This window comes from Podarcis vaucheri (assembly GCF_965113315.1).
Source record: "Podarcis vaucheri genome assembly, chromosome: 10".
Classification (NCBI taxonomy): domain Eukaryota; kingdom Metazoa; phylum Chordata; class Lepidosauria; order Squamata; family Lacertidae; genus Podarcis; species Podarcis vaucheri.
This window is the reverse complement of record NC_138748.1, coordinates 71,601,694-71,744,169: the sequence shown is the minus strand read 5'-3', so window position 1 is coordinate 71,744,169 and position 142,476 is coordinate 71,601,694. Positions and strand designations below refer to the sequence as shown.

Below are 142,476 nucleotides of genomic sequence, written 5' to 3'. Positions count from 1 at the left end.
CTAGGAGGGGAAACGCCAAGGATGAGCGTAGCCCGAGTGGCAAGCACTGCAGTGGAGGGGAAAGGGAAGGTGCCACCGCAATATGCTGATCTGAAGGAGGTTTTTAGTGAAAAGGAGGCAGATAGACTGCCACCCCACAGGCCGTTCGATTGCCAGATCAATTTGCTCCCTGGGGCGCAGCTGCCGGTGGGTAAGCTGTATGCCATGTCAGACAGAGAGATGAAGGAGTTACGGGACTTTATCGACAAGAACCTAAAGAGAGGGTTTATAAGAGAGTCAAAGGCAGTGGGGGGCAGTCCAGTATTTTTTGTGGACAAAAAGGACACTGATAAACTGAGACTGGTCGTGGACTTTCGGGGGGTTAATTTGGTGTCAGAACCTGTAACTTTCCCAATGCCCAGAATTGATGACATTTTAACGAGAGTGAGGAAGGGAAAGATTTTCACCAAGCTAGATCTGAGGGGGGCTTACAACTTAATCCGGATGAGAGAGGGGGATGAATGGAAGACCACCATGTTCACACCCCTGGGGGCTTTTGAATATCTCGTTATGCCTTTCGGATTACAGTCAGGCTCCGCCTGTTTTCAAGCATTCATGCACCACGTTTTGGGGTCTCTGCTTTACAAGAACTGTGTGGCATTTCTGGACGACGTCTTGATTTATTCAGAAAATGAGGAGCAACATGTGAAAGATGTCAGGGAAGTGCTACAACGTTTGCAGAAACACCAGTTGTGGGTCAAGCTAGAAAAATGTCAGTTTCATGCCCGAGAGGTGGAGTTCCTGGGGTACAAGTTATCTGACAAAGGCTTAGCGATGGACCCCAGCAAGGTGCAAGCAGTATTGGAGTGGAAGACCCCAAAGACACGAAAGGATGTGCAGAGGTTCCTAGGTTTTGGCAATTTCTACAGGAAGTTCATCAGGAACTTCGCACACTTGACGGCCCCAATCACGGACTGTCTCAGTAGTAAAAGAAAGTTTGTGTGGACGGAGGAAGCCCAGCAATCCTTTGAAAGATTGAAGAAGGCATTCGCGTCGGAGGAACAATTACTACATGTGGATTTGGAGAAACCAATGAGGGTAGAGACGGATGCGTCAGACCGAGCCATCGGGGCGGTTCTGTTGCAGCCAGGACTGAACCAGCAAGAATGGAAACCGTGCGCCTTTTTCTCGAGGAAGCTGAGCAAATCGGAACAAAACTACACCGTGTACGACCGAGAACTGCTAGCAATTTACGCCGCCTTTCGTCGGTGGCGCCATCTGCTGATAGGGGCGCAGCATAAGATCCAGGTCTGCACAGATCACAAGAACTTGGAATATTGGCAGACAGCACAGGTGCTCAACCAGAGACAGATTCGCTGGGCGCAGGAGTTTTCCAAGTTTTCCTTCGAAATCTAGTATGTGCCCGGCAAGCAAAACGTGAGAGCAGGCGCTCTCTCATGGAAACCAGAGTACTTCGAAGGAGAGGGGCCGCCGGAGACCCGCCACGTCATACCTGAGGACCGAGGGGTGTGTGGGGGTACTCTAGTGGGCACGAGAGAACTGGCAGGACTCACTAGGGACGATGAATTCGCCCAGACCAAAATCAGGGAACTCCAAGAGGGGAGCGGAGCACCAGAGGGGTTCGAAGAGAAGGAAGGGGTGTTGTACTACAGGGGGGCGATGTACGTACCGGGGGAGGCTCTAAGAAGAAGGGTACTCAAACAGCTACATGACACCCCCACAGCGGGGCACTTTGGGCAACACAAAACCATGATGCTGGTGACCCGACAATTTTGGTGGCCACGGGTGAGGGAGGATGTACGCGAATATGTAAGAGGGTGTGACCGCTGCCAGAGGGCGAAAGGGGAACGCATGATGCCAGCAGGTTTGCTGGAACCCTTACCCACGCCAAACAAACCCTGGGAGGTGGTGTCAATTGATTTCATGACGGATTTGCCCAAATCGAGGGGAAAAACAGCAGTGATGGTAGTAGTCGACTTGCTAACCAAAATGTGCCACTTTATCGCCTGCTCCCATGCGGTGACGGTGGAAGAAACGGCACGGTTGTTTGTAGAACACATTTTCAGGCTGCATGGCACCCCCTCGAGGGTTTTATCTGACCGCGGAAAACAGTTTACTTCCCGGTTCTGGAGGAAGCTCATGAGCCTACTGCAAGTCGAGGTCAGCTTCTCGACAGCGAGACACCCAGAAACCAATGGGCAGGCGGAAAGGGCAAACAGTGTACTCCAGCAACACTTACGCTGCTACGTTAGCGAAAGGCAGAATGATTGGGTAGAGAAACTAGCGCTAGCAGAATTTGCGTACAATAATGCTGAACATGTGTCCACCGGTATGAGCCCCTTCTTGGCCAATTATGGGTGTCATCCCAGGGCATTCCGGGGCAAGGAGGAACAGAGCTGGAGTGTGCCTGCAGCTGAGCAGTTTGTGGAAGAAATGGAAACGTTACATCAACAGCTCAAGATGAACCTAGAAAGGGCCAAGGCCAATTACAAGAAACAAGCAGATAAACACCGGAGAGAAGGGGAAACCATTAGGGTGGGGGATCGCGTGTGGCTGTCCACTCAAGGGTTACCCTTTAAGGGAGGGTGCAAGAAGTTGCAGCCTAGAAGACTGGGCCCATTTGAAGTCATACAACAGATAAACCCAGTGGCGTTCAAGCTCAGCTTGCCCAACAACATGAAAATACATCCCATGTTCCACAGGTCCTTGCTCTCACCACACAGAGAGGGGTGGGAATTCGAGGGGCGGGAGGTAGAAGTCTTGCCACAACCAGAGGTAGAAGAGAGGGAACACCAGAGCTCGGCCGCAGAGATAGTGGACTCAAGGTGGCGAGGGCGGCAGGTGCAGTACTTGGTGGCGTGGGAAGGAGAGCCCTGGTCGGAAAACACGTGGGTGCCAGCAGAGGCAGTTGACGACAAGCATATGGTGGAAGTGTTCCACCGACGGTTCCCAGATAAACCCAAGCCCTTAGGGCGATTCTGGGAAGAACAGTTCGGCACCACAGAGGAGGAAGAGAGTTTCGAAGGGTTTTCACAATCTGAAGAAGAATCGGATTGGGAGAGTCATTCCTTGGGTGGGAACCTTAGCAGGTGGGAAGAGGTGTTCACACCCACAGATGAGGAGGACAGCTCTTTCCGGGGTTTCCTTGGCTCGCCGACCAGAGAAGAGGCTGCAATAGAGCCCCCTGGTCAGAGGGGAGTGAAGGGGGCCCTGGGAGGGAGGTGGATGTCAGGGAACTGCCATCAGAGGCACGGGAGAAGGAGAGGGTCTCTGATTCTGCAGGGGAAGGTCCAAGCACTAGAGGGAGACGCAGCCAGGTAGAAGGGGAAGAGAATGCATGTAACACCAGGGATCCAGGAGAGCAAGGGGACAGGGAGGTGCAGGGGCTCCAGGACTCTTCGTTGGAAGTTAGCGAGGAGAGCCCAAGCACCCCGCTGCCCACGCCCACTCTGCGTAGGAGACTCCCGCGCAGTGAGAGGCGGAAACGATTGGCCGTCAAACAACTCTTATGTTGGCAACGCTTTAAGAAACGCCCACAGACAGATTCTACAAGTGACTAAGGGCAGCCACGCAAATATGGGCTGCGCAGTCCGGAGGGTTTAACCAGGCAATCCGATGCTCAAACGGAGCAGGATTACGCACGAGTAACTCCCAACCACTACAGCCGCCATTAGCTCTCCTGCTTGCCACTGTGGCACCCAGTAGACAGCTGACCTTGTCGCAGGAAGCAGGAGCGTGATTGGTGGCTGCTGGCAGCAATAAGGGAGCTGATAGGTGGTTTCTGCACCGTGGCCAGTGGCCGTCAATCATGCTCCCGCTTGCTGTGACAAGGGCAGCTGTCTATTGGCTGCCACAGCAGCAAGCAGGAGGGCTAATGGTGGCAATCAGGCAGCTAAGATGTGAGTGGTTGTGTGCTGTGTTCCAGCGGGTGAGCGATTTTCAGGATTTCCCCCTCAGCACTACCCGTGTATAAGACGAGCCTAAATTTTGAACCTCATTTTTGGGTCAATAAAGGTAAAGGTAAAAGGACCCCTGACCATTAGGTCTAGTCATGACCGACTCTGGGGTTGCGGCGCTCAGCTCACTTTATTGGCAGAGGGAGCCGCGTACAGCTTCCGGGTCATGTGGCCAGCATGACTAAGCCGCTTCTGACGAACCAGAGCAGCGCATGGAAATGCTGTTTATCTTCCCGCCGGAGCGGTACCAATTTATCTACTTGCACTTTGAGGTGCTTGTGAACTGCTAGGTGGGCAGGAGCAGGGACCGAGCAATGGGAGCTCACCCCGTCGCGGGGATTCGAACCGCTGACCTTCTGATCGGCAAGTCCTAGGCTCTGTGGTTTAATCCTCAGCACCACCAGCTCATCTTATACACCTAAAAATGCAGTATCTTTGGGGTGCCATAAAAGTCAAAGGGAAATTGAACGGCCTCAAAGACATCCCAGGTCACGGGGTTCACCACTTTCTTGGTGTCCAATATGACATATAATATTTTCATTGTATTGTATTAAATTATTTCCCTGCCTAGTTTCCAGCCAGGGGAAGCTAAGGAGACTAACAGCAATAGATAATCTTATTTCAACCAATAATAAAAACTAATAGGAAATAAATACTACTAAACCAGTTTACCCTTGGAAACTGATGAAACACAATACGCATCATTCAAGACTAGCTGGAATTGTTGGAATTAATGCTTTAACCCAAAATGGCACACGAGAGACTAGGCAAAAATGCCAATGGATCTATACTTGGCTTTCTAATGTTGCCAGAAGCTGCTCTTTCCCTAAGGAGACATCAACCACCACCGAGATGAAATGATACCTTACCAGTGGGACCGTAGGGGTTTTCTGCTTTTTTAATTTTCATTGCGAAGCCAAAGGAGAGCTGCCATATCAGAACAAGGCAGGTGCAAAGGAGGCTGAGCCTGGGGTCAGAGGAAGGCTGCATCTGTTTCTGGAGACAGAAAACACAAAACACACAATTGCTAGGCTGAGTTTCCTCTATCCATCGGTCAGGAGGCAAGGCGTTCTCTTTCTTTCTAACAGAAAAAAACACACATTATCTCATCCACACAGTACAAAGTAAAGGTAATGGTAAAGGTAAAGGGACCCATGACCATTAGGTCCAGTCGTGACTGGGGTTGCAGCGCTCATCTTGCTTTACTGGCCGAGGGAGCCGGCGTACAGCTTCCGGGTCATGTGGCCAGCAGGACTAAGCCGCTTCTGGTAAACCAGAGCAGCGCACGGAAACGCCTTTTACCTTCCCGCCGGAGTGGTACCTATTTATCTCCTGGCACTTTGATGTGCTTTCGAACTGCTAGGTTGGCAGGAACAGTGACCAAGCAACGGGAGCTCACTCCGTCGCGGTGATAGAACAAAGTAAGGAGTTACAAATCCTCAAGATCAAAGCATTTCACTTTATAGATTTATCAACTCTTTGATTTGTTGGGGAGCTTTTCCATGAGATGCAAAGGTACCCCATTGTTAGTGTGTTGCTCACTTTAATAAATAATAATAAATAATAATAAATTTTTATTTATACCCCACTCTCCCCTGCCAGAGCTGGGCTCAGGGCGGCTAACACCAATAAAATTACAATAAAACATAATAGGGGGAAAGAAACAAAGAAACAAACAAAAACTAGTTTATTAAAATATGGGTTAAAATGCAATTTAAAATGCAGCCTCATTTTAAAAGTAGCCCATAAATCAAAACCATAAGGGGAGGGAAACATAAGGGTCAAACTGAGTCCAAGCCAAAGGCCAGGCAGAACAGCTCTGTCTTGCAGGCCCTGTGGAAAGATTTCAAGTCCCACAGGGCCCTAGTGTCTTGTGACAGAGTGTTCCACCAAGTCGGGGCCAGTACTGAAAAGGCCCTGAACCTAGTTGAGACCAATCTAACCACCTTGTGATTTGGGACTTCCAAAGTGTTGTCATTTGTGGAACTTAAGGTCCTCCACAGGGCATACCAGGAGAGGCGGTCCCATAGGTACAAGGGTCCTAGGCCGCATAGGACTTTGGAGATATAGCTGTCATTCAAAGGCCAGCATGGAGAGTCAAAGAGATCAGAAGGGGGGAGATAACTCACCTGGTTTTTCAGCTTCTCTCTCTCTCTGAGCTGCTGATTCTTCCTTATTCAAGTGTTCCAGTTGAGCTACGCCTGCGTGGGAATCTGGTCTTTATGTGTCATTTATAGTCTGATAGGTAGGCAATGGCATGTGGTGAGAGACACTTGACAGCACAAGGGAAGCCTAATGGTTCAACACAATCATACACCGAGATCTTTTGCATCAGAACACAGAAGTACAGAAAGATCTCTTTCACCTGAAAGCCACTGTGGATTGAAATATATCCAGCTGCTATGAACTGGAAATTAGCAAGGAGGAGAGTCATGCTAGGCAAGGAGAAAGTAAGAAGGTAGGAAGAGTGCTCCTGGATCTGCCCACCCGTTTTACAAAATGTGGCCATTGCTTCTTCTCTCCACAGCGCCTCTTACTTTGAGTGTATTGTGTAACTAATGAAGCCCCACCTCTTTCCCTCACTTTAAGGAAGAAAAAGGGGGTCCTTCTTCAGATCTGGTTGAGATGGACAAGGAGAGTGTCTGTTCTACCACAAACACATCTCCAGAGTGATCATGAATGGCTGGGTGAGATTTTTGTCCACTCAGTTTCCTGATCTGGAATTTGGGGGGAATACCACCTTCTGTGCAGGGTGCAACTGAAGTGGAATGGCAGGGCTGTGTGGTCCCCTGATCCACTGGGTCCTTCCTTCCTTCCTTCCTTCCTTCCTTCCTTCCTTCCTTCCTTCCTTCCTTCCTTCCTGTCCTCTTCTGATCCAAATGCACAAGTGCATAAGACTGGTGTATACTTTCCCAATGTCGTCAACATCAGCAAATGTTCTTGCAACTCAGTTGGCATCATCAAGAGGAATCCATTCTCCATCAGCAGATAAGACAAAGCATGAAACATCACATTCCTTTGCCTAATCAGAATACAGATTGAAATCCTGCCCACCAGCTGATGCAGTTCGTGGGCTGCTTTGAGCACATCCTGATATACTTGGGGGAAGGGGGTATTGGTTTCAGAAGAACTGCCCCTGGTCTTCTGCAGTAAAGGTACAGAGTGTTCACACCCCCCACAGTGCACTTCAAAGGCCACATCTTGTTTTTCAAGGTTGTTGTTTATTCGTTTAGTCGTGTCCGACTCTTTGTGACCCCCTGGGCCAGAGCACGCCAGGCCCTACTATCTCCCACTGCCTCCCACAGTTTGTTTGTTTTAAAAAAGATTTTTTTATTGGTTTTACAACATTTTTTAAACAATACAAACGAATAAAAAGACAAACAAACATGTATAATTTCATAACCTTTTTTTCATAACCCTCGTTTCTCGGACTCCCCCATACCTCCCCTTTCTGCATCCCAATTTTTAAAATTATTTCAGCAGCTTCTAAATAATTTTATCAAATATGTGTCCTCTTAGTCTGTTCTTCAACTTAATCTTATGTCACTGTAATCCCTTTTTCTTTCTCAACACCTCGACATTTTAGCATTCATCAATTTTATAATAGTTCTTAAGATAAACTTTAAATTTCTTCCAATCCTCTTCCGCCGTCTCTTTCCTCTGATCCCGGATTCTGCCAGTCATCTCAGCCAGTGTCATATAGTCCATCACTTTCATCTGCCATTCTTCCAAGGTGGGTAGATCTTGTGTCTTCCAATACTTTGCGATAAGTATTCTTGCTGCTGTCGTAGCATACATAAAGAAAGTTCTATCTTTCTTTAGCACCAATTGGCCGGCGATGCCCAAGAGAAAGGCCTCTGGTTTCTTAGAGAAAGTACATCTAAGTACTTTTTTCATTTCATTATATATCATCTCCCAGAAGGCCTTAATCTTTGGGCACGTCCACCAAAGGTGGTAGAAAGTACCTTCAGATTCTTTACATTTCCAGCACTTGTTATCAGGCAAATGATAAATCTTTGCTAGCTTGACTGGGGTCGTGTACCACCTATAAATCATTTTCATAATATTTTCCTTTAAGGCATTGCATGCCGTGAATTTTATCCCGGTGTTCCACAACCATTCCCAGTCAGCAAACATAATGTTATGACCAATGTCCTGTGCCCACTTAATCATAGCTGATTTAACTGTTTCATCTTGTGTATTCCATTTCAGCAGCAAATTATACATTCCTGACAAGTTCTTAGTATTGGGTTCTAACAGTTCAGTTTCTAATTTTGATTTCTCCACCTGAAGCCAATTTTCCTATCTTGTTTGTACACCTCCATTATTTGATAATAATGGAGCCAATCTCGTACTTTGGGTTTCAATTTCTCATGACTCTGTAACTTAAAGGTGTATAGGTCGGAGCAAAACATTACAAGTTAAGAGCTTTTGCAGATGATTTGGTACTTACTTTACAAGAGCCAGACACTAGTACAAAAAGGGTGTTGGAGATAATTCAAGAATTTGGCCAGGTGGCCGGATTTAAATTGAACAAACAAAAGACTAAAGTTTGGAAAAAAATCTGACAGTCATGGAGAGGGAGAAATTCCAGAATGAAACAGGTTTGACAGTGGTCAAGAAGGTGAAATACCTAGGGGTCCATTTGACATCTAAAAATTTGAACTTGTATAAAGACAATTATGAAAAATGTTGGTCAGAAATCAAAAAAGATCTAGAAATATGGTCAAATTTAAAATTGTCAATGTTAGGCCGAATTGCAGTTATCAAGATGAATGTATTGCCTAGAATGTTATTTTTGTTTCAAACCTTGCAGATTCTTGACAAGATGGACTGTTTCAAGAGGTGGCAGAAAGACATTTCGAAATTTGTCTGGCAGGGCAAAAAGCCCAGAATAAAATTCAAAATACTGACAAATGTAAAAGAAAGAGGGGGATTTGCCCTGCCGGACTTAAAATTGTACTATGAAGCAGCAGCGTTTTGCTGGCTGAAAGAGTGGATGCTCCTCGAGAATACAGATATCTTGGATTTAGAAGGTTTCAATAATACATTTGGTTGGCATGCATACTTATGGTATGATAAGATTAAAGTACATAGGGCCTTTAAAAATCATATTGTCAGAAAAGCATTATATAATGTTTGGATAAGATATAAAGACTTGTTGGAAAACAAAACCCCTAGATGGTTGTCACCCTTGGAGGCTAAGGCATTGAAAAAGCTCAATATGGAGGCCGAATGGCCAAAGTATTGGGAAATTTTGGAACAAGATGGAGATAAGTTACAAGCTGCCTCCCCCAGTTTGATCAAACTCATGTTGGCACCTTCGAGAACACTGTCCAACCATCTCGTCCTCTGTCGTCCCCTTCTCCTTGTGCCCTCCATCTTTCCCAACATCAGGGTGAACCTCAATATATCCCTTTGCCACTCCTTGAAGCATCCTCCCTCCCCCCCCCGAATCGACTGAAACAAAAAAAGCATCTTCATTAGCTCATTCATTTTGATTGCAGATATCCTTCCCCAAAATGTGAGATTCAGTCTACCCCAAATCTCTAGGTCTTTTTAAATCTCTTTTCACGACCTTACATAATTATCCTTTAATAAATTAATGTTTTTCGTTGTAAGCCAAATTCCCAGATATTTAACTTTTTTACTGATTGTAATACTAGTAATTGTTTGCAGATCATCTCTAACTTGTTCTGAAATACTTTTCACCAACAATTTATTTTATTTTTATTAAGTTTGAATCCTGCCACCTGACCAAACTCATTCTTTCCAAAACTTTTGGCAGACTTTCTAATGGATTATCTCTTGTTCTTATAAGATCACCTGCGAAAGCTTTTAGCTTGAATGATTTCCCCATCACCACTATCCCCTTTATGCCTTCATCTGCTCTTATCCTCCTTGTCAACATTTCTAGGATCAAAATAAACAGTAATGGGGACAGTGGACAGTCCTGTCTTGTTCCCTTAGTCATTTTCAAGCTTTCTGTTATTCCATTGTTGAGAATCAGTTTGGCTTTTTGATTACTGTAAATGGCTTCTGTGCCCCTATTAAAAGACTCCCCCAGGCCCACTGATTTTATCATTTTTTCATAAAATTCCATGACACATAGTCAAATGCCTTTTCGGTGTTGACAAACATTAATACCGGCTTCAGGTGGTAGCCTTGTTTGTCTGACGCAGTCAAAATAAACAAAAAATTGTCCAGTAGCACCTTAGAGAGCAACTAAGTTTCTTCTGGGTATAAGTTTTTGTGTATCGGAAGAAGTGTGCATGCACACAAAACCTTATACCCAGAACAAACTTAGTTGGTCTCTAAGGTGCCACTGGACAAGTAATACCGGCAGTTTGTCACTTCTTGCCTCTAAGTACTCCAATATGTCAATTATAGTTCTTATGTTATCTTTCATTCTTTGAAGTCTCTCAGCCCCACTCACCTCACAGAATGTTTGTTGTGGGGTAGGAAGGGAAAGGAGAATGTTAGCCGCTTTGAGACTCCTTAAAGGGAGTGAAAGGCGGGATATCAAATCCAAACTCTTCTTCTTCTTCTTCTTCATTTGGCATCCCGGTAGGAAACCTGCTTTATCTTCATTTACAGTGGTACCTTGGGTTAAGTACTTAATTCGTTCTGGAGGTCCGTTCTTAACCTGAAACTGTTTTTAACCTGAAGCACCACTTTAGCTAATGGTGCCTCCTGCTGCTGCTACGCCGCCGGAACATGATTTCTGTTCTCATCCTGAAGCAAAGTTCTTAACATGAAGCACTATTTCTGGGTTAGAGGAGTCTGTAACCCGAAGCATATGTAACTCGAGGTACCACTGTATTGTGTCTTTTAGTATACTTTTTAATCTATTTGTCAGAATATCTGCAAAGAGTTTATAATCATTATTTAAGAGGGATAACGATCTATAATTTTGAACTGTTGTTGAATCTGTACCTTGCTTCGGGATTAGTGTTATGAATGCATCTTGCCACAATTCTGGCAATTTCCCTTTACATAATATCTCATTCATAACCTCCCATTTTGCAAAATGTGGTCATTGCTGCTTCTCCCCACATTGCCTCTTTGTTGTTGTTTAGTCGTTCAGACGTATATGACTCCTCATGACCCCATGGACCAGAGCATGCCAGGCACTCCTGTCTTCCACTGCCTCCCACAGTTTGGTCAAACTCATGCTGGTAGCTTGGAGAACACTGTCCAACCATCTCGTCCTCTGTCGTCCCCTTCTCTTTGTGCTCTGCATCTTTCCCAACATCAGGGTCTTTTCCAGGGAATCATAGAATCATAGAAGCACAGAGTTGGAAGAGACCACAAGGGCCATCGAGTCCAACCCCCTGCCAAGCAGGAAACACCATCAGAGCACTCCTGACATATGATTGTCAAGCCTCTGCTTAAAGACCTCCAAAAAAGGAGACTCCACCACACTCCTTGGCAGCAAATTCCACTGTCAAACAGCTCTTACTGTCATGAAGTTCTTCCTAATGTTTAGGTGGAATCTTCTTTCTTGTAGTTTGGATCCATTGCTCCGTGTCCGCTTCTCTGGAGCAGCAGAAAACAACCTTTCTCCCTCCTCTATGTGACATCCTTTTATATATTTGAACATGGCTATCATATCACCCCTTAACCTCCTCTTCTCCAGGCTAAACATGCCCAGCTCCCTTAGCCGTTCCTCATAAGGCATCGTTTCCAGGCCTTTGACCATTTTGGTTGCCCTCCTCTGGACACGTTCCAGTTTGTCAGTGTCCTTCTTGAATTGTGGTGCCCAGAACTGGACACAGTACTCCAGGTGAGGGCTTCTCTTCTCATGAGGTGGCCAAAGTCTTGGAGCCTCAGCTTCAGGGTCTGTCCTTCCAGTGAGCACTCAGGGCTGATTTCTTTAAGGATGGATCTGTTGGATCTTCTTGCAGTCCATGGGACTCTCAAGAGTCCCCTCCAGCACCATAATTCAAAAGCATCAATTCTTTGGCTTTTCTATGGTCCAGCTCTCACTTCCATACATCACTACTGGGAAAACCATAGCTTTAACTATACGGACCTTTGTTGGCAAGGTGATGTCTCTGCTTTTTAAGATGCTGTCTAGGTTTGTCATTGCTTTTCTCCCAAGAAGCAGGCATCTTTGAATTTCATGACTGCTGTCACCATGGATCCTTCATGGATCACTGCCTTGCCGTGGCAAAGGGGCTTGAATAACTCAGAGAAGCTATGAGCTATGCCATGCAGGGCCACCCAAGATGGTCAGGTCATAGTGGAGAGTTTTGACCAAACGTGATCCACCTGGAGCAGGAACCGGCAAGCCACTCCAGTATCCCTGCCAAGAAAACTCCATGGACAAAGACAACATCGCCTCTTACTTTGAGTGTATTGTGTCAGCTAATGAAGGCCCATCTCTTTCCCTCACTTTAACGAAGAAAAGTGGTGTGTGGGTGTGTGTGTCTTCAGAGTGAGACAATCTGGTTGAGATGGACAAGGAGAGTGTCTGTTCCACATCTCCAAGGTGATCATGAATGGCTGGGTGAGATTTTGTCCTGTTTCCTGATCTGGAATGGGAGGGGGGGAGATCAACTTCTGCACAGGGTGCAACTGAAGTGGAACGGCAGGGCTGTGTGGTCCCCTGATCCACTGGGTCTCTGGGATTGTGGGACAGTGGTCAGAGCTTGCCTTAAAGGTGAGGTGCTTGCTATAACAGCAGTGTCAGTGAACACCTCTTACTTGATGAAAGGCAGGGAGCTCTTCCGGGGTTGGCATAACTCTGTGGTGGAGCCTCTGCTTTTGGAGACAGAAGACTCCAGATTTGTTTCCCCACCCTCTTCCAGTAGGGCTAGAAGCCTGGAGAGCTGCTTCCTTTCAGAGCCAGATGTAGCTGTGTGTTGACCAAACATGAAGGAGTGAGATCTGTTCTTCGGAACTTCATCACTCTGGCATGAAAACTGTTCCTGGCCCAAGGTGTCAGCCAGAATGGCACCTTCGTTCATGCTATCCTCCTTCCTTGCTATCCTCTTCTGATCCAAATGCACAAATGCATGACTGGCGCATACTTTCCCACATGTCGTCGTCATCAGGAAATGTTCTTGCAACTGAGTTGGCATCATCAAGAGGAATCCATTCTCCATCATCTGATAAGACAGGGCATGAAACACCACGTTCCTTTGCCTAATCAGAGTACAGATTGAAATCCTGCCCACCAGCTAATGCTGTTTGTGGGCTGCTATGAGCACATCCTGATATACCCAGGAGGAGTTTAGTTTCAGAAGAACTGCCTCCAGTCTTCTGTAGCAGAGCTACAGAGTGTTCACCCCCCAACAATGCATTTCAAAGGCCACATCTTGCTTTTCAAGGTATATGTAATTAAATAACCTCAGGGCTGTGCACCTTAGGGGGGAAGGTGGTGCAAGGGATCTGAGGTGGAGGTGAGTGTGGTGCCATAGTCCCACATAGTAGAGGGCGTCATCAAATGTTCACCTCTTGGCACAAATTCCAACTTGGACCAATTAATAGAATTCCCTGATATTTTACCAAAGGCATCTACCAAAGGTTTCCTGCTTGGCAGGGGGTTGGACTCGATGGCCCTTGTGGTCTCTTCCAACTCTATGATTCTATGATTCTACTGTTTTCATCAACATAGGAACAGCAGTCTGAGGTTTCAAAATAAGCAAAAGTGTGTAATCGGCAAATAAAACCAATTGTGATCCATAGCTGTCAACGTTTCCCTTTTTTTTAAGGGAAATTCCCTTATTCTCAATAGGATTCCTTGCAAGAAAAGGGAAAAGTTGACAGCTATGTTGTGATCTGCTCCGTAGATCTCACAATGTTGTCTAATAGCAGAGGCCATGGGCTCTAGGCAAATCTTAAAAAACAAAGGTGAAAGTGGACATCCTTGTCTTGTTTCTCTAGACAGTGGGAAAGTAGCAGACAGGATGCCATTAACTTTCATTCTAGATGTAGGTGAGTCATGCAATATTTCCATTGGTGTTTAAAGTCCAAAGGAAATCCAAATTTACTGAAAGCTGCCTTCATATACCGTTCCCTTTCAGCATCTAATGATAAAGTTAGGAATTGATCTTTACTTTTGTTTAATTCTATCAAAGCCATACCAATCGGATATAATCTGCTGCTTGTCTCATTTTTTATAAAACTGGTTTGGTCATTCTTAGCAACGGACGCTATGGCTTGCTGGATACTGTTTGCTATGGTTGCTGTTAAAATCTTTGTAATAATAATAATAATAATAATAATAATAATAATAATAATAATAATAATTTATTTATACCCCGCCCATCTGGCTGGGCCTCCCCAGCCACTCTGGGCGGCTTCCCTAAAAACCCAAAATACAGTAAAATATCACATGTTAAAAACTTTCCTGAACAGGGCTGCCTTAAGATGTCTTCTGAATGTCAGATAGTTGTTTATCGCTTTGACATCTGCTGGAAGGGCGTTCCACAGGGCGGGCGCCACTACCGAGAAGGCCCTCTGCCTGGTTCCCTGTAGCTTTGCTTCTCGCAATGAGGGAACCACCAGAAGACCCTCGGCGCTGGACCTCAGCGTCCGGGCAGAATGATGGGGGTGGAGACGCTCCTTCAGGTATACTGGACCGAGGCCGTTTAGGGCTTTAAAGGTCAGCACCAACACTTTGAATTGTGCTCGGAAACATACTGGGAGCCAATGTAGGTCTTTCAAGACCGGTGTTATGTGGTCCCGGCGGCCGCCCCCAGTCACCAGTCTAGCTGCTGCATTCTGGATTAGTTGAAGTTTCCGAGTCACCTTCAAAGGTAGCCCCACGTAGAGCGCATTGCAGTAGTCCAAGCGGGAGATAACCAGAGCATGCACCACTCTGGCGAGACAGTCCGCAGGCAGATAGGGTCTCAGCCTACGTACCAGATGGAGCTGGTAAACAGCTGCCCTGGACACAGATTTGACCTGTGCCTCCATGGACAGCTGTGAGTCCAAAATGACTCCCAGGCTGCGCACCTGGTCCTTCAGGGGCACAGTTACCCCATTCAGGACCAGGGAATCCTCCACACCTGCCTGCCTCCTGTCCCCCAAAAACAGTACTTCTGTCTTGTCAGGATTCAACCTCAATCTGTTAGCCGCCATCCATCTTCCAACCGCCTCCAGACACTCACGCAGGACCTTCACCGCCTTCACTGGTTCTGATTTAAAAGAGAGGTAGAGCTGGGTATCATCCGCATACTGATGAACACCCAGCCCAAACCTTCTGATGATCTCTCCCAGCGGCTGCATGTAAATGTTGAAAAGCATGGTCCAGAAGGATGTTATGGTCGATGGTGTCAAAGGCCGCTGAGAGATCCAGCAGTATCAACACTAATCAGTGATCAGCTACCCTGATGAACCCTCCAATGATGCCATCATTCCTTTGCAAATGGCAAATGCATACCCATCCACATGATGGCACCATTGGCTTCCCAAACAGATGCAGTTCTGATGGTGCGGGGATATATATATATATATATATATATATATATATGTGTGTGTGTGTGTGTGTGTGTGTGTGTGTGTGTGTGTGTGTGTATGCCTGGCGTGCTCTGGTCCATGGGGTCATGAAAAGTTGGACACGACTAAACGACTAAACAAACAAACATATATAAATAATGCAATTGGAGAGGGCGCATCGGAGCTAGACAGTCGATAGCCTTGGTTAACTCCACATTCCAGCGGGCCACCAGGGAATCAGGTGAAAGGCCATCAACATGTGAATAAAACACCCCCTACCACTCTCTGGAAACCACCTGGATCCATTAAGTGGCGGGGGTGGACCATACGAATCGGTCCCACCTCCCTGCAGAGTGGAAGGGTCACGGAGAAGTCCAGTTGCACCAGGAAGTAAGGGGGAGACTCCCTGAGATGCCTCCATCTCGATATCAAAGCTTATAGAGGAGTCTATTCCCTTCAAGGCACCATATTGCCAATGTTTCAAAGGTCTTAGCCAGTGCTTTGAACTGGGTGCACAAATGACAGAGAAACCACTGAGGCTGATGCAATATAGGAGTATTTATTTCTGCAGCATATTTGTAGAGGCAGGTACATTTTTAAAAGTTATGCTTCCCCATCAGAATGATGAAAAGGTCAGGGATCTGCACTGAAGGAGGATTCCTTCTTCTGCCCATTGCCCAGTAGATCTCTTGGCATCTCAAAATGGTTGTGACATATCTTTCTGCAAGTGCCTCTGTTGCCCTCAGTCCCCATCATCTTATATATATTATACGAGGGATGGGGCACCTACAAGGCTGTTCCCCTCCCAACTATATCCTCAATGGATTCAAGTTAAAAGAAAGGAGATTCCAGCTAAACACAAGGAAGAACTTTCTGAGTGTAAGAGCTATTTGACAGTGGAATGGACGCCCTCAGAAGGTGGGGAATTCTTCTTCCTTGGAGGTTTCAAAGCAGAGGTGGGATGACAGCCTGCCAGGGATGTTTTCGTTGTGATTCCGGCATTCCAGGGGGTTGGCCTAGATGACCCTCAGGGTCCCTTCCACTTTCACAATTTTATGGTTCTGTGTAACATTAGGGGTGGACAACAGGACAATTGGGAGCTGAAATTGAGCTCCTAATTAATCCTTTGCAAGCAGGAATGGGGACAGCAAGCGCTCCTTGAATTGGTTGCATTACATATTTCCCCCGTAGATTTCTCTTACAGATTGGAAAGTGCATCACAGAGGCCCTCCTCTTCACCACTGATCGGTGCTAAGAGCAAACCCCATTGGGAACGTCCTACTGCTGCCAAGGGGGGGGGTGTCTTTCTCTCATCTAATTAGTGCTGGACTGAAGCCCCTTTGGAGACACCCTTTCAGCAACAAGAAGCTGGTTTGCGCTGAGAGCACAGCTGCAAGGGGGCTGGCTGGAAGCCCCACTTTGTCTTTTTGCAGGTGTAGTTTGGATTCAAGCCGCACCTGCAAACAGTCATTTATTCTCTGCAGAGGGATTGCTTTCATTAAGGCTCCACCCTTCCCAGGGCTCTAGAAGACACTGCCATAAAAGGGCATTGGTTCTTTGCACAGTGAAAGAGACCAGTTGAATGTCCTAAATGGCTTGCAATCTGAATCAGGATATTTAAATTCACAATGGGCTGAGGCATCTATTAGGGAAGGGGAGGCTGTTGTCCTCCTGACGTTGGTGAACCCCAAGTTTCTTCATCCTGGGCTCCCAGGGAAGGGGGCTCTTGCTACTTGCAGGATTCAGTGAGATCTATTGCAGGCTACTGTGAGAGCAGGACGCTGGAATAGATGGGCCACTGGAATGGGGCAGAAGGGCACCTCTGACGTTTTCATATTCTGAAAAAGGCGCAGGTAGAAAGACAGCGTTGGATGGAAGCTTCTGAGATTTGATGGGGTCAGCCAGGGAGAGCGAACAGGTCAGGAGGATGCAGATGCTGGCTCATGTTCACAAATATAGGATTCTTCATATCGGCAATCCTCAGCTCTAAATCTCAAAAAAACTGGAAAGAAAAAGAGAAATGAGCTTAGGCAGAGTGACATCAGGGGCTCCTTGGCATGCTGCTGCTGGGACCCCCACACCCTCAAAACACATGCACCCCCACACCCCATGGTGCGTGCAAAGAATGTCCTTTCTTCTTCCCCCATTCAGAAGAAACCCAGCCACCTATCCAATATTAAATTGGCCAATGCGGGTGGTGGCATCTATGGGGAGGACCTTGAGTAGAAAGCAAAAGTGTATTAGGATGGTGTTCCCTGTCAGTCGGAGCCCCTTTGGGAAGGCTAGATTCTTGTAAGGCAGCTTGGGAATATCTCTACCAAACAGATGAAAGGGCTCTAAAGGAAGTCCTTCACTCTTGGCCTAAGAGCAGGCAAGGAGCACATCTCATACCCGCAGTAGAAATCAAGAAAATACTGCAACCCGCATTGCTTTGAGCATGGCAGCTCCAAAGTACCAGTTCTGAGAGTGGACTCCTTACCGTCCGCACGAAACAAGTAGACACATGAGTTGATGCCACTACTCATAGGTTCTCCCTTAGTCCACGGTAGGAACTCGGGAACAGAGCCATCTGTCCACTCCCAATTTCCATCCTGTAGGGACAAGAGAGGTGGGATGTTCTTTAGAAAGAACAGATCACAAGGTGACACTTCCAAGACACAGCACACTCCTTGATGATTCCACCCAAAAGAACCACAGACAACATTATTTGAGTTGCAGGACATCAGCCAGGAGCCCACCATGACTGTATTGGCCTCCAGTATGTTGAGTCCAGAAAACCTTCTCGTAGCATTTCATCAGCTGGGGAAGCCCCATAGAAGAATCTTCCCACTGAATTCATTTACTATCAGCTCCAACAGTGCTGACGGAGGAGGAGGAGAAGGCCTTGGAGACTCACCTTATCATTGACTGACAATCCAATCCAGACACGTAGTACCTTTGGAATTAGAAGCATGTCAGACACCCTACGCAGTTCTTTCTTATCATGAATAGAGGCAAGCTCAGAAGTCGGGTCAAATATACGGCAGACTCTCTGAGAAGTGGAAAAAAGAATGAGTTTTATGCAGCTACACTTACCTTTGAATTCTCCTCAAAGTCAGGCTCAAGGTTGAATAGTGCAGTCGCAATACGTGGAAATCCAGCTCTGGACATGTGACTGATTGAAACGCAAGAGATCCAGCACGGTGCAATATCCCCATTTGTGTCTCGCTCAGTTTCTTCATTGTCTGATTTTTAATTAGATTCTCCACTTTCAGTTTGTGATTTTGTTTATAAAAAGAAAAGTTCTCGGGAGAACTGAGCAGTATTTGAGTGGACATTGCCCCAGTATATAAACATTTGTTTGCAATTTCACCTCATATACTGCAGCTTTGGGTGTTATTTTCAAGAATACATTTTACCCACAATTTCTTCTAATACAGTGGCACCAACTGGTGGGCAGGGGGCCAAGAGCCCCACAAATCTTCAAGGATGTGCCCGGGGCCCCTCAAAATTCTGTGGTGCATGCCTCCTAACGTGCTTTTCTTACTCACGTACACTGCATGTCGTGTGAAGTATATGTATGTTTGTTCAAAATATATTTGGGGAGAACGAAATTTCAAATAATGCCTCTGTTTTGATGTGTGTTATTTCAGGACATGTCAAATCGAGTTGCTCTCATTAAGATGTGCTTCAAAGCCAAATTTCCCCCCATCATGCCCATCTAATGAATTGCATGTGCACTTTTAAGGCTGCCAGATCCATCATGCAGCATGCTTGGGCAATGTCCGGTGACGTAGTGGTCATTTTATGTTTGTGCAAAAGCTGGACACAACAGCCAACCTGTCCCCAAGGAGAACTGAAAGCCTTGCCTTGAAAGAATGAAAAAGCGCAGGTAGCTGTGTTGATCTGTTAATATATTCCTTCCCGAAAGGAGGAACAGTACCTGGCAAAATACCCGTTCTATTCGGATGAGCTTGGCTAATCAGGACATGGTAGGAAAATGCCAGGGATGTGCCCTACCATAGCAGGAACATCATTCCTATTTATTTAGACAGGACAGCCTTGAGGTAAGAGCTGAGCAAGCCAACTACCTGGTGCATCAAATGTCAGGGTGCTCACACGGCTGTTATTTTCCTGGTGGGCTTCAATGACTCCCACACCACACATTTCAAGCACCTTTAATAAACATGTAGCTTATACCCAAGGACCATGGGAACTGTAGCCTTGCGGACAGCAACCTACAGCTCCCTGGACTCTTGGGGGAATGCCATGTTCTTCAAATGTGTGTTCAGTGGCTGTTGTGGATCTTGCTTGCCTCATCCCTTATTGCATAAGCTGTTCTGACTCTCTCTAACGTACTTTGGGTTCTTCATGCTATTCCCAACAAATGGGCATCATTTATGAACCTACCTGTCCCTGGGGGCTCACTTCAAAGCAGAACATGTTGGAGCCTTCATCAAACCTGAGTAAGTACTCCAACCTTTGGTGCCAATGGGTCTTTTCTGGGATGATGAGCCCACCATCTCAAGCCATCTTAAAGAAGGCCTGCCTACTTCCAGCCTATGAAGAGCGTATCTATCCAATCACTATCCCACAGAACCTTTCCAGGATTGAGTTTCAGTGGCCTTCATCCAGCCCCCTAGTGGTTCCAAGCAATGGTCCTGAGCTTCCTCAGCCTCATCTGAATCTGCGAAGAACGATAAACTGATGAACTGAGCTGGTTGCCCAAGGCCTCACTTCAGATGCCTAAATGACATCTCATTAGCTCTTGAGATGCAAAAGATGGCCATGGGATTGAGATTCATAACAGGTCTTCTGCAGAGACTCTCAAGAATATCTTGTGTTTTGTGCCCTTGTTCTTTCTGGACCCACCCAAAGCACCTAGAGCCCCCTCTTACCATTGCCTCATTCCATCTCAAATGGTCGGAAAAGATTCGATAGCAGCTTCCCTTTAATCTGGTCCAGCCCCGGAGGCAGCCTTGAGGTAGCAGAAAAGGAGAACATTAGCATTCAACATGGTCATGTCAGCACAGGAAACAGTGGAAATAAAATACCTGTATTTTGGGGGGCTCAAAATTGAGAAAAAAAGGGGGGATTGAGCTTTTGGGGAGGATTATTTGGGGGGAATGCAAAAAATCTCTCACCCACCAGAACGCAGGACACAACCCCTCGCCTCACTTACAATTGCCGCTTACAATCTCGGGCTTGCACTTCGTTCCGACGAATGAGCGATTTTTGCCATCTCTCTCCCACAATCAAGTGGCCAATCGCCGCTTAAAAACTCAGGCTCACATTTCCTTCCGGCAGGTGATCAATTTTCGGCATTGGCCACCTGATTGTTGTGAGCAGGGGGAATCCTGAAAATCGCTTGCGCACTGGAACGGAGCACACAACCGCTCGCATCGCAGCTGCCTGATCGCCGCCATTAGCCCTCCTGCTTGCCACTGCGGCAGCCAATAGACAGCTGCCCTTGTCGCAGGAAGCGGGAGGGTGATTGGTGGCCGCTGGCAGGTGGTTTCTGCAATGTGAGTGGAAACCACTTATCAGCTCCTTGATTGCCGCCAGTGGCCGCCAATCATGCTCCCGCTTGCTGTGACAAGGGCAGCTGTCTATTGGATGCCACAGCGGCAAGCGGGAGGGCTAATGGCAGCGATCAGGCAGCTACGATGTGAGTGGTTGTGTGCTGTGTTCCAGCGGGTGAGCGATTTTCGGGATTCCCCCCTCAGCACTACCCGTGTATAAGACGAGCCTAAATTTTGAACTTCATTTTTGGGTCAATAAAGCACATCTTATAGACCTAAAAATACGGTGCCATACTTCCGGGTTGGCGCGAACAGCTAATGGCGGATTCCCTCCGAGCTCCAGAGGGAATCGGCTCCGCTGGGGACGGGTCTTGCCGCGACGGCGACGCAGAGACCCTTAAAAACCGCAGGCGCGGATGCCTGCGGACCTGGTGACTCGGTGGGCACCTTAAGCGCCCCCCAACCCATGAAGAGCCTTTTTAAAGGCTGCGGAGAGGGTACGGAGAGTGGCGTGGTGCTGGGAGTAGACCGCTATCCCAGCGGAGCGAAGCCGTGTGCCATGGCTGAAGAGCGCTGACTTTTTTCCTTAAATTCGGACCCAAAAAAGAAGCAACCCGTGAGTAGATCGGAATCTGGACTTTAAAATACTTATCCGCGAATTTGGTACGACCGGGGGATGTGTCAAAGGGAAGTCCGCACCCCCCCCTCCTGCAGACGATTTAAAGCAATAGCAGGAAAAACTAAGTTGGGGAGCCTACCCTTTTGGGGTGAGTTAAAAAGACATTAACTTTCACGACTGGATAAAAGAAGTGTGGAGCTGGAGTGTAAGAGTGGTTTTTTAGAAGTTTTTCTTTTGCCGTATGCAACCCCCCCTCCCGGGCCCGGGAGCGTCCTGTCTTTGAGCTTGCTGAAGAGGAAAGGAGTTTGACAGCTGTCAAAAGCTGTCAAACGGGTGATTTAAAGCGAAAAAGTTTGATACTTAAGATCTCTCTGGACTAAATGTGATATAATTTAACTAAAGTGTTTGGAAACAAAGAAATAAATAACGAGGTAAAGGATTGTTGGGAAAAGATTACTAAGTAACTAGATTCCCCCTAGGGGGAATTCTGAGACATTACAATGGCTGTGGATGGAAACTTACTAGCTGAAATAGAAAAAACGTTTTACCTTGTGGGAATTTTACAAGAGCAGAGTCTTGCTATGAATAAACAACTCATGACCTTGACTTCTGGAATAAGCAGCTCTGCTGAAAGTATGGAGGATTTGAGTGAGAAAAAATCTGCAGCTGAACGGAAAGAGATAACGCAAGAAGGAAACGAGACTAAACAAGCAAAGGAGAAAGTACAGATGGAAAGCACAAATCAGAAGCCTATACAAATGGTTTATAAACAAGAAGACCCTTGGATTATGTGGATTACAAATCTGCAAAAGATCCGAAAGATGAAGGAGAAAGCCCCTGGAATACTTGGAATTCAAGAATTTAAAAGAAAGAAGAAATATGACTGGGGCCTCCATTTTCATTTTTACTCTTATTTTCATTCTTATTCTGACTCTGAATATGAAGGATTGGTGGAAATTTTGCAGCAGTTGGTTCTAAGTGCTTTGGTGGGAAGAAAACCTGGCTTGATTGGGATAGAACTCCTTCGAGATCCGAAGACCAACATGAAGGATCACCAACAAAACCGACGGAGAGGGACTGAAAGAGATTTGAAGGCCTCGGACGTGAGGAATCCAGGCTAAGAACTGTTATTTTGGACATATATTTGGGAAGGGACGGAAACCGGGGATGGGGGGGGGGGAAACAGAATTTCAAAAACACTTATGACTTTTGGGTTTAGTCACTATGATTCATGTTTTATAAAAAATGGGAAATGGATGGAAGAGATTTTGAGTCCAACTTAGGAAAGAACTTAATTTTTTTATAAAAGATGTAATATTAACATGGCAAGGAGAGAAAATAATAACTTGCTGACAGAATTATGGGAATTGGGATGCATGAAGGGGGGTGGGGGGAAGTCAATGATCAAGGTTAAGAAAGTAAGATTTTTGAAATTTTACGTGTTCTTGTCTTTGTCTTTTATGTGTGTGTTATGTCTTTATAAAATTTGAAAAACCAATAATTTTTTTATAAAAAATAAATAAATACGGTGCCATAAAAGTCAAAGGGAAATTGAACGGCCTCAAAGACGTCCCAGGTCACGGAGTTCACCACTTTCTTGGTTTCCAATATGACATATAATATTTTCATTGTATTGTTTTAAATTATTTACCTGCCAATTTTCCAGTCAAGGGAAGCTAAGGAGACTAACAGCAATAGATAATCTTATTTCAACCAATAATAAAAACCACTAGGAAATAAATACTACTAAACCAAGAATGATTCACAGCAAAAAAAAGTTGAAATTCTAATAGCAAAAGGCTGTTCCAAAAAAAGGGGGAAATAATGATTCACGGTGTAGTGGTTGGGAGTTACTCGTGCGTAATCCTGCTCCGTTTGAGCATTAGATTGCCGGGTTAAACCCTCCGGACTGCACAGCCCATCTCAGCGTGGCTGCCCTTAGTCACTCGTAGAATCTGTCTGTGGGCGTTTCTTAAAGCGCTGCCAACATAAGAGCTGTTTGACGCCCAATCGTCTCCGCCTCTCACTGCGCGGGAGTCTCCTGCGCAGGGTGGGCGTGGGCATTGGGGTGCCTGGGCTCTCCTCACTAACTTCCAACGAAGAGTCCTGGAGCCCCTGCACCTCCCTGTCCCATTGCTCTCCTGGATCCCTGGTGTTACACTTATTCCCTTTCCCTTCTTCCCAGCTGAGTCTCCCCCTTGCGCTGGGACCTTCTCCTGCAGAATCAGAGACCCTCTCCTTCTCCCGTGCCTCTGATGTCAGTTCCCTGACACACGGGAAGGCTCTTTGGCACTTTAAGGCCTTCTGAAAAGTGTAGCTGTTCACTGCAACTATACTGGGGGTGGGGCCACCACAGAAAAGACTCCCTCTCTTGGTGGTAGCTCAACTGACAGATGAAGATGGTGGACAGACCAGTATCCAACTGGAACGTCTGTGTGCAGGGAAGAGGATACAGGCACAAACAGTTTAACAGATTTCATAGGTCCATCCCATTCAGGGGCCTAAAGGTTAAAGTCAGGGGGCCTGAAGATTGAAGTGCCCTGGGAGACATTCACCTCCCTCCCAGGGCTCCCTTCACTCCCCCTCCGACCTGTGGGCTCTATTGTAGCCTCTTCTCTGGTCGGCGAGCCAAGGAAACCCTGGAATGAGCTGTCCTCCTCATCGGTGGGTGCAAAAACCTCTTCCCACCTGCTAAGGTTCCCACCCATGGAATGACCCTCCCAATCCGATTCTTCTTCGGATTCTGAAAACCCTTCGAAACTCTCTTCCTCCTCCGTGGTACCGAATTGTTCCTCCCAGAATCTCTCTAAGGGCTGGGGCTTATCTGGGAACCATCGGTGGAACACTTCCACCATATGCTCGTCGCCAATTGCCTCTGCTGGCACCTACGTTATTTCCGACCAGGGCTCTCCTTCCCACGCCACCAAGTACTCCACTTGCCGACCCCGCCACCTTGAATCAACTATCTCTGTGGCTGAACTTTGGTGTTCCCTTTCTTCTACCGGTGGTTGTGGCATGACTTCTACCTCCCGCCCCTCGAATTCCCGCCCCTCTCTGTGTGGTGAGAGCAAGGACCTGTGGAACACGGGATGTATTTTCATGTTGTTGGGCAACCTGAGCTTGAACGCCACGGGGTTTATCTGTTGTATGACTTCAAACGGCCCCAGTCGTCTGGGCTGCAACTTCTTGCACCCCCCCTTAAAGGGTAACCCTTGAGTGGACAGCCACACGCGATCCCCCACCCTTATGGTTTCCCCTTCCCTTCGGTGTTTATCTGCTTGTTTCTTGTAATTGGCCTTGGCCCTTTCTAGGTTCATCTTGAGCTGTTGATGTAACGTTTCCATTTCTTCCACAAACTGTTCAGCTGCGGGCACACTCCAGCTCTGTTCCTCATTACCCGGGAATGCCCTGGGATGACACCCATAATTGGCCAAAAATGGACTCATTCCTGTGGACACATGTTCAGCGTTATTGTACGCAAATTCTGCTAACGCTAGTTTCTCTACCCAATCATTCTGCCTCTCGCTAACGTAGCAGCGTAAGTATTGTTGGAGTACGCTGTTTGCCCTTTCCGCTTGCCCATTGGTTTCTGGGTGTCTCGCTGTTGAGAAGCTGACCTTGACTTGCAGTAGGCTCATGAGCTTCCTCCAGAACCGGGAAGTAAATTGTTTTCCGCGGTCTGAGAGAAACCTCAAGGGGGCGCCATGTAGCCTGAAAATGTGTTCTACAAACAACCGTGCCGTTTCTTCCACCGTCACCGCATGTGAGCAGGCGATAAAATGGCACATTTTGGTTAGCAAGTCGACTACTACCATCACTGCTGTTTTTCCCCTCGATTTGGGCAGATCCGTCATGAAATCAATTGACACCACCTCCCAGGGTTTGTTTGGTGTGGGTAAGGGTTCCAGCAAACCTGCTGGTACCGTGCGTTCCCCTTTGGCCCTCTGGCAGCGGTCACACCCTCTTACATATTCGCGTACATCTTCCCTCACCCATGGCCACCAAAATTGTCGGGTCACCAGCATCATGGTTTTGTGTTGCCCAAAGTGCCCCGCTGTGGGGGTGTCATGAAGTTGTTTGAGTACCCTTCTTCTTAGAGCCCCCCCCCGGTACGTACATTGCCCCCCTGTAGTACAAAACCCCTTCCTTCTCTTCGAACCCCTCTGGTGCTCCCCTCCCATCTTGGAGTTCCCTGATTTTTGTTCGTGTGAATTCATCGTCCCTAGTGAGTCCTGCTAGTTCTCTCGTGCCCACTAGAGTTCCCCCACACACCCATCGGTCCTCAGGTATGACGTGTCGGGTCTCCGGAGGCCCCTCTCCTTCGAAGTACTCTGGTTTCCGCGAGAGAGCGTCTGCTCTCACGTTTTCCTCGCCTGGCACATACTGGATTTCGAAGGAAAACTTGGAAAACTCCTGCGCCCAGCGAATCTGTCTCTGGTTGAGCACCCGTGCTGTCCGCCAATATTCCAAGTTCTTGTGATCTGTACAGATCTGGATCTTGCGCTGCGCCCCTATCAGCAAATGGCGCCACTGATGAAAGGCGGCGTAAATTGCTAGCAGTTCTCTGTCGTACACGGTGTAGTTTTGTTCCGACTTGCTCAGCTTCCTCGAGAAAAAGGCACACAGTTTCCATTCTTGCTTGTTCAGTCCTGGCTGCAACAGAACCGCCCCTATGGCTCTGTCTGACGCGTGAGTCTCCAACTGCAGTGGTTTCTCCAAATCCACATGTAGTAATTGTTCTTCTGACGCGAACACCTTTTTCAATCTTTCAAAGGATTGCTGGGCTTCCTCCGTCCACACAAACTTCTTTTTACTACTGAGACAGTCCGTGATTGGGGCTGTCAAGTGTGCAAAGTTCTTGATGAACTTCCTGTAGAAATTGCCAAAACCTAGGAACCTCTGCACATCCTTTCGTGTCTTTGGGGTTTTCCACTCCAATACTGCTTGCTCCTTGCTTGGGTCCATGGCTAAGCCTTTGTCAGATAACTTGTATCCCAGGAACTCCACCTCTCGGGCATGAAACTGACATTTCTCTAGCTTGACCCACAACTGGTGCTTCTGCAATCGTTGTAGCACTTCCCTGACATCTCTCACATGTTGCTCCTCATTTTCTGAATATATCAAGACGTCGTCCAGGAATGCTACACAGTTCTTGTAAAGCAGAGACCCCAACACGTGGTGCATGAACGCTTGAAAACAGGCGGAGCCTGACTGTAATCCGAAAGGCATAACGAGATATTCAAAGGCCCCCAGGGGTGTGAACATGGTGGTCTTCCATTCATCTCCCTCTCTCATTCGGATTAAGTTGTAACCCCCCCTAAGGTCTAGCTTGGTGAAAATCTTTCCCTTCCTCACTCTCGTCAGAATGTCGTCAATTCTGGGCATAGGGAAAGTCACAGGTTCTGACACCAAATTTACCGCCCTGAAGTCCACCACAAGCCTCGGTTTATCAGTGTCCTTTTTGTCCACAAAAAATACTGGACTACCCCCCACTGCCTTTGACTCTCTTATAAACCCTCTCTTTAGGTTCTTGTCGATAAAGTCCCGTAACTCCTTCATCTCCCTGTCTGACATGGCATACAGCTTACCCACAGGCAGCTGCGCCCCAGGGAGCAAATTGATCTGGCAATCGAACGGCCTGTGGGGTGGCAGTCTATCTGCCTCCTTTTCACTAAAAACCTCCTTCAGATCAGCATATTGTGGTGGCACCTCCCCTTTACCCTCCATTGCAGTGCTTGCCACTCTGGCTACGCTCATCCTTGGCATTTCCCCACCTAAGCAGTGCTGCAGGCAGTAGTCAGACCCAAAGCTGATGGTCCTCTGATGCCACGCCACCACCGGATCATGTTGCGCTAGCCAGCTCATCCCTAATATTATTGGGGGACCCGCTAATGGGGCAGCGTGGAAGGCGATTGTCTCCGAGTGCCTAGACACTCTCATTCTCATCGGTGGGGTCTGGTGGGTAACTTCCCCCCCAATCAGTTCCCTCCCATCAATGGTGGTGACTTGCAGAGGTGCGTCCAAAGGTAGCAGGTGAAGCTGATGCTCTAAAGCAAAGTCCCTGCTAAAAAAGTTGCAAGAGCTTCCTGAGTCCAGCGTACCCTGAACCTTCACTGGGTGCCCATTTGGGAGTTCAAGCACCACCTCAATGGCAATTGCGGCTCTTGGAGAATCTGGTTTGGGCACATTCATTGGTTGTTGGCTCGGCTGCTGTGCCCGCTGATTGGCAGCCAAGCGTTTCCGTTTCCCTGCTCCGGGGTTTGGGGTTCCTCCTCCTCGCCCCCCACGGCCCCCACCATTCCTTGCCAGGCCTTTCTTTGTGGGCAGACTCTGGCAAAATGTCCTGGCCGTTGGCAAAGGAAACATTTCTTGGTTGTTTTTACATCCTTTCCCTCCTTTTTGCGACTCTCGCTGGAGTTTGAAACCTCCTGGGCGCGCGCACCGCTTATTTCCATTGGCTCCACCGGCGGGGAAGGCTGCCTAGGTATTCTAGGAATGCGGTAGTCATGACAACGCTGCTCTCTCCCTTCCCGCCTCTCTTGAGCCCGCGCTTCCTCTCTTACGCCAATCGCAAGGACTGCTTTGGTCAGCTGATCCATAGACTGTGGGCGGGGTGCGTGCGAAAGCTCATCTTTGACCGTTGGTGACAACCCCTCCTCAAATAGCATTTGTATGGGTTCCGAGTCCAGCTGCCACCCCAGGCAGTGAACGATCATTGCAAAACGTGACCAATAGTCTCTAACTGACCCTTCTCCCTGCTTACAGCTCAGCAGTTCCCGTTTTGTAACACTCTGCTGCACATCGCTACTGAAGATTGCATCCATCGCCTGGAAGAATTTCGGTAGATCCTCCACGGCGTCATTCTGTGTCGCCATAAGCAGTCGAATCCACTCTCTCGCCCCGTCCTGCAAGTGCCCCACAATATAAGCAACTTTCGCTGCGTCATTTTCAAAATCGTTTTGCTGCAGCTTCAAGGCATATTCTATTTCTGTTCTAAACGCCCCATACTCTTGAGGCTTTCCCCCAAACTTATGCACCAGTCCCGGTACCTTCCTCGCTATGGGGGTGGGTTTCGCCTGAGCATCCAGAGACCATCGTTCGTCCAGCCTCACCGTCAGGATGGCTATGTGCTCTTCCAAATCGCGGTTTCTCTCCTCCAGTGATTGGCCTCCAGCCGCCCCTTCGTGGCTCCGACTTCTCCGGTCTTACTCATGATGCCCCCTTCTGCTTGTTGCGCACGAGCAACTTTCAGGTACAGACAGATTGCTGTAGTGGTTGGGAGTTACTCGTGCGTAATCCTGCTCCGTTTGAGCATTAGATTGCCTGGTTAAACCCTCCGGACTGCACAGCCTATCTCAGCGTGGCTGCCCTTAGTCACTCGTAGAATCTGTCTGTGGGCGTTTCTTAAAGCGCTGCCAAGAGTTGTTTGACGCCCAATCGTCTCCGCCTCTCACTGCGCGGGAGTCTCCTGCGCAGGGTGGGCGTGGGCAGCAGAGTGCCTGGGCTCTCCTCACTAACTTCCAACGAAGAGTCCTGGAGCCCCTGCACCTCCCTGTCCCGTTGCTCTCCTGGATCCCTGGTGTTACACTTATTCCCTTCCCCTTCTTCCCAGCTGAGTCTCCCCCTAGCGCTGGGACCTTCTCCTGCAGAATCAGAGACCCTCTCCTTCTCCCGTGCCTCTGATGTCAGTTCCCTGACACACGGGAAGGCTCTTTGGCACTTTAAGGCCTTCTGAAAAGTGTAGCTGTTCACTGCAACTATACTGGGGGTGGGGCCACCACAGAAAAGCCCCCCTCTCTTGGTGGTAGCTCAGCTGACAGATGAAGATGGTGGACAGACCAGTATCCAACTGGAACGTCTGTGTGCAGGGAAGAGGATACAGGCACAAACAGTTTAACAGATTTCATAGGTCCATCCCATTCAGGGGCCTGAAGGTTAAAGTCAGGGGGCCTGAAGGTTGAAGTGCCCTGGGAGACATTAAAACTGGTACAATCTAAGTGCTATTGAAGCTGCGTGCTGTATACAGAACAGGATTCTGTCATTTTGAACCAAACAGCCAATGGATCTACACTTGGCTTTCCAATGCTGCCAGAAGCTTCTCTTTCTCTAAGGAGACATCAACCACCTCCAAGATGAAATGATACCTTACCATTGGGACCGTAGGGGTTTTCTGCTTCTTTTATTTTCATTGCGAAGCCAAAGGAGAGCTGCCATATCAGAACAAGGCAGGTGCAAAGGAGGCTGAGCCTGGGGTCAGAGGAAGGCTGCATCTGTTTCCTCTATCCATCGGTCAGGAGGCGAGGCATTCGCTTTCTAACAGAAAAAACACTCATTATCTCACCCAGATAGAATAAAGTAAAGGTAAAGGTAAAGGGACCCCTGACTGTTAGGTCCAGTCCTGGCTGACTCTGGGGTTGCGGTGCTCATTTCACTTTACTGGCTGAGGGAGCCGGTGTACATGCGGCCAACATGGCAAAGCCACTTCTGGTGAACCAGAGCAGCGCAAGGAAATGTCGTTTACCTTCCCACCGGAGCGGTACCTGCTTATCTACTTGCACTTTGATGTGCTTTCGAACTGCTAGGTTGGCGGCCTCATTTTGAATAGTAGCCCATAAATCAAAACCACAAGGGGAGGGAAACATAAGGGTCAGACTGAGTCCAAACCAAAGGCCAGGCGGAACAGCTCTGTCTTGCAGGCCCTGTGGAAAGATGTCAAGTCCCGCAGGGCCCTAGTCTCTTGTGACAGAGTGTTCTACCAAGTTGGGGCCAGTACTGAAAAGGCCCTGGCCCTAGGTGAGACCAATCTAACCACCTTGCAACTTGGGACTTCCAAACTGTTGTTATTTGTGGACTTTAAGGTCCTCCGTGGGGCATACCAGGAGAGGCGGTCCCATAGGTACAAGGGTCCTAGGCCGCATAGGACTTTGGAGATATAGCTGCCATTTAAAGGCCAGCACGGAGAGTCAAAGAGATCAGAAAGGGGGAGATAACTCACCTGGTTTTTAGAATGAAACAGGGTTGACAGTGGTTAAGGAGGTGAAATATCTGGGGATTAACATGACATCTAAGAATGTAAATTTGTTTAAAGACAATTATGAGAAATGCTGGACAGAGGTTAAAAAGGATCTAGAAACATGGTCAAATTTGAAGCTTTCCTTGTTAGGCCGAATTGCAGTTATTAAGATGAATTTATTGCCTAGAATGTTATTTCTATTTCAAGCATTGCAAATTCTTGACAAGATGGACTGTTTCAAGAGGTGGCAGAAAGACATTTCGAAATTTGTCTGGCAGGGCAAAAAACCCAGAATAAAGTTTAAAATTTTTACCGACGCAAAGGAAAGAGGGGGATTTGCCCTGCCGGACTTAAAACTGTGCTATGAATCAGCAGCTTTTTGCTGGATGAAAGAGTGGTTGCTCCTCGAGAATACAGATATCTTGGATTTAGAAGGTTTTAATAATGCATTTGGATGGCATGCATATCTATGGTATGACAAAGTTGAAGCGCATAAAGCTTTTAAGAATCACATTGTTAGGAAAGCATTATATAATGTTTGGATCAGATATAAAGATTTGTTGGAAAATAAAACCCCAAGGTGGCTGTCGCCAATGGAGGCTAAAGCCGTGAAAAAACTTAACATGGAGGCCAAATGGCCAAAGTACTGGGAAATTTTGGAACAAGAGGGAGATAGATTGAAATTACAGAGTTATGAGAGATTGAAGCTTAAACCACGAGACTGGCTCCACTACTATCAAATAATGGAGGTGTATAAACAGGACAGGAAAATTGGCTTCCAGGTGGAGAAATCAAAACTAGAAACAGAGCTGTTAGAACCCAATGCTAAAAATTTGTCAAGAATGTATAACTTGTTGCTGAAATGGAATACACAAGATGAAACAGTTAAATCAGCTATGATTAAGTGGGCACAAGACATTGGTCATAACATTATGTTTGCTGACTGGGAACAGTTGTGGACCACCGGTATAAAATTCACGGCATGTAATGCCTTAAAGGAAAATATTATGAAAATGATCTATAGGTGGTACATGACCCCAGTCAAGCTAGTAAAAATCTATCATTTGCCTGATAATAAGTGTTGGAAATGTAAAGAAATTGAAGGTACTTTTTATCACCTTTGGTGGACGTGCCCGAAAATTAAGGCTTTCTGGGAAATGATATATAATGAAATGAAAAAGGTACTTAAACGTACTTTCCCTAAGAAACCAGAGGCCTTTCTCTTGGGCATTGTCGGCCAATTGGTGCTAAAGAAAGACAGAACTTTTTTCATGTATGCCACAACAGCAGCAAGAATACTCATTGCAAAGTATTGGAAGACACAAGATCTACCCACCCTGGAGGAATGGCAGATGAAGGTGATAGACTACATGGGACTGGCTGAAATGACCGGCAGAATCCGTGACCAGGGGAAAGAGACGGCGGATGAAGACTGGAAGAAATTTAAAATTTACCTCAAGAAGCTCTGTAAAATTAATGAATGCTAAAATGTTGAGGTTTTTTAAAAAAGGGGATTACAGCTGTAAAAGATTAAGTAAAGGAAAGGAATAAGGGAAAATTTGATAATACCAAGGGGCAGGATTTGCTGAAACAAATTTGGAAATTGGGATGCAGAAAGGGGAGGTATGGGGAAGTTGGTGAAGTAAGGTTTAAGAAAAAAGGATTCGAAATTATATATGTTTGTTTATGTGTTTGTTTGCCTTTATTGTGTAATGCTTGTGTTTATAAAAATTGTGGAAAACCAATAATTTTTTTTTTTTTTTAAGATAACTCACCTGGTTTTTCAGCTTCTCTCTCTCTCTCTGAGCTGCTGAGTCTTTCTTATTCAAGTGTTCCAGTTGAGCTACGCCTGGGTGGGAAGCTGGTCTTTATGTGTCATTTATAGTCTGATAGGTAGGCAATGGCATGTGGTGAGAGACACTTGGCAGCACAAGGGAAGCCTAATGGTTCAACGCAAACATACACCAAGATCTTTTGCATCAGAACAAAAAGTACAGAAAGATCTCTTTCACTTGAAAGCCACTGTGGATTGAAAAATATCCAACTTCTATGAAGTGGAAATTAGCAAGGAGGAGGAGAGTCATGCTAGGCAAGGAGAAAGTAAGAAGGTAGGAAGAGTGCTCCTGGATCTGCCCACCCGTTTTACAAAATGTGGCCATTGCTTCTTCTCTCCACAGCGCCTCTTACTTTGAGTGTATTGTGTTAGCTAATGAAGCCCCACCTCTTTCCCTCACTTTAAGGAAGAAAAAGGGGGTCCTTCTTCAGAGTGAGGCAATCTGGTTGAGATGGACAAGGAGAGTGTCTGTTCTACCACAAACACATCTCCAGAGTGATCATGAATGGCTGGGTGAGATTTTTGTCCACTCAGTTTCCTGATCTGGAATTGGGGGGAATATCACCTTCTGCGCAGGGTGCAACTGAAGTGGAATGGCAGGGCTGTGTGGTCCCCTGATCCACTGGGTCCTTCCTTCCTTCCTTCCTTCCTTCCTTCCTTCCTTCCTTCCTTCCTTCCTTCCTTCCTTCCTTCCTTCCTTCCTTCCTGTCCTCTTCTGATCCAAATGCACAAGTGCATAAGACTGGTGTATACTTTCCCAATGTCATCAACATCAGCAAATGTTCTTGCAACTTAGTTGGCATCATCAACAGGAATCCATTCTCCATCAGCAGATAAGACAAACATGAAACATCACATTCCTTTGCCTCATCAGAATACAGATTGAAATCCTGCCCCTGGTCTTCTGCAGTAAAGGTACAGAATGTTCACACCCCCAACAGTGCACTTCAAAGGCCACATCTTGTTTTTCAAGGTTGTTGTTGTTTATTCGTTTAGTCGTGTCCGACTCTTTGTGACCCCCTGGGCCAGAGCACGCCAGGCCCTACTATATTCCACTGCCTCCCACAGTTTGATCAAACTCATGTTGGCACCTTCAAGAACACTGTCCAACCATCTCGTCCTCTGTCGTGCCCTTCTCCTTGTGACCTCCATCTTTCCAAACATCAGGGTGAACCTCAGTATATCCCTTTGCCACTCCTTGAAGCATCCTCCCTTCCCCCCGAATTGTCTTCATTAGCACATTCATTTTGATTACAGATATCCTTCCCCAAAATGTGAGGCTCACCAACAATTTATTTTTATTTTCATTAAGTTTGAATCCTGCCACCTGACCAAACTCATTTATTCTTTCCAAAACTTTGGGCAGACTTTCTAATGGATTATCTGTTGTTCTTATAAGATCACCTGCAAAAGCTTTTAGCTTAAATGATTTCCCCATCACCACTATCCCCTTTATGCCTTCATCTGCTCTTATCCTCCTTGTCAACATTTCTAGGATCAAAATAAACAGTAATGGGGACAGTGGACAGTCCTGTCTTGTTCCCTTAGTTATTTTAAAGGTTTCTGTTATTCCATTGTTGATAATCAGTTTGGCTTTTTGATTCCTGTAAATGGCTTCTGTGCCCCTATTAAAAGACTTCCCCAGGCCCATTGATTTTATCATTTTTTCATAAAATTCCATGACACATTGTCAAATGCCTTTTCCGTGTTGACAAACATTAATACTGGCTTCAGGTGGTAGCCTTGTTTGTCTGACGCAGTCAAAATAAACAAAAAATTGTCCAGTACCACCTTAGAGACCAACTAAGTTTGTTCTGGGTATAAGTTTTTGTGTGCACGCACACAGATATCTGAAGAAGTGTGCATGCACACAAAAGCTTATACCCAGAACAAACTTAGTTGGTCTCTAAGGTGCCACTTGACAAGTAATACTGGCAGTTTGTCACTTCTTGCCTCCAAGTACTCCAATATGTCAATTACAGTTCTTATGTTATCTTTCATTCTTTGAAGTCTCTCAGCCCCACTCACCTCACAGAATGTTTGTTGTGGGGGAGGAAGGGAAAGGAGAATGTTAGCTGCTTTGAGACTCCTTAAAGGGAGTGAAAGGCGGGATATCAAATCCAAACTCTTCTTCTTCTTCTTCATTTGGCATCCCAGTAGGAAACCTGCTTTATCTTCATTTACAGTGGTACCTTGGGTTAAGTACTTAATTCGTTCTGGAGGTCCGTTCTTAACCTGAAACTGATTTTAACCTGAAGCACCACTTTAGCTAATGGTGCCTCCTGCTGCGCCGCTGGAACACAATTTCTGTTCTCATCCTGAAGCAAAGTTCTTAACCTGAAGCACTATTTCTGGGTTAGCGGAATCTGTAACCTGAAGCATATGTAACTCGAGGTACCACTGTATTGTGTCTTTTAGTATACTTTTTAATCTATTTGTCAGAATATCTGCAAAGAGTTTATAATCATTATTTAAGAGGGATAACGATCTATAATTTTGAACTGTTGTTGAATCTGTACCTTGCTTAGGGATTAGTGTTATGAATGCATCTTGCCACAATTCTGGCAATTTCCCTTTGCATAATATCTCATTCATAACCTCCTTAAGCGGTTGTGCTAGGGATTCTTCCAATTTCTTATAAAAAGAAGCTGGTAAACCATCTGGGCCTGGTGTTTTCCATTGGAAGTTTTCCATTGGAAATTGCCTGCTGAATTTCTGTCATAGTACCTGGAGAATTTAACCATTTAATTTTCTCATCCGGTATCTTCGGGAAATTATTTTGACATAAATACAGTGGTACCTCGGGTTAAGTACTTAATTCATTCCAGAGGTCCGTACTTAACCTGAAACTGTTCTTAACCTGAAGCACCACTTTAGATAATGGGGCCTCCCGCTGCCGCTGCGCTGCCGGAGCACAATTTCTGTTCTCATCCTGAAGCAAAGTTCTTAACCTGAAGCACTATTTCTGGGTTAGCGGAGTGTGTAACCTGAAGCGTATGTAACCCGAGGTACCACTGTATTTTTCTGTTCTGTCTTAGTTTTCTTTCCCATCTTGATATAATTCCCTAAAGTAGTTTTCAATTTTTTTAGTTATTTCCTTTGGATCATCAATAATTTCCCTCTATCTTCGAATTTGTTTATCACCTTTCTTTTTGTTTTTTCCTTAATTGCCAAGCTAACATTCTTCCCGGTTTATTAGAGAATTCAAAGTTTCTTTGTTTTGACATTTTTTATTTTCCATTCAATTTCCTGGTTCAAGAGTATTGAAATCGGAGTTTGTAACGTTTTAATGTTTTATTTCGCTTTCACGTTTCCTGGAGTTTGGCATAAATCTTTTTCCTTTTCCTTTATCTCTTCCAAAATTTCCAATCTTTTCTTTGTCCTTGCCACATCTACAACAATGAGCTATCTTAGGTAAAGGTAAAGGTACCCCTGCCCGTACGGGCCAGTCTTGACAGACTCTAGGGTTGTGCGCCCATCTCACTCAAGAGGCCGGGGGCCAGCGCTGTCCGAAGACACTTCCGGGTCACGTGGCCAGCGTGACATCGCTGCTCTGGCGAACCAGAGCCGCACACGGAAACGCTGTTTACCTTCCCGCTTGTAAGCGGTCCCTATTTATCTACTTGCACCCGGGGGTGCTTTCGAACTGCTAGGTTGGCAGGCGCTGGGACCGAACGACGGGAGCGCACCCCGCCGCAGGGATTCGAACCGCCGACCTTTCGATCGGCAAGCCCTAGGTGCTGAGGCTTTTACCCACAGCGCCACCTGTGTCCCAATGAGCTATCTTAGCCAACCCCTTTTAATGCAACCATAAAGGGGTCCAATAAACACTAAATATTATTTTCTGTTGTATTAGTCCTAATTTAAAATCTAATAACACCTTAGGTATTGGAGCTAATACATTTCCCCAATGTCTGGGTAATAATGAAAGTTCCAGTTCCTTATTCCAATCATCTCTTACAGTCTGCATATTGAACTTGTGTGTTGTTATGAAAAATAAAAATCTTCTTGTGCTCAATTGCTAGCCCCACCTGGAGACTATTTCCCATTAATGCTTGGATATAGGCCTCTGCTTTCTTTGGTACTGTAAATTTGTGTGTTTCCTCACCACTTCTGACACAGAAAATAGCTGGGAATCTGACGCAGAACTCCAGATTAGCCACTTTTTGCCATGCGTCTTGTTTGGAGGGTTTGGGGGATAACTGAAGGGAAGACTCCCTGGGATGCCTCCATCTCAATATCAAAGCTTATAGAGGAGGTCTTAGCCAGCACTTTGAAGTGGATGCACAAATGACAGAGAAGCTGTTGGGTGTAGTGAAGGGTTAACCTTCTATGCCTCGAGCCTGAAGGGACGGGCTTACAAGGGAAGTAAGCCAGGACTTGACGAAAGCAGCTTGGAATGCTGTGACCTGAGTGGGAATCGAAAGCATTCAGTTCAGCCGCTGCAAAGAGAGAGAGAGGAGGCAGAGACGATGCAGCTTAATACGGATGGCTGATTGTGGATTGTAAATACGCTATTTGTTTCCAATAAAGAGATATTAGGACAGAAGAACCGTCTGGACTGATTTACTGCCCTTTCGACACACAGGCGCTGTGTAATTCTGCTAATTGCTTTACGACCGCTCTAAAGCCACACTGCGTAAACAGAAGCTGCAGAGGCTCGAAGGGGAAGCGTGGCTGGGCGCCAAACAATAAAGCAATAAAACTATACAAGAGAAGCCACTGAGGCTGATGCAATATATGAGTATTTACTTCTGCAACATATGTGTAGAGGCATGTACATATTTTAAAAATTATGCTTCCCCATCAGAATGATGAAAAGGTCAGGGATCTGCAGTGAAGGAGGTTCCTTCTTCTGCTCATTGTCCAGTAGAATTCTTGGCATCTCAAAATCTGTTGCCATCAGTCCCCATCGTCTTATATATATTATACGAGGGGTGGGGCAGCTGCAAGGCTGTTCCCCTCCCAACTATATCCTCAATTGATTCAGGTATAAAAAAAGGAGATTCCAGATAAACACAAGGATGAACTTTCTGAGTGAAAGAGCTATTTGACAGTGGAATGGACGCCCTCAGAAGGTGGTGAATTCTCCTTCCTTGCAGGTTTGAAAGCAGAGGTGGGATGACAGCCTGCCAGGGATGTTTTCGTTGTGATTCCGGCATTCCAGGGGGTTGGCCTAGATGACCCTCAGGGTCCCTTCCACTTCCACAATTTTATGGTTCTGTGTAACATTAGGGGTGGACAACAGGACAATTGGGAGCTGAAAGTGAGCTCCTAATTAATCCTTTGCAAGCAGGAGTGGGGACAGCAAGCGATCCTTGAATTGGTTGCATTATATATTTCCCCCGTAGATTTCTCTTACAGATTGGAAAGTGCATCACAGAGGCCCTCCTCTTCACCACTGATCGGTGCTAAGAGCAAACCCCATTGGGAACGTCCTACTGCTGCCAAGGGGGGGGGTGTCTTTCTCTCATCTAATTAGTGCTGGACCCAAGCCCCTATAGAGACACTCTTTCAGCAACAAGAAGCTGGTTTGCGCTGAGAGCACAGCTGCAAGGGGGCTGGCTGGAAGCCCCACTTTGTCTTTTTGCAGGTGTGGTTTGGATTCAAGCCGCACCTGCAAACAGTCATTTTTTCTCTGCAGAGGGATTACTTTCATTAAGGCTCCACCCTTCCCAGGGCTCTAGAAGACACTGCCATAAAAGTGCATTGGTTCTTTGCACAGTGAAAGAGACCAGTTGAATGTCCTAAATGCAATCTGAATCAGGATATTGGAGACCAGAGAGTTGGCAGGGGCAGGAAGTAATAAAGGAAAGTAATTGGTTCTTGTTTCAGGGGCATGTGTTTAAATTCACAATGGGCTGAGGCATCTATTAGGGAAGGGGAGGCTGTTGTCCTCCTGATGTTGGTGAACCCCAAGTTTCTTCATCCTGGGCTCCCAGGGAAGGGGGCTTTTGCTACTTGCAGGATTCAATGAAATCTATTGCAGGCTACTGTGAGAGCAGGACGCTGGAATAGATGGGCCACTGGAATGGGGCAGAAGGGCACCTCTGACGTTTTCATATTCTGAGAAAGGCGCAGGTAGAAAGACAGCGTTGGATGGAAGCTTCTGAGATTTGATGGGGTCAGCCAGGGAGAGCGAACAGGTCAGGAGGATGCAGATGCTGGCGTATGTTCACAAATATAGGATTCTTTATATCGGCAATCGTCAGCTCTAAATCTCAAAAAAACTGGAAAGAAGAAGAGAAATGAGCTTAGGCAGAGTGACATCAGGGGTTTCTTGGCATGCTGCTGCTGAGACCCCCACACCCTCAAAACACATGCACCCCCACACCCCATGGTGCCTGCAAAGAATGTCCTTTCTTCTTCTCCCATTCAGAAGAAACCCAGCCACCCATCCAATACTAAATTGGCCAAGGCGGGTGGTGGCATCTGTGGGGAGGACGTTGAGTGGAAAGCAAAAGTGGATTAGGATGGTGTTCCCTGTCAGTCTGAGCCACCTTGGGAACACAGCTGTCAATGTTTCCCTTTTTTAGGGGAAATTCCCTTTTTCCGAATAGGATTCCTCCCAAGAAAAGGGAAAAGTTGACAGCTATGCTTGGGAAGGCTAGATTCTTGCAAGGCAACTTGGAAACATCTCTACCAAACAGATGAAAGGGCTCTAAAGGAAATCCTTCACTCACAACTTCTTGGCCAAAGAGCAGGCAAGGAGCACATCTCATACCCGCAGTAGAAATCAAGAAAATACTGCAACCCGCATTGCTTTGAGCATGGCAGCTCCAAAGTACCAGCCCTGAGAGCGAACTCCTTACCGTCTGCAAGAAACAAGAAGCCACATGAGTTGTATCTAGTCATAGGTTTTCCCTTAGGCCATGGTAGGAACTTGGCAAGAGAGCCATCTGTCCACTTCCAACTTCCATCCTGTAGGGACAAGAGAGGTGGGATGTTCTTTAGAAAGAACAGATCACAAGGAGACACTTCCAAGACACAGCACACTCCTTGATGATTCCACCCAAAAGAACCACAGACAACATTATTTGAGTTGCAAGACATCAGCCAGGAGCCCACCATGACTGTATTGGCCTCCAGTATGTTGAGTCCAGAAAACCTTCTCGTAGCATTTCATCAGCTGGGGAAGCCCCATAGAAGAATCTTCCCACTGAATTCATTTACTATCAGCTCCAACAGTGCTGACGGAGGAGGAGGAGAAGGCCTTGGAGACTCACCTTATCCTTGCCTGACAATCCAATCCAGACACGTAGTACCTGTGTAATTTGAAGCATGTCAGACACTGAACGCAGTTCTTCCATATCATGGATAGAGGCAAGCTCAGAAGTCGTTTCAAATATACGGCAGGTTTTCTGAGTGGTGGAAAAAAGAATGAGTTTTATGCAGCTACACTTAACTTTGAATTCTCCTCAAAGTCAGGCTCAAGGTTGAATAGTGCAGTCGCAATACGTGGAAATCCAGCTCTGGACATGTGACTGATTGAAATGCAAGCTTTGTTGTGCCAACTGAGATCCAGCATGGTGCAATATCCCCATTTGTGTCTCGCTCAGTTTCTTCATTGTCTGATTTTTAATTAGATTCTCCACTTTCAGTTTGTGATTTTGTTTATAAAAAGAAAAGTTCTCGGGAGAAATGAGCAGCATTTGAGTGGACATTGCCCCAGTATAAAAACATTTGTTTGCAATTTCACCTCATATACTGCAGCTTTGGGTGTTATTTTCAAGAATACACTTTACCCACGATTTCCTCTAATACAGTGGTGCCAACTGCTGGGCAGGGGGCCAAGAGCCCCACAAATCTTCAAGGATGTGCCCGGGGCCCCTCAAAATTCTGTGGTGTCTGTGCGCGCATGCCTCCTAACTTGCTTATCTTACTCATGTACACTGCATGTCGTGTGAAGTGTATGTATGTTTGTTCAAAATATTTTGGGGGAGAACGAAATTTCAAATTATGCCTCTGTTTCGATGTGTGTTATTTCAGGACATGCCAAATCGAGTTGCTCTCATTAAGATGTGCTTCAAAGACAAATTTCCCCCCATCATACCTGTCAGGGAACTGCCATCGCAGTCAGGAGTGGAGGAACGGCTCCCGAGCGATGCCGGAGAAGGTCCCAGCAGGAAAAGAGGGGACTCAGTGACCGGGGAAGGAAATCGGTGTTACACCAAGGAGAAAGGGGGGCAGAGGCGGGCTTCGGAGGGATGGCTCCAGGACTCTTCGCCAGACACCAGCGGGGAGAGCATTGGTCCTCCACTGCCCACACCCACCCTGCGCAGAAGACTTCCGCGCAGGGAGGCTAGGGAGAGACTATCCGTCAAGGAACTTTTATGTTGGAAGAAGTTCAGGAAACACCCACTGACGGATTCTGCCAGTGACTGAGACAGATGCGGAATCAGGACTGTCCAGCCAGGGAAAGGTTTATCCAGGCAACCTCACCGAGAGTGGCGGCAACTTACGCATGAGCAACCCCCAATTCCCATTACAATGCCCATCTAATGAATTGCATGTGCACTTTTAAGGCTGCCAGATCCATCATGCAGCATGCTTGGGCAATGTCCGGTGACGTAGTGGTCATTTTATGTTTGTGCAGAAGCTGGACACAACAGCCAACCTGTCCCCAAGGAGAACTGAAAGCCTTGCCTTGAAAGAATGAAAAAGCGCAGGTAGCTGTGTTGATCTGTTAATATATTCCCTCCCGGAAGGAGGAACAGTACCTGGCAAAATACCCATTCTATTCGGATGAGCTTGGCTAATCAGGACATGGTAGGAGAATGCCAGGGATGTGCCCTACCATAGCAGGAACATCATTCCTATTTATTTAGACAAGGCAGCCTTGAGGTCAGAGCTGAGCAAGCCAACTACCTGGTGCATCAAATGGCATCCCTCAGGGTGCTCACACAGCTGTTATTTTCCTGGTGGGCTTCAATGACTCACACACCACACATTTCAAGCACCTTTAATAAACATGTAGCTTATACCCAAGGACCATGGGAACTGTAGCCCTGTGGACAGCAACCTACAGCTCCCTGGACTCTTGGGGAATGCCATGTTCTTCAAATGTGTGTTCAGTGGCTGTTGTGGATCTTGCTTGCCTCATCCCTTATTGCATAAGCTGTTCTGACTCTCTCTAACGTACTTTGGGTTCTCCATGCTATTCCCAACAAATGGGCATCATTTATGAACCTACCTGTCCCTGGAGGCTCATTTGAAAGCAGAACATGTTGGAGCCTTCTTCAAACCTGAGTAAGTACTCCAGCCTTTGGGGCCAATGGGTCTTTTCTGGGATGTTGAGCCCACCATCTCAAGCCATCTTAAAGAAGACCTGCCTACTTCCAGCCTATGAACAGCGTATCTATCCAATCACTATCCCACAGAACCTTTCCAGGATTGAGTTTCAGTGGCCTTCATCCAGCCCCCTAGTGGTTCCAGGCAATGGTCCTGAGCTTCCTCAGCCTCATCTGAATCTGAGAAGAAAGATAAACTGATAAACTGAGCTGGTTGCCCAAGGCCTACTGAAGGAAAACTTCACTTCATATCCATAAATGACATCTCATCAGCTCTTGAGATGCAAAAGATGGCCTCCTGGGTTAAAAAACATGGCCATGGGATTGAGATTCATAACATGTCTTCTGCAGAGACTCTCAAGAATATCTTGTGTTTTGTGCCCTTGCTTTTTCTGGACCCACTCAAAGCACCTAGAGGCCCCTCTTACCATTGCCTCATGCCACCTCAAAGGGTCGAAAAAGATTCGATAGCAGCTTCCCTTTATTCTGGTCCAGCCCCAGAGGCAGCCTTGAGGTAATGGAGAAGGAGAACATTAGCATTCAACATGGTCATGTCAGCACAGGAAACAGTGGAAATAAAATACCTGTATTTTTCCATCTATAAGACCCCCCCTCTTTTGGGGGCCTGAAAATTGAGAAAAAAGAGGGGGATTGAGCTTTTGGGGAGGTTTATTTGGGGGGAATGCCAAAAATCGCCCACCCACCAGAACACAGCACACAACCACTCGTGTTGCTTACAATTGCTGCTTATTATCTTGGGCTCACACTTCGTTCTGACGAGTGAGCGATTTTTGGCATCTTCTCCCCAACAATCAAGTGGCTAATCGCCACTTAAAAACACTTCGTTCTGGCAGGTGAGCAATTTTCGGCATTGGCCACCTGATTGTTGTGGGCGGGGGGAATCCCGAAAATCGCTTGCGCACTGGAACGGAGCACACAACCGCTCACATTGCAGCTGCCTGGTCGCCGCTGTCAGGGAACTGCCATCAGAGGCACGGGAGAAGGAGAGGGTCTCTGATTCTGCAGGAGAAGGTCCAAGCACTAGAGGGAGACGCAGCCGGGTAGAAGGGGAAGAGAGTGAGTGTAACACCAGGGATCCAGGAGAGCAATGGGACAGGGAGGTGCAGGGGCTCCAGGACTCTTCGTTGGAAGTTAGCGAGGAGAGCCCAAGCACCCCGCTGCCCACGCCCACCCTGCGCAGGAGACTCCCGCGCAGTGAGAGGTGGAAACGATTGGGCGTCAAACAACTCTTATGTTGGCAACGCTTTAAGAAACGCCACAGACAGATTCTACAAGTGACTAAGGGCAGCCACGCAAATATGGGCTGCGCAGTCTGGAGGGTTTAACCAGGCAATCCAATGCTCAAACAGAGCAGGGTTACGCACGAGTAACTCCCAACCACTACAGCAATCTGTCTGTCCCTGAAAGTTGCTCGTGCGCAACAAGCAGAAGGGGGCATCATGAGTAAGACCGGAGGAGCAGGAGCCACGGGAGGGGCGGCTGAAGGCCAATCGCTGGAGGAGAGAAACCGCGATTTGGAAGAGCACATAGCCATCCTGACAGCGAGGCTGGACGAACGACGGTCGCTGGATGCTCAGGGGAAACCCACCCCCATAGCGAGGAAGGTACCGGGACTGGTGCACAAGTTTGGGGGAAAGCCTCAAGAGTATGGGGCGTTTAGAACAGAAATAAAATATGCCTTGAAGCTGCAGAAAAATGATTTTGAAAATGACGCAGCCAAAGTTGCCTATATTGTGGGGCACTTGCAGGACGGGGCTAGAGAGTGGATTCGACTGCTTATGGTGACGCAGAATGACGCCATGGAGGATCTATCGAAATTCTTTCAGGCGATGGACGCTATGTTCAGTAGCGATGGGCAACAGAGTGTGACCAAACGGGAACTGCTAAGCTGTAAGCAGGGAGAAGGGTCAGTTAGAGACTATTGGTCACGTTTTGCCATGATTGTTCATTGTCTGGGGTGGCAGCTGGACTCGGAACCCATACAAATGCTATTTGAGGAGGGGTTGTCACCAATGGTCAAAGATGAGCTTTCGCGCGCTCCCCGCCCACAGTCTATGGACCAGCTGACCAAGGCAGCCCTTGCGATTGGAGTAAGACAGGAAGCGCGGGCTCAAGAGAGGCGGGAAGGGAGAGAGCAGCGTTGTCATGACTACCGCATTCCTAGAATTCCTAGGCAGCCTTCCCCACCGGCGGAGCCAATGGAAATAGGCGGTGCGCGCGCCCAGGAAGTTTCAAACGCCAGCGAGAGTCGCAAAAGGGAGGGAAAGGATGTTAAAATGACCAAGAAATGTTTCCTTTGCCAAAGGCCAGGACATTTTGCCAGAGTCTGCCCACAAAGAAAGGCCTGGCAAGGAATGGTGGGGGCCGTGGGGGGCGAGGAGGAGGAACCCCAGAATCCGGAGCAGGGAAACGGAAACGCTTGGCTGCCAATCAGCGGGCACAGCAGCCGAGCCAACAACCAATGAATGTGCCCAAACCAGATTCTCCAAGAGCAGCGATTGCCATTGAGGTGGTGCTTGAGCTCCCAAACGGGCACCCAGTGAAGGTTCAAGGTATGCTGGACTCAGGAAGCTCATGCAATTTCTTTAGCAGGGACTTTGCCTTAGAGCATCAGCTTCACCTGCTACCTCTGGATGCACCACTGCAAGTCACCACCATTGATGGGAGGGAGCTGTTCGGGGGGGGGGAGTTACCCACCAGACCCCACCGATGAGAATGAGAGTGTCTAAGCACTCAGAGACAATAGCCTTCCACGTTGCCTCATTAGCGGGTCCCCCAATAATATTAGGGATGAGCTGGTTAGCGCAACATGATCCGGTGGTGGCGTGGCATCAGAGGACTGTCAGCTTTGGGTTTGACTACTGCCTGCAGCACTGCCTAGGAGGGGAAATGCCAAGGATGAGCGTAGCCAGAGTGGCAAGCACTGCAGTGGAGGGGAAAGGGAAGGTGCCACCGCAATATGCTGATCTGAAGGAGGTTTTTAGTGAAAAGGAGGCGGATAGACTGCCACCCCACAGGCCGTTCGATTGCCAGATCAATTTGCTCCCTGGGGCGCAGCTGCCGGTGGGTAATGCCATGTCAGACAGAGAGATGAAGGAGTTACAGGACTTTATCGACAAGAACCTAAAGAGAGGGTTTATAAGAGAGTCAAAGGCAGTGGGGGGCAGTCCAGTATTTTTTGTGGACAAAAAGGACACTGATAAACCGAGACTGGTCGTGGACTTTCGGGGGGTAAATTTGGTGTCAGAACCTGTAACTTTCCCAATGCCCAGAATTGATGACATTTTGACGAGAGTGAGGAAGGGAAAGATTTTCACCAAGCTAGATCTGAGGGGGGCTTACAACTTAATCCGGATGAGAGAGGGGGATGAATGGAAGACCACCATGTTCACACCCCTGGGGGCTTTTGAATATCTCGTTATGCCTTTCGGATTACAGTCAGGCTCCGCCTTTTTTCAAGCATTCATGCACCACGTTTTGGGGTCTCTGCTTTACAAGAACTGTGTGGCATTTCTGGACGACGTCTTGATTTATTCAGAAAATGAGGAGCAACATGTGAAAGATGTCAGGGAAGTGCTACAACGTTTGCAGAAACACCAGTTGTGGGTCAAGCTAGAGAAATGTCAGTTTCATGCCCGAGAGGTGGAGTTCCTGGGGTACAAGTTATCTGACAAAGGCTTAGCGATGGACCCCAGCAAGGTGCAAGCAGTATTGGAGTGGAAGACCCCAAAGACACGAAAGGATGTGCAGAGGTTCCTAGGTTTTGGCAATTTCTACAGGAAGTTCATCAGGAACTTCACACACTTGACGGCCCCAATCACGGACTGTCTCAGTAGTAAAAGAAAGTTTGTGTGGACGGAGGAAGCCCAGCAATCCTTTGAAAGATTGAAGAAGGCATTCGCGTCGGAGGAACAATTACTACATGTGGATTTGGAGAAACCAATGAGGGTAGAGACGGATGCGTCAGACCGAGCCATCGGGGCGGTTCTGTTGCAGCCAGGACTCAACCAGCAAGAATGGGAACCGTGCGCCTTTTTCTCGAGGAAGCTGAGCAAATCGGAACAAAACTACACCATGTACGACCGAGAACTGCTAGCAATTTACGCCGCCTTTCGTCGGTGGCGCCATCTGCTGATAGGGGCGCAGCATAAGATCCAGGTCTGCACAGATCACAAGAACTTGGAATATTGGCAGACAGCACGGGTGCTCAACCAGAGACAGATTCGCTGGGCGCAGGAGTTTTCCAAGTTTTCCTTCGAAATCCAGTATGTGCCCGGCAAGCAAAACGTGAGAGCAGGCGCTCTCTCATGGAAACCAGAGTACTTCGAAGGAGAGGGGCCGCCGGAGACCCGCCACGTCATACCTGAGGACCGAGGGGTGTGTGGGGGTACTCTAGTGGGCACGAGAGAACTGGCAGGACTTACTAGGGACGATGAATTCGCCCAGACCAAAATCAGGGAACTCCAAGAGGGGAGGGGAGCACCAGAGGGGTTTGAAGAGAAGGAAGGGGTGTTGTACTACAGGGGGGCGATGTACGTACCGGGGGAGGCTCTAAGAAGAAGGGTACTCAAACAGCTACATGACACCCCCACAGCGGGGCACTTTGGGCAACACAAAATCATGATGCTGGTGACCCGACAATTTTGGTGGCCACGGGTGAGGGAAGATGTACGCGAATATGTAAGAGGGTGTGACCGCTGCCAGAGGGCCAAAGGGGAATGCACGATGCCAGCAGGTTTGCTGGAACCCTTACCCACGCCAAACAAACCCTGGGAGGTGGTGTCAATTGATTTCATGACGGATTTGCCCAAATCGAGGGGAAAAACAGCAGTGATGGTAGTAGTCGACTTGCTAACCAAAATGTGCCATTTTATCGCCTGCTCACATGCGGTGACGGCAGAAGAAACGGCATGGTTGTTTGTAGAACACATTTTCAGGCTACATGGCGCCCCCTTGAGGGTTCTCTCAGACCGCGGAAAACAATTTACTTCCCGGTTCTGGAGGAAGCTCATGAGCCTACTGCAAGTCGAGGTCAGCTTCTCGACAGCGAGACACCCAGAAACCAATGGGCAAGCGGAAAGGGCAAACAGCGTACTCCAACAATACTTACGCTGCTACGTTAGCGAGAGGCAGAATGATTGGGTAGAGAAACTAGCGTTAGCAGAATTTGCGTACAATAACGCTGAACATGTGTCCACAGGAATGAGTCCATTTTTGGCCAATTATGGGTGTCATCCCAGGGCATTCCCGGGTAATGAGGAACAGAGCTGGAGTGTGCCCACAGCTGAACAGTTTGTGGAAGAAATGGAAACGTTACATCAACAGCTCAAGATGAACCTAGAAAGGGCCAAGGCCAATTACAAGAAACAAGCAGATAAACACCGAAGGGAAGGGGAAACCATAAGGGTGGGGGATCGCGTGTGGCTGTCCACTCAAGGGTTACCCTTTAAGGGAGGGTGCAAGAAGTTGCAGCCCAGTCGACTGGGGCCGTTTGAAGTCATACAACAGATAAACCCCGTGGCGTTCAAGCTCAGGTTGCCCAACAACATGAAAATACATCCCGTGTTCCACAGGTCCTTGCTCTCACCACACAGAGAGGGGCGGGAATTCGAGGGGCGGGAGGTAGAAGTCATGCCACAACCACCGGTAGAAGAAAGGGAACACCAAAGTTCAGCCACAGAGATAGTTGATTCAAGGTGGCGGGGTCGGCAAGTGGAGTACTTGGTGGCGTGGGAAGGAGAGCCCTGGTCGGAAAACATGTGGGTGCCAGCAGAGGCAGTTGACGATGAGCATATGGTGGAAGTGTTCCACCGACGGTTCCCAGATAAACCCAAGCCCTTAGGGCGATTCTGGGAAGAACAGTTCGGCACCACAGAGGAGGAAGAGAGTTTCGAAGGGTTTTCAGAATCTGAAGAAGAATCGGATTGGGAGAGTCATTCCTTGGGTGGGAACCTTAGCAGGTGGGAAGAGGTGTTCACACCCACAGATGAGGAGGACAGCTCTTTCCGGGGTTTCCTTGGCTCGCCGACCAGAGAAGAGGCTGCAATAGAGCCCCCTGGTCAGAGGGGGAGTGAAGGGGGCCCTGGGAGGGAGGTGGATGTCAGGGAACTGCCATCAGAGGCACGGGAGAAGGAGAGGGTCTCTGATTCTGCAGAGGAAGGTCCAAGCACTAGAGGGAGACGTAGCCAGGTAGAAGGGGAAGAGAATGCATGTAACACCAGGGATCCAGGAGAGCAAGGGGACAGGGAGGTGCAGGGGCTCCAGGACTCTTCGTTGGAAGTTAGCGAGGAGAGCCCAAGCACCCCGCTGCCCACGCCCACCCTGCGCAGGAGACTCCCGCGCAGTGAGAGGCGGAAACGATTGGGCGTCAAACAACTCTTATGTTGGCAACGCTTTAAGAAACGCCCACAGACAGATTCTACAAGTGACTAAGGGCAGCCACGCAAATATGGGCTGCGCAGTCCGGAGGGTTTAACCAGGCAATCCGATGCTCAAACGGAGCAGGATTACGCACGAGTAACTCCCAACCACTACAGCCGCCATTAGCTCTCCTGCTTGCCACTGTGGCACCCAGTAGACAGCTGACCTTGTCGCAGGAAGCAGGAGCGTGATTGGTGGCCGCTGGCAGCAATAAGGGAGCTGATAGGTGGTTTCTGCACCGTGGCCAGTGGCCGCCAATCATGCTCCTGCTTGCTGTGACAATGGCAGCTGTCTATTGGCTGCCACAGCAGCAAGCAGGAGGGCTAATGGTGGCAATCAGGCAGCTAAGATGTGAGTGGTTGTGTGCTGTGTTCCAGCGGGTGAGCGATTTTCAGGATTTCCCCCTCAGCACTACCCGTGTATAAGACGAGCCTAAATTTTGAACCTCATTTTTGGGTCAATAAAGGTAAAGGTAAAAGGACCCCTGACCATTAGGTCTAGTCATGACCGACTCTGGGGTTGCGGCGCTCAGCTCACTTTATTGGCAGAGGGAGACGCGTACAGCTTCCCGGTCATGTGGCCAGCATGACTAAGCCGCTTCTGACGAACCAGAGCAGCGTAAGGAAATGCTGTTTATCTTCCCGCCGGAGCGGTACCAATTTATCTACTGGCACTTTGAGGTGCTTGTGAGCTGCTAGGTGGGCAGGAGCAGGGACCGAGCAATGGGAGCTCACCCTGTCGCGGGGATTCGAACCGCTGACCTTCTGATCGGCAAGTCCTAGGCTCTGTGGTTTAATCCTCAGCACCACCAGCTCATCTTATACACCTAAAAATGCAGTATCTTTGGGGTGCCATAAAAGTCAAAGGGAAATTGAACGGCCTCAAAGACATCCCAGGTCACGGGGTTCACCACTTTCTTGGTGTCCAATATGACATATAATATTTTCATTGTATTGTATTAAATTATTTCCCTGCCTAGTTTCCAGCCAGGGGAAGCTAAGGAGACTAACAGCAATAGATAATCTTATTTCAACCAATAATAAAAACTAATAGGAAATAAATACTACTAAACCAGTTTACCCTTGGAAACTGATGAAACACAATACGCATCATTCAAGACTAGCTGGAATTGTTGGAATTAATGCTTTAACCCAAAATGGCACACGAGAGACTAGGCAAAAATGCCAATGGATCTATACTTGGCTTTCTAATGTTGCCAGAAGCTGCTCTTTCCCTAAGGAGACATCAACCACCACCGAGATGAAATGATACCTTACCAGTGGGACCGTAGGGGTTTTCTGCTTTTTTAATTTTCATTGCGAAGCCAAAGGAGAGCTGCCATATCAGAACAAGGCAGGTGCAAAGGAGGCTGAGCCTGGGGTCAGAGGAAGGCTGCATCTGTTTCTGGAGACAGAAAACACAAAACACACAATTGCTAGGCTGAGTTTCCTCTATCCATCGGTCAGGAGGCAAGGCGTTCTCTTTCTTTCTAACAGAAAAAAACACACATTATCTCATCCACACAGTACAAAGTAAAGGTAATGGTAAAGGTAAAGGGACCCATGACCATTAGGTCCAGTCGTGACTGGGGTTGCAGCGCTCATCTTGCTTTACTGGCCGAGGGAGCCGGCGTACAGCTTCCGGGTCATGTGGCCAGCAGGACTAAGCCGCTTCTGGTAAACCAGAGCAGCGCACGGAAACGCCTTTTACCTTCCCGCCGGAGTGGTACCTATTTATCTCCTGGCACTTTGATGTGCTTTTGAACTGCTAGGTTGGCAGGAACAGTGACCAAGCAACGGGAGCTCACTCCGTCGCGGTGATAGAACAAAGTAAGGAGTTACAAATCCTCAAGATCAAAGCATTTCACTTTATAGATTTATCAACTCTTTGATTTGTTGGGGAGCTTTTCCATGAGATGCAAAGGTACCCCATTGTTAGTGTGCTGCTCACTTTAATAAATAATAATAAATAATAATAAATTTTTATTTATACCCCACTCTCCCCTGCCAGAGCTGGGCTCAGGGCGGCTAACACCAATAAAATTACAATAAAACATAATAGGGGGAAAGAAACAAAGAAACAAACAAAAACTAGTTTATTAAAATATGGGTTAAAATGCAATTTAAAATGCAGCCTCATTTTAAAAGTAGCCCATAAATCAAAACCATAAGGGGAGGGAAACATAAGGGTCAAACTGAGTCCAAGCCAAAGGCCAGGCAGAACAGCTCTGTCTTGCAGGCCCTGTGGAAAGATTTCAAGTCCCACAGGGCCCTACTGTCTTGTGACAGAGTGTTCCACCAAGTCGGGGCCAGTACTGAAAAGGCCCTGAACCTAGTTGAGACCAATCTAACCACCTTGTGATTTGGGACTTCCAAAGTGTTGTCATTTGTGGAACTTAAGGTCCTCCACAGGGCATACCAGGAGAGGCGGTCCGATAGGTACAAGGGTCCTAGGCCGCATAGGACTTTGGAGATATAGCTGTCATTCAAAGGCCAGCATGGAGAGTCAAAGAGATCAGAAGGGGGGAGATAACTCACCTGCTTTTTCAGCTTCTCTCTCTCTCTCTGAGCTGATGATTCTTTCTTATTCAAGTGTTCCAGTTGAGCTACGCCTGCGTGGGAATCTGGTCTTTATGTGTCATTTATAGTCTGATAGGTAGGCAATGGCATGTGGTGAGAGACACTTGACAGCACAAGGGAAGCCTAATGGTTCAACACAATCATACACCGAGATCTTTTGCATCAGAACACAGAAGTACAGAAAGATCTCTTTCACCTGAAAGCCACTGTGGATTGAAATATATCCAGCTGCTATAAACTGGAAATTAGCAAGGAGGAGAGTCATGCTAGGCAAGGAGAAAGTAAGAAGCTAGGAAGAGTGCTCCTGGATCTGCCCACCCGTTTTACAAAATGTGGCCATTGCTTCTTCTCTCCACAGCGCCTCTTACTTTGAGTGTATTGTGTAACTAATGAAGCCCCACCTCTTTCCCTCACTTTAAGGAAGAAAAGGGGGGTCCTTCTTCAGATCTGGTTGAGATGGACAAGGAGAGTCTCTGGTCTACCACAAACACATCTCCAGAGTGATCATGAATGGCTGGGTGAGATTTTTGTCCACTCAGTTTCCTGATCTGGAATTGGGGGGGGGGATATCACCTTCTGCGCAGGGTGCAACTGAAGTGGAATGGCAGGGCTGTGTGGTCCCCTGATCCACTGGGTCCTTCCTTCCTTCCTTCCTTCCTTCCTTCCTTCCTTCCTTCCTTCCTTCCTTCCTTCCTTCCTTCCTTCCTTCCTGTCCTCTTCTGATCCATATGCACAAGTGCATAAGACTGGTGTATACTTTCCCAATGTCATCAACATCAGCAAATGTTCTTGCAACTCAGTTGGCATCATCAAGAGGAATCCATTCTCCATCAGCAGATAAGACAAAGCATGAAACATCACATTCCTTTGCCTAATCAGAATACAGATTGAAATCCTGCCCACCAGCTAATGCAGTTTGTGGGCTGTTATGAGCACATCCTGATATACTTGGGGGAAGGGGGTGTTAGTTTCAGAAGAACTGCCCCTGGTCTTCTGCAGTAAATGTACAGAGTGTTCACACCCCCAACACTGCACTTCAAAGGCCACATCTTGTTTTTCAAGGTTGTTGTTTATTCGTTTAGTCGTGTCTGACTCTTTGTGACCCCCTGGGCCAGAGCACGCCAGGCCCTACTATCTTCCACTGCCTCCCGCAGTTTGATCAAACTCATGTTGGCACCTTCGAGAACACTGTCCAACCATCTCGTTCTCTGTCATCCCCTTCTCCTTGTGCCCTCCATCTTTCCCAACATCAGGGTGAACCTCAATATATCCCTTTGCCACTCCTTGAAGCATCCTCCCTCCCCCCCCGAATCGACTGAAACAAAAAAAGCGTCTTCATTAGCACATTCATTTTGATTGCAGATATCCTTCCCCAAAATGTGAGATTCAGTCTACCCCAAATCTCTAGGTCTTTTTAAATCTCTTTTCACGACCTTACATAATTATCCTTTAATAAATTAATGTTTTTCGTTGTAAGCCAAATTCCCAGATATTTAACTTTTTTACTGATTGTAATACCAGTAATTGTTTGCAGATCATCTCTATCTTGTTCTGAAATACTTTTCACCAACAATTTATTTTATTTTTATTAAGTTTGAATCCTGCCACCTGACCAAACTCATTCTTTCCAAAACATTTGGCAGACTTTCTAATGGATTATCTCTTGTTCTTATAAGATCACCTGCAAAAGCTTCTAGCTTAAATGATTTCCCCATCACCACTATCCCCTTTATGCCTTCATCTGCTCTTATCCTCCTTGTCAACGTTTCTAGGATCAAAATAAACAGTAATGGGGACAGTGGACAGTCCTGTCTTGTTCCCTTAGTCATTTTAAAGCTTTCTGTTATTCCATTGTTGATAATCAGTTTGGCTTTTTGATTCCTGTAAATGGCTTCTGTGCCCCTCTTAAAAGACTCCCCCAGGCCCACTGATTTTATCATTTTTTCATAAAATTCCATGACACATAGTCAAATGCCTTTTCGGTGTTGACAAACATTAATACCGGCTTCAGGTGGTAGCCTTGTTTGTCTGACGCAGTCAAAATAAACAAAAAATTGTCCAGTAGCACCTTAGAGATCCAAACTACTACTCTTCTTCTTCTTCTTCTTCTTCTTCTTCTTCTTCTTCTTCTTCTTCTTCATTTGGCATCCCGGTAGGAAACCTGCTTTATCTTCATTTACAGTGGTACTTTGGGTTAAGTACTTAATTCGTTCTGGAGGTCCGTTCTTAACCTGAAACTGTTTTTAACCTGAAGCACCACTTTAGCTAATGGTGCCTCCTGCTGCTGCTGCGCCGCCGGAACACGATTTCTGTTCTCATCCTGAAGCAAAGTTCTTAACCTGAAGCACTATTTCTGGGTTAGAGGAGTCTGTAACCCGAAGCATATGTAACTCGAGGTACCACTGTATTGTGTCTTTTAGTATACTTTTTAATCTATTTGTCAGAATATCTGCAAAGAGTTTATAATCATTATTTAAGAGGGATAACGATCTATAATTTTGAACTGTTGTTGAATCTGTACCTTGCTTCGGGATTAGTGTTATGAATGCATCTTGCCACAATTCTGGCAATTTCCCTTTACATAATATCTCATTCATAACCTCCCATTTTGCAAAATGTGGTCATTGCTGCTTCTCCCCACATTGCCTCTTTGTTGTTGTTTAGTCGTTCAGACGTATATGACTCCTCATGACCCCATGGACCAGAGCATGCCAGGCACTCCTGTCTTCCACTGCCTCCCACAGTTTGGTCAAACTCATGCTGGTAGCTTGGAGAACACTGTCCAACCATCTCGTCCTCTGTCGTCCCCTTCTCTTTGTGCTCTACATCTTTCCCAACATCAGGGTCTTTTCCAGGGAATCATAGAATCATAGAAGCACAGAGTTGGAAGAGACCACAAGGGCCATCGAGTCCAACCCCCTGCCAAGCAGGAAACACCATCAGAGCACTCCTGACATATGATTGTCAAGCCTCTGCTTAAAGACCTCCAAAAAAGGAGACTCCACCACACTCCTTGGCAGCAAATTCCACTGTCAAACAGCTCTTACTGTCAGGAAGTTCTTCCTAATGTTTAGGTGGAATCTTCTTTCTAGTAGTTTGGATCCATTGCTCCGTGTCCGCTTCTCTGGAGCAGCAGAAAACAACCTTTCTCCCTCCTCTATGTGACATCCTTTTATATATTTGAACATGGCTATCATATCACCCCTTAACCTCCTCTTCTCCAGGCTAAACATGCCCAGCTCCCTTAGCCGTTCCTCATAAGGCATCGTTTCCAGGCCTTTGACCATTTTGGTTGCCCTCCTCTGGACATGTTCCAGTTTGTCAGTGTCCTTCTTGAATTGTGGTGCCCAGAACTGGACACAGTACTCCAGGTGAGGTCTTCTCTTCTCATGAGGTGGCCAAAGTCTTGGAGCCTCAGCTTCAGGATCTGTCCTTCCAGTGAGCACTCAGGGCTGATTTCTTTAAGGATGGATCTGTTGGATCTTCTTGCAGTCCATGGGACTCTCAAGAGTCCCCTCCAGCACCATAATTCAAAAGCATCAATTCTTTGGCGATCAGCCTTCTTTATGGTCCAGCTCTCACTTCCATACATCACTACTGGGAAAACCATAGCTTTAACTATACGGACCTTTGTTGGCAAGGTGATGTCTCTGCTTTTTAAGATGCTGTCTAGGTTTGTCATTGCTTTTCTCCCAAGAAGCAGGCATCTTTTAATTTCATGACTGCTGTCACCATGGATCCTTCATGGATCACTGCCTTGCCGTGGCAAAGGGGCTTGAATAACTCAGAGAAGCTATGAGCTATGCCATGCAGGGCCACCCAAGATGGTCAGGTCATAGTGGAGAGTTTTGACCAAACGTGATCCACCTGGAGCAGGAACCGGCAAGCCACTCCAGTATCCCTGCCAAGAAAACTCCATGGACAAAGACAACATCGCCTCTTACTTTGAGTGTATTGTGTCAGCTAATGAAGGCCCATCTCTTTCCCTCACTTTAACGAAGAAAAGTGGGGTGTGGGTGTGTGTGTCTTCAGAGTGAGACAATCTGGTTGAGATGGACAAGGAGAGTGTCTGTTCCACATCTCCAAGGTGATCATGAATGGCTGGGTGAGATTTTGTCCTGTTTCCTGATCTGGAATGGGAGGGGGGGAGATCAACTTCTGCACAGGGTGCAACTGAAGTGGAACGGCAGGGCTGTGTGGTCCCCTGATCCACTGGGTCTCTGGGATTGTGGGACAGTGGTCAGAGCTTGCCTTAAAGGTGAGGTGCTTGCTATAACAGCAGTGTCAGTGAACACCTCTTACTTGATGAAAGGCAGGGAGCTCTTCCTGGGTTGGCATAACTCTGTGGTGGAGCCTCTGCTTTTGGAGACAGAAGACTCCAGATTTGTTTCCCCACCCTCTTCCAGTAGGGCTAGAAGCCTGGAGAGCTGCTTCCTTTCAGAGCCAGATGTAGCTGTGCGTCGACCAAACATGAAGGAGTGAGATCTGTTCTTCGGAACTTCATCACTCTGGCATGAAAACTGTTCCTGGCCCAAGGTGTCAGCCAGAATGGCACCTTCGTTCATGCTATCCTCCTTCCTTGCTATCCTCTTCTGATCCAAATGCACAAATGCATGACTGGCGCATACTTTCCCACATGTCATCGTCATCAGGAAATGTTCTTGCAACTGAGTTGGCATCATCAAGAGGAATCCATTCTCCATCATCTGATAAGACAGGGCATGAAACACCACGTTCCTTTGCCTAATCAGAGTACAGATTGAAATCCTGCCCACCAGCTAATGCTGTTTGTGGGCTGCTATGAGCACATCCTGATATACCCAGGAGGAGTTTAGTTTCAGAAGAACTGCCTCCAGTCTTCTGTAGCAGAGCTACAGAGTGTTCACCCCCCAACAATGCATTTCAAAGGCCACATCTTGCTTTTCAAGGTATATGTAATTAAATAACCTCAGGGCTGTGCACCTTAGGGGGGAAGGTGGTGCAAGGGATCTGAGGTGGAGGTGAGTGTGGTGCCATAGTCCCACATAGTAGAGGGCGTCATCAAATGTTCACCTCTTGGCACAAATTCCAACTTGGACCAATTAATAGAATTCCCTGATATTTTACCAAAGGCATCTACCAAAGGTTTCCTGCTTGGCAGGGGGTTGGACTCGATGGCCCTTGTGGTCTCTTCCAACTCTATGATTCTATGATTCTACTGTTTTCATCAACATAGGAACAGCAGTCTGAGGTTTCAAAATAAGCAAAAGTGTGTAATCGGCAAATAAAACCAATTGTGATCCATAGCTGTCAACGTTTTCCTTTTTTTTTAAGGGAAATTCCCTTATTCTCAATAGGATTCCTTGCAAGAAAAGGGAAAAGTTGACAGCTATGTTGTGATCTGCTCCGTAGATCTCACAATGTTGTCTAATAGCAGAGGCCATGGGTTCTAGGCAAATCTTAAAAAACAAAGGTGAAAGTGGACATCCTTGTCTTGTTTCTCTAGACAGTGGGAAAGTAGCAGACAGGATGCCATTAACTTTCATTCTAGATGTAGGTGAGTCATGCAATATTTCCATTGGTGTTTAAAGTCCAAAGGAAATCCAAATTTACTGAAAGCTGCCTTCATATACCGTTCCCTTTCAGCATCTAATGATAAAGTTAGGAATTGATCTTTACTTTTGTTTAATTCTATCAAAGCCATACCAATCGGATATAATCTGCTGCTTGTCTCATTTTTTATAAAACTGGTTTGGTCATTCTTAGCAACGGACGCTATGGCTTGCTGGATGCTGTTTGCTATGGTTGCTGTTAAAATCTTTGTAATAATAATAATAATAATAATAATAATAATAATAATAATAATAATAATTTATTTATACCCCGCCCATCTGGCTGGGCCTCCCCAGCCACTCTGGGCGGCTTCCCTAAAAACCCAAAATACAGTAAAATATCACATGTTAAAAACTTTCCTGAACAGGGCTGCCTTAAGATGTCTTCTGAATGTCAGATAGTTGTTTATCGCTTTGACATCTGCTGGAAGGGCGTTCCACAGGGCGGGCGCCACTACCGAGAAGGCCCTCTGCCTGGTTCCCTGTAGCTTTGCTTCTCGCAATGAGGGAACCGCCAGAAGGCCCTCGGCGCTGGACCTCAGCGTCCGGGCAGAATGATGGGGGTGGAGACGCTCCTTCAGGTATACTGGACCGAGGCCGTTTAGGGCTTTAAAGGTCAGCACCAACACTTTGAATTGTGCTCGGAAACATACTGGGAGCCAATGTAGGTCTTTCAAGACCTGTGTTATGTGGTCCCGGCGGCCGCCCCCAGTCACCAGTCTAGCTGCTGCATTCTGGATTAGTTGAAGTTTCCGAGTCACCTTCAAAGGTAGCCCCACGTAGAGCGCATTGCAGTAGTCCAAGCGGGAGATAACCAGAGCATGCACCACTCTGGCGAGACAGTCCGCAGGCAGATAGGGTCTCAGCCTACGTACCAGATGGAGCTGGTAAACAGCTGCCCTGGACACAGATTTGACCTGTGCCTCCATGGACAGCTGTGAGTCCAAAATGACTCCCAGGCTGCGCACCTGGTCCTTCAGGGGCACAGTTACCCCATTCAGGACCAGGGAATCCTCCACACCTGCCCACCTCCTGTCCCCCAAAAACAGTACTTCTGTCTTGTCAGGATTCAACCTCAATCTGTTAGCCGCCATCCATCTTCCAACCGCCTCCAGACACTCACGCAGGACCTTCACCGCCTTCACTGGTTCTGATTTAAAAGAGAGGTAGAGCTGGGTATCATCCGCATACTGATGAACACCCAGCCCAAACCTTCTGATGATCTCTCCCAGCGGCTGCATGTAAATGTTGAAAAGCATGGTCCAGAAGGATGTTATGATCCATGGTGTCAAAGGCCGCTGAGAGATCCAGCAGTATCAACACTAATCAGTGATCAGCTACCCTGATGAACCCTCCAATGATGCCATCATTCCTTTGCAAATGGCAAGTGCATACCCATCCACATGATGGCACCATTGGCTTCCCAAACAGATGCAGTTCTGATGGTGCGGGGATATATATATATATGTGTGTGTGTGTGTGTGTGTGTGTATGCCTGGCGTGCTCTGGTCCATGGGGTCATGAAAAGTTGGACACGACTAAACGACTAAACAAACAAACATATATAAATAATGCAATTGGAGAGGGCGCATCGGAGCTAGACAGTCGATAGCCCTGGTTAACTCCACATTCCAGCGGGCCACCAGGGAATCAGGTGAAAGGCCATCAACATGTGAATAAAACACCCCCTACCACTCTCTGGAAACCACCTGGATCAATTAAGTGGCGGGGGCGGACCATACGAATCGGTCCCACCTCCCTGCAGAGTGGAAGGGTCACGGAGAAGTCCAGTTGCACCAGGAAGTAAGGGGGAGACTCCCTGAGATGCCTCCATCTCAATATCAAAGCTTATAGAGGAGTCTATTCCCTTCAAGGCACCATATTGCCAATGTTTCAAAGGTCTTAGCCAGTGCTTTGAACTGGGTGCACAAATGACAGAGAAACCACTGAGGCTGATGCAATATAGGAGTATTTATTTCTGCAGCATATTTGTAGAGGCAGGTACATTTTTAAAAGTTATGCTTCCCCATCAGAATGATGAAAAGGTCAGGGATCTGCACTGAAGGAGGATTCCTTCTTCTGCCCATTGCCCAGTAGATCTCTTGGCATCTCAAAATGGTTGTGACATTTCTTTCTGCAAGTGCCTCTGTTGCCCTCAGTCCCCATCATCTTATATATATTATACGAGGGATGGGGCACCTACAAGGCTGTTCCCCTCCCAACTATATCCTCAATTGATTCAGGTTTAAAAAAAGGAGATTCCAGCTAAACACAAGGAAGAACTTTCTGAGTGTAAGAGCTTTTTGACAGTGGAATGGACGCCCTCAGAAGGTGGGGAATTCTTCTTCCTTGGAGGTTTCAAAGCAGAGGTGGGATGACAGCCTGCCAGGGATGTTTTCGTTGTGATTCCGGCATTCCAGGGGGTTGGCCTAGATGACCCTCAGGGTCCCTTCCACTTTCACAATTTTATGGTTCTGTGTAACATTAGGGGTGGACAACAGGACAATTGGGAGCTGAAATTGAGCTCCTAATTAATCCTTTGCAAGCAGGAATGGGGACAGCAAGCGCTCCTTGAATTGGTTGCATTACATATTTCCCCCGTAGATTTGTCTTACAGATTGGAAAGTGTATCACAGAGGCCCTCCTCTTCACCACTGATCGGTGCTAAGAGCAAACCCCATTGGGAACGTCCTACTGCTGCCAAGGGGGGGGGTGTCTTTCTCTCATCTAATTAGTGCTGGACTGAAGCCCCTTTGGAGACACCCTTTCAGCAACAAGAAGCTGGTTTGCGCTGAGAGCACAGCTGCAAGGGGGCTGGCTGGAAGCCCCACTTTGTCTTTTTGCAGGTGTGGTTTGGATTCAAGCCGCACCTGCAAACAGTCATTTATTCTCTGCAGAGGGATTGCTTTCATTAAGGCTCCACCCTTCCCAGGGCTCTAGAAGACACTGCCATAAAAGGGCGTTGGTTCTTTGCACAGTGAAAGAGACCAGTTGAATGTCCTAAATGGCTTGCAATCTGAATCAGGATATTGGAGACCAGTGAGTTGGGAGGGGCAGGAAGTAATAAAGGAAAGTAATTGGTTCTTGTTTCAGGGGCATGTGTTTAAATTCACAATGGGCTGAGGCATCTATTAGGGAAGGGGAGGCTGTTGTCCTCCTGACGTTGGTGAACCCCAAGTTTTTTCATCCTGGGCTCCCAGGGAAGGGGGCTCTTGCTACTTGCAGGATTCAATGAGATCTATTGCAGGCTACTGTGAGAGCAGGACGCTGGAATAGATGGGCCACTGGAATGGGGCAGAAGGGCACCTCTGACGTTTTCATATTCTGAAAAAGGCGCAGGTAGAAAGACAGCGTTGGATGGAAGCTTCTGAGATTTGATGGGGTCAGCCAGGGAGAGCGAACAGGTCAGGAGGATGCAGATGCTGGCTCATGTTCACAAATATAGGATTCTTCATATCGGCAATCCTCAGCTCTAAATCTCAAAAAAACTGGAAAGAAAAAGAGAAATGAGCTTAGGCAGAGTGACATCAGGGGCTCCTTGGCATGCTGCTGCTGGGACCCCCACACCCTCAAAACACATGCACCCCCACACCCCATGGTGCGTGCAAAGAATGTCCTTTCTTCTTCCCCCATTCAGAAGAAACCCAGCCACCTATCCAATATTAAATTGGCCAATGCGGGTGGTGGCATCTATGGGGAGGACCTTGAGTAGAAAGCAAAAGTGTATTAGGATGGTGTTCCCTGTCAGTCGGAGCCCCTTTGGGAAGGCTAGATTCTTGTAAGGCAGCTTGGGAATATCTCTACCAAACAGATGAAAGGGCTCTAAAGGAAGTCCTTCACTCTTGGCCAAAGAGCAGGCAAGGAGCACATCTCATACCCGCAGTAGAAATCAAGAAAATACTGCAACCCGCATTGCTTTGAGCATGGCAGCTCCAAAGTACCAGTTCTGAGAGTGGACTCCTTACCGTCCGCACGAAACAAGTAGACACATGAGTTGATGCCACTACTCATAGGTTCTCCCTTAGTCCACGGTAGGAACTCGGGAACAGAGCCATCTGTCCACTCCCAATTTCCATCCTGTAGGGACAAGAGAGGTGGGATGTTCTTTAGAAAGAACAGATCACTAGGTGACACTTCCAAGACACAGCACACTCCTTGATGATTCCACCCAAAAGAACCACAGACAACATTATTTGAGTTGCAGGACATCAGCCAGGAGCCCACCATGCCTGTATTGGCCTCCAGTATGTTGAGTCCAGAAAACCTTCTCGTAGCATTTCATCAGCTGGGGAAGCCCCATAGAAGAATCTTCCCACTGAATTCATTTACTATCAGCTCCAACAGTGCTGACGGAGGAGGAGGAGAAGGCCTTGGAGACTCACCTTATCATTGACTGACAATCCAATCCAGACACGTAGTACCTTTGGAATTAGAAGCATGTCAGACACCCTACGCAGTTCTTTCTTATCATGAATAGAGGCAAGCTCAGAAGTCGGGTCAAATATACGGCAGACTCTCTGAGAAGTGGAAAAAAGAATGAGTTTTATGCAGCTACACTTACCTTTGAATTCTCCTCAAAGTCAGGCTCAAGGTTGAATAGTGCAGTCGCAATACGTGGAAATCCAGCTCTGGACATGTGACTGATTGAAACGCAAGAGATCCAGCACGGTGCAATATCCCCATTTGTGTCTCGCTCAGTTTCTTCATTGTCTGATTTTTAATTAGATTCTCCACTTTCAGTTTGTGATTTTGTTTATAAAAAGAAAAGTTCTCGGGAGAACTGAGCAGTATTTGAGTGGACATTGCCCCAGTATATAAACATTTGTTTGCAATTTCACCTCATATACTGCAGCTTTGGGTGTTATTTTCAAGAATACATTTTACCCACAATTTCTTCTAATACAGTGGCACCAACTGGTGGGCAGGGGGCCAAGAGCCCCACAAATCTTCAAGGATGTGCCCGGGGCCCCTCAAAATTCTGTGGTGTCTGTGCGTGCATGCCTCCTAACGTGCTTTTCTTACTCACGTACACTGCATGTCGTGTGAAGTATATGTATGTTTGTTCAAAATATATTTGGGGAGAACGAAATTTCAAATAATGCCTCTGTTTTGATGTGTGTTATTTCAGGACATGCCAAATCCAGTTGCTCTCATTAAGATGTGCTTCAAAGCCAAATTTCCCCCCATCATGCCCATCTAATGAATTGCATGTGCACTTTTAAGGCTGCCAGATCCATCATGCAGCATGCTTGGGCAATGTCCGGTGACGTAGTGGTCATTTTATGTTTGTGCAAAAGCTGGACACAACAGCCAACCTGTCCCCAAGGAGAACTGAAAGCCTTGCCTTGAAAGAATGAAAAAGCGCAGGTAGCTGTGTTGATCTGCTAATATATTCCTTCCCGAAAGGAGGAACAGTACCTGGCAAAATACCCGTTCTATTCGGATGAGCTTGGCTAATCAGGACATGGTAGGAAAATGCCAGGGATGTGCCCTACCATAGCAGGAACATCATTCCTATTTATTTAGACAGGGCAGCCTTGAGGTAAGAGCTGAGCAAGCCAACTACCTGGTGCATCAAATGTCAGGGTGCTCACACGGCTGTTATTTTCCTGGTGGGCTTCAATGACTCCCACACCACACATTTCAAGCACCTTTAATAAACATGTAGCTTATACCCAAGGACCATGGGAACTGTAGCCTTGCGGACAGCAACCTACAGCTCCCTGGACTCTTGGGGGAATGCCATGTTCTTCAAATGTGTGTTCAGTGGCTGTTGTGGATCTTGCTTGCCTCATCCCTTATTGCATAAGCTGTTCTGACTCTCTCTAACGTACTTTGGGTTCTTCATGCTATTCCCAACAAATGGGCATCATTTATGAACCTACCTGTCCCTGGGGGCTCACTTCAAAGCAGAACATGTTGGAGCCTTCATCAAACCTGAGTAAGTACTCCAACCTTTGGTGCCAATGGGTCTTTTCTGGGATGATGAGCCCACCATCTCAAGCCATCTTAAAGAAGGCCTGCCTACTTCCAGCCTATGAAGAGCGTATCTATCCAATCACTATCCCACAGAACCTTTCCAGGATTGAGTTTCAGTGGCCTTCATCCAGCCCCCTAGTGGTTCCAGGCAATGGTCCTGAGCTTCCTCAGCCTCATCTGAATCTGCGAAGAACGATAAACTGATGAACTGAGCTGGTTGCCCAAGGCCTCACTTCAGATGCCTAAATGACATCTCATTAGCTCTTGAGATGCAAAAGATGGCCATGGGATTGAGATTCATAACAGGTCTTCTGCAGAGACTCTCAAGAATATCTTGTGTTTTGTGCCCTTGTTCTTTCTGGACCCACCCAAAGCACCTAGAGCCCCCTCTTACCATTGCCTCATTCCATCTCAAATGGTCGGAAAAGATTCGATAGCAGCTTCCCTTTAATCTGGTCCAGCCCCGGAGGCAGCCTTGAGGTAGCAGAAAAGGAGAACATTAGCATTCAACATGGTCATGTCAGCACAGGAAACAGTGGAAATAAAATACCTGTATTTTGGGGGGCTCAAAATTGAGAAAAAAGGGGGGATTGAGCTTTTGGGGAGGATTATTTGGGGGGAATGCAAAAAATCTCTCACCCACCAGAACGCAGGACACAACCCCTCGCATCACTTACAATTGCCGCTTACAATCTCGGGCTTGCACTTCGTTCCGACGAATGAGCGATTTTTGCCATCTCTCTCCCACAATCAAGTGGCCAATCGCCGCTTAAAAACTCAGGCTCACATTTCCTTCCGGCAGGTGATCAATTTTCGGCATTGGCCACCTGATTGTTGTGAGCAGGGGGAATCCTGAAAATCGCTTGCGCACTGGAACGGAGCACACAACCGCTCGCATCGCAGCTGCCTGATTGCCGCCATTAGCCCTCCTGCTTGCCACTGCGGCAGCCAATAGACAGCTGCCCTTGTCGCAGGAAGCGGGAGGGTGATTGGTGGCCGCTGGCAGGTGGTTTCTGCAATGTGAGTGGAAACCACTTATCAGCTCCTTGATTGCCGCCAGTGGCCGCCAATCATGCTCCCGCTTGCTGTGACAAGGGCAGCTGTCTATTGGATGCCACAGCGGCAAGCGGGAGGGCTAATGGCAGCGATCAGGCAGCTACGATGTGAGTGGTTGTGTGCTGTGTTCCAGCGGGTGAGCGATTTTCGGGATTCCCCCCTCAGCACTACCCGTGTATAAGACGAGCCTAAATTTTGAACTTCATTTTTGGGTCAATAAAGCTCATCTTATAGACCTAAAAATACGGTGCCATACTTCCGGGTTGGCGCGAACAGCTAATGGCGGATTCCCTCCGAGCTCCAGAGGGAATCGGCTCCGCTGGGGACGGGTCTTGCCGCGACGGCGACGCGGAGACCCTTAAAAACCGCAGGCGCGGATGCCTGTGGACCTGGTGACTCGGTGGGCACCTTAAGCGCCCCCCGACCCATGAAGAGCCTTTTTAAAGGCTTGCGGAGAGGGTACGGAGAGTGGCGTGGTGCTGGGAGTAGACCGCTATCCCAGCGGAGCGAAGCCGTGTGCCATGGCTGAAGAGCGCTGACTTTTTTCCTTAAATTCGGACCCAAAAAAGAAGCAACCCGTGAGTAGATCGGAATCTGGACTTTAAAATACTTATCCGCGAATTTGGTACGACCGGGGGATGTGTCAAAGGGAAGTCCGCACCCCCCCCTCCTGCAGACGATTTAAAGCAATAGCAGGAAAAACTAAGTTGGGGAGCCTACCCTTTTGGGGTGAGTTAAAAAGACATTAACTTTCACGATTGGATAAAAGAAGTGTGGAGCTGGAGTGTAAGAGTGGTTTTTTAGAAGTTTTTCTTTTGCCGTATGCAACCCCCCCTCCCGGGCCCGGGAGCGTCCTGTCTTTGAGCTTGCTGAAGAGGAAAGGAGTTTGACAGCTGTCAAAAGCTGTCAAACGGGTGATTTAAAGCGAAAAAGTTTGATACTTAAGATCTCTCTGGACTAAATGTGATATAATTTAACTAAAGTGTTTGGAAACAAAGAAATAAATAACGAGGTAAAGGATTGTTGGGAAAAGATTACTAAGTAACTAGATTCCCCCTAGGGGGAATTCTGAGACATTACAATGGCTGTGGATGGAAACTTACTAGCTGAAATAGAAAAAACGTTTTACCTTGTGGGAATTTTACAAGAGCAGAGTCTTGCTATGAATAAACAACTCATGACCTTGACTTCTGGAATAAGCAGCTCTGCTGAAAGTATGGAGGATTTGAGTGAGAAAAAATCTGCAGCTGAACGGAAAGAGATAACGCAAGAAGGAAACGAGACTAAACAAGCAAAGGAGAAAGTACAGATGGAAAGCACAAATCAGAAGCCTATACAAATGGTTTATAAACAAGAAGACCCTTGGATTATGTGGATTACAAATCTGCAAAAGATCCGAAAGATGAAGGAGAAAGCCCCTGGAATACTTGGAATTCAAGAATTTAAAAGAAAGAAGAAATATGACTGGGGCCTCCATTTTCATTTTTACTCTTATTTTCATTCTTATTCTGACTCTGAATATGAAGGATTGGTGGAAATTTTGCAGCAGTTGGTTCTAAGTGCTTTGGTGGGAAGAAAACCTGGCTTGATTGGGATAGAACTCCTTCGAGATCCGAAGACCAACATGAAGGATCACCAACAAAACCGGCGGAGAGGGACTGAAAGAGATTTGAAGGCCTCGGACGTGAGGAATCCAGGCTAAGAACTGTTATTTTGGACATATATTTGGGAAGGGACGGAAACCGGGGATGGGAGGGGGGGAAAACAGAATTTCAAAAACACTTATGACTTTTGGGTTTAGTCACTATGATTCATGTTTTATAAAAAATGGGAAATCGATGGAAGAGATTTTGAGTCCAACTTAGGAAAGAACTTAATTTTTTATAAAAGATGTAATATTAACATGGCAAGGAGAGAAAATAATAACTTGCTGACAGAATTATGGGAATTGGGATGCATGGAGGGGGGTGGGGGGAAGTCAATGATCAAGGTTAAGAAAGTAAGATTTTTGAAATTTTACGTGTTCTTGTCTTTGTCTTTTATGTGTGTGTTATGTCTTTATAAAATTTGAAAAACCAATAAATTTTTTATAAAAAATAAATAAATACGGTGCCATAAAAGTCAAAGGGAAATTGAACGGCCTCAAAGACGTCCCAGGTCACGGAGTTCACCACTTTCTTGGTTTCCAATATGACATATAATATTTTCATTGTATTGTTTTAAATTATTTACCTGCCAATTTTCCAGTCAAGGGAAGCTAAGGAGACTAACAGCAATAGATAATCTTATTTCAACCAATAATAAAAACCACTAGGAAATAAATACTACTAAACCAAGAATGATTCACAGCAAAAAAAGTTGAAATTCTAATAGCAAAAGGCTGTTCCAAAAAAAGGGGGAAATAATGATTCACGGTGTAGTGGTTGGGAGTTACTCGTGCGTAATCCTGCTCCGTTTGAGCATTAGATTGCCGGGTTAAACCCTCCGGACTGCACAGCCCATCTCAGCGTGGCTGCCCTTAGTCACTCGTAGAATCTGTCTGTGGGCGTTTCTTAAAGCGCTGCCAACATAAGAGCTGTTTGACGCCCAATCGTCTCCGCCTCTCACTGCGCGGGAGTCTCCTGCGCAGGGTGGGCGTGGGCATTGGGGTGCCTGAGCTCTCCTCACTAACTTCCAACGAAGAGTCCTGGAGCCCCTGCACCTCCCTGTCCCATTGCTCTCCTGGATCCCTGGTGTTACACTTATTCCCTTCCCCTTCTTCCCAGCTGAGTCTCCCCCTAGCGCTGGGACCTTCTCCTGCAGAATCAGAGACCCTCTCCTTCTCCCGTGCCTCTGATGTCAGTTCCCTGACACACGGGAAGGCTCTTTGGCACTTTAAGGCCTTCTGAAAAGTGTAGCTGTTCACTGCAACTATACTGGGGGTGGGGCCACCACAGAAAAGACTCCCTCTCTTGGTGGTAGCTCAACTGACAGATGAAGATGGTGGACAGACCAGTATCCAACTGGAACGTCTGTGTGCAGGGAAGAGGATACAGGCACAAACAGTTTAACAGATTCCATAGGTCCATCCCATTCAGGGGCCTAAAGGTTAAAGTCAGGGGGCCTGAAGATTGAAGTGCCCTGGGAGACATTCACCTCCCTCCCAGGGCTCCCTTCACTCCCCCTCCGACCTGTGGGCTCTATTGTAGCCTCTTCTCTGGTCGGCGAGCCAAGGAAACCCTGGAATGAGCTGTCCTCCTCATCGGTGGGTGCAAAAACCTCTTCCCACCTGCTAAGGTTCCCACCCATGGAATGACCCTCCCAATCCGATTCTTCTTCGGATTCTGAAAACCCTTCGAAACTCTCTTCCTCCTCCGTGGTACCGAATTGTTCCTCCCAGAATCTCTCTAAGGGCTGGGGCTTATCTGGGAACCATCGGTGGAACACTTCCACCATATGCTCGTCGCCAATTGCCTCTGCTGGCACCTACGTTATTTCCGACCAGGGCTCTCCTTCCCACGCCACCAAGTACTCCACTTGCCGACCCCGCCACCTTGAATCAACTATCTCTGTGGCTGAACTTTGGTGTTCCCTTTCTTCTACCGGTGGTTGTGGCATGACTTCTACCTCCCGCCCCTCGAATTCCCGCCCCTCTCTGTGTGGTGAGAGCAAGGACCTGTGGAACACGGGATGTATTTTCATGTTGTTGGGCAACCTGAGCTTGAACGCCACGGGGTTTATCTGTTGTATGACTTCAAACGGCCCCAGTCGTCTGGGCTGCAACTTCTTGCACCCTCCCTTAAAGGGTAACCCTTGAGTGGACAGCCACACGCGATCCCCCACCCTTATGGTTTCCCCTTCCCTTCGGTGTTTATCTGCTTGTTTCTTGTAATTGGCCTTGGCCCTTTCTAGGTTCATCTTGAGCTGTTGATGTAACGTTTCCATTTCTTCCACAAACTGTTCAGCTGCGGGCACACTCCAGCTCTGTTCCTCATTACCCGGGAATGCCCTGGGATGACACCCATAATTGGCCAAAAATGGACTCATTCCTGTGGACACATGTTCAGCGTTATTGTACGCAAATTCTGCTAACGCTAGTTTCTCTACCCAATCATTCTGCCTCTCGCTAATGTAGCAGCGTAAGTATTGTTGGAGTACGCTGTTTGCCCTTTCCGCTTGCCCATTGGTTTCTGGGTGTCTCGCTGTTGAGAAGCTGACCTTGACTTGCAGTAGGCTCATGAGCTTCCTCCAGAACCGTGAAGTAAATTGTTTTCCGCGGTCTGAGAGAACCCTCAAGGGGGCGCCATGTAGCCTGAAAATGTGTTCTACAAACAACCGTGCCGTTTCTTCCGCCGTCACCGCATGTGAGCAGGCGATAAAATGGCACATTTTGGTTAGCAAGTCGACTACTACCATCACTGCTGTTTTTCCCCTCGATTTGGGCAGATCCGTCATGAAATCAATTGACACCACCTCCCAGGGTTTGTTTGGTGTGGGTAAGGGTTCCAGCAAACCTGCTGGTACCGTGCGTTCCCCTTTGGCCCTCTGGCAGCGGTCACACCCTCTTACATATTCGCGTACATCTTCCCTCACCCGTGGCCACCAAAATTGTCGGGTCACCAGCATCATGGTTTTGTGTTGCCCAAAGTGCCCCGCTGTGGGGGTGTCATGAAGTTGTTTGAGTACCCTTCTTCTTAGAGCCTCCCCCGGTACGTACATTGCCCCCCTGTAGTACAAAACCCCTTCCTTCTCTTCGAACCCCTCTGGTGCTCCCCTCCCATCTTGGAGTTCCCTGATTTTTGTTCGTGTGAATTCATCGTCCCTAGTGAGTCCTGCTAGTTCTCTCGTGCCCACTAGAGTTCCCCCCCACACCCATCGGTCCTCAGGTATGACGTGTCGGGTCTCCGGCGGCCCCTCTCCTTCGAAGTACTCTGGTTTCCGCGAGAGAGTGTCTGCTCTCACGTTTTGCTCGCCTGGCACATACTGGATTTCGAAGGAAAACTTGGAAAACTCCTGCGCCCAGCGAATCTGTCTCTGGTTGAGCACCCGTGCTGTCCGCCAATATTCCAAGTTCTTGTGATCTGTACAGACCTGGATCTTGCGCTGCGCCCCTATCAGCAAATGGCGCCACTGACGAAAGGCGGCGTAAATTGCTAGCAGTTCTCTGTCGTACACGGTGTAGTTTTGTTCCGACTTGCTCAGCTTCCTCGAGAAAAAGGCACACAGTTTCCATTCTTGCTTGTTCAGTCCTGGCTGCAACAGAACCGCCCCTATGGCTGTGTCTGACGCGTGAGTCTCCAACTGCAGTGGTTTCTCCAAATCCTCATGTAGTAATTGTTCTTCTGACGCGAACACCTTTTTCAATCTTTCAAAGGATTGCTGGGCTTCCTCCGTCCACACAAACTTCTTTTTACTACTGAGACAGTCCGTGATTGGGGCTGTCAAGTGTGCAAAGTTCTTGATGAACTTCCTGTAGAAATTGCCAAAACCTAGGAACCTCTGCACATCCTTTCGTGTCTTTGGGGTTTTCCACTCCAATACTGCTTGCTCCTTGCTTGGGTCCATGGCTAAGCCTTTGTCAGATAACTTGTACCCCAGGAACTCCACCTCTCGGGCATGAAACTGACATTTCTCTAGCTTGACCCACAACTGGTGCTTCTGCAATCGTTGTAGCACTTCCCTGACATCTCTCACATGTTGCTCCTCATTTTCTGAATATATCAAGACGTCGTCCAGGAATGCTACACAGTTCTTGTAAAGCAGAGACCCCAACACGTGGTGCATGAACGCTTGAAAACAGGCGGAGCCTGACTGTAATCCGAAAGGCATAACGAGATATTCAAAGGCCCCCAGGGGTGTGAACATGGTGGTCTTCCATTCATCTCCCTCTCTCATTCGGATTAAGTTGTAAGCCCCCCTAAGGTCTAGCTTGGTGAAAATCTTTCCCTTCCTCACTCTCGTCAGAATGTCGTCAATTCTGGGCATAGGGAAAGTCACAGGTTCTGACACCAAATTTACCGCCCTGAAGTCCACCACAAGCCTCGGTTTATCAGTGTCCTTTTTGTCCACAAAAAATACTGGACTACCCCCCACTGCCTTTGACTCTCTTATAAACCCTCTCTTTAGGTTCTTGTCGATAAAGTCCCGTAACTCCTTCATCTCCCTGTCTGACATGGCATACAGCTTACCCACAGGCAGCTGCGCCCCAGGGAGCAAATTGATCTGGCAATCGAACGGCCTGTGGGGTGGCAGTCTATCTGCCTCCTTTTCACTAAAAACCTCCTTCAGATCAGCATATTGTGGTGGCACCTCCCCTTTACCCTCCATTGCAGTGCTTGCCACTCTGGCTACGCTCATCCTCGGCATTTCCCCACCTAAGCAGTGCTGCAGGCAGTAGTCAGACCCAAAGCTGATGGTCCTCTGATGCCACATCACCACTGGAACATGTTGCGCTAGCCAGCTCATCCCTAATATTATTGGGGGACCCGCTAATGGGGCAACGTGGAAGGCGATTGTCTCCGAGTGCCTAGACACTCTCATTCTCATCGGTGGGGTCTGGTGGGTAACTCCCCCCCCAATCAGTTCCCTCCCATCAATGGTGGTGACTTGCAGAGGTGCGTCCAAAGGTAGCAGGTGAAGCTGATGCTCTAAAGCAAAGTCCCTGCTAAAAAAGTTGCAAGAGCTTCCTGAGTCCAGCGTACCCTGAACCTTCACTGGGTGCCCATTTGGGAGTTCAAGCACCACCTCAATGGCAATTGCGGCTCTTGGAGAATCTGGTTTGGGCACATTCATTGGTTGTTGGCTCGGCTGCTGTGCCCGCTGATTGGCAGCCAAGCGTTTCCGTTTCCCTGCTCCGGGGTTTGGGGTTCCTCCTCCTCGCCCTCCACGGCCCCCACCATCCCTTGCCAGGCCTTTCTTTGTGGGCAGACTCTGGCAAAATGTCCTGGCCGTTGGCAAAGGAAACATTTCTTGGTTGTTTTTACATCCTTTCCCTCCTTTTTGCGACTCTCGCTGGAGTTTGAAACCTCCTGGGCGCGCGCACCGCTTATTTCCATTGGCTCCACCGGCGGGGAAGGCTGCCTAGGTATTCTAGGAATGCGGTAGTCATGACAACGCTGCTCTCTCCCTTCCCGCCTCTCTTGAGCCCGCGCTTCCTCTCTTACGCCAATCGTAAGGACTGCTTTGGTCAGCTGATCCATAGACTGTGGGCGGGGTGCGTGCGAAAGCTCATCTTTGACCGTTGGTGACAACCCCTCCTCAAATAGCATTTGTATGGGTTCCGAGTCCAGCTGCCACCCCAGGCAGTGAACGATCATTGCAAAACGTGACCAATAGTCTCTAACTGACCCTTCTCCCTGCTTACAGCTCAGCAGTTCCCGTTTTGTAACAATCTGCTGCACATCGCTACTGAACATTGCATCCATCGCCTGGAAGAATTTCGGTAGATCCTCCATGGCGTCATTCTGCGTCGCCATAAGCAGTCGAATCCACTCTCTAGCCCCGTCCTGCAAGTGCCCCACAATATAAGCAACTTTCGCTGCGTCATTTTCAAAATCGTTTTGCTGCAGCTTCAAGGCATATTCTATTTCTGTTCTAAACGCCCCATACTCTTGAGGCTTTCCCCCAAACTTATGCACCAGTCCCGGTACCTTCCTCACTATGGGGGTGGGTTTCGCCTGAGCATCCAGAGACCATCGTTCGTCCAGCCTCACCGTCAGGATGGCTATGTGCTCTTCCAAATCGCGGTTTCTCTCCTCCAGTGATTTGCCTCCAGCCGCCCCTTTCGTGGCTCCGACTTCTCCGGTCTTACTCATGATGCCCCCTTCTGCTTGTTGCGCACGAGCAACTTTCAGGTACAGACAGATTGCTGTAGTGGTTGGGAGTTACTCGTGCGTAATCCTGCTCCGTTTGAGCATTAGATTGCCTGGTTAAACCCTCCGGACTGCACAGCCTATCTCAGCGTGGCTGCCCTTAGTCACTCGTAGAATCTGTCTGTGGGCGTTTCTTAAAGCGCTGCCAAGAGTTGTTTGACGCCCAATCGTCTCCGCCTCTCACTGCGCGGGAGTCTCCTGCGCAGGGTGGGCGTGGGCAGCAGAGTGCCTGGGCTCTTCTCACTAACTTCCAACGAAGAGTCCTGGAGCCCCTGCACCTCCCTGTCCCGTTGCTCTCCTGGATCCCTGGTGTTACACTTATTCCCTTCCCCTTCTTCCCAGCTGAGTCTCCCCCTAGCGCTGGGACCTTCTCCTGCAGAATCAGAGACCCTCTCCTTCTCCCGTGCCTCTGATGTCAGTTCCCTGACACACGGGAAGGCTCTTTGGCACTTTAAGGCCTTCTGAAAAGTGTAGCTGTTCACTGCAACTATACTGGGGGTGGGGCCACCACAGAAAAGCCCCCCTCTCTTGGTGGTAGCTCAGCTGACAGATGAAGATGGTGGACAGACCAGTATCCAACTGGAACGTCTGTGTGCAGGGAAGAGGATACAGGCACAAACAGTTTAACATATTTCATAGGTCCATCCCATTCAGGGGCCTGAAGGTTAAAGTCAGGGGGCCTGAAGGTTGAAGTGCCCTGGGAGACATTAAAACTGGTACAATCTAAGTGCTATTGAAGCTGCGTGCTGTATACAGAACAGGATTCTGTCATTTTGAACCAAACAGCCAATGGATCTACACTTGGCTTTCCAATGCTGCCAGAAGCTTCTCTTTCTCTAAGGAGACATCAACCACCTCCAAGATGAAATGATACCTTACCATTGGGACCGTAGGGGTTTTCTGCTTCTTTTATTTTCATTGCGAAGCCAAAGGAGAGCTGCCATATCAGAACAAGGCAGGTGCAAAGGAGGCTGAGCCTGGGGTCAGAGGAAGGCTGCATCTGTTTCTGGAGACACAAAACACACAATTGCTAGGCTGAGTTTCCTCTATCCATCGGTCAGGAGGCGAGGCATTCGCTTTCTAACAGAAAAAACACTCATTATCTCACCCAGATAGAATAAAGTAAAGGTAAAGGTAAAGGGACCCCTGACTGTTAGGTCCAGTCCTGGCTGACTCTGGGGTTGCGGTGCTCATCTCACTTTACTGGCTGAGGGAGCCGGTGTACATGCGGGCAAAATGGCAAAGCCACTTCTGGTGAACCAGAGCAGCGCAAGGAAATGTCGTTTACCTTCCCACCGGAGCGGTACCTGCTTATCTACTTGCACTTTGATGTGCTTTCGAACTGCTAGGTTGGCGGCCTCATTTTTAATAGTAGCCCATAAATCAAAACCACAAGGGGAGGGAAACATAAGGGTCAGACCGAGCCCAAACCAAAGGCCAGGCGGAACAGCTCTGTCTTGCAGGCCCTGTGGAAAGATGTCAAGTCCCGCAGGGCCCTAGTCTCTTGTGACAGAGTGTTCTACCAAGTTGGGTCCAGTACTGAAAAGGCCCTGGCCCTAGTTGAGACCAATCTAACCACCTTGCGACTTGGGACATCCAAACTGTTGTTATTTGTGGACTTTAAGGTCCTTCGTGGGGCATACCAGGAGAGGCGGTCCCATAGGTACAAGGGTCCTAGGCCGCATAGGACTTTGGAGATATAGCTGCCATTTAAAGGCCAGCACGGAGAGTCAAAGAGATCAGAAAGGGGGAGATAACTCACCTGGTTTTTAGAATGAAACAGGGTTGACAGTGGTTAAGAAGGTGAAATATCTGGGGATTAACATGACATCTAAGAATGTAAATTTGTTTAAAGACAATTATGAGAAATGCTGGACAGAGGTTAAAAAGGATCTAGAAACATGGTCAAATTTGAAGCTTTCCTTGTTAGGCCGAATTGCAGTTATTAAGATGAATTTATTGCCTAGAATGTTATTTCTATTTCAAGCATTGCAAATTCTTGACAAGATGGACTGTTTCAAGAGGTGGCAGAAAGACATTTCGAAATTTGTCTGGCAGGGCAAAAAACCCAGAATAAAGTTTAAAATTTTTACCGACGCAAAGGAAAGAGGGGGATTTGCCCTGCCGGACTTAAAACTGTGCTATGAATCAGCAGCTTTTTGCTGGATGAAAGAGTGGTTGCTCCTCGAGAATACAGATATCTTGGATTTAGAAGGTTTTAATAATGCATTTGGATGGCATGCATATCTATGGTATGACAAGGTTAAAGCGCATAAAGCTTTTAATATTCACATTGTTAGGAAAGCATTATATAATGTTTGGATCAGATATAAAGATTTGTTGGAAAATAAAACCCCAAGGTGGCTGTCGCCAATGGAGGCTAAAGCCGTGAAAAAACTTAACATGGAGGCCAAATGGCCAAAGTACTGGGAAATTTTGGAACAAGAGGGAGATAGATTGAAATTACAGAGTTATGAGAGATTGAAGCTTAAACCACGAGACTGGCTCCACTACTATCAAATAATGGAGGTGTATAAACAGGACAGGAAAATTGGCTTCCAGGTGGAGAAATCAAAACTAGAAACAGAGCTGTTAGAACCCAATGCTAAAAATTTGTCAAGAATGTATAACTTGTTGCTGAAATGGAATACACAAGATGAAACAGTTAAATCAGCTATGATTAAGTGGGCACAAGACATTGGTCATAACATTATGTTTGCTGACTGGGAACAGTTGTGGACCACCGGTATAAAATTCACGGCATGTAATGCCTTAAAGGAAAATATTATGAAAATGATCTATAGGTGGTACATGACCCCAGTCAAGCTAGTAAAAATCTATCATTTGCCTGATAATAAGTGTTGGAAATGTAAAGAAACTGAAGGTACTTTTTATCACCTTTGGTGGACGTGCCCGAAAATTAAGGCTTTCTGGGAAATGATATATAATGAAATGAAAAAGGTACTTAAACGTACTTTCCCTAAGAAACCAGAGGCCTTTCTCTTGGGCATTGTCGGCCAATTGGTGCTAAAGAAAGACAGAACTTTTTTCATGTATGCCACAACAGCAGCAAGAATACTCATTGCAAAGTATTGGAAGACACAAGATCTACCCACCCTGGAGGAATGGCAGATGAAGGTGATAGACTACATGGGACTGGCTGAAATGACCGGCAGAATCCGTGACCAGGGGAAAGAGACGGCGGATGAAGACTGGAAGAAATTTAAAATTTACCTCAAGAAACTCTGTAAAATTAATGAATGCTAAAATGTTGAGGTTTTTGAAAAAAAGGGGATTACAGCTGTAAAAGATTAAGTAAAGGAAAGGAATAAGGGAAAATTTGATAATACCAAGGGGCAGGATTTGCTGAAACAAATTTGGAAATTGGGATGCAGAAAGGGGAGGTATGGGGAAGTTGGTGAAGTAAGGTTTAAGAAAAAAGGATTCGAAATTATATATGTTTGTTTATGTGTTTGTTTGCCTTTATTGTGTAATGCTTGTGTTTATAAAAATTGTGGAAAACCAATATTTTTTTTTTTTTTAAAGATAACTCACCTGGTTTTTCAGCTTCTCTCTCTCTCTCTCTGAGCTGCTGATTCTTCCTTATTCAAGTGTTCCAGTTGAGCTACGCCTGCGTGGGAATCTGGTCTTTATGTGTCATTTATAGTCTGATAGGTAGGCAATGGCATGTGGTGAGAGACACTTGGCAGCACAAGGGAAGCCTAATGGTTCAACGCAAACATACACCAAGATCTTTTGCATCAGAACAAAAAGTACAGAAAGATCTCTTTCACTTGAAAGCCACTGTGGATTGAAAAATATCCAACTTCTATGAAGTGGAAATTAGCAAGGAGGAGGAGAGTCATGCTAGGCAAGGAGAAAGTAAGAAGGTAGGAAGAGTGCTCCTGGATCTGCCCACCCGTTTTACAAGATGTGGCCATTGCTTCTTCTCTCCACAGCGCCTCTTACTTTGAGTGTATTGTGTTAGCTAATGAAGCCCCACCTCTTTCCCTCACTTTAAGGAAGAAAAAGGGGGTCCTTCTTCAGAGTGAGGCAATCTGGTTGAGATGGACAAGGAGAGTGTCTGTTCTACCACAAACACATCTCCAGAGTGATCATGAATGGCTGGGTGAGATTTTTGTCCACTCAGTTTCCTGATCTGGAACTGGGGGGGAATACCACCTTCTGCGCAGTGTGTAACTGAAGTGGAATTGCAGCGCTGTGTGGTCCCCCGATCCACTGGGTCCTTCCTTCCTTCCTTCCTTCCTTCCTTCCTTCCTTCCTTCCTTCCTTCCTTCCTCTCCTCTTCTGATCCAAATGCACAAGTGCATAAGACTGGTGTATACTTTCCCAATGTCATCAACATCAGCAAATATTCTTGCAACTCAGTTGGCATCATCAACAGGAATCCATTCTCCATCAGCAGATAAGACAAAGCATGAAACATCACATTCCTTTGCCTAATCAGAATATAGATTGAAATCCTGCCTACCAGCTGATGCATTTTGTGGGCTGTTATGAGCACATCCTGATATACTTGGGGGAAGGGGGTGTTAGTTTCAGAAGAACTGCCCCTGGTCTTCTGCAGTAGAGGTACAGAGTGTTCACACCCCCAACAGTGCACTTCAAAGGCCACATCTTGTTTTTCAAGGTTGTTGTTGTTTATTCGTTTAGTCGTGTCCGACTCTTTGTGACCCCCTGGGCCAGAGCACGCCAGGCCCTACTATATTCCACTGCCTCCCACAGTTTGATCAAACTCATGTTGGCACCTTCGAGAACACTGTCCAACCATCTCGTCCTCTGTTGTCCCCTTCTCCTTGTGACCTCCATCTTTCCAAACATCAGGGTGAACCTCAGTATATCCCTTTGCCACTCCTTGAAGCATCCTCCCTTCCCCCCGAATTGTCTTCATTAGCACATTCATTTTGATTACAGATATCCTTCCCCAAAATGTGAGATTCACCAACAATTTATTTTTATTTTCATTAAGTTTGAATCCTGCCACCTGACCAAACTCATTTATTCTTTCCAAAACTTTGGGCAGACTTTCTAATGGATTATCTGTTGTTCTTATAAGATCACCTGCAAAAGCTTTTAGCTTAAATGATTTCCCCATCACCACTATCCCCTTTATGCCTTCATCTGCTCTTATCCTCCTTGTCAACATTTCTAGGATCAAAATAAACAGTAATGGGGACAGTGGACAGTCCTGTCTTGTTCCCTTAGTTATTTTAAAGGTTTCTGTTATTCCATTGTTGATAATCAGTTTGGCTTTTTGATTCCTGTAAATGGCTTCTGTGCCCCTATTAAAAGACTTCCCCAGGCCCATTGATTTTATCATTTTTTCATAAAATTCCATGACACATTGTCAAATGCCTTTTCCGTGTTGACAAACATTAATACTGGCTTCAGGTGGTAGCCTTGTTTGTCTGACGCAGTCAAAATAAACAAAAAATTGTCCAGTACCACCTTAGAGACCAACTAAGTTTGTTCTGGGTATAAGTTTTGTGTGCACGCACACAGATATCTGAAGAAGTGTGCATGCACACAAAAGCTTATACCCAGAACAAACTTAGTTGGTCTCTAAGGTGCCACTTGACAAGTAATACTGGCAGTTTGTCACTTCTTGCCTCCAAGTACTCCAATATGTCAATTACAGTTCTTATGTTATCTTTCATTCTTTGAAGTCTCTCAGCCCCACTCACCTCACAGAATGTTTGTTGTGGGGGAGGAAGGGAAAGGAGAATGTTAGCTGCTTTGAGACTCCTTAAAGGGAGTGAAAGGCGGGATATCAAATCCAAACTCTTCTTCTTCTTCTTCATTTGGCATCCCAGTAGGAAACCTGCTTTATCTTCATTTACAGTGGTACCTTGGGTTAAGTACTTAATTCGTTCTGGAGGTCCGTTCTTAACCTGAAACTGATTTTAACCTGAAGCACCACTTTAGCTAATGGTGCCTCCTGCTGCGCCACTGGAACACGATTTCTGTTCTCATCCTGAAGCAAAGTTCTTAACCTGAAGCACTATTTCTGGGTTAGCGGAATCTGTAACCTGAAGCATATGTAACTCGAGGTACCACTGTATTGTGTCTTTTAGTATACTTTTTAATCTATTTGTCAGAATATCTGCAAAGAGTTTATAATCATTTTTTAAGAGGGATAACGATCTATAATTTTGAACTGTTGTTGAATCTGTACCTTGCTTAGGGATTAGTGTTATGAATGCATCTTGCCACAATTCTGGCAATTTCCCTTTGCATAATATCTCATTCATAACCTCCTTAAGCGGTTGTGCTAGGGATTCTTCCAATTTCTTATAAAAAGAAGCTGGTAAACCATCTGGGCCTGGTGTTTTCCATTGGAAGTTTTGCATTGGAAATTGCCTGCTGAATTTCTGTCATAGTACCTGGAGAATTTAACCATTTTATTTTCTCATCCGGTATCTTCGGGAAATTATTTTGACATAAATACAGTGGTACCTCGGGTTAAGTACTTAATTCATTCCAGAGGTCCGTACTTAACCTGAAACTGTTCTTAACCTGAAGCACCACTTTAGATAATGGGGCCTCCCGCTGCCGCTGTGCTGCCGGAGCACAATTTATGTTCTCATCCTGAAGCAAAGTTCTTAACCTGAAGCACTATTTCTGGGTTAGCGGAGTGTGTAACCTGAAGCGTATGTAACCCGAGGTACCACTGTATTTTTCTGTTCTGTCTTAGTTTTCTTTCCCATCTTGATATAATTCCCTAAAGTAGTTTTCAATTTTTTTAGTTATTTCCTTTGGATCATCAATAATTTCCCTCTATGTTCGAATTTGTTTATCACCTTTCTTTTTGTTTTTTCCTTAATTGCCAAGCTAACATTCTTCCCGGTTTATTAGAGAATTCAAAGTTTCTTTGTTTTGACATTTTTTATTTTCCATTCAATTTCCTGGTTCAAGAGTATTGAAATCGGAGTTTGTAACGTTTTAATGTTTTATTTCGCTTTCACGTTTACTGGAGTTTGGCATAAATCTTTTTCCTTTTCCTTTATCTCTTCCAAAATTTCCAATCTTTTCTTTGTCCTTGCCACATCTACAACAATGAGCTATCTTAGCCAACCCCTTTTAATGCAACCATAAAGGGGTCCAATAAACACTAAATATTATTTTCTGTTGTATTAGTCCTAATTTAAAATCTAATAACACCTTAGGTATTGGAGCTAATACATTTCCCCAATGTCTGGGTAATAATGAAAGTTCCAGTTCCTTATTCCAATCATCTCTTACAGTCTGCATATTGAACTTGTGTGTTGTTATGAAAAATAAAAATCTTCTTGTGCTCAATTGCTAGCCCCACCTGGAGACTATTTCCCATTAATGCTTGGATATAGGCCTCTGCTTTCTTTGGTACTGTAAATTTGTGTGTTTCCTCACCACTTCTGACACAGAAAATAGCTGGGAATCTGACGCAGAACTCCAGATCAGCCACTTTTTGCCATGCTCTTGTTTGGAGGGTTTTGGGGATAACTGAAGGGGAGACTCCCTGAGATGCCTCCATCTCAACATCAAAGCTTATAGAGGAGTTGATTGCCCTCAAGGCACCATACTGCCAACGTGTCAAAGGTCTTAGCCAGCACTTTGAAGTGGATGCACAAATGACAGAGAAGCTGTTGGGTGTAGTGAAGGGTTAACCTTCTATGCCTCGAGCCTGAAGGGACGGGCTTACAAGGACTTGACGAAAGCAGCTTGGAACGCTGTGAGCTGAGTGGGAATCGAAAGCATTCAGTTCAGCCGCTGCAAAGAGAGAGAGAGGAGGCAGAGACGATGCAGCTTAATACGGATGGCTGATTGTGGATTGTTAATACGCTATTTGTTTCCAATAAAGAGATATTAGGACAGAAGAACCGTCTGGACTGATTTACTGCCCTTTCGACACACAGGCGCTGTGTAATTCTGCTAATTGCTTTACGACCGCTCTAAAGCCACACTGCGTAAACAGAAGCTGCAAAGGCTCACAGGGGAAGCGTGGCTGGGCGCCAAACAATAAAGCAATAAAACTATACAAGAGAAGCCGCTGAGGCTGATGCAATATATGAGTATTTACTTCTGCAACATATGTGTAGAGGCATGTACATATTTTAAAAATTATGCTTCCCCATCAGAATGATGAAAAGGTCAGAGATCTGCAGTGAAGGAGGTTCCTTCTTCTGCTCATTGCCCAGTAGATCTCTTGGCATCTCAAAATGGTTGTGACATTTCTTTCTGCAAGTGCCTCTGTTGCCCTCAGTCCCCATCATCTTATATATATTATACGAGGGATGGGGCACCTACAAGGCTGTTCCCCTCCCAACTATATCCTCAATTGATTCAGGTATAAAAAAAGGAGATTCCAGATAAACACAAGGATGAACTTTCTGAGTGTAAGAGCTATTTGACAGTGGAATGGACGCCCTCAGAAGGTGGTGAATTCTCCTTTGTTGCAGGTTCGAAAGCAGAGGTGGGATGACAGCCTGCCAGGGATGTTTTCGTTGTGATTCCGGCATTCCAGGGGGTTGGCCTAGATGACCCTCAGGGTCCCTTCCACTTTCACAATTTTATGGTTCTGTGTAACATTAGGGGTGGACAACAGGACAATTGGGAGCTGAAATTGAGCTCCTAATTAATCCTTTGCAAGCAGGAATGGGGACAGCAAGCGCTCCTTGAATTGGTTGCATTACATATTTCCCCCGTAGATTTCTCTTACAGATTGGAAAGTGCATCACAGAGGCCCTCCTCTTCACCACTGATCGGTGCTAAGAGCAAACCCCATTGGGAACGTCCTACTGCTGCCAAGGGGGGGGGGTGTCTTTCTCTCATCTAATTAGTGCTGGACTGAAGCCCCTTTGGAGACACCCTTTCAGCAACAAGCAGCTGGTTTGCGCTGAGAGCACAGCTGCAAGGGGGCTGGCTGGAAGCCCCACTTTGTCTTTTTGCAGGTGTGGTTTGGATTCAAGCCGCACCTGCAAACAGTCATTGTTCCTCTGCAGAGGGATTGCTTTCATTAAGGCTCCACCCTTCCCAGGGCTCTAGAAGACACTGCCATAAAAGTGCATTGGTTCTTTGCACAGTGAAAGAGACCAGTTGAATGTCCTAAATGCAATCTGAATCAGGATATTGGAGACCAGTGAGTTGGGAGGGGCAGGAAGTAATAAAGGAAAGGAATTGGTTCTTGTTTCAGGGGCATGTGTTTAAATTCACAATGGGCTGAGGCATCTATTAGGGAAGGGGAGGCTGTTGTCCTCCTGACGTTGGTGAACCTCAAGTTTCTTCATCCTGGGCTCCCAAGAAAGGGGGCTCTTGCTACTTGCAGGATTCAATTAGATCTATTGCAGGCTACTGTGAGAGCAGGACGCTGGAATAGATGGGCCACTGGAATGGGGCAGAAGGGCACCTCTGACGTTTTCATACTCTGAAAAAGGCGCAGGTAGAAAGACAGTGTTGGATGGAAGCTTCTGAGACTTGATGGGGTCAGCCATGGAGAGCGAACAGGTCAGGAGGATGCAGATGCTGGCTTATGTTCACAAATATAGGATTCTTCATATCGGCAATCCTCAGCTCTAAATCTCAAAAAAACTGGAAATAAAAAGAGAAATGAGCTTAGGCAGAGTGACATCAGGGGCTCCGTGGCGTGCTGCTGCTGGGACCCCCACACCCTCAAAACACATGCACCCACATACCCCATGGTGCCTGCAAAGAATGTCTTTTCTTCTTCTCCCATTCAGAAGAAACCCAGCCACCCATCCAATACTAAATTGGCCAAGGCGGGTGGTGGCATCTATATGGGGAGGACCTTGAGTGGAAAGCAAAAGTGGATTAGGATGGTGTTCCCTGTCAGTCTGAGCCCCTTTGGGAAGGCTAGATTCTTGTAAGGCAGCTTGGGAATATCTCTACCAAACAGATGAAAGGGCTCTAAAGGAAGTCCTTCACTCTTGGCCTAAGAGCAGGCAAGGAGCACATCGCACACCCGCAGTAGAAATCAAGAAAATACTGCAACCCGCATTGCTTTGAGCATGGCAGCTCCAAAGTACCAGTTCTGAGAGCGGACTCCTTACCGTCCACATGAAACAAGTAGACACATGAGTTGATGCCACTTCTCATAGGTTCTCCCTTAGTCCACGGTAGGAACTCGGGAACAGAGCCATCTGTCCACTCCCAATTTCCATCCTGTAGGGACAAGAGAGGTGGGATGTTCTTTAGAAAGAACAGATCACAAGGAGACACTTCCAAGACACAGCACACTCCTTGATGATTCCACCCAAAAGATCCACAGACAACATTATTTGAGTTGCAAGACATCAGCCAGGAGCCCACCATGACTGTATTGGCCTCCAGTATGTTGAGTCCAGAAAACCTTCTCGTAGCATTTCATCAGCTGGGGAAGCCCCATAGAAGAATCTTCCCACTGAATTCATTTACTATCAGCTCCAACAGTGCTGACGGAGGAGGAGGAGAAGGCCTTGGAGACTCACCTTATCCTTGACTGACAATCCAATCCAGACACGTAGTACCTTTGTAATTAGAAGCATTTCAGACACTGAACGCAGTTCTTCCATATCATGGATAGAGGCAAGCTCAGAAGTCCGGTCAAACATATGGCAGGTTTTCTGAGAGGTGGAAAAAAGAATGAGTTTTATGCAACTACACTTACCTTTGAATTCTCCTCAAAGTCAGGCTCAAGGTTGAATAGTGCAGTCGCAATACGTGGAAATCCAGCTCTGGACATGTGACTGATTGAAATGCAAGCTTTGTTCGGCCAACTGAGATCCAGCATGGTGCAATATCCCCATTTGTGTCTCGCTTAGTTTCTTCATTGTCTGGTTTTTAATTAGATTCTCCACTTTCAGTTTGTGATTTTGTTTATAAAAAAAAAAGTTCTCGGGAGAACTGAGCAGCATTTGAGTGTACATTGCCCCAGTATAAAAACATTTGTTTGCAATTTCACCTCATATACTGCAGCTTTGGGTGTTATTTTCAAGAATACACTTTACCCATGATTTCCTCTAATACAGTGGTGCCAACTGGTGGGCAGGGGGCCAAGAGCCCCACAAATCTTCAAGGCTGTGCCCTGTGGTGTCTGTGCATGCATGCCTCGTAACGTGCTTATCTTACTCACGTACACTACATGCCGTGTGAAGTGTATGTATGTTTGTTCAAAATATTTTTGGGGAGAACAAAATTTCAAATGATGCCTCTGTTTCGAGGTGTGTTATTTCAGGACATGCCAAATCGAGTTGCTCTCATTAAGATGTGCTTCAAAGCAAAATTTCCCCCCATCATGCCCATCTAATGAATGGCATGTGCACTTTTAAGGCTGCCAGATCCATCATGCAGCATGCTTGGGCAATGTCCGGTGGCGTAGTGGTCATTTTATGTTTGTGCAGAAGCTGGAGACAACAGCCAACCTGTCCCCAAGGAGAATTGAAAGCCTTGCCTTGAACGGATGAAAAAGTGCAGGTAGCTGTGTTGATCTGTTAATATATTCCCTCCCGGAAGGAGGAACAGTACCTGGCAAAATACCCATTCTATTCGGATGAGCTTGGCTAATCAGGACATGGTAGGAGAATGCCAGGGCCGTGCCCTACCATAGCAGGAACATCATTCCTATTTATTTAGACAAGGCAGCCTTGAGGTCAGAGCCCACCATCTCAAGCCATCTTAAAGAAGTCCTGCCTACTTCCAGCCTATGAAGAGTGGGGGGGGGGGAAGAGTCCCAGGTGTCAGGGGCAGCGTCTCCTCCAGCAGGGAGAGAATATGATTCGGGACTGACCACGCCTCTGTCGGAGAGTGGGGGAACGGAGGGGAGGTCAGGTCCAGCTAGCCTCCCCGAAGGGGGAAGCAGTGACAGGAGCAGTGTAACGGTCAGGAGGAAGGTTACCAGCTGGGCACGCGTGCCAAGTTCGAATGTACAGGCGCGTGGGACAGCAGAAAACCTGGATGGGGAACCAGGTCCTAAAGCCCGCCGGAGGCAGGGGGAAGACTCAGGGGACTCAGCGTCAGAAGAGTCTAGGAAGAGCGAGACCCCAGCGGACAGGCGGACCCAGAGGAGGAAAGAGCAGAAGAAGCAGTCACGAGGCTTTACGCAGAAGTAGCAACCTCCAGAAAGAGGGAAGAGGAAGCAGAAGCGCGCTGCCGAGATCTGCAAACCAGGTGGGAACGTTTGGGCAAAGAGGGGCTGCCAGGACCCAAGCCGGAGGGAGTTGGCCTTGGGAAGAGGGGGGGGGGGCAGCATTGTAGCCCACTTCGACGGGAACCTGGAGCAGTATCCCAACTTCAGAGCAGACATAGTTTTCGCGCTCAATTTGCTTCAGAAAGACTTTAGAGATGAGGAGGAGAAAGTAGGCTTCATAATAACTCAGCTGCATGGGGAAGCTAAATCGTGGCTGCGCAATTTATGGCGCGAAAATGATCCCGCCCTCCAGGATTCAGACGCATTTATCGAGGCTATGGACGCTTGTTTTAAATCAACGGTAGATGTGGATCTGGCCAGGAGGGAAATGCACGGGCTGCAGCAGGGCAAAGCCACGGTGAGACAATATCACTCCCGCTTTTTTGCGTTGGTAAATGTGCTGGGCTGGGAGAAGGACTCCGCTGCTGTGAGGGATCTGTTCTGGGAGGGGCTAAATGGACCAGTGAAAGATGAGCTGGCGAGGGGGGAGAGACCTACCACCACCACAGAAGTCGTCCAGAGAGCGCTGACGATAGGGGTACGCCTGGAAGAACGCCCCTGGAGCAGGGATGAGGGTCGTCTGGCACGCGCACCGGCCAGAACACCTCCCTGCATTCCCAGACGAACAGGGCGTGCGCACTCCACGCCTCCACTGGGGGAGGGAGAAGAGCCGATGGAGATAGGTGGTGCCAAGGCTCAGACAGCGACCAGAGCCGAAACACCTGGAGCAGTCAAGACGAAGGCTCCTAGAGGGAGCAGGAAGTGTTACATCTGCGACAGTGCACAGCACATGGCCAAAGAGTGTCCCCAGAGGATACAGAAGCACACTGCAGCCTCAGCAACAGTAAGAGGAGCAGTTCAGCAGGGGGAACAGCTGCAGGGAAACGACGAAGCCTGGTTGGAGGCAGAGGCACTGGGGCCCAGCCAGGTGAGTCAGTGAAGCAGTCCCCAGAGATTTTGCAGCCCACGGACCCCCTCCCACCCAAACCAGTGGTGCAACTCACCACATCACTCCAGCTGCCAAATGGATTCATCCTGGAAGTCCCTATTACCATTGACTCTGGTAGTAATGCAGACTTTGTGGGGGTGGACTTCATCAGGCGACATCGCATAGCGCTCCTACCAGCCACGATGCCCCTAAACGTCGTCACGGTCGATGGCAGAGAGCTGCTGGGAGGGCAGGTGGTACAGCAAACACCACCTATGGTGATGCAAATTGGAAATCACCGTGAAGTCATCAGCTTCAACGTCACCCACCTGTCGGACACGCCCATAGTGTTGGGTATGAGTTGGCTGGATAGGCACAGCCCGGCATTAGCGTGGTACCAGCGGCAATTGACCTTCTGCTCCTCCTACTGTGCAGAACACTGCATCCGAACCGGCCAAGAAGAGGAGGGACAGGAAGATGAACAGCAGCTGCACCTAGGCATGATGCAGGCAGTGCCCAACAAGTACAAGGCGTTTTTGGAGGTCTTCTGCGAGAAGGAAGCGGACAAGCTGCCTCCCCACCGGCCCTACGACTGCACGATTGACCTCCTGCCGGGGGCGACGCTGCCGACTGGAAAACTATATTCCATGTCTGAGGACGAACTGCAAGAACTCAGGGAGTTCATAGATCACAACTTGAAGTGGGGATTCATCCAAGAATCCAAAGCAGTGGGGGGCAGTCCCGTGTTTTTCGTGAAGGAGAAGGACACGCTCCAACGGAGACTCGTAGTTGATTACAGGATCATAAATTCCAGGACAAAGCCCACAGCATTCCCCATGCCCAAGATTGACGACCTGCTCGTGACGGAGAGGAAGGGACAGATCTTCACCAAGTTGGATCTATGAGGGGCGTACAACCTTATACGCATGTGGGAGGGCGATGAGTGGAAGACGGCCATGTTTACGCCTTTAGGCACCTATGAATATAGAGTTATGCCGTTTGGTCTGCAAAATGGCTCCCATTGTTTCCAAGCCTTCATGCACCACGTGTTAGCGGGACTCCTCTACAAGAAGTGCGTATAGATAGATAGATAGATTCTTTATTGTCATTACACTAGTGCAACATTGCACAAGTGCAACGAAATTGGATGCCATCCCTTAAAAACAACAAAAGCAAAACAACAGCAACAACCAAACAAACAAACCACCTTCCAACCACACCCACACCCACACCCATCTAACTCCCAGGTCTCACTATCGAGTTACAGCATTCAAAAAGGCCACAGCTCTTGGATAGAAACTGTTTTTCAGTCTATTTGTCCTTGACTTGATGTTTCTATACCTCCTGCCAGAAGGCAGTAGTGCAAACAGACTGTATCCCGGGTGAGATGGATCCTGCAGGATGTTGTTTGCTTTCCTAAGGCAACGGGAACCGTACAGTTCTTCCAAAGGTGGGAGAGGGTGACCAATAATCCTTTGGGCTGTGTTTATGACCTTCTGGAGCACCTTCCTCTCCCTAGCTGTACAACTGGAGAACCAAGCACAAATACAGTATGTAAGTATGCTCTCTATGGAGCCTCGGTAGAAGGACACCAGCAGTCTCTCACTCAGATTGTTCTTTTTTAAAAGTCTGAGGAAATAAATTCTCTGCTGGGCCTTCTTCACCAGAGCAGTGGTATTTGCGCTCCAAGTCATGCCCTGATCCATAGTCACTCCCAAAAACCTGAATTCCGCCACCCTCTCCACCCGTTCCCCGTTGATATACAAGGGCTGAATGTCCGCCTTTTTTTCCTGTAATCCACCACCAATTCCTTGGTCTTAGCCGTATTGAGAGCCAGATTGTTCTCTCCACACCAAACACAGAGCCGCTCCACCTCGTCCCGATAGGCGGACTCATCCCCTCCTGAAATGAGCCCCACCACCGTGGTATCATCAGCAAACTTGATGATTTTGTTGCTGGAGTAGATGGCTGTACAGTCATACGTATAGAGAGCATAGAGCAGGGGACTCAACACGCAACCCTGTGGTGAGCCGGTGTTAAGGCTAAGGGCTGTGGACACATGTGACCCTACTCTAACCCTCTGAGAACGTTCTGACAAAAAATCCAAAACCCAGAGACAGGTGGAGTTGGGGAGTCCAATCGTCTCTAGCTTGGACACCAGTCTATGGGGGAGGATAGTGTTAAAAGCAGAGCTAAAATCCACAAACAGCAGCCTATACTGTGCTATATCAATCACTGCACTGTCTGTGCAGTGATTGATATAGCACAGTACTGCCGCCGTGTACTCCTCCAGGTCCGAACGATCGAAAATATCCCAATTGGTTCTCTCAAAACAGTCCTGCAGCTGGTGAATAGCACCTACAGGCCAGATTTTAACAGATTTTAATATTGTAGGAGCCCGTTTCCTGAGTGGGATATATGCTGGCACCAGGAACAGAGACATATGGTCGTACTGGCCCAAGTGTGGCAGCTGTAAAGCCCTATAGCCGTGATTTACATTCGAATAAACTTTATCCAGTGTCTTATCCCCTCTTGTGGGGCATTTCACATGCTGATAGAGCGTTGGAAGCACTGTTTTGAGTTCAACATGGTTGAAATCTCCCGCAATGATGTGCACAGCTTCAAGGTACTTGTCTTGCTGACTGCTGATAAGGCTCTGCAGGCATCCCAAAGCCAAGTTGGCATTGGCATCTGGTGGCACGTACACGCCAGTTAGCATAACAGCTGTGAACTCCCTAGGGAGATAGGCTGGTCTGCATTTAACAGCCACATATTCCAAATCCAGTGAACAGTGACTGCCCACAATCTTAGAATTATTGGACCAGCATTTGTTCACATATACACACAGCCCCCCTCCTTTGGTTTTTCCGAAGTCCATTCCTCGATCCTGACGATGTACCGCACAGCCTTCCAACTGAATTACTGTGTCTGGTATGGACGGTTGAAGCCATGTCTCAATGACAAATAAAACGCAGCAATCTTTTACAAGGCTATTCTTTGCTGCCTGCAGCCTCAATTCATCCATCTTGTTGGCAAGAGATCTCACATTAGCAAGAAATATGCTAGGGAGTGGTGGCTTAGATGGACTCCTCTGTAATCTTACCAGGACACCAGCCCGACAACCCCGCCTTTGCCTCCTGTCTCTACGCCGCCTTCGCCTCCTCCCTGGAGGCATAGTAATCCATGGAGAGCCCGGCGGCCTGGCTACTCCCACAGGAACGTTATCTGGGCGAAAATAATCAGCTCTTACAGCTTGTTCACACTGCAACCCGACCTTCAAAAGTTCTTGCCTGCTGTAAATCTGCCTGCTGTTAATCTTTCTTGCCCGACCAGACATACTCAGACCAAATAAAATAATAAAAACAAAGCAAAACGCTAAGGGAGAGCATTAAGCCGCAGCGTCTATGCGCGCCGCCATCTTGCTAGACGACATATGCTTCCTAGACGACATCCTGATCCTCTCGCAATCGCAGGAGGCTCACGAGGGAGACGTCAAGGAGGTCCTGCAGAGACTACGGGAGCACAGACTTTACGCCAAACTGGAGAAGTGCCAGTTCGACGTGACGGAGGTGGATTTCCTGGGCTACAAGCTGTCCGACAAGGGACACGCCATGGACAGCGCCAAGGTCCGCTCGGTGTTGGACTGGAAGAGCCCGCGCAATCGGAAGGAGGTCCAGAAATTCGTCGGCTTCGGCAACTTTTACCGCAAGTTCATCAAGGGGTTCGCGTAGGAGACGGCGGCCATCACGGACACCCTCAGCTCCAAGAAGAAGAAGTTCACCTGGACGGACCAGGCGGAACAGTCCTTTCGGAGACTCAAGCGTCTCTTCGCGTCCGAAGAACAGCTGCTACACGTAAACCCTGGCAAACCAATGAGGGTTGAGACTGACGCATCAGACAGAGCGGTGGGGGCGGTCCTGTTGCAGCAAGATCCGCAAGGGAACTGGAGGCCCTGCGCATTCTACTCCAGGAAGCTCAGCAAGTCGGAACAGAACTACACCATCTGGGACAGGGAGTTGCTGGCCATTCATGCAGCCTTCAAGGCGTGGCGGCACTTCCTCATCGGAGCCAGACACACTGTGCAGGTCCGCACGGACCATAAGAACCTGGAGTACTGGCGCACGGCGCGGTTCCTGAACCAGAGACACATCTGCTGGGCGGAGTTCTTCGCGGATTTTGACTTCCGGATAGAATACATCCCGGGAGACAACAACGTCATGGCGGATGCACTATCCAGGAAACCGCAGTATCTCGAGGAAGCGGCACCGGTGGCAGCCAAACACATTTTCGCACCGACAGCGTGGGCATGCGCTTCAGCCACCCTGGACCTGGACGCAGTGCGTCACGCGCTGCAGACGGATGCCTTCGCACAATCCAAGATGGAGGAGGTGCGAAGAGGCACAGCGAAGGACTACGAGTTCCAGATACGCAGCGGACTGCTCACCCGCAAAGGGGCTCTCTACGTGCCTGGAGACAACCTCCGAGCGAAAGTCCTGCAGCAGTTACACGAAGCGCCCAGTGCTGGGCACTTCGGCAAGGGCAAGACGGCGGAATTGGTGGCCAGGGACTTTTGGTGGCGCCAGATGAGGGCACAAGTCGTGGATTACGTTTCTAGGTGTGACACATCCCAAAGGGCCAAGCCAGTGCACAGGAAGCCGGCGGGACTGCTGGAACCGCTTCAGACGCCGCTTGAACCGTGGGAGAGGGTGGCCCTGGACTTTGTCACAGATCTGCCCAGCTCGCGAGGCAAAACAGCGGTACTTGTGGTCGTAGACCTGTTCACCAAGATGGCGCACTTCATTCCTTGCGCGAAGGTGGCCACAGCGGAACAGACAGCCAAACTGTTCATAGACCACATGTTCAAAGTTCACGGCTTACCACGGTCCATCCTGTCCGACCGGGGTCGCCAATTCGTCTCGAGCTTCTGGCAGAAGCTGCTGGGCATCCTGAACGTCAAGATCAACTTAGCGTCGGCACGACACCCGCAGACCAACGGACAGGCGGAGAGGGTCAACGCCATCATGCAGCAGTACCTGCGATGCTTCGCGAATCAACAGCCATCGACCTGGGTGGACTACCTACTGTTGGCCGAGTTCGCCTACAACAACACGAAGCACGGCCCTACAGGGGTGACACCGTTCTTCGCCAACAATGGGCGGCATCCCAGAACCTTCCCGGGGTTAGAGACAAAGGGGGAGGGGGAGCCACGGGGAGCAGAGCACTTGGCAGCAGAGTTACAGGAGGTCCACGAGCAACTCCGAAGGACCTTGGAACTAGCAAAACACGCCTACAAAGTGCAGGCAGACAGGCACAGGAGAGTCGGGGAAGACATCCAGGTGGGGGACTGGGTCTGGTTAGCGGCCCAGGCAGTGCCGGCCAGAATGTTAGCTAAGAAGAAGCTCAAACACAAGCAGCTAGGGCCCTACCAAGTCGAGGCACAGATCAACCCAGTGGCCTTCCGGTTGACACTCCCGGAGGGCTCCAGAATGCACCTGGTATTTCATAGGTCAGTCCTCACACCCTACAAGGAACCCCACAGGTTTCAGGTGCCAGGGAACGCACCTCGCCCACTCAGGAAGTCGCCAACGGGGGAGGGGTCACCGAGGGCGGTGCCACTCAACGAGGTCACGGAGATTTTAGACTCGAGATGGGGGGGAAGAGGGAGTTGAATATCTCCTCGCCAGGGAAGGCACCCCAGCCAGCGCCAACAGGTGGGTGCCGGACTATGCCTTGGAGGAGCACTACCTCAAAGACGAGTTCCATGCACTCTTCCCGCACAGACCTATGCCGGCAGATTATTTCGACGACTGGCTTTTCACACCCACACTTTCAACCAGCACGTTCCAGGGGTTCTCATCCGATGAGGAAACGGCGCCAGACACAAGCTCCCCGGAGGGATCACCCTCGGGGTCTGCCACAGATCGCTCTTATTGGTGGGACACTCAACCGGAGGTGGGGTGGAGCAGGGAACTGCTAAGGGGGCCCTGGCACGCAGCATCACCCGAGGTAACAGGGGGAGAGACGGACATGGACGTGTTGGTGGAGGACCTTGGGTTCGAACACGAATGCAGAGAGATGGAAGCAGAGGAGATTGACATCGACGAGCCCATTACGGGCTGGCCGGATCCAACTGGTCGGCTGCACGCCAGGGGGAAGGAACTGTATCCCGCACTCACCCCCACAGCACTGGAGCACCCGGAACCCTCCCCAGAAGAGGGGGAGGGGGAAGGGGGGGCTTCAAGGGGGATGGATGTCAGGGAATCAGGAGCAGAGGTACAGGGGAGAGAGGAGATGGAGAGCGAAGGGGAAGGATCTGAGGGCAGCGTAGGGGAGTACGACAGTGACCCGAGAGATTCCATGAGCTTCTCCAGCAAATCAGAAGATTCCCAGAAGGAGGCACCGATGGTCAGGGCAAGGGGGGTCCCAGGGGAGACACACCAGAAACAAGGGGCCAGCGGGGACTCCCAAAGCAGCAGCTGGAGATCAGGACCAGCTTCCCCACCAGAGCGTAGTGGGGGGGAAGAGTCCCAGGTGTCAGGGGCAGCGTCTCCTCCAGCAGGGAGAGAATATGAGTCGGGAGGACTTCCGGTCGGCACCAGCGTTAATGGCGGTCCTCTTTCCGAGCTCCGGAGGAGGACTGCTCTGCGAGTTCGGGTCTGACCCGCTACGGCAAGCGGGGGACCCCTAAAATCACAGGCGCTGAAGCCTGTGAACAAGGAGACTCGGTGGGCACCAGAAGCGCCCCCCTTACTGCAGAAAGAGCCTTTTTAAAGGCTCCAGAACGGCATCGGGAAAGCGCGGTGCTGAGAGTCGCTACCCAGCCCGCAGAGTGAAGCCGCGTCACCATGAACGGAGAGCGCCGATTCCTTCCTGTAAATTTGGGACTGAAAAACCTGTGAGTAAGACTGAACGTTAATTTGAAAATTTTTAAAATTGGAAATCTGGCTGAAAACGGGGAAGGTGAAAGTTAAGGAAGTCTGCCTTCCCCCGACTGCATGACAGCTAAAGCAACGGAAATTTAAAGCTGCATCCGTATGAAACATCCTTTGACTATTTAAACCTGACATTGGATCTAGATCTCCCCTCTAGCAAGCAGGGCAGAGGGGAGGAAAAAGGGACATTAAGAACTGCATGATTTATTTAAAAGGAAAAAAAAAATCTTCTGCTGCCTTAACACCCTGAAACGGACTGCCAAACAAGACATTAGGGCACTGAACTGCCTTTAAACTCTTGGGAAAGCTACATGGTTGAAGTTTCGTTTGATACAAAGTTTTTAGACTTTGCTGCTACAGTATATTGGAGTGTGTTGAAAGAGTATCTACTGGAAAAAGTGTTGCAGCATATATTTTCAAGCCTCCTGATATACTTGTTTTTAACTTCTTTGTTCCCTTACTTGGACACTTTGTTTTGCTCCCCCTAGAGGGCTTAAAGTAACGGCTGTAACAGTTTAAGACAGTGGAATTTTCCATCAGGGGACTGTTTTTGTGGGAACGTCCTTGGGACATGAGTGGCCCAGCAGAAGAGATAACCACCAGAGCCAAAGCTAAGCAGCAACAACAGCAACAACAGCAACAAAAGAAAAGAGGCTCAATTACAGGTTTAACTCCTACAGGAACAACAGGACAAGACAAGTGACTGCTGCCTCCATGGAGTCAGTGACACAAGCGTTACTCAAGATAAATCAATCTTTGGAGACTTTGACAAAGCAGAGTACAGAAAATACACAGAAATTAACAGAACTAACAGCAAGACTGGACTTGAACACAAAAAGTGTGACGAGCAATACAGAATCTATAAACAGGTTGATTGAAGAAAATTCTGCAACACGTAAGATCGCAGAGGAAGCCAGAAGTATTGCCGGAGAGACACAGGAGAAGCTAGAACCGATTGCTAAAAAGGTTTATGAACATGACGCAACTTTGTCTTTGATGGAATTACAGAGAAAGGAAAGAAATCTGAAATTGAGATTAATTCCCGAGAGCGAAGGGGACAGCCTGGTGGAGTTCCTAACACAAGAGTTTGCTGATTTTGGGGAAGATCTGGAGGAGGAAGAATTTAAGATAACAACAGCATTTAGACTGGGCAGGAGACTGAACAAAAAGACTCCGAGGGATTGTCTGATTACCCTTAGATCCAAGGAAGAAAGAGACAAAATATTAAAACTACATTACCAAAAGGCCTTGGAAATTGAAAAATCACCTATACAAATTTTTAAAGATATCCCTAAATATATCTTGGAGGTGAGAACCTTCTATAAGGATCTGGTCTACCTGCTGAAGAAGAACAACATCCTCTTTAGGTGGGAGTTCCCACAAGGGAGTTTCCTACAAGGGAAAGAAGGTGAAAATAAAGACAATTCAAGATAAAGAGAAGTTTTTGGAGAGAAACCAAGAGGATCTACAGAAGGGAACGGTGGATCCAATTGCAGAACAAAGGAGAGCACTAGACATTCTGAACCTACCGTTTGGACTTAACCCACCACCATCAGAGGAAGAGCAACAACTTGGAGCTGTTGGAGGAGTAACAGAAAAATAACAAGATGGCCCTGCAATTCCTTAGTTGGAATTGCAATGGGCTGAACATGCCTTTGAAGAGACGCCAAGTGTTTCATATCTTGAAAAGAGAACAATTGGACTTGATCTGCTTACAAGAGACCCATGTAACCAGGGTACACAGGAAACTACTTATAAATAAAAGACTAGGACAAGAATTTATTTCATCGGACAAAGTCAAGAAAAGAGGAGTTGTGATTTATGTAAAAGAGAAATGGGCTCCAAAAATGATGTTTAAAGATGAACAAGGAAGATACCTGGCAGTTGAAATACAAGCACAAGGAGAAAAAATTTTAATAGTTGGAGTTTATGCACTAAATGAAGGCAAGGTGGAATTTTTTAAGAAGCTCCATGAAACTCTGATGGATTATTTGGACTACAATGTAATAATTATGGGAGATATGAACGGTGTGGTTTCTACAAACATGGACAAGGCACAAAGACTGACAATCTCCAAGGAAGGGAGACTTCCGAAGACCTTCTTTGAAATGACTGAAAATATGGACCTAATAGACATATGGAGAACAAGGAACCCTCTTGAGAGAGAGGGAACTTTTTTCTCTCAAGCAATGATGACCTGGACCAGAATTGTTTAAATTTGGATAACTAGTGGGATGGCTCCAAAGATTAAGAAGGTAGAAATCTGCCCAAAAACTTGCTCCGACCATAACGCCGTGAAGATGGAAATGAAACTTACAACAACTGGTCAATTTAGATGGAGGATGAATGACACCCTGTTTCGAGATAAGGAGATCCACATGAAGGCCCAAAAAACTTTAAAGGACTACTTTGAAATAAATCTAAAGGCCGATGTGGAAAAAAGAGTGATCTGGGATGCAAGTAAAGCTGTGATGCGAGGATTTTTGATTCAACAAAATTCAATAAAAAAGAGAAAGCAGAATGAGAAGAAGGAAAAGATTTTGGAAAAGATAAAAGAAGGAGAGAAAAAACTAAGATCAAAACCAAAGTCCCAGGAGATCTTGAGAGAGATCAAGTTATATCAAACACAATATATGGAATTGATGAATCAAGAGATTGAATGGAAGATAAAGCAAATGAAACAAAAGACATTTGAATCGGCAGATAAATGTGGTAAACTTCTGGCTTGGCAATTGAAGAAAAGGCAGAAACTAAATACAGTTACAAGCCTAGAAGTAGATGGAAAGAATATATCTAAACCTAACGAGATTAGAAACTGTTTTTTGAGTAATTTTAAAAAACTATACTCTCAAGGGCCACAAATTGAAGAGGACATAGATGAATTCCTTAATAAATATGGATTACAAAAAATCTCTCATCAAAGCAAGGTGGATTTAAACCAGAGAATAACAGAACAAGAGATAGAGGGAGCCATTCAGGACATGCAACTGGGCAAATCTCCAGGACCAGACGGACTGACTTCCAGATACTACAAAGCTTTGAAGGAGTGGTTGGTTCAACCGTTAAAGGAAGTCTGCAACGAGATTTTAGAGGGGGAAAAGGCACCAGAGTCGTGGAAAGAAGCTTATATTACACTCATACCAAAGACAGAGACTGAAAAGACTCAACTTAAGAACTACCGCCCAATATCATTACTTAATGTGGATTACAAAATTTTTGCAGACATTTTGGCAAAAAGATTTAAAAGAGTGTTGATGGAGAAGATTCATAAGGACCAAGCAGGCTTTCTCCCAAAAAGGCATTTATCAGACAATGTAAGGAATATAATAGACATTTTGGAATTGCTAGAGGTGAACATAAACACCAAAGCAGTGCTGATTTTTGTGGACGCGGAGAAAGCCTTTGACAATATTTCTTGGAGTTTTATGAAAAAGAATCTTCATGGGATGGGGGTAGGCCAAGGATTTGAGAACGGTATGGGTGTGATATATTCTGAACAAAAAGCTAAGCTGATTGTAAATAATGTGATAACTGAGGAATTTAAGATAGAAAAAGGAACACGACAGGGGTGCCCAATTTCCCCATTGCTTTTCATTTCTGTTCTGGAGGTGTTGCTGAATATGATTAGAAATGACCAGCAGGTTAAAGGTGTACAGGTCGGAGCTAAACATTACAAGTTAAGGGCTTTTGCAGATGACCTAGTATTGACCTTACAAGAGCCAAACACTAGTACGAAAAGGGTGTTGGAGATAATTCAACAATTTGGCCAGGTAGCCGGATTCAAACTGAACAAACAAAAAACTAAGGGAAACTTAGGGAAAAAATTAACAGTCATGGAGAAGGAGAAATTTCAAGAAGAGACAGGTTTGATAGTGGTTAAGAAGGTGAAATACCTAGGGGTTCACTTGACATCTAAAAATTTGAACTTGTATAAAGACAACTATGAAAAATGTTGGTCAGAAATTAAAAAAGATCTAGAAATATGGTCAAATTTGAAACTGTCAATGTTAGGCCGAATTGCAGTTATTAAGATGAATGTATTGCCTAGAATGCTATTTTTGTTTCAAACTTTGCAGATCCTTGACAAGATGGACTGTTTCAAGAGGTGGCAGAAAGACATTGCGAAATTTGTCTGGCAGGGCAAAAAGCCCAGAATAAAATTTAAAGTACTTACAGACGCAAAAGAAAGAGGGGGATTTGCCCTGCCGGACTTAAAACTGTACTATGAAGCAGCAGCGTTTTGCTGGCTGAAAGAGTGGATGCTCCTCGAGAACACAGATATCTTGGATTTAGAAGGTTTCAATAACGCATTTGGTTGGCATGCATATCTATGGTATGATAAAGTCAAAGTGCATAGGGCCTTTAAAAATCACATTGTCAGAAAAGCGTTGTTTAATGTTTGGATAAGATATAAAGACCTGTTGGAAAACAAAACCCCTAGATGGTTGTCACCCTTGGAGGCTAAGGCACTGAAGAAACTCAATATGGAGGCCGGATGGCCAAAGTATTGGGAAATTTTGGAACAAGATGGAGATAAATTGAAATTACAGAGTCACGAGAAATTGAAACCTAAAGTACGAGATTGGCTCCATTATTATCAAATAATGGAGGTTTACAAACAAGACAGGAAAATTGGCTTCCAGGTGGAGAAATCAAAATTAGAAATTGAATTGCTAGAACCCAATACCAAGAACTTGTCAAGAATGTATAATTTGCTGCTGAAATGGAATACACAAGATGAAACAGTTAAATCGGCTATGATTAAGTGGGCACAGGACATTGGTCATAACATTATGTTTGCTGACTGGGAATGGTTGTGGAACACCGGTATAAAATTTACGGCATGTAATGCCTTAAAGGAAAATATTATGAAAATGATCTACAGGTGGTACATGACACCAGTCAAGCTAGCAAAAATTTATCATTTGCCTGACAGTAAGTGTTGGAAGTGCAAAGAAACCGAGGGTACCTTTTATCACCTTTGGTAGACGTGCCTGAAGATTAAGGCTTTCTGGGAAATGATATATAATGAAATGAAAAAGGTACTTAAATGTACTTTCCCTAAGAAACCAGAGGCCTTTCTCTTGGGCATTGTCGGCCAATTGGTGTCAAAGAAAGATAGAAATTTCTTTATGTATGCTACGACAGCAGCAAGAATACTCATCGCAAAGTATTGGAAGACACAAGATCTACCCACTCTGGAAGAATGGCAGATGAAAGTGATGGACTATATGACACTGGCTGAGATGACTGGCAGAATCCGCGACCAGGGGAAGGAGACGGCAGAAGAAGAATGGAAGAAATTTAAAATCTATCTTAAGGACTATTATAAACTTGCTGAATGATAGAATGTCGAGGTTTTGAGGAAGAAAGGGTTACAGTGATATAAGATTAGACTGAAGGAAAGATTAAGAGGACATATGTTTGACAGAACTATTTGCAGGTTGCTGGGAAACTTTGGAAATTGGGATGCAGAAAGGGGAGGTATGGGGGAGTCCGAGAAACAAGGTTTATGGAAAAAAAGTTATGAAATTATATGTGTTTGTATGTCCTTTTATATGTTTGTATTGTTTTAAAAACTTTGTAAAACCAATAAAAAATTATTTTTTTAAAAAAAGAGAATATGAGTCGGGACTGACCACGCCTCTGTCGGAGAGTGGGGGAACGGAGGGGAGGTCAGGTCCAGCTAGCCTCCACGAAGGGGGAAGCAGTGACAGGAGCAGTGTAACGGTCAGGAGGAAGGTTGCCGGCTGGGCGCGCGCGCCAAGTTCGAATGTACAGGCGCGCGGGACAGCAGAAAACCTGGATGGGGAACCAGGTCCTAAAGCCCCCCGGAGGAAAGGGGAAGAAGAGTCTAGGAAGAGCGAGACCCCAGCGGACAGGCGGACCCAGAGGAGGAAAGAGCAAAGGAAGAGGTGGAGCAAGGCCAGGGTCTTAAACTGGTGTCTGGGGGGAGGAGACTCAGACGGAGCTTCGGCGGTCTAGAGTTTCAGACGTAGAGCTGCACGCTGCTGATGTGAAAGACAAACTGAACTTCAATAAAGACTTTTGTATATAACAACGAACTGGCGTTGGTGCTTTGTGAGCTGGGACCTAGGGCAGCTCTGACAGTATATATCCAATCACTATCCCACAGAACCTTTCCAGGATTGAGTTTCAGTGGCCTTCATCCAGCCCCCTAGTGGTTCCAGGCAATGGTCCTGAGCTTCCTCAGCCTCATCTGAATCTGAGAAGAAAGATAAACTGATAAACTGAGCTGGTTGCCCAAGGCCTAGTGAAGGAAAACCTCACTTCATATCCATAAATGACATCTCATCAGCTCTTGAGATGCAAAAGATGGCCTCCTGGGATAAAAAACATGGCCATGGGATTGAGATTCATAACATGTCTTCTGCAGAGACTCTCAAGAATATCTTGTGTTTTATGCCCTTGCTCTTTCTGGACCCACTCAAAGCACCTAGAGGCCCCTCTTACCATTGCCTCATGCCATCTCAAAGGGTCGAAAAAGATTTGATAGCAGCTTCCCTTTATTCTGGTCCAGCCCGGGAGGCAGCCTTGAGGTAATGGAGAAGGAGAACATTAGCATTCAACATGGTCACGTCAGCACAGGAAACAGTGGAAATAAAATACCTGTATTTTGGGGGCCTGAAAATTGAGAAAAAGGGGGGGGATTGAGCTTTTGGGGAGGATTATTTGGGGGGAATGCAAAAAATCTCTCACCCACCAGAACGCAGCACACAACCCCTCGCATCACTTACAATTGCCGCTTACAATCACGGGCTTGCACTTCGTTCCGACGAATGAGCGATTTTTGCCATCTCTCCCCCACAATCAAGTGGCCAATCGCCTCTTAGAAACTCAGACTCACGTTTCCTTCCGGCAGGTGATCAATTTTCGGCATTGGCCACCTGATTGTTGTGAGCAGGGGGAATCCCGAAAATCGCTTGCGCACTGAAACGGAGCACACAACCGCTCGCATCGCAGCTGCCTGATCGCCGCCATTAGCCCTCCTGCTTGCCACTGCTGCAGCCAATAGACAGCTGCCCTTGTCGCAGGAAGCGGGAGGGTGATTGGTGGCCGCTGGCAGGTCGTTTCTGCAACGTGAGTGGAAACCACTTATCAGCTCCTTGATTGCTGCCAGTGGCTGCCAATCATGCTCCCGCTTGCTGTGACAAGGGCAGCTGTCTATTGGATGCCTCAGCGGCAAGCGGGAGGGCTAATGGCAGCGATCAGGCAGCTACGATGTGAGTGGTTGTGTGCTGTGTTCCGGCGGGTGAGCGATTTTCGGGATTCCCCCCTCAGCACTACCCGTGTATAAGATGAGCCTAAATTTTGAACTTCATTTTTGGGTCAATAAAGCTCATCTTATACACCTAAAAATACAGTATCTTTGGGGTACCATAAAAGTCAAAGGGAAATTGAACAGCCTCAAAGACGTCCCAGGTCACGGGGTTCACCACTTTCTTGGTGTCCAATGTGACATATAATATTTTCCTTGTATTGTATTAAATTATTTACCTGCCAAGTTTCCAGCCAAGGGAAGCTAAGGAGACTAACAGCAATAGATAATCTTATTTCAACCAATAATAAAAACCACTAGGAAATAAATACTACCAAACCAAGAATGATTCACAGCAAAAAAAGTTGAAATTCTAATAGCAAAAGGCTGTTCCAAAAAAATGGGGAAATAATGATTCACGGGAAGGCTCTTTGGCACTTTAAGGCCTTCTGAAAAGTGTAGCTGTTCACTGCAACTATAATGGGGGTGGGGCCACCACAGAAAAGACCCCCTCTCTTGGTGATAGCTCAACTGACAGATGAAGATGGTGGACAGACCAGTATCCAACTGGAATGTCTGTGTGCAGGGAAGAGGATACAGGTACCAACAGTTTAACAGATTTCATAGGTCCATCCCATTCAGGGGCCTGAAGGTTAAAGTCAGGGGGCCTGAAATTGAAGTGCCCTGGGAGACATTAAAACTGGTACAATCTAAGTGCTATTGAAGCTGCGTGCTGTATACAGAACAGGATCCTGTCACTTTGAACCAAACAGCCAATGGATCTACACTTGGCTTTCTAATGCTGCCAGAAGCTGCTCTTTCCCTAAGGAGACATCAACCACCTTCAAGATGAAATGATACCTTACCAGTGGGACCATAGTAGTTTTTTTCTGCTTCTTTTGTTTTCTTTGCGAAGCCAAAGGAGAGCTGCCATATCAGAAGAAGGCAGGTGCAAAGGAGGCTGAGCCTGGGGTCGGAGGAAGGCCCCATCTGCTTCTGGAGAAAGAAAACACAAAACACACAATTGCTAGGCTGAGTTTCCTCTATCCATCGGTCAGGAGGCAAGGCGTTCTCTTTCTTTCTAACAGAAAAAAACACACATTATCTCATCCACACAGTACAAAGTAAAGGTAATGGTAAAGGTAAAGGGACCCATGACCATTAGGTCCAGTCGTGACTGGGGTTGCAGCGCTCATCTTGCTTTACTGGCCGAGGGAGCCGGCGTACAGCTTCCGGGTCATGTGGCCAGCAGGACTAAGCCACTTCTGGTGAACCAGAGCAGCGCAAGGAAATGCCGTTTACATTCCCGCCGGAGTGGTACCTATTTATCTACTTGCTTTCGTACTTCTAGGTTGGCAGGAGCAGAAAAAACACTCATTATCTCACCCAGATAGAATAAAGTAAAGGTGAAGGTGAAGGGACCCCTGACCGTTAGGTCCAGTCCTGGCTGACTCTGGGGTTGCGGCGCTCATCTCGCTTTACTGGCTGAGGGAGCCGGCGTACAGCTTCCGGGTCATGCGGCCAGCAGGACTAAGCCACTTCTGGTGAACGAGAGCAGCGCAAGGAAATGCCGTTTACCTTCCCGCCGGAGTGGTACCTATTTATCTACTTGCACTTTGATGTGCTTTCGAACTACTAGGTTGGCAGCCTCATTTTTAATAGTAGCCCATAAATCAAAACCATAAGGGGAGGGAAACATAAGGGTCAGACCGAGCCCAAACCAAAGGCCAGGCGGAACAGCTCTGTCTTGCAGGGTCTTGCAGGCCCTGTGGAAAGATGTCAAGTCCCGCAGGGCCCTAGTCTCTTGTGACAGAGTGTTCTACCAAGTTGGGGCCAGTCCTGAAAAGGCCCTGGCCCTAATTGAGACCAATCTAACCACCTTGCGACTTGGGACTTCCAAACTGTTGTTATTTGTGGACTTTAAGGTCCTCCGCAGGGCATACCAGGAGAGGCGGTCCCATAGGTACAAGGGTCCTAGGCCGCATAGGACTTTGGAGATATAGCTGCCATTTAAAGGCCAGCATGGAGAGTCAAAGAGATCAGAAAGGGGGAGATAACTCACCTGGTTTTTCAGCTTCTCTCTCTCTCTCTGAGCTGATGATTCTTTCTTATTCAAGTGTTCCAGTTGAGCTACGCCTGGGTGGGAAGCTGGTCTTTATGTGTCATTTATAGTCTGATAGGTAGGCAATGGCATGTGGTGAGAGACTCTTGGCAGCACAAGGGAAGCCTAATGGTTCAACACAATCATACACCGAGATCTTTTGTATCAGAACACAGAAGTACAGAAAGATCTCTTTCACCTGAAGCCACTGTGCATTGAAAAATATCCAGGTGCTATGAACTGGAAATTAGCAAGGAGGAGACTGACAAACTGGAACGTGTCCAGAGGAGGGCAACCAAAATGGTCAAAGGCCTGGAAACGATGCCTTATGAGGAACGGCTAAGGGAGCTGGGCATGTTTAGCCTGGAGAAGAGGAGGTTAAGGGGTGATATGATAGCCATGTTCAAATATATAAAAGGATGTCACATAGAGGAGGGAGAAAGGTTGTTTTCTGCTGCTCCAGAGAAGCGGACACGGAGCAATGGAGCCAAACTACAAGAAAGAAGATTCCACCTAAACATTAGGAAGACCTTCCTGACAGTAAGAGCTGTTCGACAGTGGAATTTGCTGCCAAGGAGTGTGGTGGAGTCTCCTACTTTGGAGGTATTTAAGCAGAGGCTTGACAACCATATGTCAGGAGTGCTCTGATGGTGTTTCCTGCTTGGCAGGGGGTTGGACTCGATGGCCCTTGTGGTCTCTTCCAACTCTATGATTCTATGATTCTATGATTCTATGAGAGTCATGCTAGGCAAGGAGAAGGTAAGAAGCTAGGAAGAGTGCTGCTGGTTCTGCCCACCCGTTTTACAAAATGTGCCCATTGCTTCTTCTCTCCACAGCGCCTCTTACTTTGAGTGTATTGTGTTAGCTAATGAAGCCCCACCTCTTTCCCTCACTTTAAGGAAGAAAAAGGGGGTCCTTCTTCAGATCTGGTTGAGATGGACAAGGAGAGTGTCTGTTCTACCACAAACACATCTCCAGAGTGATCATGAATGGCTGGGTGAGATTTTTGTCCACTCAGTTTCCTGATCTGGAACTGGGGGGGAATACCACCTTCTGCGCAGTGTGTAACTGAAGTGGAATTGCAGGGCTGTGTGGTCCCCCGATCCACTGGGTCCTTCCTTCCTTCCTTCCTTCCTTCCTTCCTTCCTTCCTTCCTTCCTTCCTTCCTTCCTTCCTTCCTTCCTTCCTCTCCTCTTCTGATCCAAATGCACAAGTGCATAAGACTGGTGTATACTTTCCCAATGTCGTCAACATTAGCAAATATTCTTGCAACTCAGTTGGCATCATCAAGAGGAATCCATTCTCCATCAGCAGATAAGACAAAGCATGAAACATCACATTCCTTTGCCTAATCAGAATACAGATTGAAATCCTGCCCACCAGCTAATGCAGTTTGTGGGCTGTTATGAGCACATCCTGATATACTTGGGGGAAGGGGGTGTTAGTTTCAGAAGAACTGCCCCTGGTCTTCTGCAGTAAATGTACAGAGTGTTCACACCCCCAACAGTGCACTTCAAAGGCCACACCTTGTTTTTCAAGGTTGTTGTTTATTCGTTTAGTCGTGTCTGACTCTTTGTGACCCCCTGGGCCAGAGCACGCCAGGCCCTACTATCTTCCACTGCCTCCCGCAGTTTGATCAAACTCATGTTGGCACCTTCGAGAACACTGTCCAACCATCTCGTTCTCTGTCGTCCCCTTCTCCTTGTGCCCTCCATCTTTCCCAACATCAGGGTGAACCTCAATATATCCCTTTGCCACTCCTTGAAGCATCCTCCCTCCCCCCCCCGAATCGACTGAAACAAAAAAAGCATCTTCATTAGCACATTCATTTTGATTGCAGATATCCTTCCCCAAAATGTGAGATTCAGTCTACCCCAAATCTCTAGGTCTTTTAAAATCTCTTTTCATGACCTTGCATAATTATCCTTTAATAAATTAATGTTTTTCGTTGTAAGCCAAATTCCCAGATATTTAACTTTTTTACTGATTGTAATACCAGTAATTGTTTGCAGATCATCTCTATCTTGTTCTGAAATACTTTTCACCAACAATTTATTTTTATTTTTATTAAGTTTGAATCCTGCCAACTGACCAAACTCATTAATTCTTTCCAAAACTTTTGACAGACTTTCTAATGGATTATCTGTTGTTCTTATAGGATCACCTGCGAAAACTTTTAGCTAAAATTATTTCCCCACCACCACTATCCCCTTCATGCCTTCACCTGCTCTTATCCTCTTTGTCAACATTTCTAAGATCAAAATAAACAGTAATGGGGACAGTGCACAGTCCTGTATTGTTCCTTTAGTTATTTTAAAGCTTTCTGTTATTCCATTGTTGATAATCAGTTTCGCTTTTTTATTCCCATAAATGGTGTCTGTGCCCCTACTAAAAGACTCCCCCAGGCCCGTTGATTTTATCGTTTTTTCATAAAATTCCATGACACATTGTCAAATGCCTTTTCTACATTGACAAACATTAATACCGGCTTCAGGCCTTGTTGGTCTGACACAGTAAAATAAACAAAAAATTGTCCAGTAGCACCTTAGAGACCAACTAAGTTTGTTCTGGACAATTAATACTGGCAGTTTGTCACTTCTTGCCTCCAAGTACTCCAATATGTCAATTATAGTTCTTATGTTATCTTTCATTTGGCGTCTCAGTAGGAAACCTGTTTTATCTTCATTTATTTTGTCTTTTAGTATACTTTTCAATCTATTTGGCAGAATATGTGCAAAGAGTTTATAATCATTATTTAAGAGGGATATTGGTCTATAATTTTGAATGGTTGCTGAATTTGTACCTTGTTTTGGGATTAGTGTTATGAATGCACCTTGCCACAATTCTGGCAATTTCCCTTTACATAGTATCTCATTCATAACCTCCTTAAGCGGTTGTGCCAGGGATGATCCAAAGCAAATAACAAAAAAATTTGAAAACTACTTTAGGGAATTATATCAAGACGCAAAAGAAAACTAAGACAGAACAGAAAAATACAGTGGTACCTCGGGTTACATACGCTTCAGGTTACACACTCCACTAACCCAGAAATAGTGCTTCAGGTTAAGAACTTTGCTTCAGGATGAGAACAGAAATTGTGCTCCGGCGGCGCAGCAGCACAGGAGGCCCCATTATCTAAAGTGGTGCTTCAGGTTAAGAACAGTTTCAGGTTAAGTACGGACCTCTGGAATGAATTAAGTACTTAACCCAAGGTACCACTGTATTTATGTCAAAATAATTTCCCGAAGATACCGGATGAGAAAATTAAATGGTTAAATTCTCCAGGTACTATGACAGAAATTCAGCAGGCAATTTCCAATGCAAAACTTCCAATGGAAAACACCAGGCCCAGATGGTTTACCAGCTTCTTTTTATAAGAAATTGGAAGAATCCCTAGCACAACTGCTTAAGGAGGTTATGAATGAGATATTATGTAAAGGGAAATTGCCAGAATTGTGGCAAGATGCATTCATAACACTAATCCCGAAGCAAGGTACAGATTCAACAACAGTTCAAAATTATAGATCGTTATCCCTCTTAAATAATGATTATAAACTCTTTGCAGATATTCTAACAAATAGATTTAAAAGTATACTAAAAGACACAATACAGTGGTACCTCGAGTTACATATGCTTCAGGTTACAGATTCCGCTAACCCAGAAATAGTGCTTCAGGTTAAGAACTTTGCTTCAGGATGAGAACAGAAATCGTGTTCCGGCGGCGCAGCCGCAGCAGGAGGCACCATTAGCTAAAGTGGTGCTTCAGGTTAAAATCAGTTTCAGGTTAAGAACGGACCTCCAGAACGAATTAAGTACTTAACCCAAGGTACCACTGTAAATGAAGATAAAGCAGGTTTCCTACCGGGATGCCAAATGAAGAAGAAGAAGAAGAAGAAGAAGAAGAAGAAGAAGAAGAAGAAGAAGAAGAAGAAGAGTAGTAGTAGTAGTAGTTTGGATTTGATATCCTGCCTTTCACTCCCTTTAAGGAGTCTCAAAGCGGCTAACATTCTCCTTTCCCTTCCTCCCCCACAACAAACATTCTGTGAGGTGAGTGGGGCTGAGAGACTTCAAAGAATGAAAGATAACGTAAGAACTGTAATTGACATATTGGAGTACTTAGAGGCAAGAAGTGACAAACTGCCGGTATTACTTGTCCAGTGGCACCTTGGAGACCAACTAAGTTTGTTCTGGGTATAAGCTTTTGTGTGCATGAACACTTCTTACCGATACACAAAAACTTATACCCAGAAGAAGCTTCTGTCCGCTTCTCTCCAAACTGTGGGCTTTTGCGGGAAGGTCGGCGGTTCGAATCCCCGCGACGGGGTGAGCTCCCGTTGCTCGGTCCCTGCTCCTGCCAACCTAGAAGTACGAAAGCAAGTAGATAAATAGGTACCACTCCGGCGGGAATGTAAACGGCATTTCCTTGCGCTGCTCTGGTTCACCAGAAGTGGCTTTGTCATGCTGGCCGCATGACCCGGAAGCTGTACGCCGGCTCCCTCAGCCAGTAAAGCGAGATGAGCGCCGCAACTCCAGAGTCAGCCAGGACTGGACCTAACAGTCAGGGGTCCCTTTACCTTTACCTTTACTTTATTCTATCTGGGTGAGATAATGAGTGTTTTTTCTGTTAGAAAGCGAATGCCTCGCCTCCTGACCGATGGATAGAGGAAACTCAGCCTAGCAATTGTGTGTTTTGTGTTTTCTTTCTCCAGAAGCAGATGCAGCCTTCCTCTGACCCCAGGCTCAGCCTCCTTTGCACCTGCCTTGTTCTGATATGGCAGCTCTCCTTTGGCTTCACAAAGAAAACAAAAGAAGCAGAAAACAACTACGGTCCCAATGGTAAGGTATCATTTCATCTTGGAGGTGGTTGATGTCTCCTTAGGGAAAGAGCAGCTTCTGGCAGCATTAGAAAGCCAAGTGTAGATCCATTGGCTGTTTGGTTCAAAATGACAGAATCCTGTTCTGTTTACAGCACGCGGCTTCAATAGCACTTAGATCGTACCAGTTTTAATGTCTCCCAGGGCATTTCAACGTGCTGACTTTAACCTTCAGGCCCCTGAATGGGATGGACCTATGAAATCTGTTAAACTGTTTGTGCATGTATCCTCTTCCCTGCACACAGACGTTCCAGTTGGATACTGGTCTGTCCCCCATCTTCATCTGTCAGTTGAGCTATCACCAATAGAGGGGGTCTTTTCTGTGGTGGCCCCACCCCAAGTATAGTTGCAGTGAACAGCTACACTTTTCAGAAGGCCTTAAAGTGCCAAAGAGCCTTCCCGTGAATCATTATTTCCCCATTATTATTTTTTGAACAGCCTTTTACTATTAGAATTTCAACTTTTTTTGCTGTGAATCATTCTTGGTTTGGTAGTATTTATTTCCTAGTGGTTTTTATTATTGGTTGAAATAAGATTATCTATTGCTGTTAGTCTCCTTAGCTTCCCTTGGCTGGAAACTTGGCAGGTAAATAATTCAATACAATACAATGAAAATATTATATGTCATATTGGACACCAAGAAAGTGGTGAACCCTGTGACCTGGGACGTCTTTGAGGCCGTTCAATTTCCCTTTGACTTTTATGGTACCCCAAAGATACTGTATTTTTAGGTGTATAAGATGAGCTTTATTGACCCAAAAATGAAGTTCAAACTTTAGGCTCGTCTTATACACGGGTAGTGCTGAGGGGGGAATCCCGAAAATCGCTCACCCACCAGAACACAGCACACAACCACTCACATCATAGCTGCCTGATCGCTGCCATTAGCCCTCCTGCTTGCCGCTGTGGCATCCAATAGACAGCTGCCCTTGTCACAGCAAGCGGGAGCATGATTGGCGGCCACTGGCGGCAATCAAGGAGCTGATAAGTGGTTTCCACTCACGTTGCAGAAACGACCTGCCAGCGGCCACCAATCACCCTCCCGCTTCCTGCGACAAGGGCAGCTGTCTATTGGCTGCAGCAGTGGCAAGCAGGAGGGCTAATGGCGGCGATCAGGCAGCTGCGATGCGAGCGGTTGTGTGCTCCGTTCCAGTACGCAAGCGATTTTCGGGATTCCCCCTGCTCACAACAATCAGGTGGCCAATGCCGATAATTGATCACCTGCCGGAAGGAAACGTGAGTCTGAGTTTCTAAGAGGCGATTGGCCACTTGATTGTGGGGGAGAGATGGCAAAAATCGCTCATTCGTCGGAACGAAGTGCAAGCCCGTGATTGTAAGCGGCAATTGTAAGTGATGCGAGGGGTTGTGTGCTGCGTTCTGGTGGGTGAGAGATTTTTTGCATTCCCCCCAAATAATCCTTGCCAAAAGCTCAATCCCCCCCTTTTTCTCAATTTTCAGGCCCCCCAAAATACAGGTATTTTATTTCCACTGTTTCCTGTGCTGACATGACCATGTTGAATGCTAATGTTCTCCTTCTCCATTACCTCAAGGCTGCCTCCGGGGCTGGACCAGAATAAAGGGAAGCTGCTATCAAATCTTTTCCGACCCTTTGAGATGGCATGAGGCAATGGTAAGAGGGGCCTCTAGGTGCTTTGAGTGAGTCCAGAAAAAGCAAGGGCATAAAACACAAGATATTCTTGAGAGTCTCTGCAGAAGACATGCTATGAATCTCAATCCCATGGCCATGTTTTTTATCCCAGGAGGCCATCTTTTGCATCTCAAGTGCTGATGAGATGTCATTTAGGCATCTGAAGTGAGGCCTTGGGCAACCAGCTCAGTTTATCAGTTTATCTTTCTTCTCAGATTCAGATGAGGCTGAGGAAGCTCAGGACCATTGCCTGGAACCACTAGGGGGCTGGATGAAGGCCACTGAAACTCAATCCTGGAAAGGTTCTGTGGGATAGTGATTGGATAGATACGCTCTTCATAGGCTGGAAGTAGGCAGGTCTTCTTTAAGATGGCTTGAGATGATGGGCTCAACATCCCAGAAAAGACCCATTGGCCCCAAAGGCTGGAGTACTTACTCAGGTTTGAAGAAGGCTCCAACATGTTCTGCTTTCAAATGAGCCTCCAGGGACAGGTAGGTTCATAAATGATGCCCATTTGTTGGGAATAGCATGGAGAACCCAAAGTACGTTAGAGAGAGTCAGAACAGCTTATGCAATAAGGGATGAGGCAAGCAAGATCCACAACAGCCACTGAACACACATTTAAAGAACATGGCATTCCCCTTAGAGTCCAGGGAGCTGTAGTTGCTGTCCACAGGGCTACAGTTCCCATGGTCCTTGGGTATAAGCTACATGTTTATTAAAGGTGCTTGAAATGTGTGGTGTGGGAGTCATTGAAGCCCACCAGGAAAATAACAGCTGTGTGAGCACCCTGAGGGATGCCATTTGATGCACCAGGTAGTTGGCTTGCTCAGCTCTGACCTCAAGGCTGCCCTGTCTAAATAAATAGCAATGATGTTCCTGCTATGGTAGGGCACGTCCCTGACATTGCCCAAGCATGCTGCATGATGGATCTGGCAGCCTTAAAAGTGCACATGCAATTCATTAGATGGGCACGATGGGGGGAAATTTGGCTTTGAAGCACATCTTAATGAGAGCAACTCGATTTGGCATGTCCTGAAATAACACACATCGAAACAGAGGCATCATTTGAAATTTTGTTCTCAATATTTTGAACAAACATACATACACTTCACACGACATGCGGTGTACGTGAGTAAGATAGGCACGTTAGGAGGCATGCACGCACAGACACCACAGAATTTTGAGGGGCCCCGGGCACATCCTTGAAGATTTGTGGGGCTCTTGGCCCCCTGCCCACCAGTTGGCGCCACTGTATTAGAGGAAATCCTGGGTAAGTCCCAAAGCTGCAGTATATGAGGTGAAATTGCAAACAAATGTTTTTATACTGGGGCAATGTCCACTCAAATGCTGCTCAGTTCTCCCGAGAACTTTTCTTTTTATAAACAAAATCACAAACTGAAAGTGGAGAATCTAATTAAAAACCAGACAATGAAGAAACTGAGCGAGACACAAATGGGGATATTGCACCGTGCTGGATCTCTGTTGGCCGAACAAAGCTTGCGTTTCAATCAGTCACATGTCCAGAGCTGGATTTCCACGTATTGCGACTGCACTATTCAACCTTGAGCCTGACTTTGAGGAGAATTCAAAAGGTAAGTGTAGTTGCATAAAACTCATTCTTTTTTCCACCTCTCAGAAAACCTGCCATATATTTGACCCGACTTCTGAGCTTGCCTCTATCCATGATATGGAAGAACTGCATTCAGTGTCTGACATGCTTCTAATTACACAGGTACTACGTGTCTGGATTGGATTGTCAGTCAAGGATAAGGTGAGTCTCCAAGGCCTTCTCCTCCTCCTCCGTCAGCACTGTTGGAGCTGATAGTAAATGAATTCAGTGGGAAGATTCTTCTATGGGGCTTCCCCAGCTGATGAAATGCTACGAGAAGGTTTTCTGGACTCAACATACTGGAGGCCAATACAGTCATGGTGGGCTCCTGGCTGATGTCTTGCAACTCAAATAATGTTGTCTGTGGATCTTTTGGGTGGAATCATCAAGGAGTGTGCCGTGTCTTGGAAGTGTCTCTTTGTGATCTGTTCTTTCTAAAGAACATCCCACCTCTCTTGTCCCTACAGGATGGAAATTGGAAGTGGACAGATGGCTCTGTTCCCGAGTTCCTACCGTGGACTAAGGGAGAACCTATGAGAAGTGGCATCAACTCATGTGTCTACTTGTTTCGTGCGGACGGTAAGGAGTCCACTCTCAGAACTGGTACTTTGGAGCTGCCATGCTCAAAGCAATGTGGGTTGCAGTATTTTCTTGATTTCTACTGCGGGTGTGCGATATGCTCCTTGCCTGCTCTTAGGCCAAGAGTGAAGGACTTCCTTTAGAGCCCTTTCATCTGTTTGGTAGAGATATTCCCAAGTTGCCTTACAAGAATCTAGCCTTCCAAAAGGGGCTCAGACTGACAGGGAACACCATCCTAATACACTTTTGCTTTCCACTCAAGGTCCTCCCCATAGATGCCACCACCCGCCTTGGCCAATTTAGTATTGGATGGGTGGCTGGGTTTCTTCTGAATGGGAGAAGAAGAAAGGACATTCTTTGCAGGCACCATGGGGTGTGGGGGTGCATGTGTTTTGAGGGTGTGGGGGTCCCAGCAGCAGCAGCACGCCACGGAGCCCCTGATGTCACTCTGCCTAAGCTCATTTCTCTTTTTCTTTCCAGTTTTTTTTGAGATTTAGAGCTGAGGATTGCCGATATGAAGAATCCTATATTTGTGAACATAAGCCAGCATCTGCATCCTCCTGACCTGTTCGCTCTCCCTGGCTGACCCCATCAAATCTCAGAAGCTTCCATCCAACGCTGTCTTTCTACCTGCGCCTTTTTCAGAATATGAAAATGTCAGAGGTGCCCTTCTGCCCCATTCCAGTGGCCCATCTATTCCAGCGTCCTGCTCTCACAGTAGCCTGCAATAGATCTAATTGAATCCTGCAAGTAGAAAGAGCCCCCTTCCCTGGGAGCCCAGGATGAAGAAACTTGGGGTTCACCAACGTCAGGAGGACAACAGCCTCCCCTTCCCTAATAGATGCCTCAGCCCATTGTGAATTTAAACACATGCCCCTGAAACAAGAACCAATTCCTTTCCTTTATTACTTCCTGCCCCTCCCAACTCACTGGTCTCCAATATCCTGATTCAGATTGCATTTAGGACATTCAACTGGTCTCTTTCACTGTGCAAAGAACCAATGCACTTTTATGGCAGTGTCTTCTAGAGCCCTGGGAAGGGTGGAGCCTTAATGAAAGTAATCCCTCTGCAGAGGAAAAATGACTGTTTGCAGGTGCGGCTTGATTCCAAACCACACCTGCAAAAAGACAAAGTGGGACTTGCAACCAGCCCCCTAGCAGCTGTGCTCTCAGCGCAAACCAGCTGCTTGTTGCTGAAAGGTTGTCTCCAAAGGGGCTGCCATGTGTGCACCCACTTCAAAGTGCTGGCTGAGACCTTTGACACATTGGCAATATGGTGCTGTCAGGGAACTGCCATCAGCTCAGAGGCGAGAGGTGGAAGGGCAGCTGGATTACAGAGAGCCTCCAAAGATCGTGGGAAGCAGCACCTCCTCAGGGGAAGAGGGAAGCTCTGCCTCAAGTGGGGAAGAGATGCAGGGCTCGGAAGATGCAAGGCGGTGCCAGGACACCTTGCCTGAGCTAAGGGGGGAGGAGGGGGGTCCCCCTTTACCCAAGCCTTCCCTGCACAGTAAGGTTTTCACACAGAGAGGGGAGGCGGCGGCTGGGGGTCAAGAGACTACTCTGCTGGGGAAAGTTTAAGGACCGCCCACTCTCAGATTCTGCTAGCGACTGAGTCAGATATGGAATAGAGGCATTCTGCATTGTAAACGTTTTTGCACCAATAATAAAGCCTTTGAAAAGACCAGTGAGGGATCTTGCCTGTTCGCTCTCGAGCAACCACACCGATAGGCATAACAGGTGCCTTGAGGGCAATCAACTCCTCTATAAGTTTTGATATTCTTGGAGGCATCTCAGGGAGTCTCCCCTTCAAGTATACCCAAAACCCTCCAAACAAGACGCATGGCAAAAAGAGGCTAATCTGGAGTTCTATGTCAGATTCCCAGCTATTTTCTGTGTCAGAAGGGGCGAGGAAACACACAAATTTACAGTACCAAAGAAAGCAGAGGCCTATATCCAAGCATTAATGGGAAATAGTCTCCAAGTGGGACTAGCAATTGAGCACAATAAGATTTTTATTTTTCATAACAACACACAAGTTCAATATGCAGACTGTAAGAGATGATTGGAATAAGGAACTGGAACTTTCATTATTACCCAGGCATTGAGGAAATATATTAGCTCCAATACTGAAGGTGTTATTAGATTTAAAATTAGGACTAATACAACAGAAAATAATATTTAGTGTTTATTGGACCCCTTTATGGTTGCATAAAAAAGGGTTAGCTAAGATAGTTCAGTGCTGTAGATGTGGCAAGGACAAAGAAAAGATTGGAAATTTTGGCAGAGATAAGGGAAAATGAAAAAGATTTATGCCAAACTCCAGGAAACGTGAAAGCGAAATAAAACATTAAAACGTTACAAACTCATATTTCAATACTCTTGAACCAGGAAACTGAATGGAAAATAAAAATGTCAAAACAAAGAAACTTTGAATTCTCTAATAAACTGGGAAGAATGTTAGCTTGGCAATTAAGGAAAAAACAAAAAGAAAGGTGATAAACAAATTCGAAGATAGAGGGAAATTATTGACTGGGCGCCAAAAAGAAAGGTGATAAACAAATTCAAAGGTAGAGGGAAATTATTGGCTGGGCGCCAAACAATAAAGCAATAAAAGTATACAAGAGAAGCCACTGAGGCTGATGCAATATATGAGTATTTACTTCTGCAACATATGTGTAGAGGTGAGGCAAGGGAAGAAGGGCTACCCCTATACTATTCATATAACCAGTTATCAATAATCAATATATTCAATATATATGCTTACACGAATCAAGGATTACAGTATTTTATAAACCCACTTGAATCAAAAAGGGAAGCTGTGCCTTAGCTAAAATGCAAACTGCTTGGAACAGCAAGTTAGGAACCGACCTTTCCCCTAGAAACATCTGTGCACCCCGGACAAGACATGAATCAGAGATTCTGGTACAAATTCCCCATCAGGAACAGGCTAAATTAATCCACAGAACAGGAAGAGCAAAACCACAAAATGTCCAAGCTCCCTGTCCTGTCATAACTAGGGGAAAGGTTAGACTGAGCGTCACTAGGAGCATTGGAAAGCGGAACTTGAACCCTGTGCAGGACCAGTGCTATACCAGTAGCTAGGAGCGTGACAACTGCTTGCTGATTGGCTGATATTTTGCTGACCAAGTTATGAGTCCTAAATGATTGTCTTATGATCTATGATTTGCTGTGATTTGCTCAGGTATAAAGACCCCTGTATTTCTGTCAATCGGGGTCCCAGTTCTTTGGAAGAGATTCCAACTGGGTCCTTATTGCCTGGCAATAAACTTCACCTTCTTATTCTCCATTGCTGCGTCTGGCTGATCCTTATCCTTGCAACAGAGGCATGTACATATTTAAAAAGTTATGCTTCCCCATCAGAATGACAAAAAGGTCAGGGATCTGCTCATTGTCCAGTAGAACTCTTGGCATCTCAAAATCTGTTGCCATCAGTCCCCATCATCTTATATATATTATACGAGGGGTGGGGCAGCTGCAAGGCTGTTCCCCTCCCAACTATATCCCCAATGGATTCAGGTTAAAAGAAAGGAGATTCCAGCTAAACACAAGGAAGAACTTTCTGAGTGTAAGAGCTATTTGACAGTGGAATGGACGCCCTCAGAAGGTGGTGAATTCTTCTTCCTTGGAGGTTTCAAAGCAGAGGTGGGATGACCGCCTGCCAGGGATGTTTTCGTTGTGATTCTGGCATTCCAGGGGGTTGGCCTAGATGACCCTCAGGGTCCCTTCCACTTCCACAATTTTATGGTTCTGTGTAACATTAGGTGGGGACAAAGGGACAACTGGGAGCTGAAAGTGAGCTCCTAATTAATCCTTTGCAAGCAGGAGTGGGGACAGCAAGCGCTCCTTGAATTGGTTGCATTACATATTTCCCCCGTAGATTTCTCTTACAGATTGGAAAGTACATCACAGAGGCCCTCCTCTTCACCACTGATCGGTGCTAAGAGCAAACCCCATTGGGAACGTCCTACTGCTGCCAAGGGAGGGGTGTCTTTCTCTTATCTAATTAGTGCTGGACTGAAGCCCCTTTGGAGACACCCTTTCAGCAACAAGCAGCTGGTTTGCGCTGAGACCACATCTTCAAGGGTGCTGGCTGCAAGTCCCACTTTGTCTTTTTGCAGGTGTGGTTTGGATTCAAGCCACACCCGCAAACAGACTTTTCTTCTCTGCAGATGGTTTGCTTTCAGCAACTCACTTCCACGTCTTCATGTACTTGGTGGGGGAGGCTGGATCCATCCCAACTATCAGAACTGGTTTCCCAGGGCATTGACACAAGAGTGCATTGGTTCATTACAGAGTAAAAGGGACCAGTTCCATATCCCAACCAGCTTACAATCTGAAAAAAGGTACAAAAGACAGAGGGGGAAGTGAGTGAGGAGAAGTAAATAAAGTAAATAAAGTAATTGACTCTTGTTTCAGGGGCATGTGTTTAAATTCACAACGGGATGAAGCATCTATTAGGGAAGGGGAGACTGCTGTCCTCCTGACGTTGGTGGACTCCCACTTTCATCATGGCCAATTGTCTAGGATGGTGCTAGTGGTGCTCAAGCAACATCTGAAAGGCCACAAAGGTTCTTCATCCTGGGCTCCCTGGGAAGGGGGCTCTTGCTACTTGCAGTATTCAGTCAGAGAGAGTGAAGAGGTTACTCAGACTCAGACTCTGGCTCATGTTCACAAATGTAACCATATTTTTTATTGCAATGCTGAGCTCTAAATAGCATAAAACCTGGAAAGAAAAAGAGAAACCAGCTCAGGGAGAGTCAACAGCAGACACCAGGGGCTCCATGGCATGTGGCTGCCAGTGGGACCCCACACCCCAAAACACATACATGCACACCTGTCATCAGAGCGAGAGGCGAAGGGGAGGCTCTCTGATGATGCGGGAGAAGGACCCAGCAGCAGGGGGAGAAACAGCCCAGTAGAGGGGGAAGCAATTCAGCGCAACACCAGGGATAGAGGGGGGCTGATGGTGGAATCGGAAAGAGGGCTCCAGGATTCTTCACTGGACATCAGTGAGGAGAGCCCAGGTCCTCCGCTGCCCATGCCCTCCCTGCGCAGGAGGCTCCCGCACAGTGAGAGAAGGTGGAGACTGGGCATCAAACAACTTTTATGCTGGAAGAGGTTCAAGAAACGCCCACTGACGGATTCTGCCAGCGATTGAGGCAGCCAGTATGAGAAGGGGCTGCGCAGTCAGAAAGGTTTAACAAGGCAAATTAGCCTAGAGAGGCACCAGTTTATGCACGAGTAACTCATATCTACTACAACACCCACCCCATTGTTGCCACAAAGAATTTCCTCATTCAGAAGAGGCCCAACCACCCAGCCAACACTATGGTGGACGCTATGGTCTTTGCAGTCAATATGAGTTGCCTTGGGAAGGCTAGATACATGCTAGGCAGTTGAGAAATATTTCAATCAAGCAGATGAAAGGGCACCAGAGGAAGTCCTTCTCTCATGACCTCTTGGCCTAAGAGCAGGCAAGAAGTACATCTCATACCTACAGTAGAAATTAAGGGAATACTGGCACCTACCTGCATCAAGCATGGAAGCTCCAAAGTACCAGTTCTGAGAACTAACCCTTACCATCCACGCGAAACAAGGAGGCACATCTCCTGAGACCAGGATGTTCAGCCCATGGTTTGAATGCAGCTGGAGAGCTATCTGTCCACTCCCAATTTCCATCCTGTAGGGATAAGAGAGGTGGGATGCTCTTTAGAAAGAACAGATCACAAGGAGAAACTTCCAAGGACACAACACGCTCCTTGATGATTCCACCCAAAGAGGAAATGTAAAGAGAAGGATGGAGATTTTTCCCCACATGTGGTGGACATGCGAAAAAATGAAACAATTTTGGGAATTGATTTACAACGAATGGAAAAAGATGTTCAAATATACCTTCCCAAAAAAGCCAGAAGCCTTTTTGTTAGGCTTGATGGGAGAGGAAATAGAAAAGGTAGATCAAAGACTATTTATGTACGCTACAACTGCCACCAGAACTTTGTTAGCCTAAATGGAAAGCACAAGAATTACCAACAGTGGAGGAGTAGCAGACGAAGATGGTGGATTATGTGGAACTAGCAAAACTGACCTACAGGATTCGTAATCAGGAGGAAACAAAGAGATTGGAGTACAGTGGTACCTCGGGATGTGAACGGGATCCATTCCGGAGCCCCGTTCACATCCTGAACAGAACGTACGACACGACTGCGCATCTGTGCGTGCGCGGGTCGCATTTTGCCGCTTCTGCGCATGCGCTGATGTCATTTTGACCGTCTGGGCATGCGCGAGCAGCGAAACCCGGAAGTAAAGTGCTCCGTTACTTCCGGGTCGCTGCGGAGCGCAACCCGAAAATACTTATCCTGAAGCATATTTATCCCGAGGTATGACTGTAAATTTGTGGACTAGATAAATAATAACTGTCGAAATCTGAAGACGTTAGCAGGATTGAAATAAATCTTATGACGTGGACTGGATATTATTAAGGAATTGTGGGAAAGGGATTAAAGTAAGAAAACCTACTGAAGGGAGGGAGGGAAATCAGTGCTCTATAGGGCGTTGAGAAAGAAAGTGGGTATATGATTTTGGAACATTATTGTATTTTGTTTGTTTATGTGAAATGAAAAACTAATAAAAAGCATATTAAAAAAGAAAGAAAGATGATTCCACCCAAACAAACCACAGACAAGATTATTTGAGTTGCAGAACATCAGCTAGGGTCCTACCATGACTCTTTTGTGGTCAAGTATATTGAATGCCGAAGAATTGATGCTTTTGAATTATGGTGCTCCTGGAGGAGACTCTTGAGAGGCCCATGGACTGCAAGAAGATCAAACCTCTCCATTCTGAAGGAAATCAGTCCTGAGTGCTCACTGGAAGGACAGATCCTGAAGCTGAGGCTCCAAGACTTTGGCCTCCTCATGAGAAGAGAAGACTCCCTGAAAAAGACCCTGATGTTGGGAAAGATGGAGGGCACAAGGAGAAGGGGACAACGGAGGACGAGATGGTGGGACAGTGTTCTTGAAGCTACCAGCATGAGTTTGACTAAACTGTGGGAGGCAGTGGAAGAAAGAAGTGCCTGGCGTGCTCTGGTCCAGGGGGTCACGAAGAGTCAGACACGACTAAACGACTAAATAACAACATGTTGAATGCTGAGAACGCTCTCCTTGTATGTCCTTTACACAGTGGCGTAGCGTGGGGGGTGCCAGGGGGGCCGGCCGCACCGGGCGCAACATCTGCGGGGGGCGCGCTCGCTGCCTCCAGAGTCGCCGAAGAGCCTTGGGCGCAGGCTGTAGCGGAGCCGCATGTCTCGCGGAACCGCCGAGCTGTGCGCGCGTCCGGGCTGAAGGCGCCCGGCAGGCAGCGGCTCTCAGCGCTCGCCGCGGAGGACGCACCAGGCAGCCCCTCCTCACAGCCCCGCCTCCGCCGGTGCTGCTGCAGCTGCTGGGCCGTTGCATTTTCCTCGCCTCTCTGCCCCCCTCCTCCTCTGGGCAAGCGGCGTCGTTTGGGCGGCAGCGCCAGCGGCAACTCGCAGGTTAGGGGTTAGGGGGGGCGCAAATTACTTGCCTTGCCCCGGGTTAGGGGGCGCAAATTACTTGCGTTGCCCCGGGTGCTGACAACTCACGCTACGCCGCTGCCTTTACACTCTCCACCACCAGCCAGAGGAAACTCATTACCATCTCTGGCCATACTAAGTCATGCAGGATTCCCCTTCGGATCTTCCTTCTCAACTTGGGATGGTTGGATAGTTGGAATGGAGGAGGAAGCAGGGAAGGTGGTGGTGATGGGGAAACCAGGCACAGTTCAGCTCCCCATCTAGAAGATCTTTGAGTGCCCAGAAGAATAGCATCCAAACAGGGGTACCCATTTGCAGTCAAAAACTAAAACAAGAAAGAGCAACGGAAGTGACTGTATTCTCAGGTGTTCCTCAGTTGACTTTCAATTTTCACATAATGTTCGCATGCTATTTTGGAAATGTGTCTTTGGCGGGTAGGAATTGTTGCCCTTAACATCTCAAAGACATCAACTGGGGAAGTTTCATAGAACAGCCTCCCCACTGAATTCTTTTATTATCAGCTCTGACAGTGCAGACGGAGGGGGAGGAGAAAGCCTTGGGGACTCACAAAATCTAGGTCAGAGAATCCGATCCAGACATGTTCGTGTTTTGACTGTTTAATGATTTTAGCCAAGAAATGCAGTTCTTCCACATCAAGGATAGAGGCAAGGTGACCATTGGTGCCAAACTTTGTGCAGAGGTCCTAAGAAGAAAAGGAAAGGAAAAGAATGAGTTTTATGTAGCTGGCCTTCCTATGAAATCTCTTAAAAGTCTGGCTCAAGATTGAATATTGTACTAGCAATACAGTGGTACCTTGGTTTTTCAACAGCTTAGTTCACGAACAACTTGGAATTTTGTTATGTACTGAGTTGAATAGGATCCAAAAGGCAGCAGTCTGATTGGTCCTAGAACAATAGGATTCAGAATGCAGCAATCTGATTGGTCCACAGGAGCCACTCAATCCAGCTCCAGGTGGAAGTGAATCCACAACCTGATTGGCCTACAGGTGAATCCCGAAATTAGCCAATCACGTGGGGCCCATTGTATAAATAATGTCTATAAAGCAGACATTCTGGGGGAACTTCCATTTCCTCCTTACCACTATGAGCTGAATAAAGAGCATGAAATCCACTCTTGACTCCAAGTATATTTCAAATTTGAATGCTGCAAACCTGGAAGTAGGTGTTCCGGTTTGTGAACTTTGCCTCAGAAGCCAAACGTGCTCCGTTTTGAGTCCCGAGCTTCCGATTTTACTGTTGCACTGCTCATTTGTGTGTTCCCCTGTGACGTTACCATATATGAGAGAGTGCTGGAGGGGAAATAGTTAAAAAGGTTGCACAGACAGGACCCAGGGGGGTGGAGTCAGTGGGTCTATAAAGGAGTTCTGGGAGGAGTTCTGGCAGTTAGTTCGTTGGGAGTTGTGGGTGGGCAGTTGGTTGGTTTGAGTGGGTTGGCTGGCTGGGAAAGGCAGTTGGTAATAGAGAGACAGTTAGGGCAGTTGGTCCTTGAGTGTGGGAAGATAGCAGAGATAGAGAGAGGAACATAAGACTAAGAAAGTAAAGAGGAAGACCGTTTGGAATGCTGTACAAGTTTTGTCTGAAATAAAATACACTCTTCTTTATTAATTGAAAAGCTGACTGAGACTGAAGTGATTTTACCAGGGAGGACCTGGTTGGTGGCAGCGGATTAGTGGTGTATGGGTCAATAGTCCGTGAGACGACCGGGGGCTCCGTACGAACGCCACAAAATTGGTGGCAGCGGCAGGATACGAGAAGTCTCAGAGCCTGTGAGGGGAAGCAATACACCTGGAGAGGGGCAGGGTAAGATCGGTGAAGAGATTACCTGGCCCGAGGGTGTGATTGAGGATAAACCCCAGATTGTCGTGTGGCCAAGATAACAATAAGAGCAAGAGATCTCAAAAGACTGTTCTGGCGGAGGCTTAGGCTCAGGGTCAGAGGAAGTAAGCTTGAAAGGTTAGAGGGGAAGAAACCTAAAGCTATACTTTGAGGACCAGGGTCTTGGAAAGCCAAGCCGGGAGGAACAGTGCTGAGAGTGAAAGTCTCTTATTTAATTAGTGCAAAATACTGACTCAACCAAGAAGACCAAGCACCCCATGAGAGAAAACCCACATGAAAGCTCGGGAGAAGAGAATGGGAATCCCCAGGGGGAAGAAACCAGAATAGAAGAGATGACTAAAACCCCACCTGAAGTAGAAGTTCCACAGTTTTCAGAGGATTTTGAAATGTGGAAGTTAGTTCAAGAATATAACTTGAAATTAGAACTTGATAAAAATAGAACTGAGCAAGAAAAATTTAGGTTGGAGCAGGAATTAGAAAAAGAAAAAATGAGGGCTGAACAATTGAGGCTTGAGCAAGAAATTGAACAATTTAGGCTTGAGCAAGAATGGGAAAAAGAAAAATTGAGGGCTGAGCAGGAAAGGGAACAGCAGCGGTTTCAGTTAGAGATGAGACGGTTGGAATTAGCGGTTTTAGAAAATCGTAATAATAGTAATAACACGGATGGGCAGAATCAAATGAATATAATTTAAAACGCTTTCCCGAGTTTAGAGATAAGGATAGCCCAGAAGCATTTCTAGTATCCTTCGAGAGAGCCTGTCACGATATTCAAGTAAGAGAGGAAGATAAAATGATGATCTTGAGGGCTAGGATAAGTGGTCCTCTAGCCGAATTATACGCTCAAATGACTGAGGAACAATCCCGAAATTTTGAGGTGTACAAGCAGTTAGTACATACATGCCTTGGGATTACCTCAGAGCAGTTGAGGAAAAAATTTAGAAGTGTGACAAAGGTGAGGGAGGAAACCTATGCGCAGATGGGGGCAAAGATAAAAACTTACCTCACAAGATGGTTAGAGCAAGAGAACGCAGACACGGTACCTAAGATTAGAGAAGTGATGGCGTTGGAGCAATTTTACGACACAATAAATGGCCAATTGAAGTACCTAATAATAATAATAATAATAATAATAATAATAATAATAATAATAATAAATTTATTTATATCCCGCCCTCCCCAGCCGAAGCCGGGCTCAGAGTGGCTAACATCAAATGTATAATACATTAACATAAAACCAGACAATCAATTAAAATACATCCTCAAATCAGATCAGGATCAGAATAAAATCCAATCAGATGGCAACCCGCAGATTAGGGTTGGGGACCTTAAATGCTCACCAGGCCCAGCTGTTTGTGCTGAACTTATATGGGCCCGTGAGAAAAAATTGGGAGGTCACTTTCATGCAAGTTCTTATGAAAGGGGGGATGGAGTCAGACTGAACCCCGACCAAAGGCCTGGCAGAACAGCTCCATCTTGCAGGCCCTGCAGAAAGATGTCAAGTTCCGCAGGGCCCTGGTCTCTTGTGACAGAGTGTTCCACCAGATCGGAGCCACAGCCGAAAAAGCCCTGGCTCTAGTTGAGGCCAGCCTAACCTCCCTGTGGCCTGGGACCTTCAGGATGTTTTTATTTGAAGACCGTAAGTTCCTCTGTGGGACATACCAGGAGAGGCGGTCCCGTAGGTACGATGGTCCTAGGCCGTATAGGGCTTTAAAGGTTAAAACCAGCACCTTAAACCTGATCCTGTACTCCCCCGGGAGCCAGTGCAGCTGGTATAGCACCGGGTGAATGTGATCTCGCAGCGAGGACCCCGTAAGGAGCCTCGCTGTGGCATTCTGCACCCGCTGGAGTTTCTGGGTCAGTCTCAAGGGCAGCCCCACATAGAGCGAGTTACAATAATCCAGTCTGGAGGTGACCGTCGAGTGGATCACAGTGGCTAGGTCAGGGCGAGAGAGGTAAAGAGCCAACTGCTTAGCTTGGCAGAGATGAAAAAATGCCGCCTTTGTTGTAGCTGCAATCTGCGCCTCCATGGAAAGGGAGGTGTCGAAGATTACACCCAAACTCTTAGCGGACGGTGCTGGCACTAATTGCACCCCTGCAAGAGATGGGAGTTGCCCCCCAATCCCATATCGTCCCTTCCCAGCCAAAGGACCTCTGTCTTCGAAGGATTTAACTTCAACTGGCTCCCACGTAACCATCCAGCCACAGCTTCCAAACATCTGATCAGTGTGTGACTGGTTCCTTCAGATGGAGGATGAATGACACCTTGTTTAGAGATTCAGAAATTACCAAGAAGGGCCAAAAAATTATGAATGACTATTTTGAGATAAACTTGAAGACCACTGTGGAAAAAAGAGTAATCTGGGACGCAAGTAAAACTGTAATGAGAGGGTTCTTGATACAGCAGAATGCAATAAAAAGGAGAACTCAAAATGAGAAAAAAGAAAAGATTTTTGAGAAAATAAGAGAAGGAGAGAAGAAACTTAGAGCTAAACCAAAGTCACAAGAGATCTTGAGAGAAATCAAGTTATATCAAGTACAATATATGAAAATGATAAATCAGGATATTGAATGGAAAATTAAACAGATGAGACAGAAGACCTTCGAATCAGCTAACAAATGTGGGAAGTTGTTAGCGTGGCAGTTGAAGAGGAGACAAAAGTTAAACACGGTTACCAATCTTGAAGTGGATGGAAAGAACATACAGAACCCACAGGAGATTAGAAGCTGCTTCCAGAGATACTTTAAACAACTTTATACACAAGGGCCGCAGACTGAGACAAAAATTGACCAATTTTTGAAAATTAATGGATTACAAAAAATTTCTCAAGAAAATAAAATATTATTGAATTACAAAATAACTGAACAAGAGGTGGAAGGTGCGATTCAGAATATGCAATTGGGCAAATCTCCAGGGCCTGATGGACTAACCTCCAAGTATTACAGAACTTTGAAAGACTACTTAATTCAACCATTGAAGGAGGTTTGCAATGAAATTATGGAGGGGGGAAAAGCGCCGGAGTCGTGGAAAGAAGCTTATATCACACTTATACCGAAAACTGAGTCTGAAAAGACACAACTTAAGAACTACTGCCCCATATCCCTACTTAACATGGATTATAAATTTTTTGCAGACATTCTGGCCAGAAGGATGAAAAAAGTACTGGAAGAGGTGATACATAAAGACCAGGCTGGCTTTCTTCCTGGAAGACATCTATCGGACAATATGAGGAACATAATTGATATTTTAGAAAAACTGAGGGTGAACATTAACACAAAAGCTGTTTTGATATTTGTAGATGCGGAGAAAGCCTTTGACAATATTTCCTGGAGTTTTATGAAGAAAAATCTTCAGGGGATGGGGGTTGGACAAAACTTTGAAAATGGTATAGGTGCGATTTATTCTGAACAAAAGGCCAAACTGATAGTTAATCATGTGGTTACAGAAGAGTTTAAAATAGAGAAAGGGACACGACAAGGCTGCCCAATTTCCCCATTGCTTTTTATTTCGGTTCTGGAGGTTTTGCTAAATATGATTAGAAGGGACCATTTGATTCAAGGTATTCAGGTTGGAGCTAAACAATACAAACTTAAAGCTTTTGCAGATGACCTTGTTCTGACATTACAGGAATCATAGAATCATAGAATCATAGAGTTGGAAGAGACCACAAGGGACATCGAGTCCAACCCCCTGCCAAGCAGGAAACAACAACAGGAGCCGACATCTAGTACTAAAAGGGCTTTAGAAGTAATCCAGGATTTTGGGCAGGTGGCAGGTTTCAAATTGAATAAATCAAAAACTAAGGTTTTGGAGAAAAATTTGACACCGATAGAGAGAGAGAGGTTTCAGAAAGAGACGGATTTAACACTAGCAAAGAAGGTAAAATACCTGGGGGTGAATATGACTTCTAAGAATGTGAACTTATTTAAAGATAACTATGAGAAATGCTGGTCAGAAGTGAAAAAAGATCTAGAAATCTGGTCAAATTTGAAGCTTTCCTTGCTGGGTCGAATTGCTGTCATTAAGATGAATGTATTGCCGAGAATGTTATTTTTATTTAAATCATTGCAAATTATCGACAAGATGGATTGTTTCAAGAAGTGGCAAAGAGACATATCTAGATTTTCCTGGCAGGGCAAAAAGCCCAGAATAAAATTTAAGATACTTACTGATGCTAAGGACAGAGGGGGGTTTGCCTTGCCAGACCTTAAACTTTATTATGAGTCAGCAGCTTTTTGCTGGCTGAAGGAATGGCTACTTCTTGAGAATACAGATGTTTTGGATCTTGAAGGGTATGACAACATATTTGGGTGGCATGCATATTTGTGGTATGGCAAGGTAAAAGCACACAAGGCATTTAAAAACCATATTGTTAGGAAAGCATTGTTTAATGTCTGGATAAGATATAAAGACTTTCTGGAGAGTAAAACCCCAAGGTGGCTATCACCTATGGAAGCGAAAGCTTTGAAAAAACTTAATATGGAGGCCAAATGGCCAAAATATTGGGAAATTTTAGAACAGGAAGGTGACAAATTGAAATTGCAGAGTTATGACAAACTTAAAGAGAAGGTGCGAGACTGGTTACATTATTTTCAAATAAGAAAGGTTTATAACTTGGATAAAAAAATTGGTTTCCAGGTGGAAAAATCAAAGTTAGAAACAGAACTGTTAGAACCCAATGCTAAGATACTATCAAGAATGTACAATCTGCTGCTGAAATGGAATACTGAGGAAGAAACGGTAAAATCTGCAATGACAAAATGGGCACAGGATATAGGATACAATATTATGTTTGCTGACTGGGAGAAGTTGTGGACCACCGGGATTAAATTTACGGCATGTAATGCCTTAAGAGAGAATATTATGAAAATGATGTACAGGTGGTACATGACTCCAGTCAAGCTTGCAAAACTATATCATTTGCCCAATAATAAATGTTGGAAATGTAAAGAAACTGAAGGTACATTCTTTCACCTTTGGTGGACGTGCCCAAGGATTAAAGCTTTCTGGGAAATGCAACTAATAGACTACATGGAAATGGCAGAAATGACTGACAGAATCCGAGACCAGGGAGAAGAGTTTGTGGAAGAAGACTGGAAAAAGTTTAAAGACTATTTACAGAAATACTGTAAAATTAATGAATGTTAGAAAAACGTTGGAATGAAGTTATATGGCTTTAGTAGAAATGTTACAAGGAATTAAGTATAAATAGATTAATAGAGTATTAAAGGGAAAAATAAGGTTAGAATGTGTTAAGACAATTATAGGATAGAAAACAGAGGAAGATGGAAAGGAATTGCTGAAACAATTAATAGAAGTGGAATACAAAAAGGGAGGTGTGAGGAGGTCGTGGAAATAAGGGAAAGAAAGATAAGATGTTGAAATTGGACTGTGTTTTAAATGGTTTTTGTTTTGTTTTGTTAGTTGTATGTTAGTGTTTTGTAGTGTGTGTGTTTTGTACTGTATTGTATTGTTGTATGTTTTTACTTTTTTGGTTTTTTGTAGTGTTGTGTTTAATTTGTTGGAAAACTAATAAATATTATTTAAAAATAAATAAATAAACCACACAGCCTAGGACTTGCCGATCAGAAGGTTGGCGGTTCGAATCCCTGTGACGGGGTGAGCTCCCGTTGCTTGGTGCCTGCTCCTGCCAACCTAGCAGTTTGAAAGCATGTCAAAGTGCAAGTAGATAAATAGGTACCACTCCAGCAGGAAGGTAAACGGCATTTCCGTGCGCTGCTCTGGTTCACCAGAAGCGGCTTAGTCATGCTGGCCACATGACCCGGAAGCTGCACGCCGGCTCCCTCGACCAGTAAAGCAAGATTGATTGATTGAGTTGATTTATTACAGCCATTGGCCCATATCTAAAACAATACATCAAGATTTATCCATAAACAAACAATTTAAACAGTTCCAAGTTAAAACACCCATATAAAACCAATTTTACTTCAATTAAGTAAACACTATATACAATAAGCTCCCTCTATGTCAACCGTAATTCAAATCCCTCGGGGATGTGCGTCTTAGTTCTGGCACTTATTGATGGTTCTTAAGTTTGGCTAAGTTGTCAGAGTCATACAGTGATCCATTTATTCTCTTATAAAATAAGACATTAATCAGGTATCTAGCGACTGCAAGGGATCTACTTGAGTCTTCGTCGTTTAATAAGTATATTATTTGGGCTTCCTGTGGTCTGTCAGCAATTCTCGATAAATATGGGGCCAGAAACTTAGACCGTGAAGCCAAATGTAATGGACAACAGAAGATTATATGATATAACGATTCTATAGATCCACTTTTACAGTCACAGAGGAGTGAGATCTGTCCGTTGGAGAGTCTGTTACCCAACACATTTGATGGGAAAACATTGAATCTAGCCTTTATAAAGGCATACCTGTGCATCACCACAGATAAGGTAGTTAAATAAGCTGGGAGTTTCGTTGGTGGTGTTAAGCCAAGGTTTATCGGCGAACAGGTGCCACCACCTGTCGCAATATTAAATTGTAAATCGATCTCCTCTAATCTGTGAGTTATAATTCTCTTGGCAGAAATTAAATCCAATTTTAGTAGTTCAGATGGAGATAGTCCTAAGGACACAAGTTTCCCATGTATTATTTTTGCCCAAGGGCTAGGGAAGTCATCTCTCCAGAGACACTGTATCAAGTGGAGATTTGGGAGTTTATGCCATAATGCCAACCAGTAACAGAGGATGCATTTCCATAGTGTGGTTTCTAGAGATGTCACATTTAGTTCGAGTCGTATAGCTGTATTGCCTACACACCTGGGTAGTTTTAGCAACCTTCTTAGCAGTTGGTTTTGGATTACCTCCAATTGGGTTAGATTAACAAAGGACCCCCATATTGGGATTGCATATGCTATTGTTGCAATCACCTTTGCCTTGAAAACTTTTAACACTGATGGGATATGGAAAGCCCCATCTGAAAAGAAAAACCGCAGTAGCGCAAATGAAAGGGCTTTAGCTCTATTTAATACATATGCAAGATGGACCTTCCAGCCCATGTTGTGTTGGAGAAGGACTCCCAAGTATTGAAATTTAAAAACTTGGTCTATGGCTTTCCCGTCTATTCTCCTATTATAGGTTTTTCGACTCTTGGTGAAAATTAGGACTTTGGACTTTGCATGATTAATTGTAAGAAAATTTGATTTGCAGTAAGCATCAAAAAATTTTAAGGCCCTCCTAAGGCCAACTCTTGAAAAAGATAGGATCACTGCGTCGTCTGCGTAGAGTAGAAGGGGGCAACGATATTGGGCAAGACGGGGGGCGTGGATCGTCTCTTGAGAATCTATCAGAGGCGCCCTCATATCGCTTATAAATAGATTAAAAAGGGTCGGAGCAAGGATACATCCTTGACGAACACCTCTATTGATGGTTACTGGATTTGAGAGGTCGCCTGCCGGAGTGATTCTCACCCTAGCGGCCGATCCGTCATGCAGTTTAGTTATTAGCCACAGAAGTCTTTTGTCTATTCCCCATCGTGCTAATTTCCCCCAAAGTAGACCTCTGGGGATGCTGTCAAGCAAGATGAGCGCCACAACCCCAGAGTCGTTCACGACTGGACCTAATGGTCAAGGGTCCCTTTACCTTTATGGCAGAGAATAGGCTGTGAGTGTTAGTTTATGCACGCAGAGAGAAAGGACAAGAAAGGGTTAATCTAGGTGTGCTTCTGCCGCTCCTGCAGCTGGCTGGGTGTGAGTCAGCAATGGCTGGGTGTGAGTCAGCAAACATGAAAGTGAGTCAGACTGAGTCGGCTAGGACTGGACCTAACAGTCAGGGGTCCCTTTACCTTTACCTTTTATAAGTCAGCAGAGTTACCCAGCAAATCTTCAAGAAGCTTCGTCCTCAGTTCAGCTCATCTGTTGGGGATCTCCCATGTGGGAATAAACAGCTCACCTATTTCTGTTCTGCTTAAAGAATTTGTTGAACTTGCAATATTACAAATTATACTACTGGTCCCATAAAGAAACATATAAAGTATATAAAAAAATCATTCTGTCTCACTGCTCTTCAGCCCTCTGGCCAGAGCAATGGCCTTCATGGCACACGCCACAGGCTTGCACACCCTCTCCTCTAGAGAAGGGGTTGGCAATGTTTTTGTGGCTTGGGCCGGTTCACGGTCCCAAATGCACAAATGCTATTTCTGGTGCTCCTTCTGGCACAGAGGAGGCGTGCACAGCTTCCTGCAGCCAATGGGAAGCCGGCCAGCGTCATGGAAGATGGTCCGCACTCTGCTCCATGCTGGTCTAGCACAGCACACAGGAGCCGACCGGGTGGGAGGCGGGAGTCCCCGAGTGGGCCACTTGTGGGGAGGGGTATTACTCAGAAGGGTGATGGGAATGGGTGAAATCAGTATTTGATCCCCTATCAACCAGCCAGATGTCAGGCTACCTGGTATCTTCACTGTATGTAATGAGCTGAGATTAGAAGCACCTGTTGTAAGGGAGAGGTCTTACCTGTAACCCCAGCTCCTTACAGTACCTGTACAAAAGACACCTGTCAACAGAAGCAATCAATCCAGCAGATTCCAAAGTAGCCACCATGACCAAGACCAAAGAGCTGTCCAAGGATGTCAGGGACAAGACTGTAGACCTGCACAAGGCTGGACTGGGAGGCAACAAAGGAGTGGCTCAAGAAGAAGCCCATTAAGGTCCTGGAGTGGCCTAGCCAGTCTCCAGACCTTAATCCCATCGAAAATCTGTGGAGGGAGCCGAAGGTTCGAGTAGCTACACATCAGCCTCGAAATCTTACTGACTTGGAGAGGATCTGCAAAGAGGAGTGGGACAAAACACCTCCTGAGATGTGTGCAAGGCCACCTATAAGAAACATCTGACCTCTGTAATTGCCAAGAAGGGTTTTGCCACCAAGTACTAAGTCATCTTTTGCAAAGGGATCAAATACTGATTTCAATCATTATAATGCACATCAACCTCTGACTTTTGTCTTCTGGGTTTCTGGGGTTTTTCCTGTTGTTATTCTGTCTCTCACAACTACAATAAACCTACCATTAAAATTATGGACTGGTCATTTCTTCGTCAGAGGGCAAACGGGCAAATTTAGCAGGGGAGCAAACACTCCCGCCCCTCACTGTACATCACAGGGGGGCGGTGTTCCACAGAAATCCTGTTTGCCAGGAAACCTGATAATGGTCAAACATTGCTCTACCTGGGCAGCCTGGCCATTCTTTTGTGAATGTAAATGCTTTAATTCCCGAGTCAAGGTCACAGGCTCATCTTATTCACACACACACATAAGCCCTTAAGACAGCTAAGCAAAAGACAATGGAGGGACTTTCCCGTTTCCCCCCTCCTTGCAGAGAAATTCTTGAAGTCAGTTTGGGAGAGTCAAAATGGTTTCAGGATTGCTCTCTTGGGCTCCATGATCACTGCAGATGGTGACAGCAGTCACGAAATTAAAAGACGCCTGCTTCTTGGGAGGAAAGCAATGACAAACCTAGACAGCATCTTAAAAAGCAGAGACACCACCTTGCCAACAAAGGTCTGCATAGTTAAAGCTATGGTTTTCCCAGTAGTGATGTATGGAAGTAAGAGCTGGACCATAAAGAAGGGTGATCGCCGAAGAACTGATGCTTTTGAATTCTGGTGTTGGAGGAGACTCTTGAGAGTCCCATGGACTGCAAGAAGATCAAACCTCTCCGAAGGAAATCAGCCCCGAGTGCTCACTGGAAGGACAGATCCTGAAGCTGAGGCTCCAATACTTTGGCCACCTCATGAGAAGAGAAGACTCCTGGAAAAGACCCTGATGTTGGGAAAGATGGAGGGCACAAGGAGAAGGGGACGACAGAGGACGAGATGTTTGGACAGGGTTCTCGAAGCTACCAGCATGAGTTTGACTAAACTGTGGGAGGCAGTGGAAGACAGGAGTGCCTGGCGTGCTCTGGTCCACGGGGTCATGAAGAGTCGGAAATGACTAAATGACTAAACAACAACAACAACTATTTCATACATGTGGTTTATATACTTATGTATGTGTTTGCTATGACCTTAGAATTTCTATAACAGGTGGCTTAAATGAAAACAGGAGAAAGAGCCACAGGTGTATTTGGAAGAGAATTTATTGACCACAGGAGAGAAATTCTGTCCTGCCGAGCAATGGGAGTTTTAATCCCAAACCTCTGGTGGGCACCAGGTTGGGGAAGCATGGGCTTGGGCTTCAGAGCACAATAGATGGAAAGACTTGGATTCTCGCAGGTAGAAGATGCATCTTGGTCAGTCTCCCAGGTGCTACTGAGCACATCAGAGTCTTTTCTCGGCCTCAGAGAGTGTATTTGCACAGGTAGGGGTGCGCTACGGTGCATCTTTCGTCATTCCACTTCATGTAACCTGGAAGACAATGTGAGAGGATGTTACTAACACTCACAGCCAGCCGCTTCAGTGTCCAACTTTGTTGGGGCGGCAGGAGGTCTTGGAAACATGTGGCAGGGAGCTACAGGGGCCTACTAGCAGCAACCCAGTGCTCTGAAACCATGCACCGTTCTCCAGCTGTGATGCCAAGGGTACTCCCCACCCAAAGGCACTCCAGGGCAGATAGTTAACTCTCTATTGTCAAAGCTGACACAGTAGTTTCTGTGATGGCCTGGGATTTGGGCTCAGATTCGGAACCAGAGGAGTCTCAGTCTGCACCGGATCCTCTGCCTCAGGCATCATCTGAACCAAGTCTGGGGCCTGATTCTGAAGAGCCCCAGTCTGCACAGGTTCCCCTGCAACAAGGACCAGCTGGGCCGAGTCAGGGGCCTGAGCCTGCCCTGGCTCCAGATAAAGGGATAACCGTGTTGCCTTCAGCTGGACCATCACCTACAGCTGCTCCACTACCAGTTGGGTCAGGAGAGGCTGAGGTGGCCTCTGGGTCCAGTAACCCACCAACATCTCCCGAGCTGCAGAGACTAAGGTCTGAGAGAAGGAGAGACCTGAATACTTGCAGGAGTAGTGCTCGCCTTTGGGCGAGACAGGGAGGTGAGTCACCAGGGGATCAGGATGGCCGTTACCCCGACAGAGATAAAAGGCTGTCGGACCCCGCCCCAGGTTGTGGGAGCAACATTGCTGCTTGTAGGAACCTGTCTGAGACCCTGTGTCTGACCTACCTAGTTTCCTGCCTTGAGACTTGCCTTGGCCCTGTTGGACTGACTCCTCACAGAATCCTTGGATTCGGGACCGAACCTGGACCACATTGCTTGGGTTAACCCCCGGGCCCAGCACAGTTTCCACAGTTGTGGATAAACACCCCCCCCCCCAGTCTAGCATCTAGGCAGCTATTCATAGGTGGGTCTTGATGGAACAGTTGCAGCAACAGGGGGCCATCCTGCCCCACCAGTTTATGTACCTTCCCCTGACAGGCTTCACACATGTAGCCAGAGACTATGCCTACATGGAAATGCCCTCTGCTCTTCCCACTACAGTCCCCTCCTGGTTCTGGGAGCCAGTGGTGCAGGAGAGGGTGGGGAAACACCTGGCCCTTTCCTTCCCTGCCTCTTCCTACAGTGCTTCAGCTTCCATCTCTCAAGCACCCCATGGCTTCCTCCTCTTGCTCCTCACCATGGCTGTAGAGCTCCACACAGTGTTCAGTTCTGGGATTATTAGGTTCCTCAGGTGCCCAAGGATTGTATCTTCCAGTGGTGCTGTCTGTCCATTTGAACTGCCTGTTCTATAGAAAGAGAGCAAAAGAGACATCGTCTCTGCTGAGGAAGAAAGGGACTTCTCCAGCTCATTCTTCCCTTGTCCAATCAATGGGAATAAGATGAACATCTGGAGACTCAGAATCCCAGTTCCCACGTTGCAGGGACTTAGAATAATAGAATCTCCGCTAATCTCAGCAGGAATCTCAGCTAAAGCATCCATGGCAGATGGCCACACAACTTCTGCTTAAAGATTTCCAAGGAAGGAGAGTCCATCATCTCTCGTGGGAATCTGTTCCACTGCAGAATAGTGGATTGCCAACACCTGCAACCCAATCAGTATTGTGCTTGTCCATATAACCTTACTTTGTAACAGTTGCTGCTTACTGCAGCTACTACTATGCCATAAGATCCACTGTCCTGTAATATCACATATGGTATGTACAGTTATTTATGGTTTTATATTATTTTTGCTGTAGAATATGTGAGATCGTGATATTGTATTTATTTGCATTAAAGCTAAAGGGACCCCTGACCACTAGGTCCATTCGTGGCCGACTCTGGGGTTGCAGCACTCATCTTGCTCTATTAGCCGAGGGAGCCGGCATACAGCTTCCAGGTCATGTGGCCAGCGGGACTAGGCTCTTTCTGGCGAAACCAGAGCAGCGCACGGAAACGCCGTTTACCTTCCTGCTGGAGCGGTACCTACTTATCTACTTGCACTTTGACGTGCTTTCGAACTGCTAGGTGGGCCGGAGCAGGGACCGAGCAATGGGAGCTCACCCCGTCACGGGGATTCGAACCGCCGACCTTCCGATCGGCAAGTCCTAGGCTCTGTGGTTTAACCCACAGCGCCACCCGCATCCCTATTTATTTGCATTACTTAGAGCTTTAACTACTGATGAAGCCCAGGACGGCAAAACAAGGCCAATATTCTGGAAATCCTTTTCTTAGACTTTGTGAAAGGATTTTGTGGAACTGTAACAACCTTTCATGTGGATGGTTTGGACTTTATGAACAGACAGGTGGAATGGACACCATTGCAAGGATGGACCTTATGTATGAACTGAGTATAGAATGATCTGGGGTCTTCTGCTTTGTTCATTTGTTGAACTTTATGAATTACTTCTGTTGAAATTTACAATTTGATACTATGAATAGTATATCTTATTTATCTAAGAACACACCCAGTTACATCTCATGTGCTTATTGAGTATGTTTTACGTGACCATAGGTCTGTTTGTCGTTGCTTTGAATAGCTCTTACTGTCCGAAAGTTTTTCCGTATGTTTAGTTGGAATCTCCTCTCTTGTAACCCATCAGTTTGGGTCCTTCATTTTTAAAAAGTCTTTCCTGCAATCATGTTCCTAACCACCACTACAAAACAGCTTTGAGGTTTGTTGGTTTGCTTTTGTTTTAAAAGAACCAATATAGGGGTGCATACATTTTAATAAATAGAAGAGAAAGTGTTGCCTCCTCATTTTTCCACTCCCTGCTTACTAAAATTTGGCATAGTTGGAAAGCAGATTTCATCCAGTTGACTTGTGTCAACCTGATAATGTTATCCTAAAACTTGAGGCCCAGAGATTTCTGTAGCTACTGCATAGGATAAGACCATGGGTAGGCAAACTAAGGCCCGGGGGCCGGATCCGTCCCAATTACCTTCTAAATATGGCCCGCAGACGGTCTGGGAATTGGCGTGTTTTTACATGAGTAGAATGTGTGCTTTTATTTAAAATGCATCAATGGGTTATTTGTGGAGCACAGGAATTCATTCAATTTTTTTTTCTTCAAAGTATAATCCAGCCCCCCCCCACAAGGTCTGAGGGGCAGTGGACTGCCCCCCTGCTGAAAAAGTTTGCTGACCCTTGGATAAAACAGTGCCTTTTGTCTTTAAAAAAATGTTTAGGAGCTACTCTCATTTTCCTACTCATATTAAATACTTCCCCTCAATGAGGCCAAATGACGTATGTGTACCCCTGTGTACCCCCAGGAAAAAAAGCACCGGGATAAGACAGCAGAGACATAAAGCTAGTGGAACTTGCCTCTGAGCAAGCATGCACTGCAGAAATTTGCAAATGTTGAGAAAATGGCTATGCCATTTGCAAAAGAAAAAAAGATTTCTTTTCCTCCCCCCCCCCACCTTGTTGGAAAGGATCAAGACTTGGTCCTCCAATGTTCATGCTGAAGAGGGGATCTTGGCAGGTACAGCTGTTCTCCCCCAACCCCACAGCAGCCCCACTTTCACAAAAAGCACACCTGCCGCGATCCCCTCTTCTTCAGAGATGATAAAGGTGTGGGAGACCAGTTGTCATCTTCTCCATCCAGCCACCTTCCAAAGACAACCCCGTATGGTCAAAGTTAAGACAGAGCTCTGACTCGCATGCTGGACTCTCAGGTATTTCCCAGAAAGGTGGATGGCTAACCATTTTCCTAAACGCTCACCTGACACCTGTGCTCCCTTTTCTGCTCTTTCCCTCCATGTAGGAACTGTTAGTTTCTCTTTCCTCACTGAGCAGCTGCTTGCAAGTCACAGGACTGTGTTTTTGCATTCCACAGTCCAGATACTGTTGGATTCTCACGGGAAAGGGAGACGGGATGTGAGGTTACTGGTTTCTGTTTCCTTTGTTCTTTCGTTTTCCTTTGTTCAGTTGCTCTCTGCTCTCATAGAGAGAACATGTATATTTCTTTGCTCTCTGCATAGCTTAGTAATAAAGCATAGCAATGTAGCCATACCTGCCTCATCCTTCCACTGTGGACTTTGTTGTTTTAATGCTCTGCTGGGAGGGCTCAAAACGATGAGCCTTATCAGCTCGGACGACTGGAGCTGAAATTTCAATATTTTCAGCTGGTTTCCCTGCCCCTTGCGGCTGCCATTTTGAACAGTCCCTGAATATTGATTAGAAAGAGGTGGACCGCCTGCCCAGACTCACGTTTTCACTCCCAGTGTTGGGGTCATACAACCCGATCCATATATGTTGACCCCCTTTATAGTTCTGGCTCAGATGTTGCGACAGGATCTTCATGTCGTCTTCATCGTGAATGGAGGCAAGATGGCCATTCTCGCCAAAGGCCTGGCAGGCAATCTGAGGGAGACCAAAAAAGAGCACCCCAGAGAATGGGGGACGCCATTGGAATTGGCTTGAACATCTCAGTAGGCTTCTCCTTCATTCTGTCCCTGTGCCTGGACAGCAACTTCTGAGCAGTAAGAGGAGACATTTGCAGTCCATGTATCCACCATGGGCTGAGCATGTACTGCAAAAATCGCAGGAACCTAGAATTGTAGAGTTGGAAGAGACACCAAGGATCATCTAGTCAAACCCTCTGCTATGCAGGAATGTGCAACAATCTCGTACGGGGATCGAACCTGTGACCTTTGCATTATCAGCACCATGCTCTAGAATGCACTAAGTACCAGCATGAACTGAGTTGGTGCCATGAGAAGGTAAAAGGTAATGGACTCCTGGACAGTTTGGTCCAGTCAAAGGCGACTCTGGGGTTGCGGTGCTCATCTCGCCTTCAGGCCAAGGGAACTGGAGTTTGTCCACAGTCAAGGCAAGCACAGCCTGGGCATTTGCAAAGCCAATTTTTCCCCCAGGGGGATGCACCCCACAAAGAGTTACTGTATTTTTTGCTCTATAAGACGCACCAGACCATATGACACACCTAGCTTTTGGAGGAGGAAAACAACAAGAAAAAATATTCTGAATCCCAGAAGCCAGAACAGCAAGAGGGATCACTGCGCAGCGCTCCCTCTTGCTGTTCTGGCTTCAGCAATAGCTGCGCAGCCTGCATTCGCTCCATAAGAGGCACACACATTTCCCTTTCCTTTTTAGGAGGGAAAAAGTGTGTCTTATAGAGCGAAAAATACGGTAAGCTTCTGAATACTAGTTGCTGGAAACTGCAGGAAGAGAAAGTGCTCTTGCGCCCAAATCCATCTTGCAGGCTTCCTGTAAGCCTGTGGTTGGCCGCTTTGGGAACAGGAGACTGCACTAGATGTGTTGGCCTGATCCTGCCGGCTCTTTTACTGTGCTTAAGTTGTTCATGAAATACGTCCCTGGTTTAAGCCACCCTCAGCGTCATACCTCTGCATCATGCCATTTCAAAGGAATATTGAAGAACCCAAAGCATTGATTATCTCGCTTGACCCAGCCTCTGGGGCAGTTGGAGTCTGCGCCTGGTGAAAGAGAAGGGAAAGCTGAAGTACTGTCTAAGTCAGAAGAACCTAGCAGATGGGTTCACGAAACCTTTGAGCTTCCAAAGACATGGGGAGTTCTGCGAAGGGTTGTGTTTGGGGTAAGTTGTAGTACTTATAGTACTTGCACTCATCCCCAGTGGTACAGGACGAGAGGGGGTGTGAGGATACCCAGAGCTTACAGGGTTAATAGCTCAAGGGAAATGGCATCCTGTTACTGGGGTGTGTTCGCATCTTTGTTATGTGAATGTTTTTACTTTCTGTTTTGCTGCGACAAGAGAAGCATCATGCCTTTGCTATCTTCTGGCTGATTTGTTGTTTTGCTGTTGTACAATAAACGCTTCTTAGAATAGAAGGAGCTGTCGGACGAGAGTTTTACTGCATGGCTGAGATTCCTTCCACACAGGCACCACTGCGCAAATTACTCTGCTGTAGCTGGGAGAAGCAGGTTGGCACAGGGACTCACAGCTGTCCATGGAGGCGCAGGTCAATTCTGTGTTCAGGGCAGCTGTTCACCAGCTCCATCTGGTACGCAGGATGGGACCCTCCCTGCCCACAGACTGCCTAGCCAGAGTGGTGCATGCTCTGGTTATCTCCCACTTGGACTACTGCAATGCGCTCTGCATGGGGCTACCTTTGAAGGTGACCCGGAAACTACAACTAATCCAGAACACAGCAGCTAGACTGGTGTCTGGGAGCGGCCACCGAGACCACATAACACCGGTCTTGAAAGACCTACATTGGCTCCCAGTACGTTTTTGAGCACAATTCAAAGTGTTGGTGCTGACCTTTAAAGCCCTAAATGGCCTCGGTTCAGTATATCTGAAGGAACGTCTCCGCTCCCATCGTTCTGCCCGGACACTGAGGTCCAGTGACGAGGGCCTTCTGGTGGTTCCCTCACTGCGACAAGCCAGGTTACAGGGAACCAGGCAGAGGGCCTTCTCAGTGGTGGCACCCGCCCTGTGGAATGCCCTCCCACCAGATGTCAAAGAGAACAACAACTACCAGACTTTTAGAAGACATCTGAAGGCAGCCCTGTTTAAGGAAGCTTTTAATTTTTGATGTATTACGGTATTTTAATGTTTTGTTGGAGGCCACCCAGAGTGGCTGGGGGGGGGGCAGCCAGATGGGTGGGGTATAAATAATAAATTGTTGTTGTTGTTGCTGTTGTTTAGGGAAGCGGACTGGACGCCACAGCAGTCCAGCTGTTCACAGTCTTAATGGACGCTCCATGGAACAAAGAAAACCAGGGGTGGGGCCACAGCTGCCTTGTCAGGAAGGAAGGAGCAGGATGAGGGCCCTGTGGAGGGTGGGTGAGGCCTTAAGTGGGAGGGAAGGAGGATGGCAATGCAAGCCTAATAAAGATGGACGAAGACCGAGAAGCTGAAGGAAACCCTAGAGCAGCCTTGTGCCTGCCAGATGCGTTGGGCTAAAACACAGCCCAGCTGTGTGGTGCTGAGGCTGCTGGGAGTTGTAGTCCAAGCAGTTGGAGGGCACCAGGTTGGACAAATGCTGACCTGGGGAGGGGGGAAGTGGCAATGAGGATGGAGCAAGCAGTTGTCCATTGAAGAGGAAGCGACCCCTGGGGTGGCCGGGTGCCAAGCCCACTTGGTTTTGGAGAAGACTTTACTTGGCTCGTCTCAACCAGGGTTTGATGAGCCCAACTTAGTCATACCTTGCAGGGAAAGGAAAGCCAGGAAAACCACAAGGGAGAGGTTGAAGGGAGAGAACGGCCCCATCTGCACCTGTGGAGAGAGAACATTTTCTTCTAATTCTGTGAGAACAGGATGCTTGAACATGTGGGCCACCAGCCTGACCCAGCCAGCTATTAGAATCACAGAACCTTGGAAGGGACCTTGAGGGTCATCTAGTCCAACCCCCTGCAGATGCAGGAATCACACCGGAATTTCTATTCCCTTCTCCCCACTCATATTCATAGATTTCATTCTCCCTGCTTATCAAAGCTACATTGCCCCATAATCTTCTTTTTCTTACAAAAAACAAAAAACTTATTACACAGAGTTGAATTTGGCAAGAGGATCCTGGCATTTCTGTAAAGTTAACCAGCAATACCTCAGATAATTTAATAAATGCATCCATCAAGAGCAAATGAGAATAGGCGTCTACATTTCAAAGGTAGCACCGTTTGGGTTTCATCTCGTCAAAGGAGCTGCAGTTACTGGCAGAACCAAGGAGACCCAGCCGCAAAGGCTGCTCACCTGTCCCTCTGCTTCGGTTGTCCAAAATGCCGAAACCTCTCTCCTTCCTCTAGAGAATTCTCAACACTCCTGGGGCATTTATAGACCAACAGTTGTGGGGACGGCATTTGCCTCTGTTGCAGGCATCAAACGTGAGCCCCGTGATCCCACACAAAAACCCCATACCAAGTGAGCAGTTAATGGTTACTGAAAAGTCCGAACAAACTGAACGTGGTGGGTGGAATATATAATATGTTAACTTTCAGAGTGACGGCTGCAACAACATCTTTTTAAAACTTTTTTAAAATTCCCTTTATTGCAAAACAATTTACCTAAGTAAAACATGAAAAACAACACAAACTGACCATTACCATACCCACATAACAACTAGACCCTAACTGACAACATATCATTTAACATCACGCACACTTTTGACTTCTGATTCATCTCATTGCACTTTTTACACATTGTTGGTCTATATGCACTTGTCAGGATTCAACCTCAATCTGTTAGCCACCATCCATCCTCCAACAGCCTCCAGACACTCACACAGGACCTTCACTGCCTTCACTGGTTCTGATTTGAAAGAGCGGTAGAGCTGGGTATCATCTGCATACTGATGAACACCCAGCCCAAACCCCCTGATGATCTCTCCCAGCGGCTTCATATAGATATTAAAAGGCATGGAGGAGAGGACAGAACCCTGAGGCACTCCACTAGTGAGAGCGCAGGGGTCTGAACACTCATCCCCCCCCACCAATTTCTGAACACGGCCCAGGAAGAAGGAGCAGAACCACTGTATAACAATGCCCCCCAGCTCCCAGCCCCTCTAGATAGAGAAAACTGTTCTCTGTTTTTTCCATGCATGTGTACTTCCATAAATTTCCATTCTTTCCTCAAAGAATCCTGGGGGTTGTAGTTTGTTAAGGCTGCTGGAAGGTGTTAAAGGTAAAGGGACCCCTGACCGTTAGGTCCAGTCACGGATGACTCTGGGGTTGTGGCGCTCATCTCGCTTTATTGGCCGAGGGAGCCAGCGTACAGCTTCTGGGTCATGTGGCCAGCTTCTGGCAAACCAGAGCAGCGCACAGAAATGTCGTTTACCTTCCCACCAGAGCGGTACCTATTTATCTACTTGCAGTTTGGCGTCCTTTCAAACTGCTAGGTCGGGAGGAGCAGGGACCAAGCAACAGGAGCTCACCGCGTAATGGGGATTCAAACCGCCTACTTTCTGATCGACAAGTCCTAGTCTCTGTGGTTTAACCCACAGTGCCACCCGCGTCCCTTGCTAGAAGGTGTTAGGAGACTCCTATTCCCCTCCCTGAGCTACAATTCCCAAAGTCGTTTAACAATCAATCCCTCTCCCCAGGGAATGCTGGGAATTATAGTTTTGGGACGGGAACAAGCGTTTCTCAGCACCCTTAACAAGCCACAGTTTTCAGGATTTTTTGGGAAAAGGCATGGCTGCTTCAGGCAGTGTGATACTGCTTTAAAAGTTTGGTGCAGAAGTGGCCTTAAAAGTTTCCAACTCTGCAACCTTCTTGATTCCCCTTGATCTTCTGGGTTACTCTTTCTCCTTCCATGAAATAATGAGCCTGGAGGCAGCAGCCAAAAATGCAGGAACCAGGCAAGTCAGGTTGCGGAGGTGGAAAGCCAAAATGGCGCCCACAGCCCAGCAGCTCCTTTGATTTGACAGAACAGGCACTTCATGTTCCCTGCTGGAAGCTGGATCTTTGATTCTTCCCACCCCTGACCTGGTTCGGACTCTTAACGTGGGTGGGCACCCAGCAAGGTCAAGGATGCAGCTGTGTATGGGAGGCAGGAAATGCGGGGCAAGGGCCGTTCTCATCACTCGCAAAATGCTACAAAAAGAAAGAAAAGGTGTGGAAAGTAGCTTGAGAAAGCAGAGACAGTGAGGGGATTGGCAACCACTCAACAGCTCCAGCCTCGCAGCCGCCATGGGTTTCATCTACTCATTAATCTCCACCTGTTTCCTTTCACGCCGTTTTGCTTAGCCCACATGGAAAGTGCTCCTTTGCGCTCAAACTAGAGTCCTGTTTGTCAGATGTCTGAAGACTTGTACTTAGTTTGTAGCCACGGCCAGATTTAGGGAGAGTCCTCAGAGCTGGGGGGCTGGGTTCAGCGAGGCGGCTGCGCCTTTGGGTCTCCTTGTTCCCAGATTCTTTGGCTGGATTCCCCTGATTGAATCACCCCTTAGTCTATCCAGTTGTCTTAAGTGTTGGTGAGTTGAAGCAAGGCCGGGAAGTGCTCCGTGTCCACTTCTCTGGAGCAGCAGAAAGCAACCTTTCTCCCTCCTCTATGTGACATCCTTTTATATATTTGAACATGGCTATCATATCACCCCTTAACCTCCTCTTCTCCAGGCTAAACATGCCCAGCTCCCTTAGCCGTTCCTCATAAGGCATCGTTTCCAGGCCTTTGACCATCTTGGTTGCCCTCCTCTGGACACGTTCCAGTTTGTCAGTTTCCAGGTCGATCAGTCCGTTCAGAAGCTTCAAAGAAACTCTGCCCAAACTATCTGATTTTATAGATAACCTGTGTATCTTTCAAGGCTGGCTATGTGCAGATCCTCCAGTAGCCACCCCCTCCCAATGCCTCACTTTCTCAAAACAAAGTCCAACTTCAAAGAAGCTACCCAGCATTATCTTCCACAACTGATTAAGGCAACTGGCAGGGGGGCTTCACCTCCTCCCAACATTCTCAGGACATTAAAGACTGTTCTCACACCATCAAAAAACTTCACAAGAGCAAGGGAGAGGGCAGGAACAGAGACAGGAAGGGTAACCATGTCAGATCACTAACTCCTCGATAATTTTTTTGTCTTCCAAGTGCATTCCCCAGACAAGTGCCCGGTGTCTATTGGCACTGGCAGGGCAGAAGGCAGGGAGGCTGACACTAGAAGAAGAAGAAGAGTTTGGATTTGATATCCCGCCTTTCACTCCCTTTAAGGAGTCTCAAAGCGGCTAACATTCTCCTTTCCCTTCCTCCCCCACAACAAACACTCTGTGAGGTGAGTGGGGCTGAGAGACTTCACAGAAGTGTGACTGGCCCAAGGTCACCCAGCAGCTGCATGTGGAGGAGCGGAGACACAAACCCGGTTTCCCAGATTACGTGACTACCGCTCTTAACCACTACACCACACTAGGTGGCACTGGAGCCAATGATGAGAATCATAGGAAGGCAGACTTGGAAGCAGAGATGGAGCTAGCTGTTCGGGCACCCAGGGGCAGGGCTAGCTGCCCGCAGCCCGGGGCGAGCGTCCCAGGGGGGTGATTGGCCCAGAGAATGGATAGTGGATAACAGATTGAGGTTGAATCCTGACAACAGAAGTACTGTTTTGTGGGGCAGGGTGTGGGCAGATGTGGGGGACTCCCTGGTCCTGAATGGGGCAGCTGTGCCCCTGAAGGACCAGGTGCGCAGCCTGGGAGGCATTTTGGACTCACAGCTGTCCATGGAGGCACAGGTCAGTTCTGTGTCCAGGGCAGCTGTCTACCAGCTCCATCTGGTATGACACCCTCCTGACCTACAGACTGTCTCGCCAGAGTGGTGCATGCTCTGCTTATCTCCCACTAGGACTACTGCAACATGCTCTACGTGGGGCTACCTTTAAAGGTGACCCAGAAACTACATGTAATCCAGAATGCAGCTGCTGGACTGGAGACCACATAACACCAGTCCTGAAAGACCAACATTGGCTCCCAGTACATTTTTGAACACAATTCAACGTGTTGGTGCTGACCTTTAAAGCCCTAAACGGCCTCGGCCCAGTATACATGAAGGAGCATCTCCACCCCCGTCGTTCTACCCAGACACTGAGGTCCAGCTCTGAGGGTCTTCTTGCGGTTCCCTCCCTGCGAGAAGTGAGGTTGCAGGGAACCAGGCACAGGGCCTTCTCGGTAGTGGCACCCGCCCCACGGAACACCCGCTCATCAGATGTTAAGGAGATAAACAACTACCTGATGTTTAGAAGACATCTGAAGGCAGCCCTGCTTGGGGAAGTTGTTTAGAAGACATCTTTAGGGAAGTTTTTTAACATTTTATGTTTTATCTTGTTTTTAATATTCTGTTGGGAGCTGCCCAGAGTGGCGGGGGAAACCCAGCCAGATGGGTGGGGTATAAATAAATTCTTGTTGTTGTTACCTCTGAGTAGCCATAGGGCCGCAGTTCACATTACTGGCAACTTGGGATGTGCGCCTCATACGATTTCAGCCATTACCTGTGATCCAGCCCTAGAGAGATTAACGGGGCTTGCTTCTGAGGAAGCCCATTCCCTGCTACTCTGGTTTGGCCAAGGATACTGCAACTGCTTTAAGGCACCCTGATTTTGGTTTGTTATCTCCCCTCCCAGCCCTCTCAGCCCCCTCTTCCTCCAAGCTAGGAGAGAGCACTGGGACTCGAACCCACCACCACTTTCCTTTAGCTCCTAGAGAATTTGGGGCTCTGCATGACAAAGGAAGGAGTTGTGACATTTTCATGATGGTCCCAGCAATTTTGGGACAGTTGGAGATTATGGCATGAGTTATCTGAGATCGTCTGCCCAAAAAGGAATACAGTGCAAAAGTTGACCAGTGCAACTGACCATTATTTCCTATCATATCGGGAATAAAATACCCCTGTCCTTTCCAAAAACAGAACCATTTTATTATTATTTTTTAAAAAGAGAGTAACTCAGGCTGAGAGGGACGCGGGTGGCACTGTGGGTTAAACCACAGAGCCTAGGGCTTGCCGATCAGAAGGTTGGTGGTTCAAATCCCCGTGACGGGGTGAGCTCCCGTTGCTTGGTCCCTTTTCCTGCCAACCCAGCAGTTTGAAAGCATGTCAAAGTGCAAGTAGATAAATAGGTATCGCTCTGGTGGGAAGGTAAACGGCATTTCTGTGCGCTGCTCTGGTTCTCCAGAAGCGGCTTAGTCATGCTGGCCACATGACCCAGAAGCTGTACGCCGGCTCCCTCAGCCAATAAAGTGAGATGACGCTGCAACCCCAGAGTTGGTCACGACTGGACCTAATGGTCAGGGCTCCCTTTACCTTTAACTCAGGCCAAAATGACAGGATGACCATACATTTCTGTAAACCAGAAGTGATGTGTAGCCTTATTGGAGTTCAACCCATTCCTTCAGATGGTGGAAGCTCTACGAGGAACATGGAAGCATGGAATTGTAGGGTTGGAAGGGACCCCAAGAGTCATCTAGTCTTGCCCCCTGCAATGTAGGAATCACAGAAGACTGAAGGTGACAAACTCAAAAGTGCCATGAGATTGAATGTATCTTGTCCTGTACAGGTTTACCAGGACAACAAATCTTGCTTAGCTTTGCTAAATTCTGAAGGTTGTAAGCAAAGAACCAAATACTTGCAAATCAAGTTATTTCATGCAAGAGGCTGTATCAAACAAGGATTGATAAATGTGGTTTTCCCAGTAGTGATGTATGGAAGTGAGAGCTGGACCATAAAGAAGGCTGATCGCCGAAGAATTGATGGTTTTGAATTCTGGTGCTGGAGGAGACTCTTGAGAGTCCCATGGACTGCAAGAAGATCAAACCTCTCCATTCTGAAGGAAATCAGCCCTGAGTGCTCACTGGAAGGACAGATCCTGAAGCTGAGGCTCCAAGACTTTGGCCACCTCATGAGAAGAGAAGACTCCCTGGAAAGGACACTGATGTTGGGAAAGATGGAGGGCACAAGGAGAAGGGGATGACAGAGGATGA

General features: G+C 46.9%; 4 protein-coding genes, 2 long non-coding RNA genes and 1 pseudogene across 7 annotated transcripts in view; 1 reads left to right on the top strand and 6 right to left on the bottom strand.

Annotated features, from left to right (window-relative positions):
- LOC309541521 overlaps nucleotides 1-5,058 on the bottom strand; it is a 9,952-nt gene extending 4,894 nt beyond the window's left edge. The window contains exon 1 of the long non-coding RNA XR_014223790.1: nucleotides 4,826-5,058. This is a non-coding gene — a long non-coding RNA (uncharacterized lncRNA). The remainder of the gene's footprint in view (nucleotides 1-4,825) is intronic.
- Nucleotides 5,059-17,073: 12,015 nt separating this feature from the next.
- On the bottom strand, nucleotides 17,074-29,789 carry LOC309541465 (C-type lectin lectoxin-Thr1-like). The gene is made up of 5 exons (XM_082239351.1): nucleotides 29,674-29,789; nucleotides 20,282-20,361; nucleotides 18,301-18,435; nucleotides 17,884-17,995; nucleotides 17,074-17,406 (listed from the first exon to the last, which is right to left on the bottom strand). Exons 1-5 carry the CDS (start codon nucleotides 29,711-29,713, stop codon nucleotides 17,324-17,326), a joined length of 450 nt encoding a protein of 149 aa, XP_082095477.1. The 5' UTR covers nucleotides 29,714-29,789; the 3' UTR covers nucleotides 17,074-17,323.
- A 29,154-nt stretch (nucleotides 29,790-58,943) lies between these two features.
- On the bottom strand, nucleotides 58,944-74,728 carry LOC309541453 (C-type lectin lectoxin-Thr1-like). Its single transcript, XM_082239331.1, has 6 exons — nucleotides 74,713-74,728; nucleotides 72,037-72,163; nucleotides 62,646-62,725; nucleotides 60,655-60,789; nucleotides 60,238-60,349; nucleotides 58,944-59,760 (listed from the first exon to the last, which is right to left on the bottom strand). The coding sequence occupies exons 2-6, from the start codon at nucleotides 72,155-72,157 to the stop codon at nucleotides 59,678-59,680; spliced, it is 531 nt and encodes a 176-aa protein (XP_082095457.1). The 5' UTR covers nucleotides 72,158-72,163; nucleotides 74,713-74,728; the 3' UTR covers nucleotides 58,944-59,677.
- Nucleotides 74,729-79,246: 4,518 nt separating this feature from the next.
- Nucleotides 79,247-99,572, bottom strand: LOC309541476 (C-type lectin lectoxin-Lio2-like; the record flags this gene model as incomplete). Its single annotated transcript, XM_082239367.1, has 5 exons — nucleotides 79,247-80,745; nucleotides 81,225-81,336; nucleotides 81,642-81,776; nucleotides 97,673-97,752; nucleotides 99,344-99,572. Coding segments are annotated over 5 exons (639 nt in total), but the record flags the coding sequence as incomplete, so codon positions are not given.
- A 1,747-nt stretch (nucleotides 99,573-101,319) lies between these two features.
- Nucleotides 101,320-110,430, top strand: LOC309542445 (C-type lectin LmsL-like; annotated as a pseudogene). Its single transcript, XR_014224567.1, has 6 exons — nucleotides 101,320-101,337; nucleotides 105,207-105,414; nucleotides 107,003-107,082; nucleotides 108,741-108,875; nucleotides 109,181-109,292; nucleotides 109,773-110,430. The product of XR_014224567.1 is annotated as a C-type lectin LmsL-like (transcript).
- A 2,226-nt stretch (nucleotides 110,431-112,656) lies between these two features.
- On the bottom strand, nucleotides 112,657-119,824 carry LOC309541490. Its single transcript, XR_014223744.1, has 4 exons — nucleotides 118,035-119,824; nucleotides 117,431-117,565; nucleotides 114,894-114,993; nucleotides 112,657-114,036 (listed from the first exon to the last, which is right to left on the bottom strand). It is a non-coding gene; the product is annotated as an uncharacterized lncRNA (long non-coding RNA).
- Nucleotides 119,825-128,789: 8,965 nt separating this feature from the next.
- On the bottom strand, nucleotides 128,790-136,891 carry LOC309541458 (C-type lectin-like). Its single transcript, XM_082239337.1, has 6 exons — nucleotides 136,778-136,891; nucleotides 136,234-136,303; nucleotides 134,449-134,540; nucleotides 133,297-133,449; nucleotides 130,285-130,393; nucleotides 128,790-129,075 (listed from the first exon to the last, which is right to left on the bottom strand). The coding sequence occupies exons 2-6, from the start codon at nucleotides 136,295-136,297 to the stop codon at nucleotides 129,008-129,010; spliced, it is 486 nt and encodes a 161-aa protein (XP_082095463.1). The 5' UTR covers nucleotides 136,298-136,303; nucleotides 136,778-136,891; the 3' UTR covers nucleotides 128,790-129,007.
- Between the last annotated feature and the right edge of the window lie 5,585 nt (nucleotides 136,892-142,476).

What these genes read in the sequence shown, in the direction of transcription:
- LOC309541465 (XM_082239351.1), bottom strand. Translation starts at nt 29,713, where the DNA reads ATGAAAATAAAAGAAGCAGAAAACCCCTACGGTCCCAATG. An exon ending in TGAGATGGAATGAGGCAATG is followed by an intron (nt 18,436 to 20,281) that starts GTAAGAGGGGGC and finishes TCCACTTCTCAG; the next exon opens with AGAGTCTGCCGTATATTTGA. An exon ending in GATTGTCAGTCAATGATAAG is followed by an intron (nt 17,996 to 18,300) that starts GTGAGTCTCCAA and finishes TTGTCCCTACAG; the next exon opens with GATGGAAATTGGGAGTGGAC.
- LOC309541453 (XM_082239331.1), bottom strand. Translation starts at nt 72,157, where the DNA reads ATGCAGCCTTCCTCTGACCCCAGGCTCAGCCTCCTTTGCACCTGCCTT. An exon ending in AAACCCCTACGGTCCCAATG is followed by an intron (nt 62,726 to 72,036) that starts GTAAGGTATCAT and finishes TGCTACCTCAAG; the next exon opens with GCTGCCTCCGGGGCTGGACC. An exon ending in CTACTTGTTTCGTGCGGACG is followed by an intron (nt 59,761 to 60,237) that starts GTAAGGAGTCCA and finishes TTTTCTTTCCAG; the next exon opens with TTTTTTTGAGATTTAGAGCT.
- LOC309541458 (XM_082239337.1), bottom strand. Translation starts at nt 136,297, where the DNA reads ATGGGGCCGTTCTCTCCCTTCAACCTCTCCCTTGTGGTTTTCCTGGCT. An exon ending in GGCTTTCCTTTCCCTGCAAG is followed by an intron (nt 134,541 to 136,233) that starts GTATGACTAAGT and finishes CTCTTTCACCAG; the next exon opens with GCGCAGACTCCAACTGCCCC. An exon ending in TGTGGAGCTCTACAGCCATG is followed by an intron (nt 129,076 to 130,284) that starts GTGAGGAGCAAG and finishes ATTGTCTTCCAG; the next exon opens with GTTACATGAAGTGGAATGAC.